Here is a 142,508-nt window from a genome sequence, read left to right on the forward strand (position 1 = left end):
AATGAGCCTTAAATTGATCAGATGATTTATCCTCATTTTACTGTATGCCTCTGGTCATCAAGCTTTTTAGATGGATGCCAAGGCTTTTTAGGTCGGGTAGAATCTGCAATCTCTGACCCAGGCTGAATCCGAAATCTCCCCCTAAACCCACAATCACTATTCCTTACGTTAGTCCACTAATACAGTTGACTTGAAGGAGTGAATGAAAACGAGTGAGCGAATTCTGACAGCCGTTGAGTGTACATCAGTTGTACACAATGTGGGATAGAATGAGTGCACTCGATAGCGTCCACTATGGTTTCAGACACCACTACAAATGGCTGTCCCCTCAAATAGTGCCCTGTTTGAGGGTTTAGGGGGGAGATTCATTCCCTGTTTGTTTGCAGGTTTCCATGGCTGCAATACGCTGTGCTATTGGACAACTGGAAACCCGGGGTGTCGAAATACTATTAGGCAAATTGGCAGGGGCGCAGCATTTTGAGAGCTGCAAGTTCTGAGAGCTGCAAAAGTACCCCAAAAATAGCCCAATGCGATTTTCTCCATCGGACGTCCGAATTGTCCACTGGATTTGTATGTCTAGGAGTGTTGGAGCAGACTTGGCTACACTGGCTGCAAGTGTTCTGAAACGGCAAAGTTGTGATAATCTTTTCTTCCCTATATTGTGACGTATATGGGGGTGAAACGACTTCTCGAACAAGAAAAAATGTAGGGCGGGTCTTGATTTTGTCCATGGGGAATTGATTGGATGGTTGTAGTTTGATTGTGACAGGTTGTCACGGCCATCAGATAAGAGAAGAGATAATAATTTTGATCAAAGATTATGAGGGCACATGAATACAAATAATAATAATAATAATGATGTGCGCCTAGTACTGCAATATTTCATAAAAAAGGGAAAATTGTTTATGATTTCATGGTGATTGACCGTCAACGTTTTTATTGTTTATCAGCTGGAAAAAAATCATTGATTCCAACCATATTATTCCTCTGTGTCGTTCGTTGTTGTTATAGATGTGGATTTCATTATTTCCACAGCATCAAACGATTATTAAAACCATATTGTTAAAGTTATCGTTATTGTTCTTGGTGGGAATGGGCATTTATTCAAATTTGTTGAATTCGGAATGTTATCTAATTTTAAAAATGGCATAGGCCTAATAAGAACATTCCAATATTAATCAAAATATTCTTAAACACAATTAATTATTCAAGAGGAAGATTGTTCATCCTTACCATAGATAAAGTCAGCGTCAGGGTCTACTATAGGCTGGGCTGGGAAACAGGGAAAAACACAGAATTAAATAGAATATAATACAATTCAAATGTGATGTTCTTTGCAATGACGGAAATCAGTGAATATATCCGCCATATCGAAGCTATTTAGCTATACCTTGTCAGACCCAGCTCAGTCTCAATGGCTCTGCAACTTAATAACGTCCGATAAAATCAGATCGCTCAGTCCACATTCAGAGGTGGTCAGAATGTTTCCACATCACTTTGACAGGTTAAATAGTTCGCTTCAGCTAAGTGTTTGCATTACAATCACTGGGTATTCCAGAAAGAAAGGTTATCTTTCCGTCAAACATAAACTGAAACCTTACTTACTACATATGCTCACTCACCCTCAAGTTGTTCCAAGCCTGTATGAATTTCTTTCTTCTGCTGAACACAAAAGAAGATATTTTGAAGAATGTCAGTAACCAAACCAAGCCCCATTGACTTCCATACGGAAAAAGTCAATGGGGCCCATCAACTGTTTCTAAGTATCTTCTTTTGTGTTCAGCAGAAGAAAGAAATTCATATAGGTTTGGAACAACTTTAAAGGGAAGTATTTTCATTCTTGGGTGAACCATACCTTTAGTGAGAAAGCCAAAGGCAACTGTTGCAAGGAAAAAACGATGTTGAGGAGGAATGAGGTGAAGAAGATACTTTGGGAGAAACATAATTTTAATCCAAATGAAAACCACATGAGACAAAACGTCTCCCTTTCAATATGTGGCAGTAATGTATAAATAAAGTTATGTATTTTGATGAGAGGGTGTTTTTTTATGATACATTTTTATTCAAATTATTTTTAGGTCCCTGACTCCCAGAGCAAGGTTACTTTTAAAGGGGTGATGAATTGAGAAATCCACTTTCCTTTGAGCCTTTGGTATATAAAAGTTCATCGTGATATAAGAACATCCTGTAAATTTCAGAGCTGAAAACGTCCTTGTTAGAGAAAAGCTTTTATAGACACCAGGCCCAGAAAACGAGAGCTCTCACAATATGTCGACCATTGACGTCATAGGATGCAGAAGCGCCACCTCAAGCCTGCCCACCGACTCGTGGAGCTAAACGATGCCGGTTCCAGCTCACTTGTGTAAGACATTGCGCGTTTGCTTAATTTTACTGCGGAATCGATTGTAAACAGAGGTCGAGACTGGATTTTTGCAGACATATTGAGATTAAAACACCTAAAACCTTCTATATTGGATTCGACTGGAACGGTGCAACACACTTATGTGAGTAAAACATGTTTTTTTATGCGAGTATTGCATTGTTACAGATCGTTTGATATCTATTGATTACATACCTTAGCACGCAGTCACAGGCTGGAGAAGGTGTTATTGGTTCATTCGTGATCAGACTCGGACTTGTAATGCCAGCTCGCAAAGCTCAAAGTCCCGGGGCTATGTATTTTTTCAGACGGGCTATCACTGGCCTGCCGAAATAACATTCCTTTCTTGTGTGTGTGTACGGTTCACGGTTATATTCACTGATGATCGGGCCGACCAAGCAATACAGAAATAACATTCCAGTCAATCGCGGGTGGATGAGAGATTAACCATTGTGTTTGTTTGATAAAGATATTTTTCGAGCCCTGTGAGCGATTCCCTAAACACTTTCAAAACAATCCCCACATGTACTGAGGGGAGCTGAAGCTCATTAAATATGCAAATCTTATCCAATCCTAGCCATGGGCGTTTACTTCCAAGTGTTCAGTGCGACACGCCCATCAAAACCGAGCGTTTTTCAGAAAGCCTCAAAACCAAGGCAGAACATAACCTATTAGTTATTCATTTTGATGTTTTTGAATGTAAAAACCACACAAACGTCATAAGTTGACCGCAGACAACAGTATAATTATTTTTAAAAAGCCAGTTCATGACACCTTTAAACTGTCATGGAAACTTTTTAGCATGCTTTCATAATTTTTCCAATATCTTTTACGTCTAAGTTATTGTTTATCCTTGTGTCAGACCCAGACTCAAAATCAATCATAAAAACAGATTTATGAATTTTTTTTAATGATGTGTGAGGTGAAAAATAAATTTAAATATCACTTAAAAACAGAATATTTTTATTTTGCACTATTTTTGTAATTTTGTCAAACTCTGCAAAAAGTGTGAAAATATTTAATTGTGTATTTAGCATATATAAAATGATTTTAACCCAAACCCTAATGCTCAAAACAATTAATAGGTTTCAGTAGGGTAAACTTAAAAAAATCAGTTCAATCAAATTAACTTTTATGAGAACTTTCTTTTTATTTTGAGTTCACAAAACACATTTGAAGTAATCTGAATTGTTTCATTGTTTTGAGTTTTACGAACTTGTTTCTTTTATTTTAGACCAACTTAAATTTAACTGAAACTGGGCTGGAATTTCTATTTCTCAGCATGCTTTGCCATGAAACTCAAAAGGGAGAGTAAATGTAAAATGAGTACAAAATAAAAATCTGCCAGTTCTGCTTTCTTCAAATGTGTATTTTAAAATAAAGTGTAACTTTAAAATGTTGATTTTTTTGAGCCTAGCCAAATTATTCGGATTTACAGTGTAGCAAGCTGCCCATTTTATTCCAAAAAATGTTTTAATAATCCATTTATACAACTCATATACATCCTCTGAGATGTGCTTTTTGTCCACAGAGCCAAAAGTGCTAGTTGAAACAGATTTAAGTATTGGTGCAGTACCACACCATAAACCCATAATGCTGTGCTTATTTGAAGGTGTTTGTTCTATATTTATACCACAGCACCTCTAGAGACAATCTCTCAGTGATGTAGGACTTACTTTATTGACAAAATTCTCTCTCTCATTAACACTTCGCAGAATAGCAGAATATATTACAGTAAAAGATGACACTTAAAAAATGAGTCTCACCTGCTCCAGATGACATGGCTGCTCTGTCTGTGGGTCACGGTCCAAAATGACAAAACTGTAAATTATAATGGAGCATTATAATCCAACAGTTCTTATTTAGTGCTTAAAGATTTTCTTTGTGCATCAGAAGCACAAAAGATTCAAATCTTTAAAGAACCCATGAACCAAATACACTGACCCCTCATATCCAAAGAGCCATAAAGCCAAAAAGAAAAGGGTTATTTGCAGACCCTCGGGCATTTCTCTAAATCCAGCTCCTTCGGGCTTTCTTAAAGATAGTGCTCATATTGATTCTCTGTTACTTTCCAATCCATATCTCTGCCTGTAATGATTAACACATGCTGCTTTGAAGAGAAAGTGACTCATAAAGGCACAGTCGGGGCAGTTTGCTTTTCAATTCTCCATGCAGATCTTGTCAGACAAACAAACACTTCGGGTCCATGATGTTAAGTTTTTCTGTAATGCTTTGCTCAGGGGCACACAAGTGCTATAGTTTATAACTCAAACCAGCAACATTTCTTTATCTAAGCTTTAAACGCTGCATCACACCACCCGCAATTAATTATTGACTTGTAACATGTCAAACATTGCAATATGGTTCTGTCGAACAACATGTGCAATATTACTTATTTGTTTATTTTATTACCTTTTATAATGTGTATCTATTGACGGATCATACCAAAAATAATAATTGCAATAAATGCAATACATTTTTAAAGAATAAGATATTGCTAACTCCTATCCATTTGGTTTTGTTTTATATATGTGACCAAAACCAGTCATAAGTCACACAGGTATATTTGTGGTAATAGCCAACAATACATTGTTTGGGTCAAAAATATCGATTTTTCTTTTTAATGCCAACAAATAATTTGGATGTTAAGTAAAGATCATGTTCCATGAAGACATTTTTTAAATGTTCTACCGTAAATATATCAAAAATGTATTATTAGTAGTAATATGCTTTGCTAAGGACTTCATTTGGACAACTTTAAAAAGTGATTTTCTCAATATTTAGGATTTTTTTTTTTGGCTCAATATTTTTTTGTACCCTCAGATTCCAGATATTTAAATAGTTGTATCTCAGCCAAATATTGTCCTAGCAAACCATACATCAATGGAAAGCTAATTTATTCAGCTTTCAAAAAATTGACTGGTTTGGTGGTCCAGGGTCATATATTGTTCAAAACGTTACTCACCAAATTGACCTCAAAATGACTTTAATTCACTTATTATATTACTTTGTTTCCATGGCATCTTTTGCATTGAATGGATTACACTGACCCCAAAATGATATTTTCACAAAATAAGATCATACTAATTTGCACTACTTATCAATTTGGATTTGTTTTTCTGTATTTCTCAAAACATGCTATTTTTGACCCAAAATAGAAATGTGTTATTATAGATTTCAGGCGGCTTGAAAAATAAACAATTAAACATAAAAATATCTTCTGACTGAGTATTGTCTGGTCAGAAAAAAACATTTGAAGAGAATTTGAGAGGAATAGAAGCTCATTTTGAAATTTTAAGGCCCAGCATAGAAGTAATTTCGACAGGACAAGTGCATGAACATGCAACCTAAACATGTCCTCGGTTGTCATGTCATGAACAATAAACCAAATGTGTTTTCATTGTCAAATTCGACCATTTTAGAAATGCTGAAACAACATGTGTAGGAGTCATTGCCATCTCAGCTCACCTGTTCTATGGAAAGCTCCTCTTCCTCCTGAGGTCTTGGCTAATGTGAGCGTGTGTCTTTAGCCCAGGTGTATTTCATTCCTCTACCCCTCCCTGCCTTCCAGAGCCAGCATTCGTAAATCTGGCCGTCGCACCATTCTTTGAAACACATTTATTAGCCCATAAACTCTGGCCTTCAAACTATGATAAAATACCGCTGAGCCCAACCTTTGGAATCATCGCCCAAGGGAAGTCCAATTACACCAGTGTATAAAACGCTGGGAGTGCTCGTGGCCATCTTGACTTTGAAGTATATAAGTGACGGACCTTTATTTTGAGCCGCCGGTAATTGACTTCAAGTCCCCGTTTAGTCGACTACATGGAGCAAGACGCTACAACTGTGCCAAATAGATCATTCTGATGGATAACAGAATCCAAATGGTCTTAAATAAAATTTTACCTGACATATTGATCAGGGCCGCTTTTTCTGGCAGGTGATGGATGACCTTTTTTAAAGGAGCGAGAAGAAAAGGAGAGATTGACTGACGCGTGGCGTCTCTGTTCGGAGATAAAAAACGAATCTACACACCGATGCCTGTGTCAGACAAAGACTTTATTTATCACAGAGCACAAAGAGAGCGGCCATACACAGTAGCTGCACAAATATGAGACGAATATGTATACAATTCCTCTCTAATAGCGAAGCATCTGTAGCGTTAGACTGTATTCTTAGCCTATGTGTGATTAATATTCTGTGAAACGCTTCTTTCTTTTTAGGCCTATACCTACATTTCAACTCGCATAGGTTTACCACAGCAGGTGATGTGTGGGACAACACACACTCACACACGCAGACGCACACAAATGCAAAGGTTGGTCTCTTTAGAGGCCGACATTTTGGTCCCATTGAACAGTTTATGTGAGTGATTTTAAAGAGATAGTTCGCCCATTAATCAATATTCTGTTATTGTTTACTCACTGTCGTGTGATTTGAAAGTCACAAAACGATCACCTTTACATTCATCTTAGCTCTGGAATGCCAGACCAAAAAGTCGTTAGTCCCTGAAAACCTTCCATCCCATTCGTGCTAGCTTATATTAAAATATCTTAAACGCGCACAAGCGCTAAATGGATTTGAGATATAAGCCGCGTTTCCACCGAAATTACCCGGAACAATTTGTACCAGGAACTTTTTTTACAGGAACTTTTCCCCCCCCAGACCTGCTACTGTCTGCGTTTCCACTGCGGTCTAAAGTACCGGGAAGATTAGGCAAATTAGTCCAGTGACGTGGGACTGCGCGCGGCTGCTCCTCCCAGTCAGTGACGGACAGTAATCATTTTTGCGTGACTGTCTGCAACAATAACGAGGAGATGCAAGCAGCGCTGCTTTTGGTAGATATGTATTGGTTTAATAAAGAGGTCATTAACAAAACGGCGGAAAAGAGACGAGCACTGATACTAAAGCGTATTCTGAAAGCTCGTAAAGCTAGATTTAAAATAAGATGGCTGAGACAAACGCGCGCCATCAGACAGAAAGAGCAAGACTGATATTTATTGAACGCAGAACGAACAAACCTCGCAAAAGTTTTATTTTTTATTAACCTTTTAAAAATGCCGGTTGAAATAAAATACTGCGTGAGTTCAACCAATCAGCATGTTCAGCGCCCAAGTCCCACCCCCGAAAGTTCCCGAACTTTGAAAAAGTACTACCCCGGGAGCAGGGCTGTTTGGAGGGGGAAATATTTACCCGGAACTTCATTTAGACCCTGGTTCCTGCGGTCGAAACACACCGAGTACCACCACAAAGTTCCTAGTTCCTGGGGAAAGTTCCTGCGGTGGAAACGCGGCTATAGTTGTGAAGTAATTCATTTAAATGTTATATATATAAGAAAAGCAAAAATTCACTCGTTTGTGTCTAAAATGTCAAAAATCGTTTCTTGTGTAGTCACATTCAGCTATGAACGACATCATCATTTAAATGATAGCATTTTTCGATTAAAAATGGCGAAATTAGCCTACATTAGAGTAATTTGCATCACTGTACATTACTGTGTGTCGTTACACATATCCATCGTAAAACAGTTGTCAAATATTAAATGTTTAGCAACTTGTATCTTATCACGCAAGCACATTTTTTCCCACTGTAAAGACGAAGTGTAGCGTTGGTATTCACATCGCTAGTGAACATTAAGCCCCGCCTTCTTTAATCTGATTGGCCATCATTTTGACATTGTAACTTTTTTAACTTTCTGTCATCCTAACTACAAACAGAGCGCAATGGAGAGCATTATGGGCTCAGTTGTGGGGTCAATTTGGCCATTCCGAATTGTTTGGGGAGAGACTTATCCCCCTCAGTGCCTATGGTGGTTACGGCCCTGGTGCAGACACAAGTATTAAACACTCTAGTGCACATGTATTGACCACCTGATGCCTGTGTTCACACATGATATCAAATGGAGTACACTTTGAAGGGCCATGTGTGCATGCATATGCCAGCGTTTGCGCCTTTCTTTCTTGAATGGAAAAGCGCTGCATGGACATTCTGCAAAAATCTCCTTTTGTGCGCTACATAACAAAGATAATGCTTGTTGAGTTTTAACCGACATGACGGTGAGTAGACAATAGCCAAATATTTACTTTATCTTTGGCTGCACTATCCCTTTACGAAAGAGAATACATAAGCTACAGAAGACGTGTGATGAATTGGTAAACGACACAGGTAATCGGCACTATGGTGAAATGAAATTCTCCTGCGGTCTCGTTCTCAGGCCGCAGACGTTTAGAGTGTGGGTCCGAATGAGGGCGTTGAGCCCGGCAGTGTTGCAGCTGATCAGAGGACAGCGGTACGGCGCCCCTTGTGGTGCAATTTTGTTATTGTGCTTGATCTTGTGTAGAATGATTGAAAGATTGTCGGGAGGAGGTGCCCTGAATGTGGACACGCATTCATACAAGCTCTATCCAAAGGCGCACACACATGCACACAATGTATATTCAAATATATATTCTGCATCACATGTGAATCAATACTTATGTTAAATACTTAAGTGTATTTAAATATGTCTGCATTTGATCTATACAATCTACAAGAGAAAAAAATGAAACAGCAGGTGGGACACAAATGACAATAACAAGTGGTCACACCACCAATAACAGTGAAAGTTATTCACTGTTAGACGTCAAAACTAAATTATTAAAGAGACAGTTCATCCAAAAATTTAAACTATGCTCCCTTTTTACAGTAGATTTAGTCATAATAAGGGCTACATAGAGAATCTTTTTGTTCTTTTGTGTTCAATGTAAAAAAATAACTGCATACAGGTTTGGAACGACATTTTTGGGTGAACTGTTCCTTTAAACCACACGCACAAGTTCAGTTGGGGAGGAGCCATACACGTTAAGAATGATCTGCAGAAAGTGGCTAGTTTTGCTAAAACAACTCACTCAAGACGGACTGTCGCAAAAGGGCACGGACGGAAAGACGGATACAGTTACTGTTCACGTGACAGGACTAGAGGTCTACATACAAGACACTGGCCCATTAAAAATCCGAGTTATAGTCTCCTCCCCCACAAATCTCTGTCTCCTCTCTCTCCTCTCATAGCCATGGCCTGGAATCAGCTTCATCATCATCATCATCATCATCACCATCCTCAGCATCAGAGAAGTCGTTCAGCCACGGCTATGTGTTCAACAAAACTGGGAAGAAATAAAGCAGACGTTACGTATCAAGCTAACCGGGAATGTTCTGAGAACTTTTAGAACAGTTTTTCTCAGTCGCTTTGGTGCATTTTTCAGATAACAGGAATTCTCAAAACTACTTGTTCAACCTCCACATTATCTAGTCACTTGTGCACATCATAAAATCAATTTCTCATTCGTTTGAACAAATTGCAAATGCTTTGGTACATTCATGCAATTGTCTGCCGTTTCTGACATTCCCTGCTGAAAAAAACTGTAATATCCTATTCTAAACCTAAAAAAAAAATCTTGACAAACTATATATAATTTGAAAGCTTACAATCTCTAGTTTTCATATTTGGTTGGTCAAAATATATTACAGAGGTGCAGTAATTTATCAATTTGCAACAATAATATTTTCATACTCATAAGGCATGTCCAGACCTTTATTTTGAAATAGTGATGGACAGAAAAAATCATGAAAGATTGGTAGAGACCTGTCTGTTTTCATGCCAAGAGTTCAGAAGAGAACATCCATTCAATTTTTTGGAGAAAAAACGGTCTGAATTTCTTTTTAATATAAAGAACAAAACAACAGATTCGCCATTTGTGATGTGGCAGCGAGCTATAACGCACATACGTGTTCTTTTTATGTGTTTATTAGAGGTTGAATTCATATCAAACTTCCCATACTACTTCTGAATAGGATGTCTACTTCATAAATTATATGAAAATGATGGAAATGTATGGTTCAGTTCACTCAAACCAAATGGTTAGTAATGGATCTTAAATGTCATCTAGTGAAAAAGGTTGGTACTGCACCCAAACAAAATCTTACTGAAAGCTCATTTTTTGAGGTATCAACCTAAAATTTTGAATGCAACTTTTGCTTTTATTTTCTTGCCGTTTTAGAGTCCAACATGTTTTTTTTAAATATATATTTTATATAAAATATTATATTTTTACATTATACATTTTCATAAACTTAAACTTCTATAACTTTTTTTCTGTTTCACTTACATCATTACAATAATCTAACAAAAGTCTTTTTTAAAACAAGACCAGCCTCATGTCTATATTCCAAAGCATTCTTGAATTACAAATATTTAAGTTTGGATAGTGTATTTTCATGTCTATATGAAAAAAAAAGAGGTTGTGACAGTTAACAGGTTAAACCAACTCAAACCTGCTGCCATGCTTCAAAATACACCTAAACCCCAGCATTTGCTGTTTTTTTCAACAGGGTTATCAAACGCTAATGTCATGCTGATCAAAATATATTATATTGGTTCCCTGTTGAATAGTCTTACCCCTCAAAACATCTTGGTTAGCTCCATGCACAAGTCATTAAATGCAAAATGGCTGAACTAATTGTCATAAACTGTCAAGCATATTTTCTATACATTTCTATTAGACTTGGGGAAGTGTAAAGGCTGAATCAACCAATTCTCTATAATAGCTCAGAGGTGCATCTCATAAAGCTTCATTTGGCAAGCATATATAGACAGAGCACAACACAGTGTTACACATTCTGACAATGGAAGAACAACAAGGAAACAAACAAGGTCACCAGCTGGGAAGAAGAAGAGGAGTAGGGATGCATGATGGAAGGGTACAGAGACAAAACATGGAAGAAGCAGCAGATTGTAGACATGTTTCTGAATCATGACCTTACAACAACAGTGACAGTTATATTGTCTACATGTTGTGTATCTGTTCACTGACATAAATACTTACTTTTGAGAGATGAACTAAGGATTTTGAGCAAGTTACAGACTTACCCAGGTAATCCATTATGTGGTGCTGTTTGTATGAACTGCTTTGAGAAATGCACTTACTGGTTTGCAAATCTTAAGGATGATTCATAAAATGTACCAAAGTGACTGAGAAAAACTGCATCTGGTCTCAAACATGTTATACATCATCGCTGTACCTGGTATGTTTCAGTTCTCTGCTTTAGGGGTCTCCTTGGCTTTACATGGAAGAATAACAGAAGAACAGCAGTCAAAAATATTCAATCAAAAGATGACCAATATATATTACAAAAGATAGTGCTAAAACTTACCTTTGGAGACCAGGATGTTCTCTGCTTGAGCTTCTTCATCTCCTGGAGCCCTGAGAAAGTATAAAGTATAAAGAGAATTATTACTGGTGGTGTTTCTGTTCAAACCAAAACTCATGCAATGCTTAACAGTAGTGTCGTAATACTCAAGACCGGTCTTGTCTCGTTAACACGACCACAACTGCAAAGATATCACTAAATTGCCGGTGCAATGTCTGATTTAACATCATTAATGTGATTTGATGTAAAACGTACTGCTTAAAATGCTATCAATAACTTCTTTGTAATGTGATTTGATTTTGTTACTGTGCCGCCGGGTTCAAAATCAATGCAGCATTGCCTAAAAAATGCCCAAAATTAATATAAATGCCCACAAAATTCTGAATATAATAGAATATAATTAAGCAATATCACAATAGCAAGAGAGCAGTTGTCATGAATATAAGCGTGATTGCAAATTATATTGATTTACACAAACGTTCAATAAACAAGAAGTTAATATTAAATGACAAATTTTAAACTGTGTCTTTGCTAATTCGGCAATGTTTCCTTATTAAATTAATTAGCTGCTTTGAACAAATCGGTTGAATAAATGATTTCGTGACTGATAAATAATGCTAATGTTTTAATGTTAAATTAATCTGAACATTATTTATGCTGGTGTAATTGTACCAATTCAGATGCAACTTCTGTGCCATAAATTTTATTGTCAGTGATTTGATTGGTAACAGCGCTATAGTGTCTTACTATTCTAATTGTATTTATTCATTAAATATAAGATATTTCTCAGACAGTAGATTTGGATCTTTTAGATGGTCTTGTCTTGGTCTCAACCCCACAAAGTCTTGGTCTCGGAAAACGCTGGTCTTGGTCTCGACTTGGTCTCGGTTTAGCTTGACTACAACACTACTTAACAGAATATCAAAGAGGCTGGGTGAGACTAACCTGGGCTTCTGTTTGATACTGCAGCTGCATCTGCGGCCTGCAGGGTGCACACAAGCAGAACGATTTAGAACAAATGGATGAATTTCAAACTTTACAAACAAACTGTCAGGATTTATTTTGTGATAAACGGCTGGGACAATAGAGGATAATAAACCCTTACAAATGTTATCCTTGCGAGTGAGTCTTCATTTATATTTCTGCCACTGAGTGTGACATATACCCATGTGTCTAATTTCATGATAAAACTTCATCTCATGCTCAGTTGAATAAAAGCCCTGCTTTATAATTAATATCCACGAGGCAGCTCAGTTTAGCTATTGAGCTCTGATCTCTTTTGTTTGCAGTACTTTCAGAGCGATTTAGCTTCTGAATGAAGATGGTGAGTTATGACTTAATACAGTTTTTTTGGTACTGTTTTCACAAGTAAGGTGTACATTTTCAAAACTTTTAGTACTAATATCACAACAGATCATCAAAAGTGCACCACTTTTTTCAAACATTTCAGCATATTTTCAATTGTGTTAGTACAATACACAAAACCACAAAGTATCCTTTACACAAAATAACTGTTTCATCTATACATGTTTCATTCACAGTAACCGCCTTTCATAAAGCTCTTACTATCAAACTTTTGATTTGCATCTCTTCTCGTTCATTTAATACATTTGTCTGTTATTTAATCCAACTGATCTTAATGGTATCAATGAATCATATGGTACACCTATAGATTTCTATAGATATTGATTCTACAGACATAGTTTCTATAGAACTTGTTTGTAATATCCAATATGGATTAAATGTAATGAATACTTTTTACATAAGTGATTCATCTTGGATGCTCAAAGTTTGTGGATGAATATGTGTGTGTGTGTGTGTGTGTGTGAGAGAGAGAGAGATAGAGACAGACAGAGAGAGAAATGTGCTATTTGTGACACAGAGCAGGATAAAGTACAAGGGAGAGGAAACAGTCAATGACTGTGTACAGTATCAGGTTTACCAGAGATGTATCAGTATAAGGGAGACAGATGGCATCAAATCCTCATGGCTGTCATACTTCATCACAACTTTTGATAACACACTAGATAAATAACATTATGGAATCAATCACATGAGTTAGGTAATGTAATTGTATTTTCTAATGTGGAAACTGTAGCCTGTATTACTGTATTTATTTCAGCAATGAGGGTGATTTGAAACATGTATATTGCATTGTTTGCTGTTGAATGAACTGATTGTTAAAAGTACTAAAATGAAAGAAGATCATACTGTTGTGTTTCAGTGATTAACCCAAATGTGCTCATTACATATTGCAATAATCTTGTGTTTGAAACAATGATTTTGTGGACTGAAATGAAATGAATGAAAGCATGAGATCAGGTTTTGAAACGATGACTAGCTGTGTAACAATCAGTTTGGAGTTTTGTACTATAGAGTTTTGAAAATGTACACCTTACTTGTGAAAATAGTACTAAAGCGAATTAAAAAAAACTGTAATAATAACAAATAAAAAATAAATTTCTTACTGAGAATAAGGAGCATTCCAAGAGCGAACAGCACCACAGCAAACGCCAAACCGCAGATCCTCAAACTCTCATAGTCTGGTTAAGAAATAAAGGGTTTTCATTTTTTAAGCAATCTTTTGAAGAAAGACTCAAGTTTATGTGAAAACAAGTTATTTGCATGTGACATTCTAAAGTGAAACAGGCTATGCAAGGAGTGTGTGTGTGGGGGGGGGGGGGGGGGGGGGGGGGGCATTGTGTACATTTTTTTTCTTTGGAAAAACATGCACCAATTTGTTTAAAGTTGGGGTTGATTATGATTTCACTTTTTAAACTTTAGTTAGTGTGTAATGTTGCTGTTTTGAGAATAAACAAAATCTGCAAAGTTACGTTGCAAAAAGTTCACAGCAAAGGGAGGTAACAAACAAGCTTCCTCCCGGGTTAGTGACATCACTAACCCTGAAACATCATAGTTTACTAGCCTATTTATATATTATTTTTGCACTTTAAGTACTACTATGTTCCTATTTAGGTATTATTTTTTATCCTTGACATTATATCCTTTAACTGTACTTTTTTTTAAACTAATTTTAAACACATTTTATACCTTCATGTATCCTTTTATATCAACACTTGAATGTGGGTAATTTTCATTCACAAAAGGCAACATTTTCAACAAAAATGTCATTTTTGTCAAAGACTTTGTCCGGATCAGATTCAAAACGATGATCAAAACACAGATGGAGTAGATCGAGTCCATCAACACCTCCAAAGCTAAACAGTTGTTTCCTCTTCATGGGTTCAACATTTCATTCAGTAACATTAGTTTTGATTTACATGCTGTTTAATGTTTGATGATCGCATTGTTTTACATTTGCGTGTAGGGTTGCCACCTTCACAGCACTTTAAAGGGTTAGTTCACCCAAAAATTTAAATTCTGTCATCATTTACTCACCCGCATGATGTTCCAAAACCTGCATGAGTTTCTTTGTTCTGCTGAACACAAAATATTTTTTGAAGAAAGTTTGTAACCAGGCTGCTTTGGGGGCACCATTGACTTCCATAGTAGGAATGTATCTTCCTATGTGTTCAACATAACAAAGAAATGTATACATGTTTGGAACAACTTGAGGGTGAGTAAATGATGACAGAATTTTCATTTTTGGGCGAACTGGACACATTTTTTTAATTCACATTTTTTAAAATTTCATAAACTTTATATGACAGGATTATTTATTATGTATGATTTATATAGCCAAGCTAAATGATAAATTAATAATAACATTAATTAGGCATTAATGATATATTAATGAACCTGTCTAATGTCTAAAAAATATAATAATTATGTCTGCCAAGCTCTGATAATTTACGGAATATTAATATATTATCCATTAAAAAAACAATAGGCCTATACCTTTAGAAGCACGGATGTATCTGTCACCGCATACTTCTTTAAGTCAGACAGTCTGAGCAACTGAAATGCTTCTCTGCAAAGTATGCAGTTCGCCTTCGGTTGATCATGAGTTACTGGACAGACCCATTGATACCTTCTTCTATTCAGTCCTATATCTGGAGATCCTCTTGTGTTCAAACGGTAGACGCGAGCTTGACATGTTTTTAAAAAAACATGCATGTTCTCGAGACTCCGCCGCTATGACAACAAAGACGCTAAAACACAATCACGCGCAAATTAGTTTCTGTATTGTGAAATTGATTTCTTTATATGTGCTATTAGTATTCTCCACACTGCAAAATCCTTATGTGTTTATTGAACTATGTGTGGACCTATGTAAAATATGGAACAAATCGCATCCCGTATTGATTTGATACGGGACGCGCCATTTTGCCTGTAAATACGAGACGATTCAGTATTTCACGGGATGGGTGGCAACCCTATTTGCGCGCACAATCTTCACAATCACTTGTTTCCGCTTCTTCTTCCCCTGTGTTTTAATCCGGAGATTCAGTACCTTTCAAAGGATGCGTAATAGCTCCCCCCCTACCGTATAACAGTGAAAACATATAGCCTGGGAAAATCAGTGAATGGTGGGAAAAGAGTAAAGTAGATTTGAAGTAAATTCCTGTACATAAGTGGACTCATTCATTAATTTCATTCATTGATCCCATATGACCACAAGTGGACTAGCCTACACAAAATTAGGAACAAATCTGTTTTATTTATCAATTAAACAATGTAAGTTTATAAGGCTGTATGTACAACTAAGTGAAAAAAGTATATTTAATAGGCTGCTCGATAGATAGATAGATAGATAGATAGATAGATAGATAGATAGATAGATAGATAGATAGATAGATAGATAGATAGATAGATAGATAGATAGATAGATAGATAGATAGATAGATAGATAGATAGATAGATAGATAGATAGATAGATAGATAGATAGATAGATAGATAGATAGATAGATAGATAGATAGATAGATTTATCAGAAATATTACACAATTTAAACATTACTAAAAAGAGTTACTAAACAATCTTTGTCATAGAGTGTACTTGTTTCCATTTGTTTAATTTCAAGATCTGAGGTGAATTATCCATTGTTGCTTTTAGTACGACTACAATGCTAGGAGCACTAAATTATATGCAAAGTCACATTACATGCTTTTAAGATTAAATAAAGCACATAAACATTATCTGAGATCATCATTGCCATGTTTTGTGTCATTGCGTGTCGCCGTCGCGGCTGGTTAAGACAAAAACTCTAATTAACATGGAAAATACCTTTTATCACGTGTCATGGCGTCGCGTCACATGTAGTTAGGACATAGTGTTAAGCTGAATTTAGTTTGTGTCAAACATAGCACCAGCTTGTAGGCCAAAGAGATAAACTCTTAATATGCTTTCAGATTGCAGGCTTTTGCTTCAAGCTATCTCTTGGCGTGATGTTGTAATTGTGGCCTCGCTCAGATGTGGCTTGCCTCTAGCCAATCTCAAAAAGAGGCCAAACCTGTGAAGTGTTGAAGTGGTTGTTGATGTCTGGGCAGCCGAAGAGGTCTGGAGCTCTGTCAGGGATTCAACTGGCCTCATGGGTTCTTCCCTGACAACTGCCCTTCTTGTCTGGTTGTTCAGCTTTTTTGGACAGTCTGATCTAGTTTCTGCAATTGTAATGGCTTTTTTTTAATAACCTTTCTCTTTCTATTCAAACCATGAGGCCCTGTTTACACTTGTTATTATGATCTTTGCTTTCCCACATAGTTTACTGACAGGTGAGTGGGGTATCCTTTACAGTTTCCCAGGATGAAACAGATTAGTGTTTACACTACAAATGCGATGTGGTCATTTGCTTCATGAAGTTTCAGTGTTTACAAAACATTTTGGAGCCCATTTTGAACTCTTTCTTGATTATACAGTGAAATAATAATCCTTGATGTGAAATGTAAGTATTTATTCTTACCGTATGCAAATGGGTTCAATTCCTTCTTTTTTGCACCTGATGGAAAACAATTAGAAATTAGACAAAAAGTGTATTCATTGGTTTTAACGTATTATAATGTATATATGGTAAAATAGTAATAACTTGCCTTTGACATCAGATTCAGACAAAGCTAAGACAGAAGACCAATGCAGAAGACCATGTGAAAAGAGAAAAACAGAGAGGAATCATTAGTACTATGGATGTTTATGTTCACCAAAACATCCAATAACTGAAGCAAGAGTGTTGCATTATGGTATTTGTTTGTGGAGGGTTTTGTATGTGAGAAAGAGTGCCCAAAGCTAGACGCAATATTGGCAAAAATATGATATCACCTATTAAATGTGCTATCTGATTCAGGCATATATAAAATTCTTAGAAGTCTATTAGACTAAATTGATGCCTGTGAGACATGAGTGGAAACTCATAAAGATGAACATCTTTCTGATTTGCCTTAAAAAAAAAAGAAAAGAAAAAAAGGCTGATGTTGTTACAGTGGAGTTGTTCGTAAACTATCCAGAATCACCATCAAACTGGAATGAGTTTTTAAGGAATGAAGAAAATGGGAAATGGGAATTTAAGGAATGAAAATGTCTTAAATATAAACCTGATAGTTTATTGAATCTAAGTCCATTAAAAAGTCTCCTAATATGACATTCGATAGGTGGCAGTCCGTTTTTCTATTATCTGTCATTTTATCTGGCCAACAACACAAAGCAATAGTTTTTTAAATATGAGTTATCGTAGGTTCACCACACTCTAATATAGTTCAATTATCATGCTTTTTCCACATTGTACTGAGCAAAATCCAACACAGCGGTAAATCTATAATATTAGCCTAATCACACATAAGGCTTATCGCCGTATTAGTTGTAGTGGGTGACTTACAACAAGCTACCAAACAATAATTGGTAAAAATATTTTTTTAATTTTTTTTTGTCATTGCTAATTTATTCAAAACTCAGCATCGTCTTTATTAAAGAGGAAATAATCACTTAATCCTATGTTTAAAGTAAATAAATTAGCCTTAACACTACTACTGAACTTTGCACTAAACTTAAAGCTAATTTTTTGCCCCGTTTGCGTGTTTATTGTTTTACTACTTACGCAATTATTTTAAGTATATATCAATATTATCTGTCCCCTATCTGAGAGGATATTGAGAGGTGGAGGTATTTATAGGATGGATATTAGATGGATATTCGTTATGGAAGTTATTGTTTTCATGATATAGCCTATACAGATGAACATTTACAAAGTCAGGATGCATTGACATAAGAAGCTAACTTAAGCCAATCATAATGTTCTGAAGGAGATGACGCGATTACGCATCCGTTTAATGCCTTTTTAATGCCTGTCACTCAGAAGTCAAGCGGAAATGTTGTCCAAATTGGACAGAATGTGAAACTAAAGCACTTCGCATCAGATGAAGAAAACGGTACAGCATTCAAAGGTCATTTCCACTGATTGAAATCACAGAGTTTTCCGGCATTTTGGTGCTGATGTGTTAATGGTGTCTTAAAGCGGTGGTCATATTATCAAACTTTCGGAGAAGGGAAAGGTCCAATTGTCTATTGTCAATAGTGTGGTGATGTGTAGAGCACAGCTCACACTGAAGTTGCGTTCAAACCAAGCAGCTTTTGTTGGTCACCGCAACGAATCTACACGCTCGGCGTGAACAGAAAGCTGTTGCTTGTTGCTAGTGCCTATATACCTATAATTCATGATTATTAAAATTCACTTTAACTCAAAAATAAAGTTTCATTATTGGCATATATGGTTCCATGAAGAACCTTTAACATCCATGGAATCTCTTCCTAAGGTTCTTTATTATGGAAAAACATGGTTCTTTTAAAAACTGCTCACTGAAAGGTTCTTTGTGGAACCCAAAATGTCATCACTGCAAAACCCCCTTTTGCCTACTTTTTGGCGTATGGTTTATTTAACAGAAAACTAAAATATTTTCAAATGTACCAAGTTTAATGTAAGAAGGCTGCTATTAAAAAAGAGACAGTGAAGGAACGGAATAAGGAATTGAGGAAAGAAGGGAGGGAAAATTAAGAAGAGAAGAAAAAGGAAGAATGAAATGAAAATGGTGGGAAGAAAGAAAGGCAGGAGTGAACCTTGTGGTGTGAGTGTGAAAGATACCAGACGCAAATTCTGACAGTCATCAGTGCACTCAGCAATGGGCGACGGGTTTGTTGACAGAGCTAAAGAATACATTTTTACCAGTTAGAGAGCTGTATGTGTGTGTATGAATCTAGTGCACATGTGCTGGTGGCTTCATGTGGCCTAATTGTGGGTAGGGTGGAGTCTCTCAGAGGTCTGAGATGGATGGGAGTGCATTTAAATGGATGAGTTTGTTTGGCAAAAGCAGAACGACAATTCACAGACACGTAAAAGCACATGTGCAGTATAAACATGGAGCTTTAGATCAGTCTACTAAAGAACTATATAGTGCGTCCCCCCTCACACACACACACACACACACACACACACACACACACACACACACACACACACACACACACACACACACATTAGGAAAGGTCACTGATCAAATTCTAAGTTAAGAACTATTGGATGGCGCTAATGTGTCATCATGTCATGGCTTTTTTCCCCGTCCTCTTCCAGCTTTTTCCGATCCCAGCGGACACAAGGAGACTGGAGTGAGATGGAGGGGGGCACTTACCCGCCACATAGAGGGAAAAAAGGAAGACCAGAACAGTTTCCATGGCAACTGCAATGGGAAGAGAGAAAGAGAGAGAGAGAGAGAGAGAGAGAGAGAGGGAGAAATAGTAAATAGAGTGAGAATCGGTGTTAGTGGGTTACATGTTAACCACGTTCAGAAAGAAAGATCTCGCAAGCTCAGTGCTCAGAATCACGATTACGCCCTGTCCTTGACTGGAATATTGTCATTGTACCTATGCAATATTGAGAGAGCCTGACAGCAGCATCAGGTTGAATTTACACTTTGTTGCCTCATAAATCACAGATACACATCTTGTGGTTTTTGAAATCTGTTCTCAGAGTTCACTGAATAAACACTGTTTTCTCTATCTCTCTCTCAGTGTGTGTGTGTGTGTGTGTGTGTGTGTGTGTCTGCCCATTGTATGTCTGGGCTAAAGTTGTTGCCAGGAGCAGGTGGTATGACCAATACCGTATATATCATTGTGAGTAATTTGGTATCAGGTTGAAAGCATATTAAATATACATATAACAACACACTACCATTCAAAAGTTTGGACTTATTAGTTATTACAATAACAAAAACTGTTGTCTGGTTTAATATATTTTAAAATTTAATTTATTCCTGTGATGGTAAAGCTGAATTTACAGCATCATTGCTCGAGTCTTCAGTGTCACATGATCCTTCAGAAATCATTCTAATATGCTTATTTGGAGCTCAAGAAATATTTATTCTTATTAGTATCAATGTTGAAAACAGTTGTGCTGCTTAATCTATTTGTGGGACTTTTTTCAGGATTCTTTGATGAATATAAATGTCAAAATAACAGAATTTATTTGAAATAAGCTTAAGCCGCGTTTCCACCGAAATTACCCGGAAAAATTTGTACCAGGAACTTTTTTTACAGGAACTTCCCCCCCCCCAGATCTGCTACTGTCTGCGTTTCCACTGCGGTCTAAAGTACCGGGAAGATTAGGCAAATTTTAGTCCAGGGATGTAGGACTGTGCGCGGCTGCTCCTCCCAGTCAGTGACAGACAGTAATAATTTTTGCGCGATTCTGTCTGCAACAATGACAAGGAGGTGCAAGCAGCGCTGCTTTTGGTAGTTATGTATTGGTTTAATAAAGAGGTCATTAACAAAACGGCGGAAAAGTGACGAGCACTGATACTAAAGCGTATTCTGAAAGCTTTTAAAGCTAGACTTAAAATAAGACAACGTATGTTATGATCAGCTATTACGGACATTGACCGTGATGGCTGAGACGAACGCGCGCCATCAGACAGAAAGAGCAAGACTGATGAACGCAGAACGAACGAACCTCGCAAAAGACTTTTAAAAATGCCGGTTGAAATAAAATGCTGCGTGATTTCAAACAATCAACATGTTCAGCGCCCAAGTCCCACCCCCGAAAGTTCCCGAACTTTGAAAAAGTACTACCCCGGGAGCAGGGCCGTTTGGAGGGGGAAATATTTACCCGGAACTTCATTTAGACCCTGGTTCCTGCGGTCGAAACACACCGAGTACCACCCCAAAGTTCCTAGTTCCTGGGGAAAGTTCCTGCGGTGGAAACGCGGCTTAATTTGACTTCATTAGATTATATACTGCAATAACAATAATACTTTTATATATTCACAAACCTTTTTTATGGGTGGCAAGTTCAGTATGAGGACAAAACAAAGTCAGTGACATGACATCATCTTTATCAAATATTATAGGGTCCTGTGCACCTCCCTTAAATTTACACTAGCTGAAAAAAAAAGAAGTAAAATAAAAATATTTTTATTTGGCCATCTTATCTTAGGCCTATAATGCCTACAGATATCATTATCAAATCATAATAAAATTTTCTTTGTTTGTTCATGAGAGTTTTTGCAAGCCTGTATAACTCAGCACTGAATAAAAACTCTTGCGTACAAGAGATCGACAACTATGTCACCGCTGCAGAAACACGTTGCAAATGGATACATTTGACGTTCTACAGACACAAATATGCACTGGAGCATTTGCCAATATATTATAACAGTATCAACTGAGGGTGCTCTTGCTTGCATTTGAGGGTGCTTAGACAATTCAGCAGAACAGTGTCTGCAAATGGCCATTTCTGCGTCTTTCTCTGACACTTTAAAGCCTTCTTTAAGCCTTGTTTATACTCTTTGTGTCCGACATGTGCTGCATTGCTGCATTTAGAAGCGTGCGCACCTCTCTCACGCGCGTTGGTTGCTATTTTTGATCACGTCTTCAAAAACCTAATTGTTTGGTAAAATGTATTCAGTCTTTTCACTTATTCGGTATGCAATTTTTGCTATTTTCGGCCGAATAATTTCGGTTGCCGAACATTCGGTGCATCCCTAGCAAGAACTTATCGCACAATTGTAATAACATACAAATATCAAACTGTCCCATGCTCAAATAATACATATTATATACATATACAGATGGATATACTCATGCGAAGGTCTACAATGCCTTCAAAATGAGCTGTCGCACTGTGTCTATCTGTCTTGCCTTTTATATTTTTCTCAGTGATTTAACTTTCTGTCAGCGAGTGCTGTACTAACATTTGTTATAGGAGGACAAAGTCGTTTGTTCAGTGTCATGGGCATGATATTGCTGGATTCTGCCAGCAGTCCCACAATCCCTAAGACAGCTTTCAGGGACCCGTTCAGAGCAGTGTCATTTACTAGGACATTAAGCATTGGAGAGCCTTCGACAAGCAAATGACACAGGGTAGAGGAGATTAACAGCCCTTGACCACAGGAAGGACATTTATCCTACTGCTGAGCGTTTCAAGAAATGGATTGTGTCACAGGAGCAATATTTTCAGATGGACAATTAATTTGCCAAATCCCAAAGTCATTGAGCTCATCTTTCCAAACTTATGAAAATCTATTCATTTCTCAAGCATGTGACAGTTCTAGTTTTTTAAACAGGCAAGCTACAAAAAACAATCGAAAATATAATTAGAAAAGCAGAAGCGAACCAATGTTCACAGATAAAACAGACTTTGAGACATTGTCAGACAGTAAATAAATGCAAAATATTTGTTCAATCATGTAGCCATGTGGCTTAACAAAAGAAAATATACATGTTTTAATTCTGCAAATACCTAACACCCCTTCTGCTTCTCTACCCTTTAAAGCCAACCCTGCCATCGCTACCCTGGTGTTATGTAGGGCATCATCATCATCAACTCAAAATGGTGTCATGGTCAACCTGTGAATGGGAACCAGGTCATTCTGAGAAAATGCTGTTGCCAGGTCTAAGAACGGATGAAATTAACAAGATACTGAACTAATTCACACTGCACTAACTTAACTCAATTTAGTGTGCAATGTAACGCAATAATGACAACAAACAAGTAAGCAAATATCTAAGGAAAACCCAAGGAACGTCCCAAAGCCTGTTCACAATTACTCTACAGATTCTGAATCTGTCACTAGTTTGCAATTTTCAAAAGATAAACGCAAAACAAAAAGGCATGTTAAAACTGTAAATAGCTTGTGCTGTTTCTGACAAATTACCGGAAAACTAGGAGGCAGTGTGATTGTGTGGTATTACTTTTACATAACAGTTCCATAAATAATACTTTGATATTAAGTAACTTAGAAATTTTACTTTCGATACTTTGCCCCACCAACGGAAATAGTTCCAATCAGAGCTGCATTTCAACATGATTGGTTCCTGAATGATTACATGTTTTTTGTCTGTGTGATTTATTCAATTACTTGTTCGGACTTGAATGAATCTGCGTTTTGGAACAACCGTACTTACTCATAAAGACAATAGTGAAGCTGTGAGTTGAATTAGCCCCTTGTTGTTTTATTTTTAAAATTCATGGGACAGTCAACCGATCGGCAATTCGTACATATTTTACGAGGTGGCTAATTCGTACGAATTTGTATGACCTCACTCGTACGAATTGGTACGATTTTTGCGGAATCGTACGTATTTGGCGAGTTGGTCAATTCGTATAACTTCGTACGGATGACCTAACCTCAAACCACGCCCCTAAATCAAGCCATCACTGCAGTATAGAGAAATCGTATGAATTCATACGAGTGAGGTCGTACAAATTCGCACGAATTAGCCACTTCATACAAATACGTCGGAATTGGTCGTGAGATAGGGTTGGGACAGCAACTAAAAAAAAGCTTGTGTGCTCCTGAATCTTGTTTGTGCAAAATCTCTTAAAATTTCGGCCTCAACAAAAGAAGCTGTTTTTGTGCGAGCACATAAGGGCATGTCTGCTTCATTATTAAGAAAAGTTAAATATTTGGGTAAATGTTGATCCCTCGCCTTGTGCTGTCTTGGAATTCCAATGGGAACCAGATTTAGATTTGTCTGATTTAAAACCACATTTGAAAGTGAATTGTGGGGGGAAAAAATCAGATCTTGTATGGATTTTTTGTGTTAGAAAGAGAAAACGGTAATGCTGTTTGAACATTATTTAAATGTTGTTTAACTTAATTATTTAACTAAACTTTGTCCCCGTTCTGTTCAACTCTGTTATACGGTGACATTTTCTCTTTAAATACATAATTAGCCTAGAAATCTAGACGCACCCTAGCGGCAGCAAATCTAATTTGCCGCGAGTGTAGTCTAGCAACTCTCTGTAGACCTGCTGGAAAGACCAAACTCTGGTCAGGCCAATCACATCGTGTATAGAGTTGGTGGGCGGGCTTACCATAATGACGGCACGTCACGGCAGAGTTGAGGAGGTTCTGCGTGCTACTCTTACACAAAGAAGCTGGCAAACAGCAGCCTTTCGAGACTGGAAGACTTGGAGTCAAGCTTTTCTTTGAGAAAAGAACAAAGAACGGCACTAAGTCATTCTTAAGAAAAGAAGATGTGTTCGGAGTTTTGCCGACTGGATAAGGCGAAAGTTTAATCTATCAACTAACGTGAGCTCCGCTTCACCTTCTTCTTTGCTCTGGTTGGTTGTGGCGCTCATGGCGCTATCCAATTGTGTGCAGAGGGAATTTGAAAGACAACCTTTTATCCCGCCCCTCGGATTGAGCCCTGCTAATGGTGAGTTTCCAGACCCAACATCTTGATGTGGGTCTGGCTTGTCAGGCTAATGTTTAATCTCTCTGACATAGCATTTGAGAAAGTGACATCTGACAACCGCATCTGACATCTGACAACTGCACTAATACTTTCAACTTCAGTGATATTTGCTAGACAAGGCTGTTCACACACCTGAAACATTTTGAATGTAACAGGGCTGGCATTAAGCATGTTTTAAAAGAGAATTGTGTTATTAATAAATAAATAAAAATGCTATCTATTGAAATTATAATCCCAAATTTATGAAGGGGTTGAAATATATAGTGCGTTGGAAGATTGAAAGGCAGAAACCACATATATTTGTTTAAGAATGACCACTGAAATTCTCTGACCACTGAAATACTGTACTAGTAACTAGAGTAAGAGTAACTACAGTCAATATAATTCTGTCTCATAATGTTGTACTCACTAATGTCAACATTTTACCGCTGTTCTACCTCTTGGTTAACAGATGTCCTAACAGAAGAAGGAGCAACTGAGCCAGAACCACAAGGAAATGATGGACATCTGGGAAATCGTCCTGTAGCAGCATCTTGGATAACCTCATGTTGTTTTCCCCCCATCAAGAGACACATGGCTCTAGATACAACTATATGTTTGATAATGTTAACACAGCATAGCTCGGTAAATAGCTCCCTTATCTTGGTCTTTTTCCAGAGCTTCAGTCTTATCAGCATGTCAGCCATTCCAGAGGCACTGCTGCCAGTTAATGGACAATATCAGATTTAATGAATTCACAAGGAGCAGAAGTGATCGGAAAGAGCAGATAAAAACAACATAGTTGAGTTATTCTGTTCAAACTGTTTAATCTCATTGAAACATCACCGATCTATTCAAACTTAAGACAGACTACACCACTACAATATTACTTAAGGGTACTATAAACGTTCTGTTGTGTTATAACAGGTCATTTTGAGGATATTGTAAACAGCAGAAAACACCACAAGAAACCACAAGAAAATGCTTTCTCTACCCCCCCCCCCCAATTCTGCACTATATAATTTGCGAACGCCGCCACCGCGGGCATCATAAAGTGATCGCGCATAGGGCATCAAAACAGCCAGTGGCGGTACTGCTCATGGGCGTGCTGATCTGAAAACGAGGTGTGTTCAGGCGCATTATTGGCGTGTTGCTACTTTGAGGCAACAAAACGACTGCACCGTTGACCAACAATGACTAAAGCCAATAGTATTTTTTTGTGTTATTTAAATGGCGCTTTAGTAGGCCTAATATGCGCCTATAGGCGGGTGCACAACGCACGTACACTCCCTTATTACACACACAGGGAAGCGCAGCAGCACACAAACATTTTTAAATATTAAAAATAAAAGGATTCATCTCTGGAGAAGGAAATCCTGCCATGTAAATAGCGAATCCGCCATTGTGCAAGCACAACTGGCTTTTAAAGGGAACTGTCACCCCCCTTTTTGAGAATACACATGAAAATGCACAATCCAAACTTAAAGGGCTGTAATTCAAGAAGGCTTTGGAATATATACCAAAATTTGGTCTTGTTTTAAAGCAGATACTCGGCAGATTTTACTGAAGTGAAAGCAATTCAAAATATGAAAGTATGAAAAAATTATGGAAGCTTAAACTTACTAAATATTTTTTATTTTATATAAATATATATTTTACAAAAATGTTTTAATCTAAAATTACTATAAAATCAAAGCCATATGTCTAACCAAGTTGTGTTCCAAATTTGAAGTTGATATCACAAAAATTTAAGTTCCCATGAGGTTTTGTTTAGGCGTTATACCAAAAATAGCCACCGGGTGTCATTAAAATTCCATTGATTGTTTTTTGATGCATTTTCCTGTAAATTTCTGTCCAAATGTCACTTCCATCACAAAACGGTCACCAAATATGGAACCTTGAGACTCAGACCTTTCCGATGATGTTTATTTTGTCAAGATTACAAAAGATTTTGATTATAAAGTAGTTGTAATATGAAACATGACACCTCCCACTAGGGGAGGAGCCCGCTAGAAGAATTTAAAGTACCATCTCCATGGTAACGCAACGTCCAAATTCAAAACGGTTTTCACAGGATGAATTTTGAGTTCGAATTGAGTTTCGAGCTTTCGAATGATACCTCATTTATGATAATTACGAAAATATATGATACGAAAAAAAGACAATCAAAAAAAGAGTGCCAGGTGTCCCGCCAGCGGGACGGTGACAGTTAAGCGGTTAAAGGGAATGGGAGATGAGACTCTGATTGGTTTATCGCATGTTACGCCCAAAACACATCCATGACTCATTAAGAGAATAGGGACAACCCTTGGTGCGCACCAGGGTTCGGATGGCAGCGTTCACACTTATTCAAATGAAACAAACTAATAGAGCAATCGCACCAGAGTTTGTTTTATTTGAACCAAACATGCACCCTTAAAAGGAATAGTTTACCCTGAAATTAAAATAAAGCCATCTTTTACTCACCCTGCTGTGTTTCTAATGCCCTGTCTTTCTATCTTTTTCGGACCTCCAAAGGAGACATTTTGAAAAAACGTCCTGCATGCGCTCCATATAATGGCAGTGAATGGCGACCAGGCTAAAACTTTACAAAAAGGATACAAAAGTATCATGCAAAGATACAGTGAGACGTGCGCCATATATGGAAAGTGTTCAGGAGGCATACAATAAGGTTTAGCAAGAAAAAAAAAAACGTATTATTCAGTCAAAATACTGAGCTGCAGTACCGCGTATGCGTGATACTTTTGTATCCTTTTTTTAAAGTTTTAGCCTGGTCGCCATTCTCTGCCATTATATGGAGGAGCATGTGCAGGACGTTTTTCAAAATTTCTCCTTTTGAGGTCTGAAAAAGATAGAAGGACATAGGACATTAGAACATTTTCATTTCAGGGTGAACAGTCCCTTTAAATACTGAGGCAGATTTAAGTTGTAGGCTAAATGAGTGAACTGTTTTCATGACTTCCATGTTATTTGTTCTCTCAAGTAACATTGTTACTAAAAGTCAGGAGAAGAATCAGAATCAGAATGAGTTTTATAGCATAAGAATTGTTCTTGGTAATGAAGCTTTTACTTGATACAAATAAGGCACATAATAATAATAACGTAAAGAATAAAGTCACTTTGTTGACTCATGAATGCCTTGACGAGACCCTGAACACAGCCTCTCCTCAGCAGACAAATGGCAGAGAACTGATGCAGCCAATTCTTTTCGCCTTTCAAGTAATGCCTCCCCAGTCAGTCGCTGACCCATGTAATTTACCCTTAAAGTAAATTGAGACTATGTTGTCGGCTACAGATATTTCCGGTGTCTGGAGGACAAAAGGAAGACAGTCGCTTTATTTGGGTAGATTGCGAACGAGACAAAACATAATTCACTCCCAATGACTATCATATGAATTTGGGATTTCTATTCTGACGAGTAGCAAACTACCTACAAGGCAAGGATGGTTAGAGTCGTCCGATTATGTACATTTCTTATTTATTTACATTTTAGTTTTTTGAGTTGTAGTCTGCTCAGTGTCCCGCTCTTCGAACAGAAGAATTTATCTTAAATGTACGGCGACAGGTTACAAGTGAAGTGCATATGTCGTTGTGCTATTTTTGTTGCACTGATTTCGTCATCAAATACTGCTTCGTCATGTAGCAAAGCATGCAGTAGTAACTAGACCATATGTCGGAAGCTGAGAGGATCTAACCTCAATGATAAGACTTGCTCTATGAACGAGAGCGAATAATATTATCAACTGTGCCTGCCGCCGACTGAGAGATCTCATGACTAGGTGTAAGAGTAGTGCAAGTGTTTACTCGCAGTTATTCTGCCGGAAATGGAGCTGTTTCTCTCCCCATCTAATTATCGCTGCTTTTTATGCACCTTTAGGCCCGCTAAAAACACCACATAGGAGAGAAACTTCTCATAACAATTACCATCAATAGTATATTTTAGGTAGAATGTGGGATATATATATACACATATATATACACATAAATACACACTCTCTCTCTCTCACATACACACGCATGTGTATGTATTTACCTTTCTCCCCTGGCATTATTTGTACTGTATGTAAATTGATGTTATATGTAGTAATATGTGTATATATATATATATATAAATATATATTCTGTCATTCACTTGTCCGAGTAAAAAATGTGCTTGTCTTGAAATTTGTATTTTATTACTTTTGTGTGTGTGTTTGTGTGTGTGTGTAATTTACACTGAAGCAATATTCTCACCAGTGTTCAATCAGCTTTGAAATATTTTAAATCTGCATATTTGTGATATTTTTACCTTTTATAAATTGCATTTTTTCCCCATATTCTTTCCCCATAGGCTTTAGCTTTAATTTTTTATTCTTAAATTTGATCAATAAATTAAACTAGATTAAGACACTATAGGGATGTTACCAATCAAATTAAATAATTTATACTGAAAAATTACAACTGTTTTAAATAATGTTATGAGATTGTTGTAAATATTTGTTTTAAAATACAAATAAGAAAAGATGGAAAGAATGTTTAAAGATGAAACTAAACTGCCAGTAGGTGGCGGCAGGTCTTAATGAGTGAATCATTGAGTCGATTCATTCAAACGGCTGATTCGTTCAGGAATGAGGCAGTCGTTTATATGAACAGGTCATTGATTGGCACTGATTCGTTCAAAACGTTGAATCATTCAGTAACACACTGTTGCTGTGAGATGCGTTATGGTTCTCCTGGGATCTTTGTTTGGAACTATTTTCGCTGCTGAAATCGAACAAAAACAGTCAATATTGCATCTAAAATATAAGTGACTTGATGTAAACTAAAATGACTTGATGTAAATTAATTGTTTATGGAACTGTCATATGAAATCAGTGTCACATTTTCAATCGTGGTGGTATTCAGGAAAACAGTACTCTTGCTCGTGTGGTGTTGCTTAACTGTATCATATGTTATACATATAAAAACTACACATTTTGAATTTTTACCGAAGTATGTTAACTGAGTTTCTTGTTTGAGCGGCGCTGATTTGTTGTGATTTCTCCTCGAGAGGCTGCGCGAGTGTCAACAGCGCTGCCTTGTTACCTTCAGTACATTATACATTATATATTACTATCAACTATCGATCGCCACTTACACTAAATGAATGCAGAATCATTCTTGCATTTTGGTGAATCCCTAGATATATTTTTGTTTTTGACGTTTTAATCAGGATACTTGTCCGGTCGGGCAAGTAAAATTATCTTTCACTTGCCCCTTCAAAAAAATCTATTTGTCCCGTGCAAGTATATATATATTATTTATATATATATATATATATATATATATATATATATATATATATATATATATATATATATATATATATATATATATATATATATATATATATATATATTGTCCATTAATATAATATTATTTTCACAGTCTATGGTAAGGCAATTTATTGGTCATTTGTTCATTATATGCACTTATTTATACATTCTTTTTAATAATTATATTCAACATTGTTTTCCCATTAAAATTATGACATTGCGTTTCATAATTTCATATCCAGCCCGGACTTCAGTATTTGCCCGCTGTGCCTATTTCCCTTTCCTTATCTCCCTCTGTTTTTATGTGCCAAATAATATCTGACTCCGTTGTGATTAACTAAAATGCCTGCGGGGTGTTGATGACAGAAAATGTCAGGCCTATACAAAAGACTACAAAACATGCATTTTCACCTTTTTTTGTAAGCTCATATGATTTTTGATTCATACACCAGCTGTCAAATGCAATTTCACTCGTATTTAGCCGACTTACCATATTTCCCCAGAATACAATTTAGCCTTGTAGATTTATTGTAACAAATCTAGGATTTCAGTCCAATGCATAACATTTTCCTGTGAACAATAGGTCATCATTGACTATTTAAGGTGACACCCTTTAGCCTTTGATCAACCACAACGAGGGTAAATTGTATCCATGACAACAAAGCTTTCATTGGCGCGCTGCCAGACGCGCCTCTACCAGGGTGCAGAAGTATTGCTATGGCAACTGAATCCGTCAGGTGATTACGATTATTAGTACAGAAAGCTGGCTGTAGTTTTGAAAGAGATGATGGTAACCTAGAAACTGAAAATGATGGCTATCATTGTTTGACGGACAGCAGAAAATCTGTGATGTATAAAGTGGTAGCTCCAGGGCAACTCCTCGCCCAAACATTCTGGCAAATCAGACACTATTTAGAAATCAAAACGCAAGTCGGTACATAATGGCACGTCATCGAAATAAATAATAAATGCAGGACACCAGATACAATTGATATAGGACCCAATATAATTAATGCACAGTTAGATAATCATGATTATAAAATAATAACGATTATCTTTTATATCACCATGAAAGGGTTTGTTTTGGGAGTGCACATTATCCCAATTAAATACACAGTTATCAAATAAACAATTGGACATGCAATTTGAATTGAGTAGAAATGTCATAAAGGTCATTATTTAGAAATGTTTAACCGCCGACCAATCATAATCAAGCATTCCAAGCACATTTACTCTACGCCTTCCGATTATAATGCATCGATTATTGCCGAAGATAACGCGCCACCTGTTGTGCGCGCGCGGAGCTCCGTCGTGGTCATCGCCGGACCCCTCCCAACCGGTGGATTTCCTTCAGCATGCATACTAAAAGCTAATTTCCCCACACTTTATCCCACGCTCTTATACATTTCCCTCTCAGTAATTAAACTCGTGCGCCATCACAATTTCCCCTCTCATTTCGGAGGAAGAAGTTGCTCAGGAACACATTCTCACATTTTCCTTATTATTATGCAAATAAATAGCTCAGATAATAATTTGCCGAAACATAACATAAATGATCTATAGAGGTCATGTGAATAGTTATTTAACGCTTTAATGAGGCAACAACGCAATTCGGACACACCCTCGCGAACCAACGGCGCGCTCTACAGCAATTTGTATCCATGCATTAATTTAATATCCGTAAAATAATTAATTTGGAAGTCTGTATTCACTTCTGCTATGTGTAACCTGTATTACACATAAAAAAATAATAATATATGTGCACAGTCCATTTATTAAATGTGTTTACATTACTTAGACTGATGATGTCATTGGAGTTAAAGCCAGCAATTACGCATGCCGTTCCCAAAATACCACATTTATAATGAGAAAACAGCATGCAACAGCACCAAGACTAAACAACAGCACACGCCCTAGTTGGAAAAGTGACTTCATACCCTACCTCGTCTCGTCTCCTTAGGGTACTTGTAAGTGGATGAGCAACAGTGGGGCAAACGCTGCTTCCTATTGACAGACACGATCCGCGCGACTGTCGGGTTCTCTAGCCGTTGTCTGTTAAGTGGATTATTTGGCGTTGTGAAATGTAACGAAAAGTTATGGATGGACCAAAATCCGCTTAAACGAGCGTTTGATGTTGTATGGCTGCCAACAATGTTCACCTCCTGTTTTTCTGATATAAATATACTGACTGTTGGCTTGTCCCTTGTCTCTTCTCTCACGCTCTCTCGGTTCCCGCCCCGCCACGCGCGCAATGATGGACACCGCACGCGTTGGTTGGTTGGATTTTATAAACCATTCAACACAAGCCTTCAGTGTATATCCAAAAGTCTGCATATCCTTTCCTCGTGACTCCCCAATAAGATGTGGAGTATTTTTTTTACGTTCTCACAAATTAAATATATTATCCTTGTTGTTTCTTGTAAACAGTTTAAATGCAACGTAAATCGAGCACTTCTGCTCCTCTTGAGAAAAAGACCCCAGTAATCTCACATTCAGAATATTTCTCAACGTCTGTTGAGAAAAATGTTTAAATTTGGATAGATACCAAAGACAATCAACAGTCATAGATTTCAATACACTCTTAAAAACCAAGGTTGTTTACACCAATGGTTCCATGAACCTTTTATTGAACATTTCCATTGCACAACATGCAAGGTTCTTATTCATTGTTAAAGTGATATTCATAAATGCAAACATTTCTCATTAAATATTCCAAGACCAAATGATCTATCCACATTCATTTTATAGCTGTTTTGGAAGTAACTGTATAGCAACTGTTTTCTCTATCATTATTATTTTTAATAAGGTGTTTTAGGAGAAACATAAGGGAAAAAGTTTTAACATTTTCCACTTGGTGGGATATTCCTCAACATGGATTTATTATTGAAAGTCAGTTTCTGTATGGACACAACTATTGACTTCAGAAAAGGCATTGAAAAATACATCAACTCATAATCTTATACTTTTTTTTGTCTCGTCATTACATGAATCACTTAAATGTTGAATTTTCAATTCAAAATGGCGGAATTGGACAACAAAGGTTCAGTAGTTTGCCCCACTGGATGTTACTCTATAAATCGTTTAACATTTCTATCTTAAAATGGTGGACACATTTTAAATGTATCACACTTTGAAAAATAAAGCTCAAACTGTAAATGCTTTTGGCATGATTTATAAAGAAACAATTTGAATCAGAGAGAAAAGGACGGAACCTTCACACAAGATAAAACAATACAATCACATTTTATCTTAGCTCATAGACACTGATTTTCAAGTAAATGTAACACCCCTTTGGTTAATAAATACATATTTGTAGAACACTCCCGATATTTCTGTAGAATCAGTGCAAGGATAGAGTTAAAAAGGCAACAGAGGCTCAGATTCAGCAGTATAAATGTGAAGAAAAGAACGAGGAAAGCACAGAAGGCGACTGCATGGACTTCAGCGCCTGCAGCTCTGCTTTCCCAGGTTGAGTTGTTTTATTAGTTTCTTGTAAAAGAAAGTGCAATCAATAAAGTGTTTTTCTTTGTCCAATTGTGGCTACATTGCAACATTGTCCCATGTCAAAGTGCATCACTCTCATCTTTTGTCCTGTGTCCATTGTTGTTCTTTAAATTCTCAGGAATGGACACACCATACAGAAGAAAGGCATCAGGGCTTCTCTTGCTAATATTTAAGATGACACAAGATAGAGACAGGTTAAGAGAAAGCACTGAGCATATACCTATAGGCTTTAAAAGGACAATATTATGAACTACTTGGACTCATGTTGTCCAGCTTACCTGCATCGTGCTGTAGATCCAGGGCAGAAGGCTGGTCACTCTGCTATATACTCCTGGTTTTTGTCTTTCTCCACAACCTACTCCCCAACTTGTAATGCCGGCCAGATACCAGCGTTCATTACCTCCCTTGCACACCAGAGGACCTCCACTGTCGCCCTGAGACCAACAACAAGGACGGAGAGAAAGTGAATGGAACTTCAGATCATTGTGAACAAACAACAGTCACATTTAACTTAAAGCCTTTATATATAATGCATTATAAAAGTATTTTAATGCATTAATTATGCCTTGTAATGTGTCCACAGTTATAATACAGATCTATTCACAGAACACACCTTTAGAAAGTATAATTCATAACAAGCAACCAATTTCAGATGTAACAAATAATCTGCAAATATAATGCATTTTAACTTTGGTTGATCATATGAAACGATATAATACATTATGAATACCTTACCAAAATAACATAGTACTTTAAAACATTTAAAAGGAGCACTAACATTTTTTCAGTAAAATATCCAAAAACCACTAGGCCAGTGTTATACATTTTGTTCAGTTGAGTACTTACAATATCCCAAATGTTTCCAACAATTTGTAAATCGTGAGAAATTGCTATTTTAACCAAGGAACCGGGACGTGTGAGGGAGTCGCCTGTCAATGGCGTCATCTGCATTACCCTCGGTTTCCGGTTTTATTTTGCAGAAACACTTTTCTCTGTCACAGCAGCAGAGTAATGTCATAACGGAAAAGCGGAAGTGGCACCGGCGACAGTGGCATAATAAAAGTCCCGCTGCTCGCAAGGCATGTGTTGCCTTCATCTTAATCGCTCCAGCGGCCTTGCTCAGCTCCACAACACTCGCTCCTGCTCAGCTTCATACCACAGTAACGTTAAAGGGGTACTTCACCGTTGGGAAGATGAATGTGTATTTAAATTGGGTCATTTATGTAGTAGAAATGTGAAGTTATTTTTGAATTTGGTGACTTCTAGACTGAGGAAAGACAGAACATTTATTTTTGTCTCATGTGGATGAAAGACAACAACTCCCAGAATGCACTTGCTTCGCTGCCCAACAAGGCCACTCCCAAAGCCACGGCCACTGGTCATCACTTGCCCACCATGACACCGCCCCCGCCGTCGTTTTGATTTTCATAGTAATAAAATAATTTCGTTCAGTGTGAGTGAGCCGAACGAATTCATCTCATTCATCACAAGAGCGAAGAGCTGAGGTAAGCGCGGCAGTCATTGAACGACGTGTGTCCAGTCATGCGCGTTTTCAGATCATAGGACTTGCATAACTTTCATAGGAATTCATTGAAAAGTTGAAACACTCACTTTGCTCTGCACTGCTTTATGAATGCCTGAGCTGAGCATTCTTTGAGTGAGATCCCTCCCCTATGGGCGGGTTGATAACAGGCAGAACTAGCTCCTACTGGCTGTAGTCTCTAGCCTCTTGCCAAAAAATCCTCACATGACGCAAAATGGCGATATTTGCGTCATCGGAGGATTTTTTCCAAAAATAAAATGCATAATTCTCTCGTCTCAGGGGGACATGAGGGGGGAAAGTAAGATAATTTGAATAAACTACCGGGTTTCTACTGATACAAAGCTTAATGCTATCGCTGAAGTAACCCTTTAATAATCGCATCCATGAACATGATTTCGGCCCAAGTCCTATCCCGATTCTTTCCCACCGGCTGTGAGGTGAAGACCACATGTCCCGAGATTCTGCGCTCAAACTTGACGTCAAACTACGCCTTTGTTTTGAACAGGCGGCCTCTAGTGGATGGAAAAGTTACATAGTGCACCTTTAAAACACTTTTTTTTTTTTATATATACACTATATTGCCAAAAAATTTGGGACGCCTGCCTTTACATGCACATGTTTACAGCTTCAACTCCTCTGGGAAGGCTTTCCACAAGGTTTAGGGGTGTGTTTATGGGAATTTTTTACCATTCTTCTAGTAGTGCATTTGTTGGGTCATGGGCACTGATGTTGGACGAGAAGGCCTGGCTCTCAGTCTCCACTCTAATTCATCCCAAAAGTGTTCTATCAGGTTGAGGTCATGACTCTGTGCAGGCCAGTCAAGTTCCTCCACACCAAACTCACTCCACACCAAACTATGTCTTTATGGATCTTGCTTTGTGCACTGGTGCGCAGTCATGTTGTAGCAGGAAGGGGCCATCCCCAAACTGTTCCCACAAAGTCGGGAGCATGAAATTGCCCAAAATGTCTTGGTATGTTGAAGCATTAAAAGGAACTAAGGGGCCAAGCCCCACCCCTGAAAAACAACCCTACACCGTTCTCCTGGCAACCGGCAAACCCAGACTCATCCATTGGATTGCCAGACAGAGAAATGTAATTCTTCACTCCAGAGAACACGTCTCCACTGGCGGTGTGCTTTACACCACTGCCTCCAACGCTTTACATTGCACTTGGTGATGTAAGGCTTGAATGCAGCTACACTGACCCCACTCCCAATTTTACAGGGCCAACCACTTTGTGGCTGAGTTTCCGTTATTCCCAATTGCTTCTACTTTGTTATAATACCACTAACAGTTGACCGTGGAATATTTAGTAGTGAGGAAATTTCATGAATGGACTTATTGCACAAGTGGCAACCTATCACAGTACCACGCTTGAATTCACTGAGCTCCTGAGAGAGTTAGTAGAAGTGTCTACGTGCCTAGGTTCTTGATTTTATACACCTGTGGCCATGGAAGTGATTGAAACACCTGAATTCAATTATTTGGAGGGGCGTCTCAATACTTTTGGCAATATAGTGTACATAGAAACAGCTTCTTCTCTTTATAAAATGTGACCTATTAAAATTTGTATATAAAATAGTTCCTAAAGCAAATCATGTTTGCATAAATGCTTGATTGAATAAAACATATTTGCAGCACTGTGAACAGCAACATACAGCATTTGCCAAAACACGAGAATAAATCAATGTCATGAGACAAAGAAACACTGGGCAAGACTTGGCCAGTGAATAATGTAGTTGCCTGAGGTCACTCGGTGATCTAGTATTATGGACACAATGGTAGATTTACCTGACAGGAGTCCCGGCCCCCATTCATATCGCCGGCGCACATCATATTCTTAGTGATGGCCCCACGGTACACCTGACTGCTGTTACACACACGTGTGTCAATGATATTCACTGCCACATCCATGAGGCTTGTAGAGGCATGCGCTGTGGAATAAAGGAAACACTCACAGTTAAAGGTCCAGGTCGGCTAAAAAGCTTGAAAGAAGACAACACACACACAAAAAGGGTATTATTTAAGCTTATTATTGTTAAATGTATTAATCATATTTTGCATAAAGAACATTTTTGTGACATTTTTATGACTTTAAATATAAATATTTCTTATTTACTGTAATGTCTATAGATGTTTTCTTTTTAATTTATTAGTAATTCTCTTTATTCTCAATGATGATTATAATTTAAATTTATCCTATCTGGACACAAGTTTTATAACTATATAGCAATAGTTATAGTTATATATATACTATTATACATATAAATATTTTATTTATAAATATAACACATTTTCTTAAGTATATTCATTCTTGTGTGTGCATTTATATATACATAATAATTATACCCCAAACACACATACACACAATACATACACACTACTTTTTTGTGTTGATACTAATTTCAGGACAAGTCATATTATATGGGAAAAAAAAATCTTTTTTATGTTTCATTTTCTTAATGCAAAATTGTATTTATTATTTCTCTCTCTCTCTTTTTTTGACCAGATTTGTGATATTCACTCACTAAATGTTGTATGCTCTATAACTTTGTTCTGTTTAGGTAAATTATTAATAATACATGTTGTTACTCTTTGTCCCATTTCTTTCCCTCTACCGTTTTTGTTCATTCTCATTTTTATCTCTCTGTACCTGATTCCTCTTGTGTTGTCCCAAAGCCAGTTGTCTGGCACTCTAATCCATCAGAAAAGGTCTGGTCAAATGTAGGAAGGCAGACTGGCTGTATGGTATCTGTATGTGACAGAGAATTTTTAAATGTTTTTACTGTAGAAAAAAAATAATGCAAACATTAAAATTTTTGTGTGAACTACTCCATTAAGTGAATCCAACTCACTGGAGAAAGCAACAGGACTGGCGAGTTTCAGTAAGGTGATGTCATAATCATTGTTTTTATTGTTGTAATTCTCATTCACTATAATCTTCTTCACAAGGTATGGAATCTGAAGGGCATTCTGGGAAATAGTCCCAACATAAACACGCCAATTTCCATAATTCGCCATTGAGCTGTAATCAAGACAAAAAGAAAATCACATTTTAATATTGTAATGACATAAATTGATTAAAAAAAATGTCTGAACACTCAAAGCAGCTAATAAACATTTGCCAAATAACATGTTAGTTCCTGTAACTTAACTGGTAAACCACTGCATTAGCAACACACATGCGGGTGTCTAGCCTGTTTACAACAAGCATGATAACTAATGAGAAATAAAGCTGCAAGCAGCAATTAAGCAGCAATTAGACAAAATGGCTGAAAGATTATAAATAATCTGACTAGTAATTTGATTTAATGTTTTATTACTTTTGACCAATAGGTGGCACTGAGACCAAATTGATGTGGTGCGGTCAGAAGGTAACAATTATAATATGCCAACACATAGCAGAAAAACAGCCTCAGAGTCATTTTGGCATCATGCCATACATTTTGTTGATGCGGTATATGAGAATGGTTTTGTCTATCAACACAAAATCGATAAACTTCTGTCGGCACAGTCTGAAGATAATCTTTCTCGAATTTGGCTGAAATCGGACTAACGGTCTAGGAGGAGTTTGAAACAATAGGTTTTCAAAGAAAATCAAAATGGCGTACAGGAAGTCAGCTGACTATGGCACAATTCTATGTTCTCGGCATGACCCAAGGAACCTATTAAGACCAGAATAGACTAATTTTATCAAAAGTCATTAGCTTGTTTAAAAAATTTCATTATAACTTTTGATCACAAGGGAAACCTTTTGAGTACATTCAATGAAGGGTGAATGATAAAATTATTCTAAAAATCATTCTAAATTAAAAAGAATAGCGGAATCCAACCACAACAATAACAGCACAGAGAAACTATATCATTGGAATCATTTTCAGAAAAAAAAATTTTTCTGGCTGAATAAGGATAAAAACAATGACTTTGTCAATCCCTGCCTAATAACCAACCTTTGGAAGCAATGGGCAGCTGACACAACAAAGTCTGGAGAGATGAGGGATCCACCACAAACATGGCCTCCATTGTAATGCAGGCTAACCTGCCAAGGCCACTGGCCAACCTTAGAGGCGGTGCCCCCTATGATCTTAGAGGTACTTTTCTGCTTGCCACAATCTGAAAAAAAAATACAAAAGGGTGAGAAGGGTGATCCTTTTACTCATCCAAACAGTCACTTATTAGCAAATGGAGTGAACAATGATTGAAGGCTAACTGTGATGTATCACTCAGTTGTATGTCATAGTAATTTGATGTAAACTGAGATCAAATTTCTACCTGTGCACTCAAGTGAGACGGCTTTCTCGTCCAAACAGCCCGAGCTGAACAAACAAAAATGGTGAGAGAAAGACATTATGTACTATTGAGAGAATTATTAACCTGACAACAAAAAAGATCCTATCCCAGATAACTGAATATTCTCAGAACTCTGGGCAAAATTTTGGAAAGATTCTTTCAAAGTTATCAACAAAAATGTTAATTCATAGTTTTCACACCGTCACACCCTTATAGGAACGCCAACCTGGAGGGTGAAACAAGGCTTTGCTCCATTTTGACCAGATTTGTACTAATGACAGTGATATTAAAAGACCAAATTCAATACCTTATTGATGATGTACTGTATGGTATGTACAGGCAAGCAGATGAACCCAGAATATAAACGTCATAAGAGTTTTACCATAGGAAACCTTTACAAAGAAAACGCTTTAGCGTGTTGCGCATATTCCGGGCTCATCTTTTCGCCTGTATAGTATTCATCATAAATAAGGTGTATACTGAATGTGATCTTTTAACTCTTTCCCTGCCATTGATGGAATTTTTCTGGCTTTCCGTGTTTTCACTGTTATACGGTAGGGTGCACTATTATACATCTTCTGAATGAGTACTGAATCTCCGGATCAAAACACAGAAAAAAAAAGAGCAGAAACAAACGATAAAAGCATTGCATATGCACACTGTGCAATTTTCTCAGTTTTTTGTTGAAAATTTTGCTTTTATTATGAAACTTAGCCACATTCAAGTGTGATAAAAAAAAGAATACGCAAAACTACAATAAAATGTGTGCTTTTGATTAAAACTAAACAAAAAACTGAATATTTTGAGAGCCATTAAATTGTTGTAATAATTATCAAAAAGGCTGGAGGACAAAGAGTTAATATCATTGTTTTAGTATGTTAAAGGGTTAGTTTACCCCGAAATCTTTGGAACACAAATTAAGATATTTTTCATGAAATCCAAGAGCTTTTTGTCCCCGACAGACTGCAACTTAATCATTACTTTCAAGGCCCAGAAAGGAAGTAAAGACATAGTTAAAATAGTCCAAGTGACTACAGTGGTTTAACCTTAATGTTATGAAGTGAAGAGAATACAAAACAAACAAAAAGAATGACTTCATTCAAAAATTTCTTCTCTTCCGTGTCAGTCTCTGATGCTGTTCACGTTGTAAACACAGTGCAGCGCTTCCGGGTTCTACGCCAGATTGACGGCTCTGTATCGGCCAGCTCCGTCAGCATCACACACATGCATCGTGGACCTCACGTGAACAGCGTCGCCCAATACAGACCCGGCATTCTGACGTAGAACCCAGAAGTACTGCACTGTTTATTTATTTATTTTAAAAAAAATTGAGTTTTTAAAAAAAAAGTTGAACCTTAAATCTCATGGACTGTTTTAATGATGTCTTTACTACCTCTCTGGACCTTGAAAGTGGTAATACCTTTGCAGTCTATGGGGGTTCAGAATTTTTGGGTGAACTAACCCTTTAAGGAACTTTAAGTACTTAAATAAATATGTTTTTAGTGACTGAAATAGTGCAGCAGGCACTGTATTTGTATCACAAGTGCCCGGAATAATATAATAACAATATATGACTTTCAAAGTTATTTGGTCTTTAATGATGTTCTCAAAACATTTAGTTATGTTCGACTAACATGTTTAAAATGTTACAACTTTTTTCAGAAACTTTCGAGAACATTAAAAAGTGATGTTCCCATTATGTTTGAAGAATGATACAATAAAATGCTTCCTCGAAATTCCTATAACCAAGAAAAAAGTATTTAAAACATTACAAAAACATTTTGAACATTCAGAAATAACTTTTGCATAACTTAATGGGAACGTTAGCAAAAATATTTTTAGAACATAATTGTGTTATCTGGGACACTAATCTACTAATCTACAATCTTCTCTGATTTGATCAGGTCTTACCTGACATTGACCAGACCCTGTATAAGTTTGGCTGATCTTGGTTTTAATGTAAGGGCTATGGACTTGCTATCCACTGGATTTGATGCAAAAGACCTAAGAGAAAGAAACACAAGACAACAGCTATATTAAAATAGTCCTTGTTGGAACAAGATTCATTTTGGTTATATCTGGCCATTGAGTTCAGATGCATTAATGTACATATGCCCTACAGATTTTACTTGAAGTGAAATGTGTCATCATTTATTCACCTATTATTTTTACAAACCTGTATGACTTTCTTTCTATCATGGTACACAGAATACAATATTTTGATAAATGTACAAGTCATATGGACTACTTTTATGCTGCTTTTGGTGCTCTATGAAGGTTGATGGACCCTATGCTGAACAAGAGGGTTGAAATGTTTTATATTGTGTTCTACTTAAGAAAGTCATACGGGTTTGGACCGACATGTGGCCTAGCAAATGTTGGCAGAATTTTATTCTTGTAAGTGATGGATAAATATGTTTACCTTTCAAAGCCCAGTTGTTCACAGATTTGGTCAGCATAACTCTTATCCATGCCTTGATAACACACTGGAAGGAATCGACCATCCTGAGCACTTCTGACCTGCAACACTCCACCTTCACCGAATCTCACTGAGAATATGGGAAAAGGAATTTTAAACAATGAAATTGCATCTTCATAACTATTTTTTTTTTGTCTTGTCAGTAAACATATCTGTTTACTTTAATATACTTGAGATATTGCAAGATATTAAGACTGGTTTTCAGCAATATATAATAAATCAGTGTTATTTTAGTATAATTTATGTACTATTACAGTATTTAATAATATTTTAAATTGGCTCTTATTTAAATATACATTTACATTTTAGTTTTAGTAATTTTAGTACTTCAATTTTATTTCAGTATTGTTGTTTTTTTACGTTTACGTTTTTCATGTAATATTTATATTTTAGTTTAATTGCTGAAAATAAAAAATAAAAATAGTTTTAGTTTTAGTTAACAATAACACTTAATTAACATTCCAATTAGCTTAATTTTAGATTCCCCACACTAAATTTAACATTAAAAACAATACAAAGAAATTTTTTTTTTTTTTTTTTTTTTAATCAGATGTAACTGTTATGCTTTTTAGATCAAATGTATCAAGTGCTGTTTTAAAGAGGATTAGATATATTTGCTTTTTGCGGAACAACTTGCAGTGTAGTTTTTAACAACCATTTTTCTTTTCATAACACAATAAATAGAGGCTTTACTGTGTCCTGTAATATTTTTTTTTTTTTGCAGACCAATACAGTTTCTGGCTAATCTTCAAATCTAGCTTTCTTATCAAGACATGTCAACCATTATCCAAAACACTCAACCAATAATCTCTTTGTATAATCAGTTCCCTTTCGAAAGGGAACTCTCGCTGCGTCTAGCTGACGCTATGGGGAACGCCCTCGGCGTGACTGGTGTCTGAAGCTACTATCGAATCACGGCAAAGTCTTTGACCGACGTCAGCCCATGACGTCATCAACGTGCGACCCGGAAGTATAAAAGGGCGCCGTGCCAACACATACACATCTTTCTCGTCTTCAGGGACTGTCTGTTTGAACTGCTATACGAGTTAAGGTAAAACAAATTCAATTATTAATACACACGAGTGTGTATTTACTGCCTGGGATCAAGAGCATGCACAGTCAAGTTCATTTGAAGTTGTTTGTGTGTGAGTGTGAGCGGTTTTCAATCTGAGATCGCTCCACTCTAGTCTGGCTTTTTTCCTGAGGGAAGAAAGTTTGGCATCTGGGACTGGATGATGCTGTCCCGCTCAAGCTGAGGCTGAGCGTTGGCATACATCATGGGTTCTCAGATGCAGCTCGCCGATCGTCGCGACGATCTGGCGGTTAACGAGACTAAACAGCAAGTGCTCTTAGGGATGGCTGGTGAGAGTGGTATGAATCCTCTCAGCCACCTTGACCGTGTATGCTGAGCTGATGAATGTTATGGAACGTACTGCAGGCAGGCTGCGGCTGCCATGTTGGCGCGTTAGAGGAGAGATCGCTCGTGGTAGATTGCACAATCGTTTTCTCCTTGGCCATAAACCATCAGCTCAGATGAGCCTTCCATTCCTTCTTGATCTTCTTACAGAGATCGAGAGGGCATGGAAGAATCCATATTCGACCCAATTTTCATCAGCATCAGCGTTTAACTTCGCTGATGTCGAGGGGATAGGGGAATATGGATATGTGTTGAGGCTACCGACTGGCGAGGAAAGTTTGCAGACTTTTCTCGCATTTCGTGGGCATCAACACTGAGAGCTCAAACTGTGCTTTAATGGCAAGGGCATACACGGCAGCGGGTCAGGCTGGTGCTGCTTTTCACACCATGGCGGTGTTTCAGGCGTACCAGGCGGACCTGCTGGAGGATCTCGACCAGGGGGCCGGGCTGTCCCCTGAGGCGGTTGCTGAGCTGCGCCGCACCACAGATCTTGCTCTCCGGGCCACCAAGCAGACTGCTTCTGCCATCGGCCGCTCTATGGCGGCTATGGTGGTCACGGAGAGGCATCTGTGGCTGAGCCTGGCTGATATAGGGGAGAAAGAGAAAGGCTTTCTCCTCGTTTCGCCGACTGAACTTTTCGGCACCTCCGTTGAGGCGGGGGTTGGAAAGTTCAGGGAGGCGAAGGCGCGTTCAGCGGCATTTAAGACATGCATACCGCTGAGATCCGCGCCCCCACCCAGGCAGGCGGGACCTGGTCCTTCACGGTCTGAGGACCGTAGGCAGGACCAGAGAGCTAGCGTCTACTCTCGTGCCCCCCCCTCCGTGGAGGAGCAGGGCACAGAGGAGATGGGATTCCCGGGGGGAAAAAGGATCTGAGGGAGGTGATCCAGGACCAACGCTCTCGGCGTTGGTGATGGATCACTTCCCTTGAGGGCGGTTACATCCTAGCCCTCTCCTTTTTCCTTTTTAATGTCTTTTAATGATTTTTTACCCAGGCACTTCTTACATCAGGCCTGAGGCGGGCCCATGATGAGTAGAACTATGTTCTGACGGCCCGTCCGGACCTGCTCAGTGAGAACGCCCCTTTCAGGCATTCAAGGGCGGTAGAACATGGTGGTGAGAACCGCACAATGAGTCTTCGCTCAGCATGCCGCAGGTGAGAGTGGTCATTTTTGTGTATTACACTAAAAATATGTATTTCTTACAGACCCCAGGTTTCCTGTATAGAGTTGGGTATTCATCAACGACTGAATGCTGAGGCGTCAGTTGGGATGTGGATGAAGGAGGCGCGTTGCTGAGGCACCGCCACCGTTGGTAATATGTACCACTTAGATCGGAGGCTCTAGTAAGGCAGGTGCCAATGCTGAGGCATCAAGGTACTGCTAGCCTAGCTGGCTATCAGGTTAAAGAGGGGCAAAAACGCTCTCCTGAAGGTCGGCTGTCAATTGTAGGCCTCAGTAGGCCTCTTGAACAAGGCGCGTTTTCAGTTGGAAGGCCTCAACCAGGCCTCACTGGAGGTATGTACCGATGTGCGCATCGGGACAGCTAGCCTGGCGGCTATCAGGTTGTAGGCCTCATCAGGCCTCCCTGAAGGCCCGCTGTTAGTTGTAAGGCCTTATTAGGCCTCCCTGAGGGTGAGCTCTCAGGTTGTGATCACTACCAGAGGCAGGTTGTAGGCCTCATCAGGCCTCCCTGAAGGCCTGCTGTTAACTCTAAGACCTTACTAGGCCTTTCTGAGGGTGAGCTCCCAGATTGTGGTCACTCCCAGAGGCAGGTTGTAGGCCTCATCAGGCCTCCCTGAAGACCTGCTGTTAAATTCTAAGGTAGTAGGCCCCATCAGGCCTCCCTAAGGTGTTCCTGGGATCCAGTCATCTAAAACAGTTAAGCACGAATTGCAAACAGGTAGCAGGCCTCTCCAGGCCTCCCTAAAGGCTGATTATCTGGTAGTAGGCCTCAATAGGCCTCCCTTGAGAGCGAGTTCCTTAATCAGGATGCTCGGATAGCCTGCGTAGCTTGACTGTCGACTAGTAGGCCTCAATAGGCCTCCCTGAGGGTGAGCTCCCAGGTTGTGGTCACTCGAACGAGGTAGTAGGCCCCATCAGGCCTCCCTAAGGCGTTCCTGGGATCCAGTCATTTGATACAGTTAGCACGCATTGCAAACAGGTAGCAGGCCTCTCCAGGCCTCCCTGAAGGCTGGTTATCAGGTAGTAGGCCTTAATAGGCCTCCCTTGAGGGCGAGTTCCTTAATCAGGATGCTCGAAAAGCCTGCGTAGCTTGACTGTCGGGTAGTAGGCCTCAATAGGCCTCCCGGAGGGTGAGCTCCCAGATTGTGGTCACTCGAACAAGGTAGTAGGCCCCATCAGGCCTCCCTAATGTGTTCCTGGGACCCAGTCATTTGAAACAGTTAGCACGTATTGCAAACAGGTAGTAGGCCTCTCCAGGCCTCCCTGAAGGCTGCTTATCAGGTAGTAGGCCTTAATAGGCCTCCCTTGAGGGCGAGTTCCTTAATCAGGATGCTCGAAAAGCCTGCGTAGCTTGACTGTCGAGTCCCAGATGGTGGTCACTCGAACGAGGTAGTAGGCCCCATCAGGCCTCCCTGAGGTGTTCCTGGGACCCAGTCATTTAGCACGTATTGCAATCAGGTAGTAGGCCTCTCCAGGCCTCCCTAAAGGCTGGTTATCAGGTAGTAGGCCTTAAATAGGCCTCCCTTGAGGACGGGTTCCTTAAACAGGATGCCCGACTAGCCTGCGTAGCTTGACTGTCAAGTAGTAGGCCTCCATAGGCCTCCTTGAGAAAACAAGGGTAACCTCAGCAGGCGGTATTGCTGTCAGGTAGTAGGCCTCACTAAGGCCTCCCTGAGGACGGAGTCCCGAGCCTGGATGCTTGGGTTTCCAGCATGGCTTGCGGTTAGGTAGTAGGCCTCTATAGGCCTCCCTGGAATACCCGCTATCAAGTAGTAGGCCCACAGGGCCTCCTTGAAGTTGAAGTTCCTGAGCTAGGCACTTTGATTACCAGTTCTCTGTGAGAAATTGTGGTAGTTGGGCTTACAGCTGGAGGTTACTCGCCAGGCAGGCTCAGCTGCTCCCCTCTATGAGGGTCGTCTATGAGTGCTCAGCCGCCTGAGCCTGGTCAGACGGTCGTAGGCCTCTCATGATGCCTCCCTGTTAGATCAGTCATTAAGGCCCTTTCGGCCTCCCTACTGCTTTGAAACACAAGCACCTGGTAGATCCTTGATTTGAGCAGGCAGACTCCCCTCGATAGCAAGGGTTGAAAAGCACTACGCTGAGTGTTGCTCTCTTGGATAACCCGTCTCTGAGTTCCGGGCTAAGTAAGACTGCCTGTGTTTCAGTCCCTTAGCTTGGACGCCCCTTGGGCACCATCCAGAGGCTCTGTTTGAACAGACAGGGTTGGCTAAACCGAAGTGTCCATAACACTTAGGGCACCAGGTCAGGCCTCCCTGGTGGCACTCGGGAGAACATTTCCCGAGTAGTGACTGGCTGGGGTTCCTTCGGGTCCCCTAGCCACATTCCCTTGAAGGGACCCCTTCTTTGGAAGTAGTGGTCCCGGGCCTTCAAGCTGTCTAGATGGAACTCCACGCAGTGCGTTAGGGTTCCGTTTAGTTGTATAGCTTGGGCTATGACCGTAGGGAGTGCTGTCACTGTCAGCCCAGGACCTGAGGGGGAATCGCTCAGGTTTTTCTATGAATTACTTGAGTTGACAGTTGTCACTGCCAATGGGCAGACACTCCCCTCAGCATGGCGGCGTTGGTATATCGTTCCCCATAGCGTCAGCTAGACGCAGCGAGAGTTCCCTTTCGAAAGGGAACGTCTAAGGTTACGTATGTAACCTCTGTTCCCTGAGAACAGGGAACGAGCGCTGCGTCGCGTTGCCATGCTTCAGGGCCTATCTGCCATACAGTCCCTTCAGACGAGAAGATGTGTATGTGTTGGCACGGCGCCCTTTTATACTTCCGGGTCGCACGTTGATGACGTCATGGGCTGACGTCGGTCAAAGACTTTGCCGTGATTCGATAGTAGCTTCAGACACCAGTCACGCCGAGGGCGTTCCCCATAGCGTCAGCTAGACGCAGCGCTCGTTCCCTGTTCTCAGGGAACAGAGGTTACATACGTAACCTTAGACGTTATATCTGATAATCAGCCTCTTTGCTTTAGAGAGTGTGCTCACCGCAGTTTATCTCATCGCTGCTCTGTTTGCAGTCTTTGATGCCGTCACACTGCACGGAGGAGTTGGAGCAGGTGTCAGACCCCTTCTTGTCCTCATGCTCTCCGTGCTCTTGTTCCTTGCAATCTTTTCCCTTGCAATCCTCCTCATAATGGACAGAATTTGACTTGGATCTGAAATGCACTAAGTGAGAGAGCAGTGAAGAGAAAAGTTTAGGTACAAAGTAAGCATTAATGGTGTGTCCTGTCATCACAGATCCCTCCCTTACCTCCAAGCCCGATGGCCAGTCCAATGAGAGCCAGCAGCAACAGCGCACCTACCCATCCACCCCAACACTTGCCACTCCGTCCACAAGACTCCTGCTTTTTTGGAGGAACTGAAGGAACAAGAACAGATCAGCAATCCATCTAAACTAATGTCCCACATTTATGATCAGAAGTATGTAGCACTACAGTATAATTGTTGGCGAGACAAGGACTTTTCATTTATTCAATAATATATTTGAATGCAATTCATAAAGGCAATGACTCGAATATACCTTGTCTATGATGAACATTTTCAATTTCTGAATTAAAGGTCGGGCAAACCTTTGTTTGTTTGTTGTTGGTGGGGTTTAAAGTAAAAAAAAAAATGTTTAGGTGGTATGACTGTCTGGAGAATTTAATGTAGAAACAAATAAAAATAAACATTCCTTGTTATTTTAAAACAATTATTAAAAAACCAACAAGAAATTGCAGTCAGGAATTAGGAATATTGTACCATTACTTAATGATTTTAGTTAAATCGTCTGCATGATTTAACCAAATTAAAATAATAGAACAAATTAGTACAATATGGCCACAATTTAACAAGAACAAGGGTAAGAATTAATAAAACGTCATGTGTGTCATGTGTGGTGACACCAGCATTTCGTCCAGCCCTCTTGTTTTTATGTAACAAGAAACCCAGAAACAGGAAACCTCACAAACAAGACCTTGTATATCCTCATGACTGTGTGTCAAGGTCACTAAGATTTTTTTTTATATAAATATATATTTCAAACAATTAGAGATTTAATGATAATACAAGGTTCCCTTTTGAGGGAACTCAATCCTGTGTCACGGTATAATCACAATATAGTTATTTAGCTTAAAACAAGGTTTTTATGATATCAACATTTTTGATACCATTGAAATTTCATAATTTTTGTCACCAATTTCAGTATCACAAAAACTAACTAGCCTAAGGGAAAAAAAATACTCTCATGCTTGCTGGAGACAAGGAAACTGTGATAAAATAAGAACAAATTAGAAACTAATTACAAGCATATAGGAACACAAACTACAATAGAACGGACACAAATGAAATAGACCTGCCTGAAAGACTTCAAAAAAAGAAATACTACATAAATTGTATAAAGTAATCAAATGTATAAACACTGCATCGTGCACTGACTCACATGCATTTTTCATCTTAACCTTTTACATTCACTTAAGACAAATGACTGTGTTTATGGGGATATTTTCAAAGATGGGCATTTCGACAAAAGTATGTGTTTAACCGTTCAAGCCCAATTAGTCAGCAAAAAGCACTCAGTTCAGTCCTCACACGCTTTATAAGCAGTGTCTCTCAGACAGCGTTTAGAAACCATTTCTCAGACAGCGCGCATTTACTGAAATGAGTCACTTGTTTTTTCTGGTTAAAATCACTTGTTTTTAAATGGCAATGCTTAAAGACATATGCAAATGATAAGCTTTTGTGAGATGAGACCGGTTGACACATTTCTACCAGTTAATCATGTCTACGGGTACATCGCCCACCCCTAGTGTTGATGCTGTCAACTTCATTCCCATAGCGTTAACACAGTGTTGAGTTCCCTTGAAATGGAACGTCCCATATGTTATTGTGAAATTAAATCACTTATATTGTGATATAAGATTTTGGTCATATGGCCCACCCCTAGTCAACGGTATGACGCAGCATCTTGTTCCCTTCTCAGGGTACCGGGATACATACGTAACCCAGAGACATTCCCTTTTGAGGGAACTCAACGCTGTGCCATGGCATTGACGCTATGGGAAGGAAGCTGATAGCGCCAATGCCACAATGCAGTGTCTCATCCCTTTCTCAGAGAACCGGGTTACATACGTAACCCAGAGACGTCAGTTCATGGTGACAAAAGATACCCCTAAGAAAACATCACGATTAAAGGCACAATATGTAATTTTCGCCACAAGAGTCGCGGCCCCACTTTATATTAGGTGGCCTTAAGTACAATGTACTTACTGTGTTCAAATTGTATTGCAAAACACCTTTGCTGATATTGAGGTGGAATACCGGGTAAAGTTATGGACAGGTGTGGTGGTATGGGTATGTTTAAGGGTAGGGTTAGGTGTAAGGAAAGTGTCAACTGTGTAATTACAAATGTAACTACAGAAATTAATTACAGACGTAATTACATGCAGGTATTTTATTTTTTACATAGTAGTTAAGGCCACCTAATATAAAGTGGGTCCTTTTTTTTAATGGGAAACACCAACTGAAGAGATTCAGTACTTACTGACAACTTGCTGTGTGACGATGACAGCTGGAACCTGAACTGGTGCTGGATTCTTCTGAACATAGTATGGCACGGTTTTCTGTATGACACTATATTTGTCCTCAGAAATCACCTCCTCGTAGGTAATAGGAGGGGTCTGTGGGTCCACTGCCACAGAGTAGTATGGTGGAGGAAGGTCCTTCTACAAAAGAGAAAGTTAAAGAAACAACTTTTAGAAATGATAAAGAACTCTTGCCCTTTTTTCATCACCTCCATTATGGTTGGTGTGGTTTGACAAGTTGATGGAAAATCATTTTGACATACAAAAGATGCCGCACAATGCTCTTAGTAAAACTTGTTTGTGTGCCTTGTCCTAAATAATTGAAATGCCTTACTCCCCAACAGGATTCTTTGAGTTCTGCATTCTAGTCAAATGCCATAACAAATATGTCAATATACTTGCATTTCTAGTTGTTGTTGTTTTTTTTACTCTTCTATTTTTAGGAGTTACTGACTCACTTTGGTGCCTGTTTTAAGCAAATTTTGTTTACTAAATTCTTTCATTAAAGAAAAAGAAAAAAAAGTTGGGTGGGACTTGATTTTGTCCGTGAAGAATTGATTGTATCGTGGTTGTTTGCTGCATTTTTTAAGAATTATTTTATGTGGTAAAGCCTGAAACAGAGAGTGTAATGTGATTCTTTGGTCACTAAATTGGGTTCAAACCTGATCACTGAGGATATGTGTTTGCACTGACTGTTTACTACATCAAGATAGCCTTCTATATCGACAATCTGTACAAGTTTGCCATTTGTAATACACCATACTGCTTGAGTTATATGTTAATTTCCTTGTCTTGCTCATTTTCACCCATTTGATTGTATTGCTTCAGACTGCCAGTCCATTATTATGCAACCAGGGTATTCTGTAACGGGCACTGTCTTCTGGGAAAGACTTTGTCTCGAGGAAAGGCAGGCAGATTGTGTCTGACAATGTGTTGATGTCTTCATGCTGATTTTTTAACCTAGACAGTATGGTCACACAAGAATCGAATGGATTGCTTCCTTGTTAGCACAGCAGTGTTGAAAAGAATCTTCTTTTTCTTCTGAATGGATGGATTTCATTACAGGAAGTGTTTATTTTACAGGAATAGTTCAGTAAAGGTAGGCCTATAGGAATAACAAATGAGAAGTTCAAATGATGACTGGTCACTATAACACGCTTCAAATAAAATGCTAATAAAAGTGTCCCAATCTAATCCAAACATTAATAATTGAAAATCTTTCCTCTAATGTTGTGACTAAATCATTTGAGTCAGCGAGCTGCTCTCTAGAACTGGACAGGTTTGCTTTGTGAACAAACTGATTTATTGAAAGAAATTGGACTCAAAAGAATCAAGATTAACAATAGTTTTGATGATTTTCTGTGATCTTGGAGGGTGTGGATTTCAATTTGAGAAAAATAAGTAAGAGTTTTCTTTCAAATAGTTTTTTCTACATTGTTTATGGGGGTAGTTGTGGTATTTCTAGTTAATACTAAAGTTATGTTCATGTGGCTAATTGGAATACTTGATTCTTACTCGTCAGTCGCGGCATAGTCAACCGTCGCTCATGCCGCCCCTACAAAACTTTAAAATTGGCATGAAATGGAAGTTGCAATAGACTTTTCTTGCCAATTTTGATGTATATCCGAGTGAAACAGCTTCTCTAACAAGATAAAAATGTAGACTTGATTTTGTCCATGGGGAATTGATTGGATGGTTGTGGTTTGCTATTGGTCAAAGTCATGTGAGTGAAAGACAAAGTCCTTGAATATTGACACGCAGCGATCGTCACTGATATGAAAGAGCACCAATTAACTGTCAGAGATCGGAAAATCATGACTAAAATCATGGAGTGTCAGGGTGACATTACTAAAATTGCTACTTACCATTTTTACTATTAATAACATTACTAGTTATGACTTAGGTAACGATTGTATAAAAAATTACTTGATAGCTCTTCAGAGGGCCAGTTGCGTATAGCTATTTTAAGATTTTGTCTCTGACCAACTAGTTATGGGTAATCAGTCTTACCTTTCAGATTCTAATGAGATAAATTTTCCTTTTCATGTGACTTTTATGTCATTACCAGTCTTGAAAAAAAATAAATAAAAAATAGATGACTAACTACTACTAGTCTAAAAGCAGTTTATAAAACCGGCCACAGTATTGATAACATCATGGTAGTGTTCATCTAATCCACGTCATAGACCTGATCACCCTGTTGGTGTTTATTTTGTGATAATGAATGGCTTGACTGTACATTACACGCTATGCATGTTTCACACTCTGCCCAGATTTGATATGAAGACTTCAGATGCAAAAGCCTCTAAGTCCGTCTGACGTTTTCTTTAAAATAAGCATTTGTGTCAGGCGCCAATGTTTAGGTTTCTACCAAAGTACCGGTACTTCTGAATGGGCTGAGGCTGGGATTTAGTGGGTTTGAAGTGAAAGTATTTTATGAACTTATACTATATGCGGAGAGCATTCACTCAGTATTGTTATCTCATTTTTGACCGAAGTGGCTTTTAGAGGCTTTTGCATCTGAACTCTTCATATGTGGGCCGAGTTTTCTGGGCTTTAAATGGCTCGGCAGCTACTATGAGACACTTGTTGCACACTGCAGCTAGATCGATATTAAGCATGGTAAAACATGATTCTCTAAATCAAGAAAACCAGATTTAAACAATAAGACTAACTGTGTTGAGCTATATATCAATGATTAGTTTTCTGTCGACGAATGCATCTAAACTGTTGCTCACCTGTCTAATAAAACACATAATATATTAAAGCGTCTTTGGTGTTTCAATGGTTTCTACAAAATAAAACCAGAAATCAAGGGTAATTATGTCATTGATAGGCGACGTATCCTGGTTAAAATAGCTTATTTCGCTGGATTTAAACATTCTTGGAAACATTTGGGATCATGTAAATACACAAGTCAACATATATATATATATATATATATATATATATATATATATATATATATATATATATATATATATATATATATATATATATATATATATATATATATATATATATATATATATATATATTGAGCGTTTTGCACAAACCTTTCAGTAATGTTTATTCGAGTATTCATTAAACCTACTTAACTCTAGTAATATTTAACTCCCCTGGTCTAGAAAGAGTCTTAAATTGACATCCCAGAACAATACTGTCCCCAGTTTCAGTCCAGAATGAAGTTTCTGTCTGACATTCATCCTACATGAGTGTTATTCAACTACCTCAACATACCTTTTTTAATTCTTCTTTAGCATTAAGTTACAACAAGTCCTTTCTCTTCATGTGATACAGACAGCTCAATTGATCAGATTTTGTCAAAACTTCTAAAGGGCCCCAAAAGAGCTCAGACTTCTAGGGCTTAAACGCCTTCAAACAATTAAACATTTGACAAATGAGATGCGTTTTAGGTCTCACTTTTCAGTGTTTGATACAAAAGCTAAAACAGAGAGTGAGATTGTTTTCAGTTCAATGTGATGGAACTGGTTTGTCTCTTACAATTATCCAAAATAGCAAGACCATCAATTATAGATAAAGCAATTATCAGCAAACTAGCTGTTAAAGTAAATAAAATACAATTTTAGCCTTAATGTTTAATGCATTGGACTAAAATAATGGAACTAACTAATGGAATATTATTGTAAGTACATCCAGTGCATTAATATTTCAAATTATTTATTGATTAAGTCATAGCTCAGTAAATAGGGCTTATTTTAGCTAGTGATTCCCAAACATGGAAAATGTGTGGAAAATGCTAATTCCACAACTTTTTGCCTTATGAGTGTCATTTATTGGTAATGCATTAATGCATTTAATCACACTTAATAGTTTGAACCAATTAACAGCTCTATTTTTATTTGTCATTCCTATTTCATTGTTTTAACAAAGCAAAACTAACATTTTCTTCGTACCTAGAACCAGCTTAAGTACCTTAAGTGCTCAACATACAAGCCAGAACCATACAAATGCATTTATATAAAGAGGCCACTGAAATAAACCACACGATATATAACTTTAACATGTCACACACACATTAAAACATAGTTGAGATAAATCCAAACACTCAGCAGCCAAAACTCTGCAATTGTGCCTTACCGTGTCATTGTCTGCCATTAGGCACAGGAGTGAGGACTATGGTTAGATCCAAAAGTGTCTATGTGTTTGGGTGGGCGGGATTTCAACCTGTCTCTACAGTCCCAAAGGAAAAATGAGACCCTCTTTTCTATTCCTGACCTGCTTTGTAAGACATGGCTAGGACTGCCCTCTAATCCTCCCACTTTTAGTCTCAATGTAAGAATGCCATTGTCACATCTACCTGCCCGACCAGTTTCACGACACCAGAGCCCTGCATCTCTTCTCTCACCTCCCCTCTGGCTCACCTGGAAACAATGGGCTGAAAATAGGTTCAAATCAAAACGACTTCCATGCTGGAAAGCTATCAAAAGTGCATCAGTGCTCTGCAATTGGCAGGCTTAATTCATATTGTAAAGTAATGGTGATTTACTACACCACTGTGTACACTTCACCCTCATGTTTACAAGTTAATGCTTTGGGGAAAAAATAGTTCTGTTGGATAAATATATATGACTAAATAGACTAAAAGTTAAACTTCAATCATTCCAACCAATCATTCAGCAATCTTTTCAAGATGAGTTGCACAGGCCAGAAGTTGGGTAATAATTTAAGTATAACTGGTGTTTTTCAGCCAGCTTTGTGTTGTAATAATGTCGGTAGTGTATGTACATGATTTGTGCTTACTCATTCAATGTGTTACCTGGAACCAGAAATTCAAGTTTATTTGTCACAAAAAGTCCACCGTATGACGTGTTTTGCATGTTTCTTATGCATTTTTGTATCTTCACCCATGGACAGTCGGATCGACAGAGGGTTATTAAAGGTGGGGGTCTAATGCTTCATGCATTCTGGTTTATTTACACTGTTAAAGAGTTGGATTCTCATGCTAAACATGGACCAATTTTTTTTAAAAACTAGTTGGATGTATGATGATGATTTCATCATAAAAAACACTCCTTCAGGATTCGAAAAAGTTTCGGAAAGTTTTTTTCCAAGTATGGCCCTGTATGATGCCATAAAGTGCGAAATTCCTTGTATGGTCACTTCTCCCGGATGAGCGCATGTGCACATCAACCAGAGCGTGTGTGTGTGTGCTCATGTCTCTTCGCCCACTGCACAAGCTCAGCTGTTTTCAGAAAAAATTGGTACAGCGTATCTGTCCTTTATAAATATTATAAATCTAAAGACTCTTCGGAGATATGAAGGATGCAGTACAGGTACTCAAGATTAACTGTGTGTGTTATGTACCCTTTAAGGATAACAAAGGGTGAAGGCTTTTGGACTTGCAAAAATGTATGAATGTTATTTTTTGAACATTGGTGAAAAATGGACCCATTTAATATTTTGAATACGATTTAGATCTCTGCGATTTTGTAATCTTTGTTTTTTTCAGGATCACTAAAGCACAACATTTTTCAGCACAGCAGTGGTCAAATGGAAAACATTCTTTTCATCATCATCACATCATCACAGCAGTGCCAGATGAGTCACCACAGCGAACAGGAAATGTTCAAGTGACACTGCACAAAGAGAGAATGACGAGGCAAAAAGACAGCTGTAATTCAACATCTCTCTCTGCCAAAGGTAGCAGTGTTCAGCCATTCGACAACGTCAGTGAGCTTATTTTCAACTCATGAATACACCTCTGGTCAAGGATAGGTTTTGAACTGGCAGGAACTGCTTGGAACAATAACTTTTTAGAATTTCTTTTAACTTCCTTATATTAATATCTTGGTTGTACAGTATGGTTATATGTCGATAAACACTCTTTGTTAACACATCTATTCATGACAAAGGCACAGACATGAAACAACCTTGATTAATTGCTTTTTTTCAAACCAATATAAACCAAACAACGAAGTCTTGAAAAACAAGAGCAAAATATAATGAAGGCAACAGGCAGGTTACATCACTTCATTCGCATTTGTGCTGTAACACAGAACATGAGGCACAGAATGTATTCATGTGCAGAAATTTATTGTATCAACAAAAGAGTAACAAAAGCCACCTTGAAACTACGATCCACATGATTTGACTGAAAACACAACTGTTTATCTGACTATTCCAACACTCAAAACTGTCATTGTATACATATATACACAGCACTTATTCAGTGCCCTCCACTTATATTGGCACCCTTGGTAAATATGAGCAAAGAAGGCTGAAGCAATGACATCTGCATTGTTTATTCTTTTGATCTTTCTTTCAAAAAGTAAAACAATTCAAAAGTGTGGGAAATCTCATTTTGAAATAAATAATAGGTTATGTTGGCACACAATTATTGGCTCTCAATTATTCCAATGTCCTTTTCCCAAGATAACAGCTCCGGGTCTTCTTCTAAAATGCCTGATGTGTTTGGAGAACCCCACTCATTTTCTATAGGATTCAGGTCAGGAGACTGGGACGACCATGGCAGAAGCTTCATTTTGTGCTCAGTGACACATTTGTGTGTTGATTTTGATGTTTGTTTTTGATCATTGTCCTGATGGAAGATCCAACTAAGGCCCATTATAAGATTTCTAGCAGAAGCCATCAGGTTTAGATTTTTTATCTGTTGGTATTTGCTAGAATCCATGATACCATGTATCTGAACAAGATGTTCAGCAAAAAAAAAGACCTCCAGCAAAAAATAAATAAAAAATAGGCCCACAACATTAAAAATCCAACAGTATTTTTAACCAGCAGTATATTTAACACAATGTTAAAGACCCTGCATTCAGTACATATTTAATCAACAAAGATCAATGTACTATGAGTATGACTATGATGCAAAAGGCTCAGGTTAAACATTCAACAACAGGCTAAGGTAAACATAGGGGATATATATTTAGAAACTGATGATGTAATACAGGTGTGGACATACTGTTCATGATCTCAGCTGGTAGAAAGTAAGACAACTCAGTTTATAAAGTATCTACACTGCCTCCCGTTGGCTAAATAAAGAATGGTAGAAACTCTCCTTTTAGTCTATACAAAATGAATCATTTTGTGTGATTAGATAGGCATTGTTACCTATACACATATCTAATTTTCTAACAAAAACTGTCCATATGACTCATTCTCAAGTCTAAGTTGGCAAAAGAACTGAACATTCTATTAAAACAGGAAGAAAATGTTGTCAGTGTAACAGGAAATAGTGTTGATACGTATCGTTTTCAGTCACATGATTGGTGTGGAAAAATGATTTAAAAAGTGTACAAGTCTTTCTTTTCTTTTGAATGTTGTCAAAACATGGATTGAACGATGAAAACGATTAAAATCTCTGTATGTATGCATGCCAGACCAGTAGTTGACGACTCGCTTTCCATCTTTTTTGTGCATTGGAATGTGTGTAAAGGATTGTGGGTGATTTAAAGATGCCCAGGATACACTTGGTTTATCCTTCAAAATGAGATGAATGAAGGACGTGAAACAAAAACTCCCCTTCGTCTCATTCACTCAGTTGTACGTCATTGCTTATGTTGCAAGAGTGCCCACTACTGGTGGAACCCGTGCAACGGGTTTAAATGAAATGCCTTTGATCAATTGGAATCCGTTATGGAGCTGGTTTATTATTTACAGTTTTATGCACCATTCTATAGGCCTGTATGTATGCTTGGGCTGTTGGAGAAAATGTAAAAAATTGTGTGTGAGATGGTTAAAACACTAAACTGATACCCAGAGGGTTGCTGGTTCATTCCCAGCAGTCGACACCACCAGTGTGTCCTTGAGCAACCCAGGGGGATTGTCCCAGTAAATTGCTTTGGATAAAAGCGTCTGCAAAATGCATAAATGTAAATATGTTATAAGCAGAGTGTACGGGCAATGTGTACCCGCCTATACTGCCGTCCAAAGGCAAAGCGCAGTAACTACACATTTGGTCAAAATTGAGTTAAGACTTGAAATGGGCTTTGTGACATCTGTTCTGTCTTGTGACAAAGTTTGCTGGTTCAATTTTGTCCAGTTTTAGAGAAACGAGCGTGTCAAAATTGCAGTAACTACAAAATCCAAGCCAATACCAAGGCAAACCGCAGTAAGTGATGTTACTGCGTTCTAGCTTTGTTTCCCCGTTTTTGACACAGCAGATACTGCGGTTTCTGCCTTGTCACAATGGGGATTGTCACAAAAATGGGGATTTGCCCCGATCGTAACACACAGAAACATCGGCATCGCATTGCGCCGGGTGTTTAATAGTACCTGTTATCATTACTGTTATCTGTCACATGAATACTAGGTATCTGTGTAATTAACTCATGACCAACATGTCAGCAGAAATGAGAAGGATAAGCCAGTGTTTTGATGACGTAAGCAGTTTCCAGCATCCCTCCACGATCCCAACTCCTCACTCGGCTGGTTTCTATCCAAGCCAATGATGTCGGTCTGAGACAAATTTTAAGCTCAAATCTCAAGCCCTTCCCTCGGACAGCACACCAAATATGCAAACTCTTTATCTGATTATTATGCATGTGTGAACTTGTGAAATGACAGCAAGGGACTAAAATGCTAAAATGACCTATATCAGGGGGAAACACATGGGAGAGTGTTAATGTTGTCAAAAGGAAGCCATCTGAGGAAGGACAAAGAGGAAGTTACATTCCTGGAACAGATTGTTCCCTCTCATTTCACCAGACTCATTCAACCATCATCAATGCAGTCCATCCACTCTGGCTCCATCTATATCTGTGCACTTTTTCTGTAGAACACACATTGCTGACCTCTGTGAGCTGACAACATGACTTTGGTACTAAGGCAGGGGTCGGGAACCTGGCGAGCCACATTATTTTTGTCAAAGAGCCAGGTGTGGCACTCGAGCCATAGGTTCCCGACCCCTGTACTAAGGTATTGTGGTGGTTTTACTGGTGATAGAATCTATTTGCGGATAATCTCAGAACCCCACCAAAATATTCAAACAAAACACGTAAATTGTATGGCTTTGGCAGTCATTTATCATGATACTAATGCTTCGTCTGAAAACTGGAAAATGCTGCCTTTGGAGGACACGTTTCAAAGTAGGAAGGCATCAAGGGTAAGGCGCGCATTTCACTCAACTAACATGGGGAGCGTTTCCCGTACAACAATGTAACTCACTGCTTAACTACCATAGTACGATGCACCGTTGAAGAAATCAACTAGCTACTGACGACAATCGCAAATCTGTCATTCAACCATGTTGGATAATGACATCACACAGGTGGTGGAGTATTAACTTGTTTTATTGAAGTAGTTTGAGATCGAATTCATGCTAGATTTTTTGCTATAAATTACAGACATGGCATCTGAAGACTAATTCTCATTTTTCTCAGTTATTTTGCTTTATTTCCAGATTCAATCATAGGCTCGTTCTTACGTACAAGAGCACGTACGCACATGCGCACTATTTAAATCTCTTGATAAACTAAAAGACGTACATGATATTTGTATGTTTTTCGAAATAAAATATATGATCGTACTGAATGTCACCTTGCTTATTTTGCTCAAAATCAGAGTCCACATGTCATGCAAACAAGAAACTATGCTTCTAACCACAGGTCGAGAGCTTATACGATGGTTTGGGGAAACACAGATACGTTGAACTATGTTGATAACGACGGAACCTGCGACCATAGTTGGCTAACGATGCTTTTGGGAAATGCACCCCAGGTGGTTTTAATGAAAGCGGTGATGTACGGAATGTACATCTAATTCATGGAAATACTGAAAAATAACCCCCTTTATTACAATGAGTAATACATTTAAAAATAATAACACTAGCAACAACACTTCACTTGTGGTAATATATATATATATATATATATATATATATATATATATATATATATATATATATATATATATATATATATATATATATATATATATATATAGTCACAATTCACCAGTGTGAGTACCCATGATTACCACCAGAGGGCACTCCACCCAGGACTGTCACTCCATCACAAACTACATTTCCCATTATGCTCTCTGCCTGGACTCATCCTCAAAGTGGGCTTTGAGGAGGTGTCTCTTAGAGACTTTTTTCGAGGAGGAGTGCAACACGTCTCCAGTCAAGATGGCCGCCGTCCAGACCTCAGTGACATTTCCTGTTTCGAGTCCGGTGGTCGCAGTTCCAGTGGTCCCGAGTCCGGTGGTGCCGAGACGGAGGAGGAGAAGAAAGGCTTCCTCTGTGACAGGTCCGGTGGTCCCAGTTCCAGTGGTCCCAAGCCCTGAGATTATCCCGGAGGTTACTGCCGTCCCAGACTCGCCGCCCAGGCGCCTTGCCCTGCCCGAGACGCCCAGGCGCCTTGCTCTGCCCGCGCCGCCCAGGCGCCTTTCTCTGCCTGTATATATATATATATATATATATATATATATATATATATATATATATATATATATATATATATATATATATATATATATATATATATATATATATATATATATATATATATATATATATATATATATATATATATATATATATATATATATATATACATATATATATATACATTATTTCTTCCACTCTAGATTCCAAAAGTGCTGTGTGGCCAGCGACACCAGTTATAAACACTTGATTCTGTTGTGTGGCTTTCACGAGTTCACACTTACAAATAAGTCAGATAGAATAAATGGTAGCCTATGCATATTTGGTGTGCTGTCCGAGGAGAGAGCTCCAAGCTCGGTATTTGGCCCGAACCCAGAGTAGCCTACTCCCCCCGTATTCCTGGCTGTGATAGGAACAAGCCAAGAGTGAGGATCTGTCGAGGAAGGTCGGCGAGTCGACTGTGTATATACATAGGCTTCCTCTCATGCTGATAGGATAGATGTGGTGATGACGAGTTGTTTGGATAGATCATTTGAATGTGCTCCTCCCTAACTTTGTTAATAAAACATCATTTGTGGAGTTTTTGGACAATCAGACTCACTGGATCTGTTATTTCCTGACATAAATCACAAACAAGCAGCCTTTTTAAGAGGGAAATTGCCCTTGTTCTCTCTATATAAAATAAATACGATGTACACTTATTACCATGTGATCACTAGCCTGATGCCGTCATACTCAGTCAGAATATGAGTCTGATACTGCTCCATTGGGCTGTGATTATGAGGCATGTTTCAACCAAACCAGGATAGAAAATGCCTCTGCACTCAATTGGATCATTCAGAGCAATGGAGCGATGCCTAGTTGTCAACAGAACTCAACTACACGCACGCTGGAAGAAGTAGAAGAAAATGAGTGTAAACGATCTTTACCGGTGTTGTAAAAAAGAATTAAGGATACACGGAGTACTTACCAACACGATCATCATTTTTGAGAGAAATAGTGAAGGTGAATGCATATACGAACAAGTTCTCCGTTTAGGATTAGAACAAATTCAACACAAACGCTCTTTGGTGACGTGGATGATTACGTTACTGTGGATCATCTGTCTATCATCGTATAAAGCCCGCCCAGACAATTTGATTGGTCCGAACAGCTCTGGTTCGAGCATAGTTGCTCCACAACAGATCAAGTCCAGACCGAATTTCCCAACCTCAAATGTTGTGGGCGGGGCTAAGTTCGGCTGCCATCCAGGCTATGTGATCACCACCATGTGCTCTCATTTCCACATATTTAGGAAGAAAATAAAAATATAATTCAAAAAAGGTAAAATGATAAAAAAATAATTACACAGGTAAATAAAATAACATTATGAATTGGAGTGAAAATACAGACATAAAAGCAATAATTACAATAAACAATAAATACGATTATCAGGAAGAAACCTACCTCTTGTAAACAATTTTGTGTGAATTCTATTCATATTTAACAGTATTTTTATACCTGTTACATGTATAGTGAATAGTCTGTATCAGGTCAGTAACTAGTTGGCATGTCTGTTCTTCCTATATGGAGTAATGTATCAAATTAACTAAACTATAAATCATTTAGTTTAAAAGTGCTTGTGTGAATAGCCTTTTTATACAGTAGTTCTGTTGTGTTTGTTTTATGTTTGTTCTGAGAATAGACATTACTTTCTTTTCCTCACTGGAATTCCTCCAAAACTTGTAACATTTTAAAACAACATTCGGAAATATACATTAAGGCAATTCTGAGATGGCGTTCTATGCGTGTGTCGTGTATACCTAAAGTCTGTCAATCAACATTAGAGTGCCACCCTCAGCCTGAAAAAAGCAACCGTTTATCATAAACTAGCACCAAGACCCAGAATCTGCCCTACCTAAATTTATGGCCAGGAGCTGCTACTGAACTCACCCCTAAATGACAAGTAAACGAACTGTGATATTGGTTGACATTGTCAGTCATATTGTCACTTCTAACAGAGTCTGTGTTTTTTTGGCCAGAATAAGCACCAATGGACCAGACTTTATGCTGTTGGTTAAAGGTCTGCCTATAAGATGAATGTAAATGAAATAAGCTTGGGTCTGTGGTGTTTGCAATATATATTACCAGAAGAGGGCAACATTTGACCTGTTTTAGGCTGTCTGGGTTTTGAGTGTCATTGTTTGCTTTGAGCAAAGAGCTTCCAAACAATGGTAACTTTGATACTTTCTGGGAAAAAGTGCAGATTTTGTTTCAGGCAGACAGACAGTCAAAATTAGGCAAAATAATAATAATAAATTATTCAGTAGTTTAGTACTAATTAATAAAATGTTGTGTGTTTTTTTTTCACAAGATCAAGACACTTCCCGTTATAGTTTTCCTGTTTTGTGATGCGAAGAGCCACAATTAGTGGCACGTACTTCCACAAACTTATTAACATGGAGGAAGAACAATGTGGATGTACTTTTAAATTGTAACATATTTAGTTCAAGTTTAGCATGTGCAGGTATATGATGCACCAGCCAATGTGTCATAATAGGAAATAAATATAAACATTTGCTCATTTAGTTGTTATAGAACAAATTGTAAAATTCAAAGAGGCCATCTTACCCCTGGATAAGTTTGCCCCCCTACCTGGGGTAAGATATATGATATTAAAGAAAAAATCTATATATTAAAGTGTCATAAATGTACTAAGTCAACTATTTTATCTAAATTTGAATTTAAATAAATAAATAAATAAGCACAATCCTAATAAAAGAGATTAATCTGAAAGGTAAAATTATTCCGTGACATAGGCATATGAATATTTATATATTTAACTGCCCATATTTTAATTGAAGATATGGCATAATTTCAACACTATGAATGCAAAGTGAACGATTTCACTTAACTAACCTGGGGCACGTTTCCCGTACAACGACGTATCTAACTGCTTAATTACCATAGTACGTTGCATCGTTGAAGAAATCAACTAGGGCTCTGTCCCAAATGGCACCCTAAACCTACAAGTCCACACTTTCATGACGTAATGCCGCTTTGACTGTCTGGAAGAAGTCCGCTGCAGAACCATAGACCATAAAAAAATATGAACGACGCAACTTCATTGGCTTTTGCTGAAGTAACTGAAGCCTCCGGAGGTCCGAATATGGCGCTGACATCTTGCGCAGATTTGGGGCCGAGTCAGTTGTGATCTCGGGACCGGAATCTGCGCGGTAGAGAGCAGGAAGTAGAGGTGCAATATCAAAAGCCCTCCCACACTCTCACAGATGCAGAACAATTCATTATGTTGGTGTGAAATAAACAGTTATGGAAATGTAGAAATTAAAGCTAAAGCTCCAATCTCCACCCGAAAATCCCCCCAAAAAGTCCGTAAGTGCCTCAGTGACAACTTCACCCAGAGAATCTGTCAATCACAGCTGTCAATCATGACGTCACACCCCCCCGTTTTTATAGAATCAAATAACTGACTAAAACTAAACTTATTTAAAAAACGAATACTTGAAATGAAATCATCGCGATAAAAACTGCCTACAATGACAGAAACCAACTTTTGGAAACAATTATTTGAAGTGTAATTTGATTGTTTTGTTTGTCTCGCATCCATTAAAAAACTCTGAGGGGCGGGGCTTATGAGCTATACTGGGACCAACCACCTGGGGGCGATCGAGGCACGGAAGCTTCAGTTTCTGAGAGGAGTGCCACAGGCTTGTGCGGAACCCGCTCCAGTGCGGGCTTGGCAGAAGTGCGCATCGAGGGCACATATCGACTGCAATGGGTGCGCTCGCGAACACCCTTCTGATACCTAAAAGGATAAATGGGACACCCTGCGGTCTCGTGAACTTAATGGACACGTGCACGCGGCAGCCATTGCAAGTCCACAAGACCGAAAGTGCATATGAACTGTGCCATTAGGGACTAACTAGTCACAATTGTTTCCCGAAACCGTGTTCGTCAACCGTTCAACCACGTTGGTTAATGTCACGCAGGTGGTGGAGTAATAACTGCTTTTAATTAATTATTTGGAGATCAAATTTATGCTAGTTTTTTTGCTATAAATTATGGACATGGCACCTGAGGACTATATTCTTATTTTTCTCAATTATTTTGCTTTATTTCCAGATTCATATAGGCTCGTTCTTATGAAGCCTACTAGACCACGTCCGCACATGCACACTCTTCAAAAAATGTGCTTTAAATCTCTTGACAAACTAAAACACATAAAATACATTTGTATGTATTTGAAATAAAATATATAGAATATAGATATTGTACTGAATGTTAGCTTGCTTATTTTGCTCAAGATAAGGATTTATTAAGTCCACATGCAAACAAGAAACTATGCTTCTAACCACAGGTCAAGAGCTGTCGTTGCAACCACACAATTTTGCGATGCTGTTCGCGAATGTTCGTTCGAACGATGGTTTCGGGAAACACCGACTGGTTGAACTATGTTGATAATGACGGAACTAGTTGGCTAAAGATGCTTTTGTGAAACACACCCCTGGTGGTTTTAATGAAAGCGGCGATTTATGAAATGTACTTCTAATTCATGGAAATACTGAAACATAACCCCATTAATTAACAACATGTTTGAACAAAAATAAAAAAAACATCAATATATTAATAAATAAACACACCTTTTTATTCATCATAATACATACAGTATGTCATAGATCACTATTTTCCATCTGGGCATCTTACCCCGACTTACCCTTACCCTACCTGCATGACCGAAAAAGCGGAAAAGATCTGAAGTCAGAAGACAGAAAGACTGACAAAGACTAAATAAATTAGTGTAAACATTGGTACAGAACACAAGGTGGAAAGATTTAATGACCAATGAACAAGTTGCTACTTTTTTTTGGACATCAGTGTTATTTACATAAATACACTGTAGTAAACGTTGTTTGTACGGGAAGAAGGAGGCGGGAACCGGCGGACATTCAAAATAACTTTTAATTAAACAAACACAAACTAAAATGGCGGCGACAGCCCCTCGCGGACGACTTTCGCCTACATACAAATAAACACAAAATGAAAATAATAAGCTGCAGCCCCTCACGGTCGACTGCAGCAACACATAACAAAACATAAATAAAATACAACATAAAATCCAGGCCTGGTCCTCTCTCGTCCCTCACTGTCGTCGCTCCTCCTTTATAGTCCCTCACTCCTCCGCGAGGGCCGAGATCGCTGCGGCGCGCAGCTGGCGCTCATCCTCCCTGATGAGCGCCGCCTCGTCCCGCCCTTACGGTCCCTCGGCCTCGCTGTTCGCCACATACACAAAGAACAACTTGCGCTAGCAAACAACTACCAAATGCACGTTTAAAATAATGCAAGCATATCCAATAGGCCTATATTATTTTGTGTAATAAAAAAACAGAAAAACATTGCTATTATTGAGCTACTGCAAATTATCATAAAAGTTGTACTATATATAGATAAAGCAGCAAATAGCAATATGATTCAAATAATTGTCCATTTTGAGTTTTTTCCCTGCCCCCTATTTTATAGAAAAGGAGTAGTGAAACAAAGGAAACACCATGAAACTAGTCGGAAAACACCAGTACATTTTACAAATCTAAAAATGAAACCTTGTGATGAGCAAAATTCAATCACACTTCCTTGTGTATAGCCAAATTTTGGCATAAACAAATGTTTTTTAGAATGTATTTGATTAGTTTGATATAGAGAACACGTAGGGAAACCTTGTCACCGTGTATTTCTTTCCGCGGTTTTTCACACTTGGTTATTTTTGAGTGCCAGGGTTCAGAGACCTCCATTTGGCAACATCTTCAAATCTTGTCTATGCAAAGTATTTTAATCTGGGTCAATCAGTGTTCTAGTAACAGAGTTAAACTTCAACTTTATTCTGTGAACCTTCTCAGAGAAGCCATGTGATGTAGTTGTATTTCTCAGTTGTTACTTCATGACATCAGACAACTAGCCCAGTTTTCTTTCTCTCTGTGCGCATTGCTCATTTCACATGTTTGTGTACATATTTGTATTCAAGAGAGATCTAATATAGCATGCACATGCATTTGAGTCTAAATATAGATACATGCCCTAGATATTTATGATGTGAATCCTGAGTCTGTGATTCATTCTGAGTCTGACCTATTTACATTCTCAGGACGTAACATCAATTTAAACCCATACTACAAAACCAGACACACTTTAATTTTATTTAAATAAAAAATATATACATATTTACTTTATTTTATAATGGTGACTAAGCATGCAAGATCTGACTATTGCTGTTTATGGTTTTGCTTAGTGAGTTGATTCTGTTTAATAAGATGTACAATGTAATAGTGCGAGATGGTGGTCCAGTGGGTTAAACCATGGAACTGATATGCAGAAGGTTGCTGGTTCGATCCCAGCGGTCACCACCAGTGTGTCCTTGAGCAAGGCACTTTACTCCATGTTGCTACAGGGGGATTGTCCCTGTAATAAGGGCACTGTAAGTCGCTTTGGATAAAAGCGTCTGCCAAATGCGTAAATGTAAATGTAAATAAATGTAATAAGGGCTGACAAATTTCCCCACAGCTGACTTGTTGAGTGAGTTTTGTGTCATGTTTCATGTGATTTAGCCTCAGATCAGGTGTGTGAAAATCCTTCTGTGAGAACACTGATTTAGGTCCAGCCTTTGCTTTTCAAATAGTGAAGCGTATAACTTCAAATGGAACTGATTCTAGATGATAACTGAAATATTCAGGCCTGGTTAAAGGGTGGGAACTGGAAGGATCTTTCAGTTCTTTAACGAATGGGAAAGTGAAACATGTAGTCTGAGCAAATCAAATGTCAGCCACTTTTCGGTTTTCTTATGCAAAAGGCCCTTATTTGCTTAAAACAATGATTTTGACACAAAGTTGATGCAACAGCATGTTTTGTTTAGTTTGTGTTGTACTCACATAGTACTTTTGATTTGAAAGCATATATAAAAGCATGAATTAATGGAATATCAGCAATATTTTTTATATACTCTAAATCAGTGTTGTCAAAAGTACCGACTTTGGTACCAAGTCAGTAATGAAATTTAAAAAAATATGACAATAGCAGCATTTCCCTCTAGCCTTTTGAGCGCTGTTGAACGGATTCTTAAACACCTCTGATTGGCTATTGTGTTCATGCGCTCAACACATATGTCTGTGATTGGCTACAATGATCAACGCTTCAAAAACATGTTGTAAATAGACGTCTTTGATGCTCTTCACTGAGCACTTACACAGATACACATGGGAGTAAAACCTCTGATTGGCCATTGTGTTCACACGCTCAACGGATCCAAGAGCGCCTGAAAGCAGGCGTCTATAAATTAGGGATCCGCTGATAGACGCCTGCTTTCAAACGATCTTGGATCCTTTGAGCGCGTGAACACAATGGCCAATTAGAGGTTTTTAAGAATCTGCTCAACAGCGCTCAAAATGCTATAGGGAAATGCTGGTATCGATTTTGGTTTTATTTAATACAAATGTAATAAATAAGCATGTCATTCTCGATGATAATTCCAGTTAATTAGAAGATTAAAGTCAAGTCCCCTTTATTTATATAGCGCTTTTTACAATGCCAATTGTTTCAAAGTAACTTCACAGTGTTAAACAGGAAAATAATGCAACAGAATTTGATTCAGCTGTACAGCCTCTAAAGGAATACCCCACTTTTTTGGAAAATAGGCTCATTTTCCAACTCCCAGAGTTAAACAGTCGAGTTTTACCATTTTCGAATCCATTCAGCCAATCTCCGGGTCTGGCGGTAGCACTTTTAGCATAGCTTAGCATAGATCATTGAATGTGATTAGACCGTTAGCATCTTGCAAAAAAACAACCAAAGAGTTTCGAAAATTTTCCAATTTAAAACTTGACTCTTCTGTAGTTACATTGTGTACTAAGTGCAGCAGGCGCAATGATATTACGCATTACCCATGTGTACGCAAAGTATAGCTGGTTGTCACGTTGGTAATGTTGACGGAAGTTAGCCTATTTTTAGGTGCTGCATAACTTTTCATTTTCCGTTGGTCTTAGTACACAATGTAACTACAGAAGAGTCAAGTTTAAATAGGAAAAATATCGAAAGTCTCTGGTCATGTTTTTGAGCGAGATGCTAACGGTCTAATCAGATTCAATGATCTATGCTAAGCTATGCTAAAAGTGCTACCGCCAGACCCAGAGATCGACTGAATGGATTCGAAAACACAACTGTTTGACTCTAGGGGAGTTGGAAAGTGAGCCTATTTTCAAAAAAAGTGGCGTGTTCCTTTAACATGCACATCAAAACAGCAGAACAAATCGTCATATAAGAAATATAAGAGCTCAGTGAGTCGCCTTCTCAGAACTTGGTTAAAAATTCCAACCACACCAGCCAAATTTGTAAGTAAGTAATCTGCAAACAAGATGTGCGGAAGATAGTCTGTCAAAAATGTATAAAAATAATAGGTAACACTTTATTTTGATGGTCCTCTTTGAACATTCTGTTGACTATAAGTAACGTTGCACTAGTATCAACTAACTCTCGTTAGAGTATTAGACTGTCTGCTTGATATCTGCTAACTCTTTATTGTGATGGTCCTCTAACAGACACACTGACAACAAGTAACTTTGCAAGTACATATCAACTTGTTCTAACCCTAACCCTGCCAGTCTATTAATACTCTACTAACACTCTAATGAGAGATAGTAGACAAGTAGGTGCAACGTTACTTATCAAAAAGTAACCATCAAAAGAAAGTTCAACCAAATAATGTGCATTTGCTTTGCATGTATTACCACTAACCAGATATGCATACGCACCACACGTGCATGTAGTCACATGTTGATATGCAAACATACTTGTATCTTAGCATTGAGAAGCAACAGTTCTTGTAGTTTAGTAAAAGTGTATTGTGAAAAAGTGTAGTTCTCAAACAGTAATAACTTAAACAGTAATGAGCTATTACTAACAAAAATTTCTTTGTAAATACCAAGAAAAACAAATGATAACTCTGGTACTCTCCCTACTTAATGTGTGCACTGGTATTTCCCACTACATTTGGAAGAATTAACATGTACTTATAGATTCACACATTTACATTGTAGAATTTTTATGTTCTGTGTTTACACATGCTCATGTACACGGCTACAGTTTGCACACTTGATGCTACGGTTATAACCACAAGAGAGAGAGCGAGAGAAAGAAAAAAAACATGTTGCTATCTTAGGGTGGGGGAAATATCTGCCATCACGGAAGACTAACTGAAGCAAAACAGAGAGAGGGGAAGTTCACAGTATAAATACATAGAGTCAGTCAACCACTCAACCTCACACTCACATGAGCGAGAGAGCGAAAGAGAGAGAGAGAGACGTGTGGACGGAACTGAAGAGTAACTGAACATTGAGCTGGCTCTGTTAGAACGGTTGGGTTATTAGAAACAGTGTATGTGTTCGCATAGAACTGGACTGGAATTTATTGTTGGATATGATTCTCAGCTGACATCAACATGATTTGGACCCCATGGATTTATTTTCTGGTCACATTGATGTACATCCCGGTTTACATAGAAGGTAAGGATTTGAATGATTTGATTGATTAGGAATTTTTGGGGCTCACTCTTCATTTTGCTAGTTGACAAAAATACTGTAAAATATTAGAAAATATTTGTATTAAATTTGTTATATACAATAATTTCAAATGAAATATTCATAAAAGATCATGTCCACAATACTGAAATAAAAAGTACAAGTGGGCGCTTGACTTGAGCCCCAGTTTCTGTCACAGCGATGACGTGAGTGATGCAAATTCCTCGCCAAATTCGGGCATCCCCCTGTGACCTCTGCATTGACAGCTCTCAAATGAATATATAGCAGCAACAATGTGTTTTTATTTATTGTATGTTATTTTTGACTCGATATTCAACATTTTTCACAGGTAGGTGTTTTTTTTTTATTTTTATATAGAAAATACAAGAAAACATATAAAGAATACATATAGAGAAAACACAAATTTGTGTAATTGGATTTTTTTTTGTCAACACCCAACCAAATATTGCTATTACATTCTATTGTATAGCATGGTCTAAGTTATTTTTGAAACATTTTGAGGTTGCCTGATGAAATAGCAAAATGACCTAATAATAAAAAAAACCACCATGCAACCTACATCTGGAAAGTACAGCTGATGGTGATTAATGGACAATAAATACAGCACCTCAAGTATGAGAATGCTGCTGTGACTGGAACAAGAGCAAATAAACCACTTCTCTATTGGGAAGAGAAGATTCTGGGAAAGTCTGAAGATAATTCTGATAATATTTCTTTTTTGTTCACAGGCAATGAGGTGGAATTTGACATATGGGAGGGAAATGTAACTGTGCTCTGGGATCCCCCTAAAGGAGCCCCCGTACATGCGCTTTATCAAGTAAAGCAATCACTGTAAGCAGACTTAATATACAATGTCACAGTTTACTAAACATATTATTTTGGTTTTCCTTTAGCCCTCCTTTGCTTGAAGGAACTTTACAATACTCCAAAGCTAATGTCTTTTCTTTCTTAGGTATTATAATCAGGAGTGGCACATTGTGCCAGAGTGCAACATGACTACAGAAACTAGATGTGAACTTGGGAACTTTTTATTCAAACCGGCAATGAAAATAAAGATTGAATTGCAAGGAGATGGCAACTTTTCCTGGTCAGCAGTAAGAAGAATTCGTTTATTTGAGAGTAAGTATCCCCACAACAACACATAAGAAGATATTTTAAAGAATGTCGGTACCCAGACAGCAACATATTGTCAGCCCGGATCCGGGTCTCATCTGGTGCATGTGGTTCAACACGCACACAGATGTGGGCTGGATCTGGGGCCAACATTATGTTGCTGTCTGGGTAACCAGACAGTTGACGGTAGCAATACTATGGAAGTCAATGGGTACCGTCAACTGTTTCATTACCAACATTCTTTAAAATAACTTCTATTGTGTTCAGCAGAAGAAAGATGTTTGGAACAACTTGAGGGTGAATAAATGATGGCATATTTTTCATTTCTTTGTGGAACCCAAAATGGTTCTTCTATGGCATCGTTGTTTTGGAACCTTTACTTTTAAGAGTATACAAGCTGTACCATTGTTAATGGTAATCTTCTTTCCATGTTTTAGGCAAACTATTGGCTCCAGAGTTTGACCTGTCTTCCACCGCTAATATGGTGAAGGTTAAGATTCACATAAAGCCATTTCTCAAAGAGCTTTTTGATTATGGACCAAGTTACTCGGCCATTCTGTATCCGAAAGGACAGGAGAGTCAGGTTGGTTTTTTTTAACGGACTAACCCCTAAAAAGTGTCTTTGCTTAAATGAACTTGCTTGTTATATTGCATGTCATTGGAATTGCTAAACCTGTATTTTCTTGGATGTAGGCAATACCGGTAAGCGATGATGATGATGATGAAGATGGTGAGGTGGAGTTCACTTCATTATCATTGTGGCAGGAGTATTGTGTCCGTGTGAAAGTGACGATTCCATCTAATGATGTGAGCAACACCTCATTACCACGCTGCATATATACATCAGCAGGTACTACCGATTACATAGACAGAATTTGAACAAAACGTTTATTTTTACACTGATTTCTTTGGTTTTTACATAATGGGCCCTATCATAGACCCGGCGAAATGCGACACCAGGCGCGACACAATCGTTTTTTGCTAGTTACAGTCCGTCGCAGTTATCATTTTTACGTCCAGCGCCACGTTGTTTAAATAACATATGCACTCGCACCCATTTGTGCGCCCATGGGCGTGCGTGTGTGCAGGCACATTGTTGGCGTGTTGCTATTTTGAGGGAACTGGCTTTTAAAGGGAATGGGAGAAGAGACTTTGATTGATTTATTGCACGTTGTGCCCAAAACACACCCATGGCTCATTAAGAGAATAGGGACAACACTTTTAGACCATGTGCCTGGCGCGACGACCCTCGTTAAACCAGCAAAAGTGGATTTGGACACGTCCTAAATTTAGACCATGCACTTAGATCGTTAAAATAGGGCCTATTGACTACTAAACTGTATATTTGACTGTTGTATTGATTTATGTAATAAGTATGTTACACAAAATAAACCCCTTCAGGGTGATACTGATACAAGACTCAAAAATCTTTGCGTTTGGGTTTATTATGCAGTTGTTATGAATTCTTTGTGAAATTTGAACCACTGAGGCTTAATGTGTATTCCTCTTGTTTGTCAGATATGTCTCTGGTGATCTCCATGGCAGTTATTGGTGTAGTTGGAGTTGTGACCTTCTTCCTGTTTGCAGTCTGTTTCTTCTTGAGGCGCCCTGGTAAAATGCCTGCTGCTCTGGTGAGTCAGCTTGGTGATTTTGGAAAAAATAAATGCAGTTTCATTGAAATCAAAAGTGTTAGAGCAAGCCAGTTTCAGGGTCTGAAAAACGGGAATAGACAATAAGTCGAAAGAAGAGAGGCTCAGTACTGACCCCTGATAAAAGGGTCAGTTCTCCTTTCGAGGAAAAGTAGCAGAAATGGAAATTCTGGGGATTTTTCATGTCTTACGTATACATGATCTCAGTGATGTTAATGATAACAATACCATTCAGAATGAAACTATTCTGACTATTTCTGATTGTCATATCAACTCAACATTATACACATATGCATGTTTTGCACTGATGTACAAAAGTTTAGGGTTGGTAAGATTTTGTAATGTTTTTTAAAGAAGTCTCATGTGTTCACCAAGTTTGAATTTATTTTATACTGTTTTTACACAACTGCTTTATATTTTAATATATTTTATATTATTTTATTCCTGTGATGCAAAGCTGAATATTCAGCAGCCATTTCTCCAGTCTTCACTGTCACAGTTTCCTTCAGAAATCATTCCAATATGCTGATAGAAAGTTCACCTTTGAATTGCCTGTGTCACTGCTGAATACTAAAATATTTCCCCAATTACTTTTTGTTGTTTTGTGACATTTAGTATTAAGTGTTAACCATTATATTATCATATATTATTGTCCTTCAGAAATCCGCCGTGAATGGATGGCACCCTATGAATGTAGGATTGATCCAAGTGGAAACCGTCACTGACAAGGGATGGCTACTGACTAGCAACAAAATGGCAGGAAAGAGTAATGCATTTGATGAGGACAAGAACCTTTCTAAGGAGGACATAGAGAGACGTGAGAGTACAGACAGCGGCATGAGTGTGGGCCAGCAGCACTCGCTTAAGAACAGAGGCACAGGCGGAGGAGAGGAGGACAGTGGCTGTGGCAGTCTGACAGGAACCGAGGACAGTCTCAGCGGTGGAAGAAGAAGCCTGGAAGAGCTCCCTTTCCTGGACGGAGGAGTAAATAGCAGCAACGGTGAAAGAAAAGATGACAGTGGCTTGGGAATGGGAAGCCAGGATGAATCTGAGATAGTTGTTTTGGGGGATGGATATCGTAGTCAGAGCCCTTCTGCTGAAGCTGAAAGTGAGGTGACCATCCCATGTAATGTAGACACTAAAATGGCCAGCCCTAGCTGTGGCTATCGGTCTGGTCATGTGACGTGCTTGTGTTCTGACTTTGAGACTTGCATTTGGTGCAAAACCAGGAAGCACCTACCAGACAGCGGTTCAGTGTCTCATGAGAAACCCAGTACTTTCACATCTGACAATGAAAATGACAGACCAAGCTATTTGAAAAAATCTCCTTTACAGACAGTGAATGTGCTAGGACTGGGAGATTTGTCCTCCCGGTCAGATGAGAACTGCAGTGAATCGTCACTTTTCATTACCTGTCCACTACTTCTACAAGAGCCCTGCCAACTGGACACTTTGCCTCTTACATTAGGAGATGTAAAACTGACACTCACGTGAGACATAAGACGTTTTCATGAATGTATAAGCAAACATGGGTCAGACAGATGTAACGGACGGTAAGAGCTGTGCGTGTAAACCTCACTAATGGCTGTGGTCTTTAGCCTCCTTGTTAGCACACCCGTCTCCCACGCCAGAGACCCCGGGTCAAATCCCGTTCGGAGCGGGTCGGACCAGTTACACAAAGCATATTTGCTTCTCCTCCTGCCGTTTGCTCCATTTTTTGTTTAGAGCAACAGCAGAGAGATGCTAGATATGCCTTTGTCACTAGTACTAGGCCCTCAGAATAAGGGCTGGATGTCATTTTGCCTAAATGTTGACCGGAGAGGAGACAAATTGAGGGATCAAGAGTAAAATACTATCAGAATATGATGTCAATGAGCCATTACCAGTTCTTGACGTCTAATGTCATACATCACCACCACTGATGTAGATTCTTTATTATGTTACATACTTGTGTTCATCTATTGCAATTTTGCACATGAATTGTACGTTATATACATTTGATGTATCTACTGACATTTGGATTGTCCCAGCCAACATGTTATATTGGGTCCAATGTAAGCATATGATGTGGGATTGAGGAATGGAACCTACATGGGTTTGTTATTTGGGGTCCATGTCGGCCCTACTTGAATTAGCCCCAGAATGGGCCCTAAACGGGTTTGTCCATGGGTTCCATGTCGCCAATTAGCCCATATTAGTCGCACCATGTAATGGTGGCTGGGGTGTTGAATGTGATGGAATGATGTAAAGGTGATGATAATAGAAATTATAATAATAATGCAATTCTAGATTTTTTAATTTTTTATGGAAATGTGGTGCTTTCCTATTCACAATTGTCCTATCCGCACCCTCCTTTCATTGATGTGTGGTTGCTTTGTGGTTTGCCCAAGTCTTGGCAAACACCAGTTGTTTTTACTTAAAAAAAATATGCACACTTTCCTTTATGTTCACTTTAGTGTCGTTTCAGTCAATCAAACAAGATACAAACAATTAAAAATATAAATAAAATGCTGTTTTCCAAAAGATCCAAATGTGAAACCTGTGAATCTGCATTTCACCAACAAGAACATATGCAAATGATGAGGCAAGAATATATTTTGTGAAATTCCAATTTAATGAGATATACACAAATACAAATGAGACAGGAAAACCCAGCACTTCCTCTAGAGGAAACCCACGAAAACCAGCGAATGTTTGCATATTAAAATGGCAAGATATAGCCTACTTGTGATTTCCTCGAACAGCACATCAGCATATCACAGCTAATGAAATCCACAGTCACTTCTTTGAAACAAATTTGATAAAGAATTACGAATAAAGATAAGCTAACTCTTACCCTTACTTTGGTAAAGTCCTGCATAGCACATCTTCCAAAACAAAAACTCACTGATCTTGTGCAAACCCATTGCTCAGTATTTCCATAGAGTCACTGCGCTGTGACGAAACATACAGAAACTGAATGAGAGAGCGAAGCAAAGCCGCAATCGATGACCTCCATCTTCAGATAGGGAAGGAAACAAAAGCTACTTTACCCACATTAACATCTCAGTCTCAGATTCATCATGCTGTCACCCCAAAGCTTACAAGGCTCTATTCATAAAGTGTTGATTTGGAGACAAACAAATTATGAAAAAAAATATATATATATTTGAAAACTTTTTGGAGAAGTGTATCTTTAGAAATAGTCCCTGTCACTGTGATAATTATCCGATTATTTTTCAAGGAAAGCCCTAAAACAGATATGGACTAAATTACAACATGAAGATTGATTTGAATATTTTCTTTCTCTGAAAGGTCTTCTGTTATCAGTCATTTGAAGAACAGTCATTTGCTCATCCCAATAGCAAATCGGTTGCTCAAAGAAACCACATAACTTCATCTGATACAGAACACAACCACAACAACATTTATACCCTCCTAACGCGCCATCATTAAATCTCACACATGCTCAATTCTGAAAGTGTCAGGCTGATGCATAATGAAAATGGTTCTCTTTCTGTTTTATAGACTAGTGCAATGCAATCAGTAAATGGGTAGTACATAGCATTTCAGTTTGAATGGAAACGTCTAAAATAGGCACACCTGGACAAATCTATATTTTTAGCATTTCCTGGTCATCTAAATGTAACCAGGTGTTTTCAAACATTTTATAGCAAACAACCCCTAAATATGATGATTCCTTTTTCTAAAAAGGCAGCATGCATGCACTATTAGATGCATAATCCTAAGGCATTTTCAATTCAGTTTAAATTTATTTGTATAGAGCTTTTCGGTAACACTTTACAATAAGGTTGTATTAGTTAACATTAGTTAATGCATTAGTTAACATGAACTAACCATGAACAACACCTCTGTTCAGCATTAGTTAATTAGTTAATAAAAATACAGCTGTTCATGGTTTGTTAATGTTAGTTCACAGTGCATTAACTAATGTTAACAAGATTTTAATAATGCATTAAATGTTGAAATTAACATTAAAAAAGATAAATAAATGCTTTATAAGTGCAGTTCATTATTAGTTCATTTTAACTAATGTTCTTAACTAATGTTAGCTAATGAATGGACCTTATTGTAAAGTGTCACCAGCTTTTCATTATAAATATTGCTCCAAAGCAGTTTTAGAGAGAATTCTAAAAACAAGGGCTGTCAGAGTAATTATGGACTTGCTTCTGCCATTAGATACACAGTCATGCAGCTGTGAGCATGTAAGATACGCTGCTAAATAGACATACAGGTCATCCGGAAAGTATTCACAGCTCTTCACTTTCTTTCCACATTTTGTTGTTACAAACTTATTCCAAAAAATGTATTCATATTTTTTTTTCCCTCAATTCTACAAACAATACCCCATAATGACAATGTGACAGAAGTTTGTTTGAAATATTTGCAAATGTATTTAAAAATAAAAAACGGAAGAAAAAAAAAAGAAAAAAAATCACATGTACATAAGTATTCACAGCCTTTGCTTGTTACTTTGCTGAAGCACCTTCACTGTAAAAAATTGTATAATCCTCCCAACTCAAAATGTTCTAATGACTGGTCACATCTAAAATTTTCCATTTGCCAAATTGAATTTCTGTGAATTGAATTTTATCCATTGTGGCAACAGTCTGTTAACATGGGCTCAATTAGAAATAATATGTTGAGCCTGTCACGGATTCTACTGACGAGGCAAGTTGTTGGACCCAAGTGCAGTTTAATCAAAAACATCAAAACAAAAAACAAAAACTTGGCAATACTCAAAACAAAGACTTGCCATGGCTAACCATAAACCTCACCTCTACAGCAGGTAACAACATCAATAACAGACGAAGACACATGGCAAACATGAGGGCTAAATACACACAGACTAATGACAAGACAAGTGACACCTGTGAACAGTGATTAAACAATGAACCAATGACATAACACATGAGGGCATGGGAATCACATGACAAAACCAGGAAGTGAAAGAACAGGACAAACTTAGAAACATGACACTCAAACATAACTTGAACATAATCAACTTAAAACATGAACAAGGAACAATGAACATGAACCAACACCAAAACACCCTGTGACAGAGCCAATGGAAAAATGTAATTTATCAACACTGTAAAAAATGTCAGGCCTCTCCAATTTAAAATTTCCTAGTGACCGATCACATCTAAATTTTTCAATTTGGCCAACTAAAACATTTAGATGTGATCAGTCACTAGAAAATTTTGAATTGGAGAAATATTTTACAGTGAAACTGTGTGGTTGGTCCAATTAAATATTTTAAATTGTAGTAACAATTGTTTATTTCTCACTGTCCCAAAAGACAAAAATGACTAAAAACATAAATATATTAAGCAAAATACAGAAACAGACAACAGGGTTGACATTTTATCACATTACTTTATTAACAAGTAAATTCCAACACAGGATATTTGGGTGAAAATACCTAATTTTCAATAAGGAAAAACTCTGAATACATTCAAGAAGTCTTCTGCATAACAGGATGTCTTAATGTGGTGAAGAAAACACGGCACTGCATGCTAAAAACCTGCAAATAAAAATAAAAACTAACATTAATGACAAAGCTCCCCTACATCACATCTGGCAAGAGACAGAACAGAAGTTTCTTCATTATATAATGAGGATGAGACGAATGAATGGACATATAAAAATCACGAGCTTGACGTGTTTGATATTAAAAGGCAATAACTTAAGCCCTGAAAGAGGCCGACGCCAAACGCACCGTGTTCAATAGTCGCATGCCGCACATATCACACAAATTACTTAATTTCCTTATTACCTATTGTTTTAGACATATAAGACATGAGGAAAATAAAACTATTGGCTACAGGCTACCATTAGATAATTATGTGGTAAACGAGAACACACGCATGAAACCAATGAATGCATGAACTCGTGATTCTACAAAATGTCTTTTAAACTTCATACCCGGTCATAAAGCAAAACTCTGGAGATTAATTTCAGTGCTAAATACTCACCAAAGTCTTTGTGAGATGAATATCTCTCTATTCTCTTGGGAATGTCTGTGTCGGTCTTCAGCACCTGCTGGTTCGGCTCCACTCGCGCTGCCGCACCCGCGCTCCGCATTTGAAATCTCCACACAAACGGGTTTCTTCAAGTGCATTTTGCGCATGCGTATAACGTTTTTCGGACGTAGGACTTGTTCAGCCAACATGGATTTTTCACTTCGACTTCATAGATTGACTGAGCACAATTAAATATGTTCGGTGAATATACAATTTTAATTTTGAGTGAAGACCTTAAGCTGTGATTAGTACAATGTATCTTTTTGCATGACTATAATTATTTGGAAGTCATTTATTGGGCCAATATGTAATGATCAATTTGCACAATTTTTCCCCCCATTTTTTTTTTACAGTGTTTGACACCAATTTCAGCCTTAAGTCTTTTTGAGTATGATGCTACAAGCTTGGGTCACCTATTTTTGGGCAGTTTCTCCCATTTTTCTTTTTGAAGGACCGATCAAGCTCCATCAGGTTGGTGCACAGCCATTTTCAGATCTCTCCAGAGATGTTCAATCGGTGGCTGGGCCACACAAGGACATTCACAGAGTTGTCCCATACCACTCCTTTGTTATCTTGGCTGTGTGCTTAGGGTCATTGTCCTGTTGGAAGAGGAACCTTCGCCACAGTCTGAGGTACAAAAGTGCTACCGCCAAACCCGGATGTCGGCTGAATGGATTCGAAAACGGTAAAACTCAACTGTATAACTCTAGGGGAGTTGGACAATGAGCCTATTTTCAAAAAAAGTGTAGTGCTCCTTTAATTTTTTTACATAAATAGCTATTAATTCAACAAATTGGTTTAGGCTATTGAGAATTTGGTTCAGAGAATGGGGTTTTAGCTCTGGCTATCACCAGACCAAGCTCAATTTAAGATTGGACATTGGTCTGGGGAGTCTGCTATGTATTTTCTACTGCACAAGAGGCGTGATCAACTAGCATAAATGAAAAGACTCTGTACGCAATTGGATAGTCCTTCAACCAATCAGACCACAGGAGGCGTGATCAACGGGAATCGATCCATCCCTTCTCTAGCCGTCATTGTGTTGAACCCGCCAATAGCATGCCAGGTGGATAAGCCAGTCTGTGATTGGTTCCCACAAAAGTGTAACAGAAGCAGTAGAAATGAATGTACAGGTTTCCAGACTGAGTTGCAGGGCGAAATCAAATCGCCGGCAGATCAGGCTGAGTGTACCCAGTCAAGGTTTTAGCAATACAGAAAAAATGGAAGCTTCAGCTTAAGTTCTGCCAGGAAGACTTAATCACTTCGTCACTTATTAACTTCATCTCTATCCAATCACGTCTTCATATTTTCTGTATAAAGGTCGTACTTACACATGTTTGAGTTCGCAGATGCCGATGCGACAACCTCCACCCTCCCCACCACCACCAGGATGGTTCCGTCCATACCTCAAAAGGGGGGTCGGCTACGCCCCTGCCTTCATCTTCAGGCAGGAATATGCTGATCTGCTACCCTCGGATTATAAACTATGGACGGGGCCTATGCCAAAACTTTATTATGCTTGCTGGGCTGTCAATAAATGTATGCTTCATTCATCATTCTATCTCCCGAGTCTTTCTGGTAGAACTGTAATAGCAAGAACTGAACCCTGAAATGAAGTGTTACCAAACTTTGATAGTGCGCTGCAGGACTAGCCAACAACGAATACTGAACCAGACTATTTAATGTTAGGCAAGCAATTTCATTGGCTGCAGAATCAGCAGAGGCCAATCAGCTTGTATCATGAAGTGAAGAAGTGATTGCATGCATATGGCATGTAAAGGAGTTTCAAGACAGAACTAGGTTTCAAAAACATTCATTCAAAATGGAAAAAATACAATAAAACAATGAGGGGAAAAAATGCAAGCATATATAACGATATCATTTGAATAAGTAGAAGTTTTACAAGTTCCCAATTGTTTAAAAAGCATGACATGTACTTCCTGTCTTCTGTCTTTGTTTTCAGATCTCTTCCATCAGCCAAACATTTTTACAGTTCACAGTTATGCAGTTCACAGCCGTTACTTGACATGTCACGTCAACTACTCAAATGGGAAAATAACAGAAAATAAAACATGGGGGGGGGGGGGGTAACTAGATCTCAAAACCCACTCACTGGAAATTCTACAAGAGAATAAATCCTAATCTTCTCATCTAGTGAACTCCACGACATTGCCTTTGTTTATCTGTGTCACGCTTTAAAGGAAGGATACCTACAGGTTAGAAGAAAATGGGAGAATCGTGGAGTTTTTGTGGCTTGAGCTGACATCTCACTCACTCCTCCAGTGTGTGAATAACTGCTATCAGCTTAGTCATGACTGCGGTTTCCCAGCGTTCTCGCCTCCCTCGCAGATAGTATGCCACACATGACCGATGATGAACGGAGAGATCTTGAGCATAAAAAAAATTGCTCAGGGTTTGCCCAATCCAAATATGTAGATACGTAAATAAAATATAGGGGTTAGGGTCCTACATTTCCATGCTGTTATCAACTTTTGCTGAGTCAACACAGTAACTAACCATGAAATAACATGATCAACTTCAACTTTACTGTGCAAGATTAAAATAGATTAAAATAGTCAAAATGTTCTGACATGCATGGCCTGATGCACAGCTTGTGCTGAGTACCAGAGAGGAAGTGAGTAGGAAGAGCTCATGAGGAATGTGGTTTTCATTAGCTGTAGTTTCTCAGTAGCGCTAAAGATCTCAGACTGCTCACAAAAAGGTTAAATTGAACGTTGGTTTGTGCACTCATAACACAACTGCCCATGTAAGAATGGTAGCAGTACACAAAGCAGTCTCGCATTTCACTGGAACATTTACCCCTGGTTTCACAGACAAGGCTTAAGCCTAGTCCCAGGCTAAAATGCATGTTTTTTAACCAAAAGCAACTTCCACTGACATATCTTAACATATTGTTGTTTCAAGATGCACCAGTAGTGTACGTTTATAAAAACTACTTAAATGGCCTAATTGAACTAAGGCTTAATTCTAAGCCCTGTCTGCGAAACCAATTCCAAACACAGGTAATTTCAAGCCTTCTTAGAAGACAGCATGCCAAGTTTGTTTACCATTAATTATTAAGACTGGATGGGCAGACAAACTTGTGAATTAGGCCATGCACAAGTAAAATAAATCCCTATGCTTTTTGTCAGGGGCGTCTACAAGGCTTTCATTACACTCGCTCTTCTAAACCTCTCTTCTAAATCCGGGTCACGGCACCAATGGAATCCCTCTGGTTCTACTCACACCGCTCCCAACAGGATTCAAACCAGTGCTTCTTGCAAGGGAGGCGGGCACTAACAAGGACAACCAGTTGCTAGTGCGCCTCTTGAGGCCAGGGGAGTGAGGTTTATTCGCACATCTTATACTAGCTGGCCTTCTGTAAATCCTTAAAATCCATAAAGTTGCTTGGTTTAAAAGTGACATACATGTTACTTTACTAGTTACTTGACAAAAGTAACTTTATGCATTACAAGTAAATTGAGTTGCGTTACTAGTTACTTTTTTCAAGTAACTAGTAAAGTAACACATTACTTTTAAATTTGCAACAAAATATCTGAATAAGTAACGCAAGTTACTTTGTTTACATGATGGATGTTGTAGATCTAGACTAATGTGAACTTGCATTTACTCATGTCAAGTCAAGTCAACTTTATTTATATAGCGCTTTTAACAATGTAGATTGTTTCAAAGCAGCTTTACAGTGTTAAACAGGAAAATAATGCAGCATAATTTTATTCAGCTGTATAGCCATTCTGGAAAAATTTCAAGTATCATACAGTGACAGTGTGGGCTTTAGATCAATAATTTGATCAGTAATTTAGTTTAAATTGTTAATTTAGTTTATTATTTAGATGTATTTCGATGTTTAGTTGAAAAATGTAGTGTCCCCAACTGAGCACGCCAAGCCAGAGGCAACAGTGGCAAGGAAACCAAAACCCCATTAGGTGACCTAATGGAGAAAAATAAACCTTGGGAGAAACCAGGCTCAGTCGGGGTGTCAGTTCTCCTCTGGCCAATTAACAAACAGCGTATTATTATTATTATTCTGGCAGTTTTACAGCTCGGAGGTCATAATAGATCAGAATATTCGAGGGACCGGGGGCAACATGCTGGAGACGGGTTTATTGAGGATGATGTTGATTAAATAATTATTAAAGTGCAATATTCGAATGATCGGAGGCAACACGCTGGAGACGGGTTTATTGAGATGCCGTGTCGATGAGGCAGTTTCAGGGGGAGTCTAATCACGGTCTCCCAGACACTTCGGGGTCCTGTGTTGGTCTTCTCTGGGCGCAGGTCCACCATCTGATCTGGATACGGCCCGGATCCAGCTGACTGCAGTAAACCTCGGGATAAAACAGAGAGACTAACATTAGCGTAGATGCCATTCTTCTGATGATGTAACGAGTACATCAGGTGTTATGGGAAGTGTTCCCGGTTCCGGCTGACCTAGTTAATGCAGCCTAACAATCATTTAATTGAAAAAGTGAAACAATTTTGAGACCGCAGTAGACGTGATGGAGTATAATATGTTAAGAGCTCGCTCAAGTATTGGGGAGCTAAACCATTTAGTGCTTTGTAAGTAATAAGTAAGATTTTAAAATGTATGCGATGTTTAATAGGCAGCCAGTGCAGTGTTGACAGAACTGGGCTAATATGGTCATACTTCCTGGTTCTAGTAAGAACTCGAGCTGCTGCGTTTTGGACCAGCTGGAGTTTATTTATTAAGCGAGCAGGGCAACCACCCAGTAGAGCATTACAATAATCTAACCTTGAGGTCATGAACGCATGAACTAACTGTTCAGAATTTTGCATTGAGAGCATGTGCCGTAATTTAGATATATTTTTAAGATGGTAGAAAGCAGTTTTACAGATGCTAGAAACGTGGCTTTCAAACAAAAGATTGGTATCAAAGAGCACACCCAGGTTCCTCACTGACGACGAGGACTTGACAGAACAGCCATCAAGTGTTAGACAGTATTCTAGGTTACTACTTGTGGAGCTTTTTTGTCCAATAATTAAAAATTCAGTTTTTTCTGAATTGAGTTGCAGGAAATTACCAGTCATCCAATGTTTTATATCAGCTATGCATTCCGTTAATCTTGTGAATTGGTAAGTTTCTTTAGGGCGTGGAGAAATATAGAGCTGAGTATCGTCAGCATAACAATGAAAACTAACGCCATGCTTCCTAATGATATCTCCCAGTGGTAGCATGTACAGGGTGAAGAGTAGCGGTCCTAGCACTGAGCCTTGTGGTACTCCATACTGAACTTGCGATCGGTGTGACATATCTTCATTTACTACTACAAACTGATAACGGTCGCATAGGTATGATTTAAACCATGATAATGCAATTCCACTAATACCTACATAATTTTCGAGTCTATTCAAAAGAATGTTGTGGTCGATAGTATCAAATGCAGCGCTAAGATCGAGTAACACTAATAGAGAGATACAGCCACTATCGGATGATAAGAGCAAATCATTTGTAACTCTGACGAGAGCAGTCTCAGTGCTATGATACGGTCTAAATCCTGACTGGAAATCCTCACAGATACCATTTCTTTCTAAAAAGGAACATAATTGTGAAGACACTGCCTTTTCAAGTATTTTTGACAGAAAGGGTAGATTTGACATTGGTCTATATTTGACTAAATCTGTAGGATCAAGTTGCGGTTTTTTAAGAAGTGGTTTAATAATAGCCAACTTAAAAGTTTTCGGTACATATCCTAATGACAAAGATGAATTAATGATATTAAGAAGAGGATCTATGACCTCTGGTAGCATCTCTTTTAATAGCCTAGTTGGTATAGGGTCGAGCATACATGTTGTCGATTTTGATGATTTAACGAGTTTAGCCAATTCTTCTTCTCCTATAGCAGTGAATGAGTGTAATTTTTCCTCAGTGACACTACAATGCTCTGTCTGATGTGATGCTATATTAGACGGCTGCATGGTTAAAAAATTTTTCCTAATATTATCAATCTTACATGTGAAGAAGTTCATAAAGTCATTACTGCTGTGCTGTTTACAATCATCAGAAGTTGAAGCTTTATTTTTGGTTAATTTAGCCACTGTATCGAATAAATACCTTGGGTTGTGTTTGTTTTCTTCCAAGAGAGTTGATAAATAAGCAGATCTAGCAGTTTTTACAGCCTTTCTGTATGTGATCATGTGCTCTTTCCACGAATTACGAAATACCTCTAATTTTGTTTTCTTAGTAACCCGGATCTACTCATCCCACTTGCACAAAACAATTCAGTATTCCTCAAAATGAATAAAATCTGTGAAATGCAAAATCAGAATACTACGCAAACCTCCAATATTTAAATGTTAAATAAAATATTTTATTTCACTTTATTGACCAATTTAGTTGCTGCTGACCTTCAATGATTCAGTTAAACCATATGCAAAAATGACTTTAGATTTGTTTTTATTTTTATTGGTGAAGTAAATGTTAAACTCTCTCCAGAGTGGCAGCAAAGCTGAAATGTTTGTTTGAGCTGCACCCTCTACAGGACACGTGTGAATTATTATTTCAATTAGGGCTTTAACCCTTAAATGCATGACTCTTTCGCCAAACATTCTTATATATTCGGGTCTTTAGTGACCCGGATCTATATCTAACATGGATAGATCTATACCTGTCGCAATAATATATAAAACTCCTGATATTAGTGCAACAATACAGAAGAATAAAATAAAACATATTTCGTTACCTTTTGGAGCTTGGAAGGGTTCAGTTTGAGCAGATGTTTTATTCCATCACCACTGTCCTTGTCAGAGCTCATTTCCCAGTACATTCTGCATCTGGATCATATACGCGATCTCACGCATATTCTCAAAACTCATTTTCAACGTCTTGAAAATCAATATTTTGATCACTGACAGCTTCTTCACCAGATCCATCATCAAGTGACAGTGACACTGATATTTGATTGTGTTCAGTACTTGCTCTGCAGTAAATCACTGAGCCATTTCAAGTTTTGCAGATTATCATTATTATTGTTTCGTTTTTCAGTCTGCAGTAAGTCTGAGTGAAACCTCACTTCATCATTGTGTTTCAGACATTGCCACCTTGTGGAAAAAAGGTGAATTGCATTTATTTTGTCATTATAGATTCATTTATTATTTATTTGACAAAAAACTAGTGGAAAAACAGGCATTCAATTATATATATATATATATATATATATATATATATATATATATATATATATATATATATATATATATATATATATATATATATATATATATATATATATATATATATATAATTGTTTATTGTTATATTGTGTACAATGGATTGATTGAGGAATACTAAGAAGGTTGATGTCTAACTTTAAAAACTGAATGAGGAGGAGGGTAGTGAATGGCGTCCCGGGTCGCTAAAGACCCGAGGTATGCATTTAAGGGCTAAAGAGCCTTTACATTTGGCCAAAATATAACTTTTAAGTAACACAATATTGTAATGTATTACTTTTCAAAGTAACTTTCCCCAACACTGGTTTTTGACAACAGACAATTAACTAATTTCACTAATGTCACCACAGCTTAACGGTGCGCCATGAACAAGTGTGACATCATCTCAAACAAAATCAGGCAAAATTAAGTTCGTTTGGAGTTTGAAAAAGGCTATCAAAGTGAACTTTCCGGAAAACACTGACATTGTGTGTTCATGTTTAATAGGCTACGGTAAAGCTCACGAATTTCCCCACTTCTTTTCAGGTTACCTCTAAGCGAAGAACGAAAAAGACCTTCGCCATGAGTATATCGGGCCTTTACGCTAGAAACGCAAGAGGCATTGCAACGGTACAAAAACAGCATTTTGTTTCGATATCCAATTCATCAAGTGCCAAGTATCCTGCGCGTCCGAATACAGTTTTTCTGACTGAGAAGCTCAAAATCCTAAATCAAACTCAATTATGCGATTCAGACCATTTTGCAAGCCCATTTGGCCAAGTATCAATTAAAAATAATGATTAATTCACGCAAATGATTCATTTGAATTGCTATTCTTGATTTTATAAATCCGACAGAAATACTGGACAGTTAATTGCCATATGCTGTAATTTTGCCAATATTTGTTTCAATGAAAGAAACCACATTGGAATAAAACACACATAAATAACCATGGAAATAACAAATCCACCTTTGCATGTCATGATGACATACATGATTACTTAAAGGAATAGTCATGCTCATGTCAATCCAAACCCATGCTGTTATCTTTTCCACAATTGCATGGAAAGCTATTGCATAATTACATACAACACATGTTAATTGGGAGATATGAAGTCACAATTACAAGAAATTGCCTTTTTTTTTACTCTATACCTATAATTAGTGAATATGAATATGCTGATGTTTTTTTTTTGTGTTGTTGTTGCCATTCTAGTCCCCATGAACTATCACTGTATGGAAAACATCTAAGATTCTAAAAGGGGTGATGAACTGAGAAATCAACTAGCAACTAGAACAGTCAAGGGCAACAGTATGCAAGTGCTGTAACAAGTCTCAGTTAATCTAGCACAGAACAGTTTTTTGTATTTTTATTTTTTATTTTTTTATAAATAAATTAGACAGACAGAAAAAGCTTTTGATATATAAGAGGTCATGGTAATATAAATATATCCTGTAAGTTTCAGAGCTGAAAACTTCCTTGTTAGTCAAATTAAAGCTTTTATTGACACCAGGCCCAGAAAACGAGAGCTCTCAGAATATGCGGATCTCTTACGTAACAGGACCTGAGTGAGTGAGTGAGTGTGTGTCCGTGCGAATGTGTGTGTGTGTGTGTGTGTGTGTGTCCGCGCGAGTGAGTGAGTGAGTGAGTGTGTCTCCGTGTAAGTGAGTAAGTGAGTGTGTGTGTGTGTGTGTGTGTGTGTGTGTCCTCGCGAGTGTGTGTGTGTGTGTGTGTGTGTGTGTGTGTGTGTGTGTGTGTGTGTGTGTGTGTGTGTCCGTGCGTGTGAGTGAGTGAGTGAGTGAGTGTGTGTCCACGGGAGTGTGTGTGTGTGTGATTTAATCATTGTGTTTGTATGATATGAGTCCTCTGAGCATTTCTCCAGACGATTCCCATATGGACTGACGGTAGCTGAAGCTCATTAAATATGCAAATCTTATCCAATCCTAGCTGTGGGCGTTTACTTCCAAGTGTTCAGTGCGGCACACCCATCAAATCTGAGTGTTTTTCAGAGAGCCTCAAAACCAAGGCAGAAAATAGCCTATTACTGATTCATTATGATGTTTTTGAATGTAAAAACCACACAAACGTCATAAGTTGACCTCAGACAACAGTATAAAAAAAATTAAAAAGCCAGTTCATGACACCTTTAAAAAATGTCTTCTGTTGTGTTCCAGTGAAAAATAACAACATTTGGTTTTTGAACGTCATTATGAATAAATGAAGACACCATTTTTATTTTTAGATGTACAATTCCAAAAGTAATCAAGTCCTCATGGTATGCCAGTGTCTGAAGTTTTAAGAAAGAGTTTTCATAATGCTGTGGGGGTGAAAGTTGCACTGCAGCAGATGTTTTAAACAAACCTGGTCTCACAAAGGTTACAGACGGCTGAACCTCAGATGTTAACTACTGTTTCACACTTCCTACAGACCACCGCAATGCACTTTACTTGCTGCATGCCAACTCAGGAAACAACTAGCCCCTGTTTGCATGAACTGCGTCAGTTGAACAGCTAATGAAGCTCCGGCTGGCTTGCGGTTTAGTGGGCTGCAGTGAAATACTGTCATGAACTGAATCAAATGAAAAACATAATGATGATCACCAGAAATCAACCACATCAGAGATGTTTATTGGGGTCCAAAAGTCAAAAAACAGTATTTTCTACAGTATTTTGCTTTATGCTAATTTAATATAAATATATATATATATATATATATATATATATATATACATACAGTATAAGCTTTTTTCTATATTAGTTAGCAGTAGTAGCTGAAGTGTTAATGTAGTACTACTCTTTAGTCCTGCATTACTTCCTGCATAGTTACCTATTAATGACGGACCAATATACTAAAGTGTTACCGTTTTTTTTCACTATTATTTACAACAAGATCTGTATTTTTATGGGTTTAAAATAAAATATTTTTGTTTTAAGAAACAATAAAAACAACTACGCATCAAAACCACTCCATTCTGGTTTTAAAAACAACAACTTTATTTTAAAAAGTCAACACATTTGTGACAGCTGAATGTAACATTTTTGATAACGCCAAACATGTCAGTCTTTCTTCTCGTAAAATAAATATAATAAACTATGCAAAAAGCGTTTTGAACGTCTCCAGCTCATTTTATACCCAAAAATCAAACCCCTTTACCCCTTGCGCACGTATCACGTCCGTCAAAAAATTAGGCTGGCTGTCGGTTGGAATATTAAAAGTAAAAACATCGCTATAACACACTCATGGCCATCAGTCCCTTCACTGAATACTTGCCGGCTAAGAAATAAATCATTATTATCTTACGATCCATCTGTTTTCAAATCCACATTATTTGAATATCACGGCATCAATGTCTGTCAAAAAATAACGTGCACAATACACTGTAGAATTTACGAGAACCCACATTACTGGATGTTTCGACTACGTCAACATTTTTTCGAGAGGAGGGAGAAAAAGGCGGCCTGAGCGCTTTCTCCCATGCTGTCTGTCGGAGATAATAACGTGCATAATACATAATGCACATGAGTATAAATTTGTTCGGTAACACTTTAGAATACAGTTCCGTTATTATTGAATAACTACACAGGAACACATAAGTAATGCAGTATTAACACTCTAGTAACTATTATTAACTAACAATAAACTCTGATTAATGAATTAGTAAGGAATGGCGCTCAGTCGAATGAGGTAGTTCACTATTAGCTAAACAATAACTAAAATTGTTTCATACTTAACAGAGGACTACTAAGAACTACTATACAGGTTCATAATTCATGCAAATTATTCATAATGTATAATTAATTCGGTAACACTTCACAATAAGGTTTCATTAGTTAACATTAACTACTTTAGTGACGTGAACTAATAATGAACAGCACTTCTACCGAATTTATTAATCTTTGTTAATATTAATTTCAACATTTACTAATGCATTATTACATTTTTTGTTAACATTAGTTAATGCACTGTGAACTAACATGAACAAATAATGATTTTTTTTATTAACTAACGTTAACAAAGATTAGCAAATACCGTAACACATAGTTATCATGGTTAGTTAATACATTAACTAATGAAACCATATTGTAAAGTGTTACCATTCATTCTAAAGTGACGATTATGGTAACCCACTAGTAAGTACTCAAGTGTTACTAAATCCTTCAGAAGTAAAGTTATTTGGATCAGTATTCTAAAGTGAAAAGCATGATAACTCTAGTAATGACTGAAGTGATTGTGAACTTTTGATGTTATTGTAAGGTTTTGGATAGTAATGAATCAAATGTTACTGCATAGTTCTATCGGAATAACTACTTATTTGGATCAGTATTCTAAAGTGAAGATCATGGTAACCCACTAGTAATTACTTAAGCGTTACTATTCAAAACCTTACAAAAACGTCAAAAGCTTACAATGATTTCAGTAATTACTACAGAGTTATGTTTTTCACTTTAGAATACTGATCCAAATCATTAGTAATTCCTTTAGAAGAATGTAATAACACAGTCATTACTAGTGGGCTAACAGTACCTCCACTTATAGTTATGCATTATTCATGTTAATTATGAACCTGTTCGGTAACACTTTACAATAAGGTTTCATTAGTTACATAAACTAATAATGAACTGCCCTTATAAAGCATTTATTCATCTTAGTTAATGTCAATCATTTCAACATTATTAAAATAAAATGTTGTATTTGTTAACATTAGTTAATGACCTAACATGAACTGTACAGTAACAAATGTACCTCTCATGGTTAGTTCATGTTAGTTAATACACTAATGTTAACAAATGAGACCTTATTGTAAAGTGTTACCGGTAGTTCTTACTAGTCATGGGAGTTATGAAAAAAAATTATATTTATTGATTAGTCAATAGTGAATTACCACATTCAACTGAGCATCATTACTTACTAATTCGTTAATCAGAGTTTCTTGTTAGTTAATAGCAGTTATGTTAATATTGCATTACTCATTTGAATGGGAACAGTATTCTAAAGTGTTACCATTTCACTCACTGATATTGAATAGAAATTATCAGGGAACTGAGTGAAATATGTCACACTGCATGCTAAAGAGAACCCGATAGAAAAACTTTGGGTTTGTGAACATTGTTCAACGAGTTGGTTTTGACAGACATTTTTTTAATGCACAAACTGATTCTGACATTTAACATTTTCAATACTTTTCTATTCTTGACTAATCTTTTCTTAATATTGGCAATCGATGAACTGTTAAATGAGTGACCTTGAGATGAGTCCCAGTAGGCATTAAATTTGACCAATTTGATTTTTATAAAATGTACTTTTGAATATTCTCAGTTGTTTAAAAGAATAAGGCAATTATCAAAGTGTAATAAAGTGTTTAATTTTCCAAAAAAGATGATACATTTAATTACCCCTTAGCAGATTTTCACACACACGCACGCACACATTATATATATATATATATATACACACACACACACACACGCGCGCACACACACACATACTGTATATTACCACATTTCCTTTACACCAGATTTGATGATATACAAATACACCTCCAAATTACATCACACACATATTGCTTAACAGGAAATATATAACCTGAGAGGACTTCATTACAAATCACAATGATATTTCACCAGTGAACACGGTGACCTTTGAAGTAATTTTTATGTGGAAATGGTTCGGCTTGAGAAGAAAGCTTCGCTATATGCTTTTGTGGTGAGATTGAAAAGCAAGATATGGAGACAAAATTTGAGTCAGAAAATTAGAAAAACAAGAGAAGCGATCTCAATGAAAACAAAGGTGTGGTGCTTTTCCCAAGCTGTAGGAAAGTGATCATAACCAGTTATGAATCATCAACATCCCCATCGCCGACACCTTCACTTCAGAAGCATGATTCACAATTTTCACAGAAATAATAAATACATTGACAGATGCTTTCACATCATAACATGATAATAATTACAGTTACAAGTGTTGTAAATAAAGAAAACATGGACTAAATTAGATTCTTTCAGGACGCAAGTACACTTTTTACAGGCATTGAGAAAATGATATGAGCAGTGATGGCTGTTATTTCTTGTCAACGATTCTGCTGATTGAAAACAGATGCAAATTCTTTATCCTGTAGAGATACACACAATTTAAAGTAAAAAATAACCAACCATAAAATTATTCCACATTTATTCTGCTAAACAGAATACCATTCACACACACACACACACACACACACACACACACACACACACACACACACACACACACACACACACACACACACACACACACACACACACACACACACACACACACACACACGTAGTGTTTTCATCTTTTATGGGGACTTTCCATAGGCGTAATGGTTTTTATACCGTACATACCGTATATTCTATCCCCCTACACTGCCCCTGCCCCTAAACCTAACCCTCACAGGAGACATTCTGCAATTTTACATTTTCAAAAAACATCACTTAGTCTGATTTATAAGATGTTTTCCTCATGGGGACCTAAAAATGTCCCCACAAGGATGAGGATTTCGGATATTGCTATCTTTGTGGGGACATTTTGTCCCCATAACGTGATGATTACCAGTCCACACATACACACACACACACACACACACACACACAAACACACACACACACACACACGTTGGGTTTCCATGTTGTATTAGGACTTTATAGGCATAATGATTTTTATACTATACAAACTGTATATTCTACCCCCTAAACTTACAGAAAACTTGCATTTTTACATTTTCAAAAAACATATAATATGATTTATAAACTGTTTTCCCCAGGGATGAAAATATGTCCCAACAAGGTCAAAGATTGTTGGTATTGCCATCCTAACATAGGGTTTACCTGAACCACACACACACACACACACACACACACAAATATTAGTCAGTTTACTTACTTTAAAATTTTGTCTTTCACTGAAGGCTCTGTTAAGGAAAAGATGGAAGCAAAAATCATTTTTACAAAATTATTTCTTCACTGTTTGACCAAGGGCATTGATTAATGTTGTTTTGTTAGACAATGAGGATGTTGCTTACTTTTGCGCTTGCAGCATTTGATTTTCTTACAGCAGATCTGCATCAAACATATCAGCAGGAACAATCCCAAGATCCCAAACGCCACGGCTATCCCAATCGTTGTGGAGCTATCTGGAAGATCCCATCACATAACTCAAAAAACCAACAGTATAAAAACTACAGTACACAATTACTTAACAAACCACTATTATGGCCACAGACTACATTGCACTCAGTGATATAAACATATAGGGCCCTATTTTACAGATCGAAGTGCATGGTCTGAACAAGCGCATGGTGCAGGTGCACTTAGGGCGTGTCCGAATCCACTTTTGCTAGTTTAACGACGGAAAAATGGTCGGCGGCCCGGCGCATTGTCCAAAAGGGTTCTCTCTCATTAAAAGCCAGTTACACGTGCACCATGGCGGATTCACTATTTTCATGGCGGAATATAGATACCCTCAACCTGATGAGTCAGTTTAAATACTTGGAAAAAAAATGTATTGCCACAATTGGTTTAAAAAGTTGCCAATTTCATTCGTCATTACTGAAAATAGGTAATTCTGATACATGCAATGATTATCCATTATGACATGTCGGCATTTTTATCTTTAAGTACACAATAATAATCTTTTACATTGTAATCCTTTTATTTTTAATATTTAAAAAATGTTTGTGTGCTGCTGCTCATCCCTGTGTGTGTAATAAGCAGAGTGTACGTGCGTTGTGCACCCGCCAATAGACGCATATTACTAACACACCCGTTAAATATCACAAAAAATACTGCGTATTTTTAGATTTTTGTTGGTCAATGGCGCAGTCGTATTCAGTTGCCTCAAAATAGCAACAGCCTGGACACACCTCATTTTCAGACCAGCACGCCCATGGGCGCACAAATGGGCGCAAATGCATTTGCTATTTAAATAACGTGGCGCAGGACGTGAAAATGATAACTGTGTCAGGATGAAACTAGCAAAAACCAATTGCGGCGCATTGCTCCGGGTGTATGTGTCACAGGGTGTTTTGGTGTTGGTTCATGTTTCATGTTTTTAGTTTAAGGTTATGTTTCTGAGTGTCATGTTCACTGTCTTGTTTCCTGGTTTTGTCATGTGATTCCCATGCCCTCATGTGATCTTGTCATTGGGGGGTTGGTGATTGGCACAAATATCGATTTCGATCTTGATTCAGTATCAATTAATATGTATATAGCCTACTGTACATATAAGGAAAAATAAGTTTGCCTTTTTAGCACTAATTTTAAACTTTTTGGGTTAAATTATATTTGCTTGCATTCATTCATATTCACTTGTGTGTGCTTATATAAGTATCATTGTGGCGAGCAGCGAGGCTGAGGGACCGTGAGAGCGGGACGAGGCCGCGGTCATTAGTATTATGATGAGCGCCAGCTGCGTGTCGCATTGGCCTCGTCTCTCGCGGAGGAGTGACGGGAGTATAAAGGAGGAGCGACGACAGTGAAGGACGAGAGAGGACCAGGCCTGGATTTTAATTTGTATTTTTATTTATGGTTTTGTTTATGTATGTGTGTGGCAGTCGTCCGTGAGGGGCTGCCGCTTTTACTTTCACGTTGTTTGTTTGTTTGTTTGTTTGATTAAAGTTTATTGTTTATTGTTCGCCGGTTCCCGCCTCCTTCTTCCCACACGAACAAACATCGTTACAATCATTAAAAATATTAGGATGTAAGTTAACGTTTTAAAATTTCACATTTAAAAAAAATCTAGTGTTTGTAGTGTCTAAATATGTATTCAAATGCAAAACCTTAAAATAAGTAAGCAGTTATGATCTGCAATACTTTTTTGAGCAACTAGACTAGATACATGTGAATTTACGGGTATGTCCCTCTCAGTGTTGGGCACGTTACTTTAAAAAAGTAATTAGTTATAGTTACTAGTTACTTCTTACAAATAGTAACTGAGTTAGTAACTGAGTTACATCATTATAAAAGTAACTAATTACCAGGGAAAGTAACTAATGTGTTACTTTTTTTTTCTTCAAATGTTCAAATATGTAAAATAACTTGGATGCCCCCAATATTAAATATGTTAAATGAATGAATTGGACACTAAATAGAATAAATTATTATTATAAAACATTGCACATTAATGTACACTATTGTAATGTTGCTGTGGGACAATGTGAGAGACACCAATCAAATTCAATATATTATTGTAAATATTATCAGTAGACCTACTATAGTGTAAATATAGTGTAAATAGTATCAGTACTTCTTTACTACTCCTCTGGTAGTGGAGCTCAAGTTATCACCTGGGTTTTTAGCCACTAATGTTGTGGCTGTGATGACGTGAGGCTTCATTAGATTAGAAATAGAATTACTTGCCACCGACGTGGAGAGACTCTTTCTTCCTGGGCATAAGCTGCACGTTACATAAACATATCTTACCTTTCACCTCAACGAGGGAAAAGTAGCGTTTATACTTTCAGTTTGCGAAAGCTACCTTTTTTGAAGTCGTTGGACTGTGCATATGCGTGTGCGTCATAGGTGTGTGTGTGTGAACTCATCCTATCAACCTCAACCTTGTCTCCCACCCACCAATCATCATCAGTTATGTGTACCACCCAACCCAACCCCCAACACGCATGGCTGGCGCGCGCACACACACACACACACACTCGTTGCAGGTCCGACTGACAGAGAGCCTGTTCGGATGAAACCGCTTCAGTGAGCTCAATTATAGTAACGCCGCATTTTTTTCCTCAGTAACGCTAACGGCGTTGTAACGGAAGAAACAGTAATTCGTTTGATTACTCGTTACTGAAAAAAGTAATTCCGTTAGTAACGGCGCTGGTCCCTCTTTGGCTACTGTACTTTCAAGATGGAGGGGCAACATGGCGACCCGCATTCGAACCCCTTACCCGTATGTATTTTCAATGGCATATTATAAACTTACGAGAATACATTATTACTTGAAAGAAGTAAATATACATTAATGAGCACATCGTCGCTGTCCGATGAAAACCATGTATGTCCATTTTGCCGATTTTGAGATTTTTCGATGGATTGAATGTCCAGGTTAATTTCCATATACAGTATGCTTCACATATCTAAATGGCCAATGAAAAGTTGTGAAATCATGTCATCTGATTTTCACGTATATCCATTTGGTGTCAAAGCTGTCAATCACGCCGCGTATCTCCCGCCCTGTGGAAGCGGCTCGCCGGTCTCGTGAAGTTTCAACGAAGCTCAGCACTGGATAGCCGAAAGTACGACATTGAAGCTCTCCAGAGTTTAGTTCTAATCTAGTTCTTCACAGATTAGTTTGCTTGCTAGTATGTAAATAAACTCGGTCTCATTGATAAGATTCAAACTTTTTTTTTCTTAGTCAAACTGATCAAATTATAGCCTGTAATGCTACTGTCATGATTGTCACTAGAACATGCCTCACTCATACTCCTATCACCGCTTGCCAGAGGCTGAGAATGTCCAGCACGTATTCCTCTGTCAATATGAAACGCGACTTGGCCATTCTAATTAATGATCTGAAGAACACGTATCGACCACCGTTACTGTAAAATATGCACTTATGTCCATTTAAACTCAATTTTGGTCAAATGTGGATTATATCATTACACTGGCAAGAATATGGTTACATGTAAGGATGCCGTACCAAGTATGACAACACTACATTCAACTGCTTTTGAAATACGGTGTTTTTTTCACTTCCTGAAAAGTAACCGTTTTGGACATACGTGAGTTTCATCGGGCAGCGATGTTATATTTTTGAAAGAACTAAGTGTTTTTAGCTAAGAATAAACTAAAAAAGTTACACAGTGTAGCTTTAATGGACCATTATTTTTACACAAGTAGGGCTATTTAGTACCAAAATATCTCCTCAAAATATTCAATAAATATTATTGAACTAAAATATAGAACATTTATTGAATTATAAAATATAGTTAAGGTGTATGGTCACATTTGACCACCAATGAGTATGAGTGTGACCAATTAGTAAGGAATAAATACAACAAAAACATGTTAACGATGTTGCATCTCCATCACTCTCCATAATAAAATGATGCTGTAAGGTTGACGTAATAATAATCAATGCACACTATGCTGTACTGTTTAACAAAAATTGCTGCAAATACGTGTATAGTAAAGCTGTCATCTTTCCATCAAATGTATTGACAGCGCTGGTTTGTTTGGAACTATTGAGAGCTCTGTGAACCACGTGACCGCGCGCACCACCGGGAGATGAGAACATGTTGCAACTCTGTTTTTCAACGGCTCTGGCTTTAACTGCTATGCCACATTAGCGCCAAAACGCTATTTATTGTTTGAATTTCGTATTAAAACTTTACAAATTTTAATTGCTTCGACTTTGTTTCATATCAAATGCAGGTTTGGCTATTTGAAAGCGAGAGATGCGCATGAGTGACAGGAAGACGGAGGGAGAGCAGGGAAAGGAAATGCAGCTGAACGAATACGCTGCGTGTTTTAAACAAGCGGCAACCTCCCGCAGTATCTCTTGAAGCTAATACGGAAGTGACTGAAACTGCAATTCATCGACTGGCCACTAGGGACAGGCTCCAGAAGGGAGCAGAATCTCATTGAGCCCCATGTTAAATAGCATTAAAAAAAAAGAATAACGACACGCAATACGTGGCGGCTGGTGTTGATTCTGTGGCGCACCGCCACGAATTAGTCTATGTGTGGGAAACACTGTCATATACTTCTGCATCGTTGTTCGCATCAACGTGCAATTACACATGCAGACCGCTAGTAGGCAATGTCCACGGGCATGTTGAGGGTGTAACCCACCATATATCAAGGCAAAGAAGAAGCAGCTTGTTGTGGCGGCAAATAGACGGCGACTTTTGTTGAGTTGTTATATATCGAAGAATAGATCATTTATAATATGCAAGCAGAAATGCGTATGAGGAAATGCGCCGCCATCGCATATTTATTTGACCTGAGGGAGGGGTTCTAGCAGACCAATCACAGCGCTTGGGGTCCGCCAATAACTGACGAGGTTACATTTTTGGAGTGCTACACACAGCCTATGACGTAGCTACGTATGTTGAAACGAGTATCCCAAAATGTACCTGCATAGTCTACTATTTTTCCAGCAGAATTTTGTGACATCACAACAGTATGTGATTTCATTAAATTCTGAGTTTCCCAACTTGTGACTAAAAGTTTGACAAAAACACAAACATAGTTGCAATACACTATTAATCACAACTATTGCTAGTTCTGAATGCTAAGTGCTAATTGCTAATAGCATTTTAGCTTAGCTTAACGTGTGATGTGCTATTTTAAAAGTCGAACGAATGCACAATATGTATTGACACACCACTAAGTGTCCTTGACCAATGTAAACTTATTAATTGTGAAAATGTGTTGACAACAAAAACACATTATACATTCATTCAGCAGATGCTTTTATCCAAAGCAATTTCACAAGAAATCTGTCATGAGACACATAGCGCTTTAAACCTAAGAAATATATATCTGCAGGCTAGAAGATGTTTTTTTATGAACGGCAGTAGCCTATTGAGTGTCTTACCCATGATGCCTTTTACAGCTGTCCTTTTGTTATGATTTGCTCAGAAGAAGAGTTGCAATATAGTTCCCTTTTTCTCAGATAAAAAAAATAAAATCTTTTTCTGATTCAGTGCTAACTTGCTATGTCACCAACTGGCTTTGTGTGCGTCAGTAGACTAGGAAAAGCTGATGTTTTCTAAACTGGTCTGTCTTCATTCTCTTTTATGACATTGTCTGGCCCACCCTTTAACATTTTCACCTTACTACTTGTTCTGATTGTTTTTTTTTTTTTTTTTTTTTTTTTTTAGCTGATTAGCTACATAGTTTAGTGTATCACTGACGACATCTCTTTCAGTCACACCAAGATTGAGGCTATGTTTCCATTTTCATTTGGAAACGAAGGTGATTTGTGAAGGACAAATGCGACATGCTAGAATGTTTTTAGTTGAAATAAACTTTCTGTTCTGGTAAATGTGTAGTAGGCCATGTCACAGAATGTCTTCACCCCATCTTCTTACATACACCTACGTTTGTCACCTAGTTTAATGTCACCTGTCTAGTTATGAATCAGATGGAATGACGTTCAGCTTTCTCATGCATGCACGCTTTGCGGGGGTGGATCGGTTTAGGCAAACGTGCATGTGGTACGTACTGCCCTCTGCTGTTCACTAAATCAAATGCAGCAGGCTGGTGGGAAACTTGACATTGACCACAGGTGCTTTTCTATTTCAATGGAGAGTGAAAAAAAGACTCCCTTCATGGCCTTCCTCTCTCAGAATGCAATAAAATAGCCTTTAATTCAAACAGAGCTTAGACAGAACAGGAAACATGAGGAACGAAATACAAAACCACAAAGATAAAGTTCAGCTTTGTGAATGAGAAAGAGTTAACCACTCTGTAAACAGTCAAGCACTTATCAGTTTTTCCCACCATGATCAGCAAGGCTTTAGATGGTAGTATTATTTACATTATTTGTAAAGTGCATCCAGTCAGATCTTCTCAAGGGTAATTTATTGTTGTCCCTGTAGAGGGATTTATCTTTAGTGTCTTGATGCTTTAGGTCATACTATTTATTTATTTATTATTACTATTTATTTATTTATTTATTTATTTATTTATTTATTTATTTATTTATTTATTTATTTATTTATTTATTTATTTATTTATTTATTTATTTATTTATTTATTATAGAACCATTAAACAACAATACAAAAACAGGCACCAAATACAAACATTCCAAAGATAAAGGAAAAAAAAAAAAAAAAAAAAAATAATAATAACAAAGACATTCACAAGACGCCAAATACAGATTCAAAGTATGTGACAATAGCAGTACCTTTTACATTTTTCACGACTTTAAGAGACTTCATTAACAGAATAAGTTCGTTATAGAAAACCTTGCATAAAGGGTAAGATTTAGATAATCTACATTTATGAATAAAGAATTTGCCGTTTAGGATAATGAAATTGACAAAATTGTCAATATTTTTATCTTTGTGTTCATAATAACAAATAATATCTTTCACATTCAATGTTATTATTACCCCAGTTTTGGTAGAAAAAATGTAAAAACAGTCTTTCCAAAATTTCTGTACATTTTGACACTCAAAAAACATATGGCTTAAAGATTCTTCAAAACTATTACAAAAAGAGCATTCTTTCCCCATATCCATAAACTTAGATAGTAAAATATTAGTTGGATATATTTTATGTAAGATCTTTAAGTGAATTTCTCTTACTTTATTTGGAATACAAAATTTATATGGTAACAGCCATGTCTTTTTCCAATTAACTTCCTTTAGAACAGAATTCTAATAAATTTTCCCTCTTGGAATAACTTTCCTTTTTTCATAAAAAACTTGTCTAATATCCTTGTTAGTGCATTTTTTATCCAATATATTTTTTCCCTTTATAAGGAAATCACAGTCTTTATTATCAACTTTATAATAGGACAGATGGCTGCTCATCAAATTAATAAGTCCAGAAGGGATAGCTTTAATTACTGTAATAAAATCTTTGTATTTTACAGGAAATTTAAACTTAATCAAGAAAGAATCATAAGAATAGATTTTGTGAGTTCAATCAAACATATCACTTAGGTAATTTACTCCATAATCCAACCATTTCTCCATAAAAATACTCTTGCCTCTAATTGTAATCAATTCGTTATTCCAAATTTTCATTCTATGGGGAGAAAAATTATGTACAAAGCAAAGTTTCCAAGCCAAGAGAGCTTGCCCATGAAATTTAGACAATTTTAAGGGTAATTTAGTAGGTGAAAAATTGCAGGTTGAAAGAAAATCAAGACCACCCACTTTCTTAAAGACATTATGGGGAATAAAAAACCAAATTGAGTCAGGATCACCAATACACTTTTTGATCCAATTAATCTTGAAGGTATTATTTATATCTACATAATCCAATATTTCAAATCCTCCTTCAGATTTCTTCCCAGCTAATACAGATTTTCTAAGATGGTGGTGTTTATTTTTGTTTGTTGCTCATTTCTTTGAGCAACAAACGTTTATGATACTTACAATTTTTTTACATCAAGATCATTTTCACAGATTAACACAACTTTTATGAATTTTGAAGCTTAAATGCAGTCGACTTTAATGTCAACATCACTATTTTCCCTGTAAGTTTGAGTTAGAATAGTTTATGAGTGCGATAATAAGCATCATGTTTCATGTAACAACTTTAAAAAAGTGGGGTAATGATGTATTTTATGTCGTTGAATAAAACGTGAATGTATCTTGGGCTTGTGTTAACAGACTTTATTTATGTAATTTAACCAAAATCCCATTCAAAAAACCAATTGACTCTGGGACGGTGGAACCAAAAGTGCTAAAATGCTAACTCACTTCTGTTTTTTTTTACTTACAAAATGCATCACACCTGCACCACTCTATGAACGTTGACAATATCCGTCAACTAAATATGTGCTATCTCTTCTGATATGTACCAAAAAATGTGGAACATTATTGTCAGATTTGTTCTGTTTTGACCATGTTTCATTGTGTTTTGGTTCTGCATTCCTTATCTGCCAGTTTGACCCAGTTTCTCAGCTTGTTTGATAATTATACTGTTCACTTGTCTCATTAATTATCTCATTAGTTCCTTTGTATTCTGACTCCCTATTGTGTTCAGTTCTTTGTCCTGTCTGTGTTTAATGTTGAGGTGTGTTAATCTGTTTTCCTGAGTTTGTTCTGCCTGTTCCGTGAGTTTTGGATTAACAACCATTTGTATTATATTCTCCTGCGTCGTGCACTTAATTCTGAGCAACCACCCATGACACTTATATTTAGTTACAAATAGCTATATTTCTAGAAATAATACTACATGTTCCAGATTGTGCACCTCAAAAGATAATTCTGTCGTAATTTACTCACTTTCATGTTTCAAACCGGTATGGCTTTTTTTCTTTTCTCGGATTTTCTATTTAGAGACCAAGTGCAAATAGCTCGCCATGTTGGCAGAGGCTATTTATACTAACTCCACCCAGTACTGTCTGATTGAGCCAGACAAAATGACAAAAGAAACCCATCTTATAACAGAAGCATTGGCATGGAGAGTAAAGCCCTGGATACACTGCACAATTTTAGCAATCAAATAAGACCTACACTCAAAAAAACAAAAAGGTCTATATGGCACCAAAAATGGTTCTTGGCTCGTAATCATAGGGGAACCTTTTTTAGTGCTATACAGCACCAATTTTGGTGCTTCACTGAAGCAGTTCTTCAGAGGTTCTTCATCGGTTCTTTGACTATATAGCACCTCTGAAGAACCGCTGAAGAACCACTGAAACACCAAAATTGGTGCTATATAGCACTAAAAAAGTTTCCCCTATGATTACGAGCCAAGAACCATTTTTGGTGCCATATAGAATAAATCATCATGCTTGTTTCACGATGGCAATCTTTCGTCTGGGACAGCCAGAAATCGTACATATCGATTTTCGGCTGTCCATTCGATTATCCTGGATTACCTATCCTGGTGGGTGGCGTTAGCCAACCTGCTTTCAAATCTGCCTTTTACCAAACTCATTCTTCTCCCTTTTCCCATTGCATATCACCTCGGGAGGCGTTTATTTTAAATACAAAAATTATGCAAAAAAAAACAAAACAAAAAACGTGGAAATAAATTGCCTAATGGGTAACAGTGGGAATAAAGTATTTAATCGATAGGGTTAAAGTAGAGGAGTGCTTTAGGTAATACCCCAATTAAGTGGCATAAATGTATGATTTTTGTAAATAAAATCATAAACAATGACTATGTAGTTATTATTGCATGCTGTTTTATAATGTACTTCAATTGTCACAGGTGTGTGCAGGAAGACGAATACAGATTAATCAAGTTCCAAACGTAGTTTAATTACAAAATAAACCCAAGGCAGGCAGGCACACAGGCAACAGCACAACACAATTTAATATAACGGTGACCAGACAAACACTGAAGGAACAGGAGGAACTTAAATACTGAACACAATGACGATAAATGACACACAGCTGACACAGATGAACAATAATAACAATGGTAAGCGGAGAGACAGACGAGTGGTGGGAAACAGAACAAAGGAACATGTGAAAGATACAGAAAGTCCAACAATGACAACAATACAGTATCTGTCACTTTTCACTATCTAACTATTTGCACTTCCTGTACACTTCCTCAAAGCTTTTATCTGTCAGCTATTGCACATGCTGACGCGGTCTCATTAAAATTCAAAACCACACTTCCTTTTACCCTCAGCATAACAAGTGAGAATATCTTAACCACATAAACAGTATGAGTGAGGGACCTGTGGAAAATGTTTTATTATCCAGATATGTTTTTATTGTATGTCTGTAACAGAGATTAGTAGGTCAGCTGTAATAGGATCAAGTTCTAATTTTCAATTTAAGAGGAAAAGGATGTGCCATTGAGGGGCTTTCCCCTTTTGCGCCTCTTTATCTTTAATTCAAAACTGAGAAACAGGTGCAGACCTCAGAAGAACGGCAGAAAGGCAGATGGATGCAGCGCTCACTGCAGAGTTCTCAGAATGTTTTGAATAATGAGATCAAGTCAAATACCACAACCTGTCACGTGCAGCTCGCAAGGCTGCAATATACAATAATAACACAAAGTTACATTAGTGGTTCTATCTTAAAATGAGGGCTTTCAAAAATGTTAGGAGGCATGCAGTAAAGACATTTGTAAAAAAAAAAAAAAAAAACTATTGTACTAAAAGTGCATAAGCTAAATATTATAATAATAAATTTATATCTGAAATATCCACACAAATATAATATGAAGATGTAAACATATGATTTTTTTTTCATTTATTGTGTATTTGTATTATATTTTGAATAATATAAAATTTTAAAAAATTGATATTAAATAATTATTGGTAACCCTTTACAATAAGGTTGTATAAGTTAACATTAGCTAATGCATTAGTTAACATGAACTAACCAGGAACAACACAGCATTAGTTAATCTCTGTTAATAAAAATACAGCTGTTCATGGTTTGTTCATGTTAGTTCACAGTGCATTAACTAATGTTAACAAGATTTTAATAACGCATTAGTAAATGTTGAAATTATGAACAAAGATAAATAATTGCTTTATAAGTGCAGTTCATTATTAGTTCATGTTAACTAATGTAGTTAACTAATGTTAGCTAATGAACCTTATTGTAAAGTGTTACCTAATTAATGTTTAGCAGATTACCAGTGACAATGTACGCCTTATTTGATTGAAACATTTATTCCAACATTTTACTTTGGATTTACTGTAATGATGCAACACATCTAGATATTTTTCCCTTCCACACTGACAATGCATACTTTTCTAGTAATTAAGTAATCGGAGCACATTTTCCTGTATATCAGATATCAGGATGAGTTGAGATAACATCACATAGAGAAAATGACCACGAGCACTTCCTTATATCTCATTCTACAGAAAAAGATGACAAGAATATATGGACAAAGAAGTTAGGGGGGAAAGGGAAAGTGAGGCAATGAGGGTTGGTTATAAAGCAGCTAGATTCTACAATATGTGTTTGTTCTGAAACTCGTTCTGCCTCGTGAAGACTCATTTCCATGAACACAGAGGACGCAAGAGAAAGAGCAGAAAGTAGGATCTAATACATCGTTCCAGTCTTCATCAATATCAGATCCTTTTGGAATACAGAAACAGTAAGGTCTGCTTATTTTTTCTGTTAGTGTTAATTTATATTCAATGTTATTTTTTATAAGAGTGCTTGATATTTCAAACATCTGATACCTCTAAAGTTGTGAGATCTTTAAGGGAATTGGACTTTTTTTTGGATTGTTTTATGGGTTGTAATTAATTGAATTAATCAGACTTCCTTTAGTACTTCCTTTATTTGCTTTAGGCAGGATGTGTGTAATGTTCCGCTTTGCTGGTGCTTAACAGAACAGCAAGTATAAAAATAGAATTTTGCAGTATCAAAAAAAAAAAAAAAAAAAGATTACCCAGACTCCCAGGGGGGGGCATTTAAGGATGGATATATATATATATATATATATATATATATATATATATATATATATATATATATATATATATATATATATATATATATATATATATATATATATATATATATATATATAAATCAAAAATATATACCTGTGACTTCATCGAACTAGCGTGCCTAACTCAATACCCGGAGCGTCTTCTTGAACACATTCCAGTGGACTTTCCAAAGGAGGATTTCGCCACTTTCATGAAGTGGGTGCTGGTGAACAAAAATTTGGCGTTCACCATCGGCCTGGCTGAGGACCACACCAGCCCCACTCCAGACCCAGAGTTTAGCCAGCACATCCACGCAAGCTGCAAGAGCCCACTGCAGATACCATTGTCCTGACATCTCAACTGGACTCCCTTGTCGTCCTGCCTGCACCTTCGGCTCCATCTGGCTCCACATTTTCCCCTGGCTCCTCCTTTGTCCTCAGTCCCCAGCTTCGCCTCAGTCCTCAGGGTCCATGATTCTACCTCGAACGCTCGTCGATGTGGCTCCACCTCGGTTTCCACCATTTATGTAGATTGGGCTCTTCAGCTCCAGGGTCTCCACCTCCAGCGGCTCCATCTCCATCAGTCATCCCCAGGTTGTCATCAGCCAAGTCAACACCATGGCTCCTCTCTTGACTCCACCCCGGCGCTTCATCCTGGCTCCTCCCTCCCTCCACTCCCCCATGGACTGTTTGGTTTGCCCCAAACTTTTTTCGCTCCCTCCTGTTTCACGTCCACATCCAGAGCCCCCGCCCTCCCTTAGTTCCTCTGAGCTGTAAAGCTGCCAGAATAATAATAATAATACGCTGTTTGTTAATTGGCCAGAGGAGAACTGGCACCCCGACTGAGCCTGGTTTCTCCCAAGGTTTATTTTTCTCCATTAGGTCACCTAATGGGGTTTTGGTTTCCTTGCCACTGTTGCCTCTGGCTTGGCTTGCTCAGTTGGGGACACTACATTTTTCAACTAAACATCGAAATAAATCTAATTAATAAACTAAATTAACCATTTAAACTAAATTACTGATCGAATTATTGATCTAAAGCCCACACTGTCACTGTATGATAATTGAAATGAACTGATGACATCAGCGTTTTTTCCAGAATGGCTATACAGCTGAATAAAATTATGCTGCATTATTTTCCTGTTTAACACTGTAAAGCTGCTTTGAAACAATCTACATTGTTAAAAGCGCTATATAAATAAAGTTGACTTGACTTGACTTAGTTCGAATTTATACAGCATGAGAATGTGCCTTTCCGTGAGGGGGCGTAATGTAACATGTGTGTTCTGTTTTTATTCAGCTTTTGTGTTTCAAGATGACAACATTGTCATAACAATCTTTAACAATCTTTAACTTTTTTGTGTTAACTTTGATAACAATCAAAGTTCACACAAATTTGCGAAAATGTCTAAAAAGGCTGTATTATGCATGCCTGGCCATGTTGGAGATGCTTTGTCAAGAAACACCCCGCTAGCATGCATGAACATGTAATACGCGTACACATGATGTTCACATGGAGACGGTATCGTTTTTCAAAAACGTTGCACTTTGAAACCCATTTTCAAAATGCTGTTGTCATGTCAAAACGTTTTCCGTTTTTAGTTGAAAACTGTGTTGTGTAAACATACCCTCAGTTTTTCAGTTAATTTGTCTCCATATAATCATTGATTAAGTTAAGCAGGTGGCTTGTGTTAACCTGATCAAGAAAATAACATTTGGCTGGCCATACAAGGCCTCCCATTGAAATTATGTGGCAAAATGGTGAAATTGTCGATTATACTACCTGTCAACTATGCTACTTGTGTCAACTATGTTGCTTGTCAACTATGTTTTGACTTATTCACCAGCCACTGTGATTTTCCAAAGTTACTAGCCATTCAGCATTTTCACTGGCCACAATTTTGACATTGATACTGTAAGATTACAAATGTATACATTGTTATATCTAGGTTCCAATGTAATAGAATATAACTGAAAACAGTATCTATATTTGTGTTTTACATTTTGAAGTAAACTTGAGGAAATTCTAAGGAGATTACGACAGGCCGTGTAAGTGTTTGAGACATTAAGTCTTTTGTCTTTATGCACTTCCTGACTATTTACCATGACAAGTTTAGAGCAATACTGCCTGAGTGATTGGATTAGCATCTATGCATTTGAATGACACTGTTATGCTGATTGAATTAGGACAGGTCACACTGTTATGTCTAAGGTGTGTCCTTTACCTACACAACATATGCATTCCTTTGTTTGAATGTCTCCTCCCCTGCTGTATAATCCCTCCCCCTGAAATGTAGATAAATTGCATTATTTTGTACTGTTAAATTAGACTGTTTTCGGATGACCTGCAACACAGAGAGTTCTCATTAAAAGAATAACTTCTGTTTGATCCCGACGTCTCCTGGTCTACACTTCTGAGTTTCCTAAACTTTAGAAGATAAAAGTTCACAACAATACCATGTGGAAAAAAAACTGCCTTATAGATATTTTTAATATTGTCTCTTACTTTGGCAGCAGGCTGCGACTTTTACACAAATATCTGAAAGAAAAAAAAATCTTAAAAAGTGTTTTAAAATAATCATTGTACAAATGGCAAAATAGAACAAATATTTCATAAATATACACATACTGTATATGTGTGTGTATTCAAATATACATTTATTATGTAAACACGCGATTGCAAAAATTATGTAATCACGATTAATCGTTTGACAGCCCTAATATATATATATATATATATATATATATATATATATATATATATATATATATATATATATATATATATATATATATATATATATATATATATATATATATATATATATATATATATATATATATTAGGGTTTTCAAGCGAAAATCATATTATATTAAAATATGATATATCATTATTTTATTTGTTTTTGTTTTTTTGTGGCAGATTATCAGTGACAATCGATGATTGCCTTATAATCTGTCCAGTATTTGATTGAAACATATTACCCAACACTCAGATGTGTCCTTTTTATGATTATTTATGTCAGAATAAGTAGAGATTCACATCCAACCTATTTTAATTAGTTTTTTACTAATGATGCAACACATCTAATCACTTCCTTCCACGCTGACATTGTACAATTTTCCAGTCATGTTAAGTAATATGAGCACATTTCCCTGTATCAGATATCAGGATATGAACTGAGAGCTCTAAATTAAATTCCAACCTGATCTGGTCAGAGGATCTATTTTCAATCCAATATACAGTAAAAAGTATGTTTACATGGTTTTAACCTTGGGCCAACACTGCTCTTTGGTTTCAGCTTTAAAAACAGAGCTTCGTTTTAATTCAAGCATTTGAGCAACATTATTATTCATGTTCTCGCTGACTTTGTTTTTCACATTCTTGCTCAAAATCAAAGAATCATTTCAAATACAAAAACAGATTGAGTCATTGAGTCACATGGTAGCTACTTTAGTATCACTACATCACAAGTGGCAGAGCAGCTTGCTTTGTAATGATGACAGTGTCAACATGTTGATCAGGTAAACATCTCTGATCACGGCTCTGTGGAGAGTCAGCAGGCCTATGTGTTGAACAAAGGCTTTGTCAATGGAATTCTTTACTAACTGTTTTCTAATACTGAGACTGAGATGAACTAGTATCATGGGGTCATACTAATTAAGGAGAGGTCACACTGACCTGACCCTTAATAGAAACATGATCACTTTCCCACTAAGACCTTTCACAGAGAACCTTTTCTCTACATGCCACTCAATGTTCAGAGTCCTCTCTCTCTTTAAAGAAAGAAATACATGTGATAACTGAGCACCAGGGTCAAATGAACATTGTTCTGGTTCACTTATATAATGGTTTGTTTGTTTACCTTTGAACTATAGCTAAGTTTACTGATTTGACCACTGAGTTTAGAAAATGAGGTGAGAGATGTTTTTCTATTTAGAAAAAACACTGTAAAAGAGAAAGTTAAATACATGATGTGAGTTTATGGCATAGTAAAATATGAATATAACGTGAATTTATTGGCTAGCCTTATTAAGTAATGGAAATAAGACTCAAAGGTAGTTTACCAGCCATAAACGAATTACATTATCTCCATCTGTTGTCAGCAATGATAAAAGGCAAGCAACAGCATATGCTGGTTAGGTATTATTATGTTAACCAGCTGGCATGCTTCAAAACATACCTAACTAGCATATGCTGGGTTTTTTTTCAACAGTGAAGTAAAACTGGTTTCAGTCATAAACTTTACTCTGTCATGTATCATTTTAGTGAAGTTAAATGAATCAAATCTAATCAAAACAAAGCAAATTCAAATTTAACTGAATCGAATCGAATGTGAATATGGTTAAACACTTGAATCTGCTAGACAGGCAATCACTTTTAGACAGGTAGTGGGTTTTTTTTTCACTTCAGGAAACCGGCCGGAACCAAAACAAATCGAAGTCAAATTGAACCAGATTGATTAAAATTAAATTAATTTAAATGTGAAAATGGTTTCATAGTCACAGTTCTGACCGGTAGCATTTTTATAAGTGATGTGAAATTAAATTAGTGACTTGAAGTGAATTAAAGTAGCTAGTGGAATGAGTGAAGTGAGGTAGGCTAATAGCCACTATCGCAGAGCTGCCAACTCTCACGCATTGGCCGTGAGACACACGCATTTGAATGGTTTCACACGCTCACACCCCACACCCCTGATTTCTCACGCTGAAGTGTCAACCTGGTCGGTCAAATGCCTCAAAGATGAGTTTATAGATCTACCAGTTACCAGCTACTCGTTATCGACTATGGTAGTTATGCTTTCAGTTTGGGGGTTCAAGATAAATGTGCAAATAAATAGGCTACGGCGGCGTAGTGCGCCCAAAAGCTACATTCCGGAAGCGGTGCGGTGTGACGCTCAGCTCAAATCTCACGGCTCAAGCGAATGCTCCACTCATGAACTCCACTCATGAGCGTGCTCACCAGTAAAACAACGTCCGCTCAAATCCAGTTCTGACATGAAATTTGCCTGTATTTGTTGTAGCTATTAAATGTAGCTATTTTGTTTAATATTTATGTTTAAATATTAGCCAGTGCTATTTTAAATTTCATCTAGGCTATTATGAAAAGTGCATAGACAAAGTCAAAGACATAGGGTCAGAAATGATTTTTAATTTATGTAAAGTTAATTTCGTTTTGTATAAATTGTAGCCTATCTTAATTTTAATCAGTGTTCACTTTGCAGATGAACTGGAGCGCGTCTCAAATAAACCCAAACTCAGCAGCTAGCCTACTTGCCTCACAGACATGAGAAGTAGGCCTATAGAAAGCTTGAAATGTTACAATTCGTCCTAAACATGACACATGTTTTATATTGAGGGCTTCAAAATAACTGGTAAGATATTTCACATGTAAAGTTTAAAGCAGCTTGCCCTTTCAGATGCTCTGAGAGATAGGCTGACAGATATCTTTACAAATAGCCTACTTGCGGTGTTTGTGGTGAGATGTGGTGCTTTCCTCAGTGCATAACTTACATTTCACATTATATTCTCCATCTGTAAATGTTAGAAAGTCGTGCAAATATGTCCATTTTGCTGTCTGGAGAGGACGAGCTTCTGCAAGTGAATCTCAAGATTCCGTGATCGAGCGCTGCCACCTGCAAATAGCTCAATAATTCTGACTAAAATATACACATTTCTAAAATATTTGTTGTTGGACAGTAAATGTGCCATATGTGGAATTTGAAACCCATAAGTAAATATATTTTTATTAAAGTGACCATTATGGGGTAATCAAGTAGGCTATTCTAATGCTTTTTCAAAATTATTAATTTTGTTTTTGGCCACCGTATAAACCCCCTTTTTGCACAATGTATTGCATAGCCTACATTACATTCACTGTATTTCAATAGCAACATTGCTTTTAGGACATCAGTGGGCAGGATGTGAAATAAAATTATTAAAATAAGTACACATTTATTTTTTCCAAATAGAAAAACTTTGCCATTGAAATGACTGGGAAAAAAGTGTCCCAATAGGGCTCGGGCGCTGCGTTGCATTCTGGGACGTGGCGGCCATGTTGATGGCCTCGCGAATGTAAACATACAGCAAATCGAACGAGGAGAAGCAGAGTTGGGAGAAAGAAAAACTATGTTAAAATCCCGAAAAGGATGTGGAATTTACCGGGATACGTTAAATAGGGAAGCCAGGGACCGGTATATGGACAAAATTGGAACTATTAACGGTTTGGATTCATATGAAATTTGCAGTTCACAAATGGATGGGTTCAGGAGCTGCAGACCATGAAGCCTATGTAACGTTAACCTTTTACCTTGAAGCATTCTGCACCGTTCTGTGTTCTCGGGTTGCACTACTTGCAAATAAACACTGAAAAATATCTGATTGTGTGACACTTCTTGCTTTTGCACATTATACGGTTATTGCGATTGTGTGACACTTCTTGCTTTTGCACATTATATTGATTTAAGTATATTTATTTTGAAGATTGTGGGTATGGATGCAACAGACACTTATGGCTGTATTTAATGCACATTTATTTTATTTCAACGCTAGGGCTCATGTTTGTCAGAGCACAACATACATACACAATCTTATAGAAGAATGTCATGTCTTCGTCCTTGCTTGGCAACACCATGTGAATCGGTACTTTATCTGACAAAATAGTGTACTTGTTGCGGACGGTTACAATCACCCTTTCCACGTGAATTCGGAGGTGGGCATTTTTTCTTGTGCTCCCCACATCTCTTGCATCAGCTGACAGCGTTCTTTTGTGAAAGCAGGGATCTTTACCTCGGCACACATAAGTCCCACACTGTCCTTTATGTCAAAGCCGCGATCAGCCAACACCATATCCCCAGGTAACAGTTTGTCTTACAAGCGCGATCCAAGCGAGCCGACGACTCAGTTAATCCATTTTCGAACTTTTTCCCATGGCGATTATGTGATCTAGTGTTACACCCCACAATGCAGCAACGGTTTACCATGGTTTCCAATAATAACGCCAAATTAAGACACACGACTGAGAGGGAGCACGTCTATAAACAGTGCGCAGTAGTCCGAGTAGCAGCAAATGAGGCCATCAACATGGCCGCCACGCAAAGTAATGACGTCATACGCCCGAGCCCTATAACCCTGAAAAAAAAAATTTGCTTTGTACGGCGACAAAATTTTGGTTGGCCCCACCAAATCTCACTCCAAGATTTTTCGAAAAGTTGGCAGCTCTGCTATCGTATCAAATCAAACGTGAAAGCAGTTTCAGTCATAAACTCCACTCTGTCAGGTAGTGTTTTCATAAGCTTAACATTGTCATGAACTAAAATGAATTCTGAATGCAAAAAAGAAAACGTTGTATAGAAGAGAATAGAAAGAAGAGACAGCAGTCGAATTGCGTAGGCCTATGCTCACACCACACGAGCAATCATGATACAGCAGCAACATGAATGATTCAGTCAATTTCAGTGACAACCGGTATATTCCTGATTTACATTAATACCTGATTTTATGAACTGTCCTCATTAAAAGACTTAAAATACAGCATAATTATGGTGATGAACTAATAGTCATAGTCGCCAAAACCTGTAACCAAAAAATCCAGGAAATTGAGAGCCACTTCCTGATAAACCGTGCAAACAGCATCCTTGAAATCAGATAATTATCAACCACGGACAGGATTTAGGCTCGTCCCAATGAGGAAGTAAATGCAGCGAGGAGGAGCAACATGTCTAGGTGAGATTGGGCGGAGGACGTGTTATGTTACATAGGTGAGGGTTTTGGTCGGGGGCAGGGAAACTCCAATTCCAAACAAATCTGCACAGGAGGACAGAGGCAAAAGATTTGCAGCACAGCGAGTTAGAAACAGCATTTGGCCAGATCAGGTAGCAGTAATTGTTGAGTGAAAGACAAGACGAGGAAGAATTTGCAGAAAAAGAGAAGCATAGTGCGCTAACACAAGGAGGAAAGGTGTTGGTATAGAGGTGGCCTCCGCGGTTTCCACTGCCCCGTCTGCTGTGGTCTGTACTGACGGCAGATTGCAGGAACGCGTCGACACAATTGACAGAACCATGAGGGTGAGTGTGAACTGATTCACTGTGTTTCACTGTGCATTTGATAGCATACGCAAGGGCTTATTACTTCCTAATTAGACACTTAAAATGACGCGTATGGCTGCAAACTAATGTAGTAGGTTGGTTCAGTTAAAAAAAATCATAGGCACTAAATGAAGCTCATTTTATGTTACGTGACAAAACATTTTTTTTTATTATGTGCTCAGAACAGATCAACAGGACATTTACTGTGCTGTAGATCGTACGATTGAAATATAGGCTACAGGTAGCACAAGTAGATCTCGGAGACGTCTTATTTGATATCATCTGCAAGATGTAATTGTTTAGAGTAGGGTGACCATATTTTGAATGATAGCCTACTCGAAGTTTACTAAAAGATTCCTTATTAATTTCAATACATTTAAAGTATGCCCCCTCTGTATGCATAGAAAATTGTTATATTAGGGCCAGGACAGGACTTGAAAACAGGACATGTGAAAACAGGACGTTTGGTCACCCTAGTTTAGAGTGTTTACTCATCTGCAATACTTCTCTGGGTTAGAATGTATGTAACATTGCTTCTTCTAAATTGATCAGATGTTTTTACACAACAAATGCTTTCAAGATTAACAGATCTTGTTTCCAGATTAACATATAGGCTACCTGTGCTATCATGATGTGAGACTTTAAAAAGATAATTCATTTTGGTTGTCATGGATGTGTTGAGAATCATACGCCCTCAGATTTGCGAGTCAAATGGATTTTGAAAGCAACATCCAAAAACAAAAAAAAAACAAACACTTATTGTAGGTAGAAGTTTTTGTTACATCAACCCGTCTTCATGTCATGCTAAATTAAATTGAACAGGAGATTTATTATCATTTGGACAGCAGATTGATTATTCAAACGAGTTCTCAAAATATCAATGGTTCATTAAAATAAAGCATACAACAGTTAGTTGTGTTTCTTGGATTTGTTAGGGTACAAAGAGTGCTGATAAAAGTCCCAACAGAAAAAGTCCTGGACTTTTCCCTGTTTGTGAAAAGTCGGCCCTGTCCGGAATCACATTCTGTCTGTCTGAGCCAGCCGTATAAAGCCATAATTCAAGTCCTGCGAGTGTGAATATTGCTTTAATGTTGTAAAAACGTGATTCTTGTGTGCTTTAAAATCCTACTTTGCATTTTAGTCATTTGGAAAGGTCTTGCAGATAAAAGCAGTATGCCTTAGTGCTGGGCGGTATACCGGTTCATACCGAATACCGGTATTTATTTTTTTTATGATATGAATTTTGATGATACCGCAATACCGGTATATGTTGCTTAAACAAAGTTCGGAACGCGGCGCAGCGCGTCATTGTTTGAGAGGGGACCCATTTCATTGATGCACTGTAGTAAGAGCAGTCAGAGCACAGTTGAGATCGCATTACAGCACAGCCTATGGCTGTATCCTATACTCTCATTCACTATTCCCTGCGTTATCACTTTATTTGAAGGAGTGAATGAAAACGTGCGTGAGGTCGGACAACCGTTGTGTGTACATCGGCTGTACACTCGTTATTGCGGTGCAATGGGATAGAATGAGTGCACTCAATAACGTCCACTAGGGTTTCAGACACCACTAAAAAGCGCTGTGCCCTCCAAATAAAGCTATATTTGAGGTTATGGGAGCGATGTCAGATTCAGCCCTTGATTATTGTTGAGAATTCAAACTACACGCGGCGCGCGAGAGAGAGCGGTTTCTGCACGGAGCGCTGCGATGAGTTTAACAACGCTCACCACATGGGTCATATAGCACTGATATAGACCGGGGCGAGCGCGTTTAAATTTTTTATGGACATATTTCATAAACTCTAGTGCTCTAGACATGAACTAGAAGCGTGTATGCGCGCATATTTCATCACGTCTTATTAAAATGAAATGTATGCACTGATTACACTGATAACCTATGTCTGATCACGAACGCGCTGACACGATGGATTATTCTGCTACACAAAAGACAATGATGTAAGTTAATAAATAAACTGACAATTCAAAGAAGAATGGGCCAAAAAGTAACTGCTTTATTCTTTCTGTGTTAAACTGATGTGTCATTCGTTCCGAGAGTCCTGTTAAATGTATTGCTAATATCCTCATTTCTCCTCGTTTTGGCAGTTTGTTGTTATAGAGGATTAGATTTTTAAATGCTTAAGGTGCCCTCAACTCAACTTTTAATATTCAGGTGTCTGTAAGTATGATTCTGAGCGTGTTGCATGTCTGTGTTTTATTGGTTGTTGTCTCTCCACAGCATCATTTTGTAAACCTGTAGACCTATTAATTCTAGTGTGGAATTTTTCTACAATATTCATTCGTCATGACAGTAAAATAGGGTATTCTAGTCAATCTCCTGCAGTATTTCCTCTCTCAATCAGTAGAAAATGTGATTAACACCCTGTCATGCATAGGGGAAAAAATACCGTCATATACCGTGAAACCGATATAATTTAGAAAAATACCGTGATATACATTTTTGGTCATACCGCCCAGCACTAGTATGCCTAAAGGTTTGCTTCAGGCATTCTGCCTGAGTAGGTACTTCTTTTGAAGTAGTAATTATTGCACAGCCTTTAAAAATTATGTTCCATATATGTATGTCCAGATTACATTCCATTTATCATGTTGTCATTGTCAGCGTCAGTTGTGTCGTTTCACTGTCATTCCCAAATCCTCTCCTGTGGCCTCATGGTATATTAAAGTGTTATAGGGTATCTAAATTCAGACAGGCTAGCAATAGCAAGCTAGCTCTGAAACCATTAGATCCCACCCTCCCTTCAGAGCGCCTCCAAAGTCACGGGTTGCCATCTCGTAAATATGGGTACAACATGGCGTAAACGTAGGATAAGCTTGTTATTTTGGTTCAGGAGGATCTGTAAAAGGCGGCTGCTGTTTCTTTGTTGTGCTCGGTCACTGTGTAAAACATAGTCTTACGGAACACACTGTGCGATGTCTGCGCGAGCAGGGTGCGTGGAGGTATGGAAATACAGGTAGGAAAGACATCATTGAATGCAATGATTGGATGAACATTTTTTTGGTCCTGAGACTTCCACAGACGATATATGTACATGTTGACATATTTAGACTACTTCTATTATCGATAGGTATCAGGATGTGAAGAGAGTTTCAACCAGAAGAACAAAAAGTGTTTATAAAACAAATTGCCTACCGTACATTTAGTGGATGCACACTTCATTAGTTGTGAGTATTTTATTTTTTAGCAACTCATGGTTACAGGTTATTATTAGGCCAGTAAATGTTGGCAAGTGACTGTCTTAATTAGTCATTCAATCTATTCGTTGAACAACACAGATTCATTAAGGAATGAAACACGTGAATGTCTTTACACGTGAGTCATTGAATAATTAATTCAAATGATTCATTCAAAAATGAATGAATTCTTTTTGAACAAAAACAAGTGACTATAATTAGTCATTGAATAATTGACTCAGACAGTATATTCAAGAACAGAATCATTCAAAAACAGAATCATTCAGCTACGAAACACCACTACAGTGTGTTGGTATTCTGCTTTGGCTTTGTTTGGAACTATTTTCACTGGGAGATGAAAAGGAGACCAAGTAACGGTTTTGTCTAAAATGTAAGTTATTCAATATTAACTTTTGTTTATTCAACTGTTATATATGGACGTAATATCACACAATCATGCTGTGTACTATGTTACTCCTAATAACTTCTTAGAAACGCCATTGGTTCTTATTCTAACATGGATGTATTTGCATTAGTAATGAAGGCTATCAATGATAGATTCTAAATCCATGGCACAGAAAACCGCAATAATCGTAACCGTATACAGCCATAACTCAAGTCTTGCGAGTGTGATAGACCATTGGTAAAAAACAAAAAAGTGATTCTTGTGTGCTTTTTTCAAATCCTACTTTGCATTTTAGTCATTTGAATAGGTCATGTTCCTTATAAAAGGTGCATGTGATTGTGGGATCAGTATGCCTGAAGGTTTAAATGCTACAACTGAGACATTATAACAAATAATTGGTGCAGTTTGAAAGGAGCTGTTGGGTTGGCATGATGTGTAACTAATCCACTTGGCCAGGAGAACTTTGATACTTCTCACCTGAGAAATCTCTTGAAATTTGGGCCTGTCAGATTTAGTCTTCTAGTCCTTAAGGGGCCTGAAAGCTAATTATTTTTACCTGAATATACATCAACAACTCTTGGAATGGTGTGGAGTTAATAATGTTTGAGTTACACTGATGTATCGCTAGATCTTTTTCACAAAGCAACCAGACCAAACGTTTTTTTTTGTATATCTAGACATACTGGATAGGGCAGGACAAAAACATTTATGCTATCCATCATAATAATCTTACCTGACATTGTGCTTTGTTTCATATAATTTCATAGTTTCAAGTCAACTGCCATTTTTACTGTTGTGCAAGCTTTGTTTTTTATCCTCATCATTTGCATGCTGGTTTCTGTCTGTCCAGATCCTTATGTGATAATGACCCATTTAGATGAAGTTCCACTTTCAGTCTCTGGCTCTCAAAGAACTTTCTGTGGTTTCAGTATTTGTTGAAAGGGGGATTCAAGCTCCAATATGAACCTTTCAATTTGAACTTTATTTGCACCGTAACATGTCACCAATATTTTACACAATTTAACAGTAGTTGTTTACAATGCAAAGATGTATTCTGTTTCTGAATTTTACTGGGAAACACATGCAGACTAGTTTTACATAATTTGTTATTACTAACACAGTAATATTATATCAGTATGTACAGTAGGTCTTAATATAGTCTGTTTCATTCATGTTAATCAAACAACTGTGGTCAAATTATGGAAAAAAGTTGAATATATATATATATAATAATATAATATAATATAATATAATATAATATAATATAATATATATATATATATATATATATATATATATATATATATATATATATATATATATATATATATATATATATATATATATATATATATATATATATATATATATATATATATATATATATATATATATATATATATATATATATATATATATATATATATATATAATATTCCCTATAGATATGTGGTGGTGACTGCCAGATTTGGTGTTATTACCAGGGTTTTTAAGGTATGGTTGCTAGTGATTTTATTTTGGAACCATCAGAATTTAAACTCGATTTTTCTTAATTAATTTTTTGGGCACGTTGTGTCCGAGTTAACTGTAATTATGAGCCTGAGCCTGATTTAAAGCTGACCATTTTTAATACGTGGGCCATTATAACTGACGTTCTCTCAACTAAAAATGTTTGTAAAGAGTTGTTTGAACTACAGAAATCTGTTTAGAATTATCTAAATGAATAATGCAACAAGGATGAAGCATGTAAACAGCGTTTTGTTCATTCAGAATGGAATGGATCGCAAATGGATCCGAATTTTGTAACTTTGTAGCCTAACTTGTGCAACTTTGTACACATTTGTTACTTAGGCCTACTTTGGTAACAATATATATAATATTTCTAATTATGGCATAGCTTTTTACCAACCCAATTAAGGCAAAAAAGTAATGATTAAAAAACACAAATTCTTGATAGAGGGCCCGGTCCGGCCTGAGGATAGTGGGGGAAAATATCGTCCCGACCCGGCCCGGGGCTCGGGCTCGGACAGAGAATCAAAACTCTATTTTGAAGGTGTTTTTTTTTTAACAGAGACTGATGTTTGCTCATTGTGATTAATTTTGCCAGCACAGGTCACATTATCAAATGTATCAACTCGACATACAAAACCTTACAACTTATATGTTCATGCCACAGTGCATTACGGGGAATGAAAGCACAATGCTGATCATACTGCAGTTACACCATGTGCTAAGAGATTATGCAGAAACAATTATTCTGATACTTCACAAGTACAGTTTAGGTGTAATACATTTGATTTGTACTGTAATTATAATGTAGTTCTAGTGTAAAAATGTCTTTGAAAATGAAGGCAACCAACAGCCAGGAATATATTGTAGAGTAAAATGAATGTTTACAGTATATACATGCACAGTTTAATTCAAAGTTTTGCTTACAAAACTTTATTAGAAATACTGATGCACTGTTCCATGTTTGCCTTTCTTATTTGGTTGTGGTTTAATGACATTTTTTACTGAGGATATTGTTTAAAATGCTTTGTGGAAAAAGCCATTGTCAAATCTCTTGATTTTAAAAAGACAAATGTATGTTTGTCTCATAAAGGTGTGTTATCTCATTGTGGCTTCTACAATAAGAACACACCCAAGTCTTTATCGAAATGCTGGGGATGTTGATTTGCTTGTCAGTACAACTCCATCAATCATACAGCTGCATCTTAATGTAGACACGCACAGATCGGACCACAAGATGAACACGAATTCCGAACCTGCCACACCACATTCTTGACCTCAGTTCATAGTGGTAGTTAGATTTATTACTAGTGAAACTGACCTGGGGCTAATCAGTTTGTGTCTCGATTAGAGGCTAATTAGAGAGGCATGAGTGCCATAAAAATATAAGATAAATTGGAATCTTTCAGTTTCTATCAAATTGTTCTATTATTTCTCTCACTACATAAAATGTAACAAATAATAACACATTTTATTTGGAATTCTGTTGTTGCCAAAACTGTGTAAAGTCTGTGCGATTTTATAATAGTCCTTCGCGATTGTTCCTGGTCAGACTACGAACATGATCCCCGCTGTAAGCCTTGTCCCACTGTAAGATCTAAGTGGTCATTAATGTCAGACTGTACCATAGTCAAGGCGCGCGCACTCAAGAAAACTCACCCAGAGTTTTATATCATCAATCAATGAAGCGTTTGGTGACAGTGAGTGAACTGCATTACATATGGGACTGAAATGGTGGCTACAAACTCAAAGAAATCTCAAGCACTCATTTTGGTCGTAGTTTGTCTTGAAAAATGAAGATAATTTGACGGCAGTCGTAGGAAGTCACACTGCAGGATTGTGCGCCTCGTTGGTCTGAGGTAAAATTTGATCGGAGTGGTCATTCATCGACTGCCGGTGAACATGTCAAACTAACGATCAAAGACTTCAGATTTTAGCCTACGATCAGAGGAATCTTTTAGGATTTGCAAAATTTGTCTCAGATGGCCAAATCGTGGCCAAAATCACACAGTGTGCACCCGGCTTAAGACAGCGTTTGTTGCCCCAACTTAAGATTTGACATGTCTATACATATCTATCCTGTCAACTCCTTGGTTTCTAAGAAAGTGAGTCATTATCTTTTTTACTGTAATGTTGTTCACAAATTCTGGGTTCAACTTGCAAAATAATTATTTTATGAAAATACATGTAACATCTTGTTAACTTGAATTTGGGAATGTTTTTTTTTATTTTGTTAGACATCTTTTATATTCACTAGTAAACATTTGCAGACTTATCCACATTTTTAATAAAAGTGTCTTAAATATTAAATAGCGTTTCTGCTATTCTAAAATGTTCTCAAAAAAGCTTTTAGTCTTGATACATATAGTGAAATCTAATCAGTAATATGCTAAATCTTTTTTTTTTTTTTTTTCAATAACAACATAAGCAAACAATTCAATAATACAAGAAGTCATTGGGAATAAACAGCACATGAGCATTGTGTATTTAGACAAATACATATTTATTGTATTTATATGACTGGATAGATCTTCTCCCACAGTAATAAAATAGGTGTTAAAGGGATAGTTCACCCAAAAAATTAAAAATTCGGTCTTCATTTACTCCCCCTCATGATTTTCCAATTATGTATTATCTTTTTTGTGTTCTGCACAAGGAATAAATATTGAAGAATGTTGGTAACAGTTGACTTCCGTAGTCAATAGTCAGTTTTTTCCCCCTCCATACTATGGAAGTCAATGGGGACCAGTAACTGCCTGGTTACCAACATTGTTGAAATTTCTTCTTTTGTGTTAATGCAGGTTTAGAACAACTTGAGGGTAAATCATGACAATTTTCCTTTTTGGGTAAACTATCTCTTTAATTTGTAAACAACAGGAGACAAGACAAATCTGTAGAGAGTGTGTTTTTTGTGTTTTTTTTGTTCAGTAACCGAGTGAATCATTCATCACACTGATGCTAAGTGTTCGTCACTGTTTTGACTAGCAGGCTAGGGTTGGGCGATGTCCCCTAAATTGGCAGTTGACGATGTTTATAGTAAAACATTGTGATGGTCGATGATATGGGTGGGGGAGGGGGGGGGGTAGATAGGTAGATAATATACCTCTTTACATATAATTTCGTTATTTTTACTAACCCAAATAATGACTCGTACCCTAGTTTGCACGTGAGGGGGGGAAAAATAGGTTCCTTCCACTTAAGAGTTGAGCTCTTTTTATTTTAATATATCTCTTTACAAAAATACTATTTTCTACTTTAAAAAAATGATTTAGTTATTTTACTAACCCAGTGTTTTGTATGTGAATGCTGTTTCACGTGAATATTACCACAGGAGTGAAGCACAAAGCTTTGTTTAGCCTAGAAAGGAAATAATGGTCAGATAGCACTTTTTTGTTTTGCAATCTGGATCTGGTCACTCGATTTTCCGTGAAATTTTAACAATAGGCCCAGTCCATTTTATCCCAATGGACATCATGGACATCTCGTTTCCTTTACCAAATCTTCACTCACGTCGCCATTTTCGCAGGGGATTATAAACATTTCTTCCTTTCATTTGCTTATAATTAAGTCTATTATAACTATTCACATCCTTTACTGTGGTAAAGTATAAAAAACACTGTGGGACGAATACCTTTTTACTTTAAACTTTATTTTACACAGTTTGTTCTTGTTATTAAACTTGGTAAGGCGTGTCAAGTTTGGTTTATTTGAATAGCGCATTTCACACACACGCCGGTGATTTTAGTTTCGTTTTCTCTGGCTGTGAATAATCAAACATTGCCTAAATGTCTTGACCTTGTGGAAGATAAAATCCGCTCTTCAGACCTTTTACAACAAGTGTTGCCTTGCAACATCAGGAGAAAACACGAAGATATATTTGAAAGGTGTCTATCCAGCTTGTGTCCCATTCCTCTCAAAGCGCAGAGCGGTATATGACACATCTTTGCGGGGAAATAGTATGAATCAAACTAATTTTTAATTTTCTTATATTCTTTAGGTAAGCATTATTTACTGAAAATCGTTTAAATGTTTTATAGGCTGTGTTGTTTCACTGATGGAAGTGCTAAAATAAACACGCATGCTTATGGATGTTTCAGCCTCAAATGATTTCAAAATGTAGGCTATACCTGGCATAGACTACAGTATTTAAAATAGCATATATGCATTAGTTACATTCTCAAATTAATTTACAGAGCAATCCCTGCTAAGTTTTTAGTTTAAATATAACTATAGAAGAGGATTAGTGTGCGTAGCACTCATAACAGACTCGCAACAGGGGCGTGACATCACGATGGTGGCGCTCCATCGTGATGTCGGGGTCAGCCATCACGATGGACGATGATACATTCTCAGATTTGACAACTCTGGTGTTTTTTACTTTGATCAAATATTCATAAAAAGAGGAAAAGCTATTTAAGGAGACAGAAAAGTTTAAAGCTACAATCAAAATTCAATTTGCATCTGAACACAAGGAATATGTTCCTGCTTTGCTATGAGAGTATTGTACATAAGCATAACACTGTCATTTCTTTCCATATCAGTGACTGAAATAACCATCCAAGATCAACAGGTGTAAAACTGAATATAAGATGTGAAGATTTTATTATATAACCAATAACCTTAAGTTCAGGTTTCAATGAAAAATTTTCAATCTACCTCACTTTCAATCGTGCGGTTTCAAAGCGTATAAATGCAGCTACTGTTTGTTACTTGCTGCTGATAGATTGCGGCCTACGTGTTCAAGCTGAGTAGGATGGTTTACAAGGAAGTATTTGAGATTTCAAGAAAGACTGAAAAAATCCCTTGTGACACATTGAAAGCGATATCGAAAACTACAACTGAGTCATAAAGCTTTAGGGGTGCATGTGTTAAGAAATAACAAAATGACCTCTAACTTTCTCTTCTCTCTTCCTCATTCTCAGACTCAAGCTCAGGTTCCTGAAGAGAATACTAGACCCTTAAACCCACCTCAACCAGGTACAGTAATGTATTGCCTGATTCATCGGATCTATCAGTACCCTCCATTGTAATATTCACAATTTAAGTAGGTGTCTTACGAGAAAGAAACCACATTGCATTGATTTTCAACACTTTCATATTCTCTTCTAGCGGCTCAGCCCGGAAAACACAGAAAAGTCATGAAGACTCCAAAAGCTCAGGGGAAGAAAAGGCCAAACATGAAAAAGATCATCATTTCAGTCTTAATGGTGGTGGTTATACTGGCCATTCTGGCAGTGGCTGCTTACTTCAGTAAGTTCTCGGCCATTTTAACCCCATCTCTAAGCTTATGTGATTATGATACAGGGAAGGCCCGGGCCTAGTTGTCATGCTTTCACTCCAGTGAATATGTCTGAAAGTCGTACTCTAAAGTCTTGGCTACTTTAAAGTTATTGGAAATTTCCACTGTTACTGAAAGATATTAAACAAGCAAGTAGAGTTGTTACACCCACTGGGGTAAGTTGGACACACTGGAGCCTATTAAATGGCCTATTACAATTGATCAAAATTTAAACGATTAGTAAACGTATAAACAATTTCTTTAACAGCAAAAGTATGAAAGCTAACTTGCATAAATAATGAACAGTATAAATACAATAAATTGTAAAAAAAAAATCATATTTCAAATGTGAACGTTTCAGCTAATATGCTGTATAAATGTAATTATATTTAAAGTCTGAAAACAATAATACACAGCATACATTTATAACATTCAAAATGTGAAAATTGCAGTGAATACATTGAATAAATTGTATAGATTTATAACAATTAAACATGGTTTAACTGAAATGAATACATTGCATACATTTTATAAAATGTAATGCATACATTTAAACATTCAAAACATTACATTTGTAATAAATACATCATATAAATTGTATACAGCTATGACATTTAAAACATGTGCCATTATCTATAACATTTGAAGTGACAACTTGCCCGAAATACCCTTATCCTGAGAACACAGATCAACCGAAATAAAGCCGTGTGACAACTACCCCCGGTCTCCCCTACTGACCTACCTTTTCTGGTCATAACCTTTCACACATTCACTTTTAACGATAACAATGAGTCAAAATATTTTTTCTCATCAATGACATTTAGTCACTCCTTAGTCACTACACAAAAAACAAACACGCTGCCTGATTGAACATCTTTATTGACAATTGTTTATTCCTCTTCCTCATGACACAGTCAAGCAGTTGATCGACAGCAAGTATTATTTTTGCTCAAAGTCGGTGAAGTTCATTCCGTTGGAGAAGGCCTGTGACGGCAAGGAGGACTGCAGTGGAGCCGAGGATGAGTCAGCCTGTGTAATGAAGTTTGGAGCCAACACCACCTTCCCATGTAAGTCACCTGCCTTCACACACACATACACACACACCAACGCCCACATACCTGCTCACACATGCGTGCACTCAGCACAGATATAACCTGTGTGTCCTGTTTTAGGACAAACAATAAAAATCCCCCAACCTCACCCTCTTTTCTGTCTGATATTTTCTAGACACCAATGTCAATATTCTTTATTAAACATGCGTGCAGTTTTGTCATGCTACTGAATATGGCAATGTTAATATATTTGGTCTTGAAGGATGGATGGATTTGGTCATGCAAGATATTCTGCTGCTGCATGAATAGACATGGATAAATCCCATAGCAGATCAAGGCAGGTGGTGCTGGGGGAGGTGGAGGGTTTCAGAGTAAATCTGGTCTAGCCTACAGTGAAGACTGAACCAAACTATTTGAATGTTGAGCAAGCAATCTCATTGGCTACAGATTCAGCAGAGGCCAATCAGCTTGCGTCATGTGGTAATGGTGTGATGGCATGTAAAGGACTTATCAGTCTGCACCATCTAGAGTTTCATGACTGAACTAGATTCATATTTCAAATATATCCACCATAATGTATTTGTATATATTTTTAAAAATCTAAATTTTAAAAACTTTTTTTTTCCTTCTGCACAGTACGGCTGATCTCAACCCGTAATGTACTTCAGGTATTCAGCTCCACTGAGAATAAATGGAAAAGTGTATGTGGAGAAAGCTTCACCCAACAACATGCAGAGACTGCGTGCCAACGGCTGGGGTACTCAGTGTGAGTATTGGCCCAAAGATCATGGTGACATTACACACAACGGCCTACTTCACCCCAAAAATGAGAGACTAATTGTCATTGATTACTCACCCTCATGTCGTTCCAAATCTGTAAGACTTTCGTTCATCTTCGGAACACAAATAAAGGTATTTTAAATGAAGTATGAGAGATTTCTGTCCCTCCATTGACAGCCTACGCAACTACCACTGTAAAGAGATTGTAAAACTATACGCTTTATATGATGAAAAGGTTTCATTTAGGCTTTTATTCACATATAAACAACTCTCACACATCAGCTGTGGTAAATGGAAGCTCAAGCATGTTCGCTTGACGTGCGAGAGCCAGTGAGGTTAATTCACGTGTTATGAAGCCCCTTTGAGCTTCCGCAAGAACCAATGAGGTTTGTTCTCACATGTCAAACAAGAACGGTTTAGCTTCTGTTTATGTTCGCTGATCAGTGGTTATATGTTTATAAAAGCCTAAATTCAATCTGTTCATCATATAAAGCAATCAAGTCTCTTCAGAAATTTTGGACTGAACCACTCAATTCATTTGGATTAGTTTTACAATCTCTTTATGAACTTTTGAAGGTAGTTGGACGTGGACTGCCAATGGAGGGACAGAAATCTCTCAGATTTCATGTATAATATCTTTATTTGTGTTTCAAAGGAACTACATGTGGATGAGCAATTAACGACAATTGTTTAAAGTTTCGAGTGAACTAACTAACTGTTTCAACAGGAAATGCATCAATTTGCAAAACTAAGATTATTTTCAGAATAACAAATCTCAGATTAATGACTTCTGTAAACGGTGCTAAATAAATGTATTAAACAATATGGCTCATCAATTAATTTGCTTTGTTTTGTATTTTGTGTTCTCAGGAATCCGTCTTTCAGCACAGTTCAAGTGGGTCTTTTGTCCTCTGATCTGAAGATGTCTTTCGGTGTGGTGGGTTCATCTAAACCCCTGACTTTCCAGTCCACCATAACAGATCGGTTAGTATATATACTCATACACACAGTGGCCTTAAAAAGGAATTCTTCATGAGTCATTGGGTTAGATAATGAAATATCAAACCAAGTGTCGCCTATTTGAAAGAAATGTGCTTTTTTAGCGACGCATTTCAGAAAGAAATAGTATAAAATATATATAATAGAGTAATCAGGTGATTATTTTGATGATTAATAGAGTAATCATTTTTTTTTTTTTTGTGGTAATAAAAATAGACCGAAGCAAACAATACCCTTTAAAATGTCTTGAAATACATAGGCTATAATAACAATGATGCAATTATTTTTGGTTCAAATAAAGTATCAAAAGCAAGTAAAATACAGTGTTAAAATACATAATATAATATACATAATACAAATATAACTTATGTGTGTTATAACAAATGCCTGCAGAGGGTGTCAACGGGCTGGTGTTACAGTTTACATCAGATCAAATCCTTGTTTATTAATAATGGCCAAATTTAATTAAAATCTTCACGTAATCTTTAATATTTAGCAACTTCATTATGATAGAAATGCTACAGCCACTGTAATTTCTTGAACAAGAATATGTGTGGACATCAAAACATCCAAACTCAGAGCGAGGGTTTAAACTTTTATTTTGAAATCGCGATGAACAGATGTTGACATTGGTTTATAAATAATTTACCTTACAAATCGAATGAAATGGCGCAAGTTGCGTATATTTATTTAATTGAATCGCAGCCTTTGTGAATTTATAATAGCATTAAGCTATAGTAAGGTTTTCAAATTATTTTAATGTATTGTGCAGCCTAAGAAAACGGTCTAATAATGCGGTTCATGTATTCTTGTGTGTGGAATGCGCCACTTCCGACACGGGCAAATTGCGAGTATTTGGACTTTTGCTGGTTGTCAAATGTTGAATATAAATTAATTTTTTGAGGTTGCTGTAAACATTATTATTATTATTATTATTATTATTATTATTATTGGTAGTAAACATTCTCACTCTCTCATGTTTTCTCCCTCTTTCTCAGGAAGATATGCAATTCAGGACAAGTCGTCACATTAACATGCTCAGGTAACTATGAACAACCAATTAGGACATTAGTCAATGACCAAACATACTGTTAATTTATAGGTAGCTACACCATGTAACTTTGTTTTATTCAAAATGTACAACATTTAAATGAGTTTATCATGAATCCATCTTCCGAATCATGTTTTTGCGGGACATCAACCGTTGTGGAGTAGCCCCGTACCTGTCACGAGCAGTGGCTGTAGTAATCGCACAACGCAGGAGAATCCAAACAAAACACTACTTTGTGAATCCACAAAGGAACATACAGGAGATCGCAGGAGCAAACTAACACACAACCACATAAATACCAGACAATGGAAACTGAAGGCTTAAATACACAGGGGAGTAATCAAGGTAAAACAGAACAGGTGAAGGAACTAATTAACTATCAGGGAAACTAAGGCCATGTCCACACAAATAATTTTCGTTTGAAAGCGCATCTTCATTTTGCCCTTCCGTACACACTGAGACGGTGTTTTTAAGTCAACGAAAACGTATACATTTGAAAACACTGTCTTCGCTACGTAGTGTGGACTGTCAAGACGGAGGTATTTGAAACCGATAACGCAGGTTTAGTCATTTGACGCATATTGTACGAATAGATATGTATGTTTATACCGCTATTGTGCCAGTTATGTGCTATTCACTTTCACACAGTTGCTAAAGTATGTTACTTCATATCACAGTCAAGCAAGGATGACAGGAAATTTACTCGCATTTGCTGTCCTGTGGCAAAACAAGTGGAGTTGTGTTTTAGACCAAACATAATAATGGTTGACTGAGTGCGACCAGGACGCATTAGTGAATGGTGAGATATTTTGCTAAATAAAATGATCCTGCCAGAAGAATTGTGTGAGAGCTTAGTCTGTATCATCTCAGTGAGCTTTTATGAGGTTTTACGCATACGCAGTAAGTTAAATTTGGCGTTTACTGATGTTTCAGTGTGGATGAGAAACTTTTGGAAAACGCAAGTGTGGACGGAGAGCGTTTGAAACGAAAACTCAGTTTTCAAATCTATCCGGATTAAGGTAGACGTAGCCTAATAATGATCAGGAACCGGGATAACAGAACTAAAATGCAATGAAACTAAACAGACCTGTTATAGTACCTGTGTGACACGTCATACTTAAACAGAGAGCAGTAACTCTGGCTACAGTGTTCTTCCACAAGTTTTGCCGTTTTGTTTAACTGCTAGAATGGCAAAAGTCACATTGTGTACCCTTTTAGAACAGCACTGACAATACAACATCAAATAACTCGAGGCGTGTTCACTGACAGAGTCAGTCATCTGGACTGGGCAATTCAACATGCCAAAACCTGTTTTAAAGAAAAAAAACAGGAAGAGACCTGCAGACATGCAACTTCGTGTTTCATTGAACTATCCCTTCAATGTGTGAACTGTCGACAGAAAACATTTATATTAATACAGAACATAAAACATACTTGCATAATACATATTTTTATGATGAGAAACACATTTTGTCTTTTTATTTGGATTTAATGTTTTGAATTCTCATTGGCTGTTTTATTTTGTAGCAGACTGTGGTTTGTCCAGAAGTCAGGACCGGATTGTAGGTGGACAGGACGCTATCATTGAGAACTGGCCCTGGCAAGTCAGCTTGCAGAACAGCGGCCAGCACACCTGTGGAGGGTCACTGGTGTCTCCAAACTGGGTGGTCACTGCGGCCCACTGCTTCAACGGGTGGGTGTATAAAACACGTAGACAAAGCAAATGCACATTTATACTGACATTACATTTTGTTTTATGTTGTTGAAAGAAGTTTCTTATGCTCACCAAGGCACTCAGGATTGATTTAATCAACAATACAGTAAAATGGTAATATTGTGAAATATCACAATAAAAAAACAAATTATACAATTATTTAAAAATGTATTTCTGTGACGTCAAAGCTCATTACTGGTGTCTTCAGTGTCACATGCTTCTTTAGAAATCATTCAAATATGCTGATTTGCTGAAAACCTTTTTGTGGAAACAGTGGTACTGTAAAGGGTGAATGGCTGCAATGAAGCTCACAACAATATAATCTAACTAGAACAACCTTTTAATTACAAATATACAGAATACACAGGAAACGCAACCTTAAACAAATGTAAACGAGACTGAACAAAGATCTGAATGAACTGGAGGCTTAAATGCACAGACTGAGCAATCAACGGAAAACAGAACAGGCGTGTAAATTAGGAACTATGGAAATGAATTGTAATGTGTATGCTCTCTTTTGGTATCGTTTCATTGGGCCTCATTTATAAAACGTTGAGTAGAAACCACCCTACGTACATTTGTCACACATGTGTGTGATTCAGAGAACGAAAATACATGCGTAATCACCTCTCATCCAGAAGTGAAATTGTGCGCTGCTGAACAGTTTCAGATCTCTAGCATGTAAACACTGCCAAATTAATATCATTAACTTATAAAAGATCACCAGTTAACGTCCACATCTTTTACTTGGCAAGAATTGCTTAGATTTCCAAATACCTGCAGTACACTGACTCTCTGCCGCAAGGAAAAGTGCGTATGTCTGCTTGGACCCTGATGTGGCACTAAACACTTTCCCATGCCAAAGACCATTTTAATAAATATGAATGTTGGCGTGGGTTTTAGTGTACGCACACTCAAAGTTCCAATCTGTGCATACTCATGATGAGGCACATTGAGTTTTGGTTCTGTTTTCCCTGTTCCTGTTTGCCTGTCGCCCGGTCATTGTAAGTTGACCTAGGGTGCGTCTCAATCAGCTCCTTAGTTCAGTAGTCAGGGCACTGATGAGGGAATCAGTCAATGGGCTGACTCCCTGATCAGTGCCCTGACTACTGAACTAGGGAGCTAATTGAGACGCACCCCTAGTTTCCGAGTGCGTGCCAGTTTGTTCCCTTAGTTACTAATTTCATTCACCTGTCGGTCATAGGTTCGATTTAAACCCTTAGTTTCCTTTGTTCATTGTTCTCTATCATCAGTATTATACGTAGTTGTGTTTGTTATTTTCCTGAGTTCTCCTGTGATTTCTAAAGAGTGTTATTAAAACTGTCATTATATTATCTCTTTCGTTGTGCGCATTATTAATGCAGCCATTCATGACACTAATAAGCACAGGGAACTCGGGCAAACCAGAACCAAAACACAATGAAACAAAATTTACATAGAAATCCACGCTACAGATGCCATTAAAACCTTTGAGGTAAGATTTTTTTTTTTTTTTAAAGCGAGGGAGAGAGAGAAATTAATACTTTTATTCATCGGGGATGCATCAAAAGTGACAGTGAAGACATTCATAATATTACAAAAGATTTGTGTTTAATACATTCTTTATAAAAGTAGATTAATTTAGTACAGGCAAATAACTCTTCATCAAACTTTCTATTCAAAGAATCCTAAAAAATATCACCATTTCTACAAAAATATTAAGTAGCACAGCCGTTTTCAACATAATTATTGTTTTTTTTGTGCAGCAAATCGGCATATTAATTGATTTCTCATGTGACACTGAAGACTGGAGTAATGATGGTGAAAATTCAGCTTTGCATCACATACAAACGATTCTTTTAATTTGTAATAATAGTTCTAATTGAAGTATCGCTTGAGATATAAATTATAATAGTACATTTTATGACTTTTGCATTTAAGATCAATGTAAAAGTGCTTTATTTTGATTCCTTTTTAAATTTATTTTTCATCCGTTTCAAGCCACAAATATTTAGATCTCTCAAAAGAAGAAAAATTAAAATTAGAGAACAAAATTAAAAATTGGCACCTGTGATCCATATACAGCACCTGCTGCATACGCACCTCTAATGTACATTTAAGAAATGTGTGCCTTGATGTGCTAAAAACATGAAACGTATACACTTTATTGATGCATACTTTATACATAATACATGATATACAGAATACAGAATACCCTAGAGGGGTGTGATGTCATGTGAAAATTATGAATAGGTTGTATATATTGAAACAAACTGTGCTGTACGTCATTCTACATTCAACATGCAAAAAAAGAAAAAGAAAAACGCACAACCGTTAATTTTTCACATCTTACCCGACGCATAAATTGAAGCTTTGTAAATATAACTAATACAGGGTGTACACTAAAAGGATAATGCTTTTAAGAAGGTCACATTGCTCCTCTGTTCTTCAGGGAGGGGATATATAAATATAATTCTTAGGCACAATGGTAACACATTATAATAAGTTTAATGAAGTATTTGCAAACTGTAGTTAATCCATAGTTTATATGCTGTAGTCTCCACATTAAATAACAAGGCTGTCATTGTCAGTACTGTATGTTTGCGTATCTATGCCAATGTAATGTAAATGTATGTTTGTAGACAAAAATACATGCAAATACTCACGTTTGTGAGATCACGTTTGTAAAATACAGATACAAAGCATAAAAAAAAAAAAACTCTTCACATATGAGCTGATTAAACAATAAATGAGTGCATTGGGTTACACTTTATTTTAAGGTGATGTAGTTGCATTGTGCTTACTCAAATAAGTACCTGACGTTTGGGGTGTGATGAGTAATATTAATTAACTACATGTACTTACAATAGTTACAGTTTAGGGTTAGTTACTTGTACTTACTATAGTAATTATGCATAATTACTATAATTACTATAGTAATTATGCATAATTACTAAAGTAAGTACATGTTGTAACATGTAACTGTCACCTTAAAATCAGTGTTACCGTGCATGGCATCATTTTGATTCATTTAAATGTTATTACATAGTAAAGACCCTTAAAGTATAACGTGGTACCAAACAAACACAGATGTGCTCTTTTTCAGCTTGCAACTAGTTACGTCTGTCTGTTACATGGGGAAAATATGAGTCATGGAAGTAAACATATTTTTAATCACTTACTTCAAAGATTTGTTCATAAATGCTATTCATTTCTGAAAATCATTCACAGCCCTATAGCAAGTTCATCTGGTTTAGAAACTGTGCCGTACGTCATTCTTCATTCAACATGTAAAAAAAGGAACGCACAACTGTGAATTGTTCGCATCTTACCTGACACATAAGTTGAAGCTTTGTAAATATAACTAATGCAGGGTGTACGCTAAAAGGAAGGTCACATTGCTCTTCTGTTCTTCAGGGAGGGTAAGAAGACACTGAGCAGATGGAATGTAATCACTGGAAACACATATCTGGGCTCTTCTGGATCTTCTTCTGTGGACAAGATCATCGTCAACCTAAATTACAGCGCGGGACGGAACGACTATGACATTGCCATGATAAAACTCCAGTCTCCCATCACTGTGGGAGGTAAATCAGACAAGCACATGCACACATACCACTCACCCAAAAAATATTCAGGATGCCTAAAAATATGAAGAGTTAAAACCTGGAGAGTTTTAGTTAAAACTCTTTTAAAGCTCTTTCTTTTGCACTTGACACAGTAGGATTCCATTTAATTACGGCCATATAAATGCATTCCCATCAGCCAAATAGAAATTCAATCTGTTTTTCCTGCATTATACCAAAGATGTAGGACTAAATAAAATATGTGTGAAACAATATTTTGTATTAATTAATTACAGGTTTATTTAATATTTCTTATAATTAAACTGTGCAACTAATTTAATTACGGTCTAAACTATATATTTTATATATATATATATATATATATATATATATATATATATATATATATATATATATATATATATATATATATATATATATATATATATATATATATATATATATATATATATATATATATATATATATATAATTTTAATTTATAATACTGATAATACTACTAATAATAATATAAGTGTAATCATATTTAAATACAAAATAATTAAATGATTTAAATAAATATTAAATTAAATAAATATTTATGAGTTAAGCACAATTAAAAATATTTTTTAAAGTGCTGAAATTTGAATTTACAATATGCATGTATGCTGCTTCATTTTCTGTTAAAATGCATTTAGTTCCTTAAGATTTAGTTATAATAAATTTAACCCTTTGGTGCTCTTTTACGTTTTGTTTTTAGAATTTTTAACTTCATCAGAATGGTACAAAACTTGGTAAAGGTTTTTGCACTTGTTGTGTGAAGAAAAAAAAAATCATGGCCATGATTCGAGGTTAAATGTTCAAAAAATTTTTTTTTTTTTTATGACCGCATTGGAAATGAATGTAAAACAAATTTCATATAGTGGAAACGTTTGATACTACACCCAAACAAAATCTTACTGAAAGCTTATTTCAGATATCGACCTCAAATTTGGATTACAACTTGTTTAGATTTATGATTTTGTTCGATTTTTTTTCTCGCAGTTTTGGAGTAAAAATGTTTTGGAAAATATACATTTCATATCAATTTTAAATTGTGCATTTTTCATAACAAGCGTATACTTCTATAACTTTTAAGTTAATCAAATAATCTGCCAAGTGTATTCTTTAAATGGAGACCAAACCTAAGTATGTGTCCCAAAGCATTCAATATTTATGACAGTTTACGTTTATGACTGGTCTATGCTCAAAAAGTGAATAAATGGATTATAACTACTGCATCAATATCATTAAGTACAAAAATACAAAATATTTAATAAAAAAACACAATTGAACTGGAATATAGTACTTTTTTTTTTTTAAATGAACATTTCAGTTTCAATTCGTACTTGTTAAACTGTATGTTATGTTTTATTCCGATAAAATATATATTTTATCTAAACTAAATTATTCTATTTTTTTATAATCAGCTTATCAGCATTGCCCATAATTGTAATATCAGTGCATCCCTTCCCCACCATGTTCTGTCAGTCCTTAAAGGTCAGTGTTTTGTGTTATCTCCATGCGAAATGGTACTAATATAATTGTTTTCATCCCATTCAGAAACCCGTAGGCCGGTGTGTCTGCCACCTCAAGATCTTGGCCTCAAAGAAGGAGACACCTTTGTTGTGACCGGCTGGGGCCATACGTTGGAAAAAGGTTCCTGGCTTTTTTTATTTTTTATCTTCCTTTTTTCCATCAAAGGCCTCACTCAGTATTTAACATTATCTGGCTGTTTTTCCTGCAGGGAACTTGTCTCCAAAGTTACAAAAGGCACAGATCCCTCTGATAGACAGAGCCAAGTGCACAAGTCCCGCAGTGTACGGCTCTTCTGTCACTCCCAGGATGATCTGTGCAGGTTTTCTGGAGGGAAAAGTAGATGCGTGCCAGGTACGTTTTCTGGCTGTGTACTATTCGTTCATACAAGTGCGATAATGTTATTAGAATAACCATTTGTATTTTTTCTCTCTCTAAGGGTGATAGTGGCGGTCCTTTGGTGTATACATCTGACCGCTGGATGTTGGTGGGTGTGGTGAGCTGGGGTGTGGGTTGTGCCAGACAAGGTCGTCCTGGTGTCTACACAAATATGGACCAGATGCTTGACTGGGTCCATTCAGTTATGCAGGTATGAACATATTGTTCAGGAAAAAAACTGTGTTTGTGTACACCTAAGAATGGAAAACTCATGGTTTCTTGTCGTCTTCAGGAGTTTCCATGATGGAGAACACACCAGCAAACCCATAGTACGAATTCACCAAGTCCTCAATGCACAAAAAGACGACACTGTACTGAAGATGTATTGATGTGTGGAGGATTCGCTGTGGGAGTTTTTGGTTTACATACTCAGGGTCTTAAAGGTGCCACAAGAAATATTTTGCACATTGAAATGTATATTCTATGTATATAATGAGAAGACAAGTGAATGTCACCTTTTGTGGAACTACTTTTTTTGTTTTTTTTTTGGGACGCAGCAATTCAATCTTAAAGGAGCAGTTCAGTCATCAATTACTCACCCTCATGTTGTTCCAGACCTGTAGTACTTTCTGTGGAGCGCAAAAGGAGACGCTTTGAAGAATGTTCACGCTTCTCTCCTTCATACAATGCACAAACTTAGAAATGTAGGTTACAAAAGGGGGTTTTCACAGCAATGCTTTTCCACTCTAAAGAACTAGTGCAAATGGAAAGTTTCTATGGATGTTAAAGGTTCTTAACTATTCAAAATAGACAAAAATGTATCTGAGTCCCCACTACAATTAAAACTCTTATCGTTCACTTTCACTGTATGGAGAAGAGCAGCTTGGACATTCTGCTACATTTTTTTCCCTTTGCGTTCTGCTGAAGAAGGAACATCATAAAGTCATGAGCAAGTACCAAATGAGGTCCAGCTCCACCTCGCTGGATGTCATGAGTGGAGCTTGACCTTTGTGGATCTACCAGAGAGGGATATGGTGAAGGTTAGGGTGTGGTTGGACCTTCTAGCTCCACCCATTGGCTCTGCAGTGAACGGGTCATGAGGGTGATTTTTTTTTTTTTTTTTTTTGATGAGCTGTCCCTTTAATTCAAAGTGACATCAAATGCACTGAGACAGCAGCCACAAGAGGGTGCTGTTTTTTTCTTTTAATCTTTTACTGTTGTAAGGTCGGAGGTCTTTTATACCGGGTGCCATGTTATAATCAGTGCTCATTTACTCTTCTAAAATACTGTGGGCGCCTTTTAAAATGTTTAACAAATCTTAATGGAGATGTAATATTAGAAATGGGACGACAAGTTATGGCATCCGGCATTATAGAGGCCAACTCTTTTTGGTCAGATCAGGGTTAAGTGCTCAAAAGAAGAGTGAGTGACACCTATATTTAACTTCCATATTTCCCTTTGTGGGTTAGTATTCAATTCTTATTGAGTTGTAAGACTTATGGATGTTGTTTTCTATTTTATTTAGGGTGGATTCATGTAGTTAGGACTTTGTTGAGTCATCTCAGTGTCAAAAATGTAGCTTGTTCTACCTGAATTCACTCTACTTGTGAAAGTAAAGGATATTTCTTTGTAAATATTGTACAGTTTTGTGTTTTTAATGTCAGATTTAGTACAATAAAGTGAAGCGTGGTCAACAGCTTTGAAGAATTTGATGTGTCCTTGTTCAAAGAGATGGGAGTTGTACTTGCATGACTGCAATATTTGCCTGAGAGGTGTTTCAAAGATGGCCGCCGAGTGACTTTGGTGTTGTCAATGACTCAACAAAACAAATGTGATCATCCAAGCAAGCAAACAAACACAACAAGTAATATTTTTTTTGCAAACCTTTATTTCGCATAGTGATATATTTATTAGTTTATTCTTTACAATCCAGAGAAATCTACTGAGGTGCATAGTTATGATAAGGGAATATGACATGTTTGTACAAAGGGAAATTTAGAGACAAAAGCTGTACATACATATATTTCTTTAAAATGTTCTCTTTTTTTTCTGAGTACATGAAGTGTGTCTAAGCGTTTAAAGTGCTCAGTCAGAGCCGGTGTTCACGAAACTATTATTCAAATTCTATTCATTCGGACCTTTTTACCTTTTGTTTAGCCAGTTCCTTTATAAACATACAGAAGAGAGAGTTCAAATGAAAGGAACGTTCTCCTGGGTGTGCTGATGATGGTACAGCAGGGCTTGTGTTTTAGTAGCTTTGAAAGTTGTATCCTTTAGGCTGTTGTCTTGGTTTACGTATAGGAATAACATCTCTAAAATTTGTCTAGTCTATTTAGTGCACAAAGAATACTTGTGCGCACGTCCGTAAAATATAAACGTTAAAACTCTATATATGTCCTTATAGAATGGCTAGGTTTGGATTAGCATGCTAGCCTACTAGTACTATTTTTCACAGTATGCAATATGCGGTTTTCAAAATGCATGTAATTCCTACCATACTTGTTTATGTGTTCAGTATGCATGGGTTATTGTTAAAACTATTAAAAATAGTTTTCGGTAGTTGAATTAAAACTGAAATCAAATATAAGCATTATATGAAAAACTAAAGCTTAAAACCAATAATGTTGACTTGAAATGAATTTACAGTTAAAGTTTAAGTACAAAAGATAATGCAAAATGCATTTTTTGAAAATATACAAATAAAATGTAATATATTTTTTTAAATAAATGTAATCATAGTATAAATAATACTAAAATTGCTATCCCGCAATGCACCCAACATGACTTTCCACTTCCAGTGGGATTGATTTTAACATCTTTTTCTGGATTTGTTTCTATTCATTTACACAAAATTTGATTTAAACATTTATATATATATATATAGTTTTATTTCCAAGATGTTAACTGGAGACCGTTTAATGAATTAAATGTATGACTTAAGTCATGTGATGACAGTGAAGCATAATGCATACTGTTTTGCATACTATTTTTTAAAAAGCGTACAGTATTCAATGTATACTGTGCAGTATGCAGTAAGCAGTAAACTTATTTGCAGTGTTGGGGAAAGGTACTTTTAAAGTGTAGCGCATTACAACTTCCTAAAAATGTAACTAGGCCTACTTGTATTGCTTAGTTACTTTTTATGGTAATGTTACGTTACGTTACTTTTGCGGTATGTTTTCTCACCTGGGCCGGGCTTGCTTGTTTTGTTTTTTTAATAGCAATAACAAAAAAGTTCTATTTTTTTGCAAATGTAAAGGCCCTGTCACACCAAAAGTGAAATTAATTTAAGCCTCAGGCTGAAGGAAATGCAAATTCACGCCTGTTTAGTAGAGGGTACAACTCAAACAAACCTTTCAGCTGTGCTGCCATTCTGGATCGCAGGATCGCAAATTTCAGCAGCAAATACATTGGTTAATAAACTGAGATTAAAAACTAAGTATATGTGTGTTATTTAACACATTTAATAATTATAAAAGTAACGATTTACTCTACTAGTTACTTGATAAAGTAATCCGATTACATGTCTAGTGTTACTTGTAATGCGTTACTACCCCCAACACTGCTTATTTGCCATTCCAAACATAGCCAGTGTGACTGGAATAGTTGAATCATTTAAAAATGTTGGAAGTCTTTAAATCCACTAGAGGGAGACAGAGTGTCTTGGAATGTGTTGGAGCACATAAGCAGTCCTCACACTCTTTTGGCTTGGCAGTGAGAGCGAGTCACCCAGGCAGTGAAATCCAGTTTTTTTTTTTTGTTTTTTTGGAAATCCATACTTTACAAAATGAAAATCTGTTTCCGAATAGGATCAGATCATCAGATCGAAGAGAGGCAAACCCTCAAATGAATATAAGTACAAGAATTTTAAAAGAGTGCACGTGGTTTTGGACATCCCACAAATGTAGAACAAATTCTCACTGCAAAATACAGAGAAAAACATTGTGCATTTGAAGCACATTTTATATTCCAAATCCCGTATTTTCTTTCAACCAAGATCGAGCAGCCTGCCTGAAAATGCAGCTCTAGATATTTACCTTAAATGATTAGCTGCAAGTGTGACATGCATTGTAGTAAGTCAATGTATACAGTTTTTCAGAGTAAAGAACTTGATAGCACATTATTTTTTAGCCTGTTTGGATGAGTATGCTCTTTTTATGATATGAATCAGACATCCCTTCTGTTTTCCTGCTATAGCCCTTCAGATCCAGAGAGAAACGCAGCTTGAATGACGTGTGCAGATTCATGGCTCAGTGCTGCACTGCAACACACTGCAGCTATGCAGTCTGCTCAGACATTACTAACCGAACCCAGATTTGGCTGAGCTGAGCCAACCATTTCAGCAGACATAAGCAACCAGACCAAGAGACAAATCTATACAGCTACGCACTATACCAGTGGTTCTCAACTGTCTGCCAACCAAATCAAATGGAGCCAAATGGATCACAGGTCCAGTTTTACAGCCGGAAAATATACTACTAAATGCATTAAACACAAAATGGCTACAAAATAGCCAAATAATCAGGTTAGGATAAAGTTAGGAAGAAAAGAAAAAATAATTCTGTGGTATTTTGACACATTTTTATCTGCCACTTGGTAGAAGTTAGTCCAGATTTCAACACAGACAGGTTACATGACCTCCAAAACCATGGACATAACTTGGATCTTTGCAGTTCATGGAAATATTAACAACTTTCAGTATTTGATTCTGAAGACACACTTCTGCGCAATAAGCATTATTTCTTACACTGCCTGATGTACAATGAATAGCAAAACCAGTTGAGAACCACCTATACCAAACAACAAATATCTGATTTAAAGAAATGCTAAATAGTTTTGAAAAAATATACATATACAAAGTCACAAAAACTGAGCAGAACATGAATTGGGTTAGCATAATAGCTTAAAATAGCTAAAAAAAAAAAAAAAAAAACAAGCTCTGCTAAAAAAAAAATCAAGTTGCTCATTTGCATACAACAGTCCATTCTTGGGAGCCTAGTGATGTTTTCTTGTTTTTTTTTTGTTTTTTTTTAACTTTCTTTTTTTACAGTATTGCTGATCTACGTAATCTCCTTGTGTATGTGATCGTTTAATCCATAAATACACTGGCTGAAAATGACAAAAGGCAACAAGCTGTAAGAAGCATAACATGTTCAAAATTCAGCCATAAATGAATCAAAGAAGCCATGTGAAAGCTCAACAACAATTAGGACCCTCAACTCTAATCACATGACTGTACAGTGCATCTGACAGACAGAGCGGCACCAAACCCTTTCTCCAAATCATGGCTGATTATGACACACATTTAAAGGGATTAAATGAAAATGGTCAATAAATACTTGGATTTCATACCGCTCTGTCAAAAGCATCCCAAACAGTTGAGATTGCTGAAGCCCCCTGATTTCTAAAAGAGAGTCAAGTGATTTGGAAGACTGCTAATATGTGCACATATAAGAGATATAGCCATTCAAAGAGACACATTATTCCTGTTCCGCTATTCTTAATATCACCACTGCAGCTATTCCTACATATTCAAATATCCTGCGATAAATTTGACGTCGCTCTTCGCTCTACATATACAATGCTCATTCAAAACGCATATATCTTTATGAATAAAGTGCCCAGAAACAACCCCTCTGAACTTTGCCATAACTACAACCCCTGCGTACATTCATCTTTGGGTTATGGCGGAAGACTAGTGAGGGTTTCATTGCATTTTTGCGGGGTAATCGCAAAGTGACATTCATCTCATGTTATGAATTCGTCAAAACATTTATACATAGACCAGATATAGATATGAGCGAGAATTGTGCATTTATGGGGTTTCCGATACAAAAGGAAAGAGGAAGACAAACAAAACAGGATGGAAGCAACACTAATCCTCCACCGTTTCCAGAGCTGCCAACTTTTCGAAAAATCTTGGAGTGAGATTTGGTGGGGCCAACCAAAATTTTGTCGCCGTACAAAGCAAATTTTTTTTTTCAGGGTTATTGGGACACTTTTTTCCCAATCATTTCAATGGCAAAGTTTTTCTATTTGGAAAAAATAAATGTGTACTTATTTTAATAATTTTATTTCACATCCTGCCCACTGATGTCCTAAAAGCAATGTTGCTATTGAAATACAGTGAATGTAATGTAGGCTATGCAATACATTGTGCAAAAAGGGGGTTTATACGGTGGCCAAAAACAAAATTAATAATTTTGAAAAAGCATTAGAATAGCCTACTTGATTACCCCATAATGGTCACTTTAATAAAAATATATTTACTTATGGGTTTCAAATTCCACATATGGCACATTTACTGTCCAACAACAAATATTTTAGAAATGTGTATATTTTAGTCAGAATTATTGAGCTATTTGCAGGTGGCGGCGCTCGATCACGGAATCTTGAGATTCACTTGCAGAAGCTCGTCCTCTCCAGACAGCAAAATGGACATATTTGCACGACTTTCTAACATTTACAGATGGAGAATATAATGTGAAATGTAAGTTATGCACTGAGGAAAGCACCACATCTCACCACAAACACCGCAAGTAGGCTATTTGTAAAGATATCTGTCAGCCTATCTCTCAGAGCATCTGAAAGGGCAAGCTGCTTTAAACTTTACATGTGAAATATCTTACCAGTTATTTTGAAGCCCTCAATATAAAACATGTGTCATGTTTAGGACGAATTGTAACATTTCAAGCTTTCTATAGGCCTATTTCTCATGTCTGTGAGGCAAGTAGGCTAGCTGCTGAGTTTGGGTTTATTTGAGACGCGCTCCAGTTCATCTGCAAAGTGAACACTGATTAAAATTAAGATAGGCTACAATTTATACAAAACTAAATTAACTTTACATAAATTAAAAATCATTTCTGACCCTATGTCTTTGACTTTGTCTATGCACTTTTCATAATAGCCTAGATGAAATTTAAAATAGCACTGGCTAATATTTAAACATAAATATTAAACAAAATAGCTACATTTAATAGCTACAACAAATACAGGCAAATTTCATGTCAGAACTGGATTTGAGCGAACGTTGTTTTACTGGTGAGCACGCTCATGAGTGGAGTTCATGAGTGGAGCATTCGCTTGAGCCGTGAGATTTGAGCTGAGCGTCACACCGCACCGCTTCCGGAATGTAGCTTTTGGGCGCACTACGCCGCCGTAGCCTATTTATTTGCACATTTATCTTGAACCCCCAAACTGAACGCATAACTACCATAGTCGATAACGAGTAGCTGGTAACTGGTAGATCTATAAACTCATCTTTGAGGCATTTGACCGACCAGGTTGACACTTCAGCGTGAGAAATCAGGGGTGTGGGGTGTGAGCGTGTGAAACCATTCAAATGCGTGTGTCTCACGGCCAATGCGTGAGAGTTGGCAGCTCTGCGTTTCACTAGCAGTTCTGTTTTGGCACTTGAATCTTAAATAACTCCTGAAACATTTGGAAAGTTGGCTTGTTTTGATAAACATAATTAGCTTTAA

The 142,508-nt window shown here is 37.3% G+C and overlaps 4 protein-coding genes across 4 annotated transcripts; 2 read left to right on the forward strand and 2 right to left on the reverse strand.

Moving 5' to 3' along the window:
* Window positions 1-6,420: 6,420 nt before the first annotated feature.
* fxyd6 (FXYD domain containing ion transport regulator 6) lies at window positions 6,421-32,693 on the reverse strand. Its single transcript, XM_079823743.1, has 9 exons — window positions 32,417-32,693; window positions 20,137-20,184; window positions 17,554-17,577; window positions 17,427-17,462; window positions 14,035-14,109; window positions 12,512-12,548; window positions 11,570-11,619; window positions 11,438-11,476; window positions 6,421-9,522 (listed from the first exon to the last, which is right to left on the reverse strand). The coding sequence occupies exons 2-8, from the start codon at window positions 20,177-20,179 to the stop codon at window positions 11,448-11,450; spliced, it is 294 nt and encodes a 97-aa protein (XP_079679869.1). The 5' UTR covers window positions 20,180-20,184; window positions 32,417-32,693; the 3' UTR covers window positions 6,421-9,522; window positions 11,438-11,447.
* tmprss13a (transmembrane serine protease 13a) lies at window positions 32,682-54,934 on the reverse strand. Its single transcript, XM_079823741.1, has 13 exons — window positions 54,569-54,934; window positions 50,428-50,608; window positions 48,157-48,264; window positions 47,892-48,071; window positions 42,233-42,359; window positions 41,722-41,814; window positions 39,793-39,836; window positions 39,471-39,633; window positions 38,376-38,545; window positions 38,174-38,272; window positions 37,312-37,454; window positions 34,257-34,412; window positions 32,682-34,140 (listed from the first exon to the last, which is right to left on the reverse strand). Exons 1-13 carry the CDS (start codon window positions 54,584-54,586, stop codon window positions 34,126-34,128), a joined length of 1,497 nt encoding a protein of 498 aa, XP_079679867.1. The 5' UTR covers window positions 54,587-54,934; the 3' UTR covers window positions 32,682-34,125.
* Window positions 54,935-70,100: 15,166 nt separating this feature from the next.
* On the forward strand, window positions 70,101-75,695 carry il10ra (interleukin 10 receptor, alpha). The gene is made up of 7 exons (XM_079824219.1): window positions 70,101-70,375; window positions 71,140-71,242; window positions 71,364-71,530; window positions 71,962-72,107; window positions 72,218-72,374; window positions 73,043-73,155; window positions 73,834-75,695. Exons 1-7 carry the CDS (start codon window positions 70,312-70,314, stop codon window positions 74,665-74,667), a joined length of 1,584 nt encoding a protein of 527 aa, XP_079680345.1. The 5' UTR covers window positions 70,101-70,311; the 3' UTR covers window positions 74,668-75,695.
* Window positions 75,696-113,208: 37,513 nt separating this feature from the next.
* On the forward strand, window positions 113,209-136,729 carry tmprss4a (transmembrane serine protease 4a). The gene is made up of 13 exons (XM_079823585.1): window positions 113,209-113,525; window positions 123,578-123,632; window positions 123,765-123,905; window positions 124,848-125,000; window positions 125,622-125,751; window positions 126,636-126,749; window positions 127,763-127,806; window positions 129,343-129,508; window positions 132,926-133,095; window positions 134,677-134,772; window positions 134,861-135,003; window positions 135,089-135,238; window positions 135,320-136,729. Exons 1-13 carry the CDS (start codon window positions 113,520-113,522, stop codon window positions 135,329-135,331), a joined length of 1,380 nt encoding a protein of 459 aa, XP_079679711.1. The 5' UTR covers window positions 113,209-113,519; the 3' UTR covers window positions 135,332-136,729.
* The last annotated feature ends 5,779 nt before the right edge of the window (window positions 136,730-142,508 follow it).

Source organism: Gobio gobio (assembly GCF_949357685.1).
Source record: "Gobio gobio genome assembly, chromosome: 8".
In the NCBI taxonomy this organism is placed as follows: domain Eukaryota; kingdom Metazoa; phylum Chordata; class Actinopteri; order Cypriniformes; family Gobionidae; genus Gobio; species Gobio gobio.

What these genes read in the sequence shown, in the direction of transcription:
- fxyd6 (XM_079823743.1), bottom strand. Translation starts at nt 20,179, where the DNA reads ATGGAAACTGTTCTGGTCTTCCTTTTTTCCCTCTATGTGGCGG. An exon ending in GTCTGAATCTGATGTCAAAG is followed by an intron (nt 17,463 to 17,553) that starts GCAAGTTATTAC and finishes GTTTTCCATCAG; the next exon opens with GTGCAAAAAAGAAGGAATTG. An exon ending in ATTGAACCCATTTGCATACG is followed by an intron (nt 14,110 to 17,426) that starts GTAAGAATAAAT and finishes TTTCTTAACCAG; the next exon opens with ACTATGAGAGTTTGAGGATC.
- tmprss13a (XM_079823741.1), bottom strand. An exon ending in CAGCGATGAGATAAACTGCG is followed by an intron (nt 42,360 to 47,891) that starts GTGAGCACACTC and finishes CCATATTCTCAG; the next exon opens with TGAGATTCGGTGAAGGTGGA. An exon ending in GGGGCCGGGACTCCTGTCAG is followed by an intron (nt 34,413 to 37,311) that starts GTAAATCTACCA and finishes TGTTGGTCTCAG; the next exon opens with GGCGACAGTGGAGGTCCTCT.
- il10ra (XM_079824219.1), top strand. Translation starts at nt 70,312, where the DNA reads ATGATTTGGACCCCATGGATTTATTTTCTGGTCACATTGATGTACATC. An exon ending in TATCAAGTAAAGCAATCACT is followed by an intron (nt 71,243 to 71,363) that starts GTAAGCAGACTT and finishes TTTCTTTCTTAG; the next exon opens with GTATTATAATCAGGAGTGGC. An exon ending in CTGCATATATACATCAGCAG is followed by an intron (nt 72,375 to 73,042) that starts GTACTACCGATT and finishes CTTGTTTGTCAG; the next exon opens with ATATGTCTCTGGTGATCTCC.
- tmprss4a (XM_079823585.1), top strand. An exon ending in CTTAAACCCACCTCAACCAG is followed by an intron (nt 123,633 to 123,764) that starts GTACAGTAATGT and finishes ATTCTCTTCTAG; the next exon opens with CGGCTCAGCCCGGAAAACAC. An exon ending in GAAAAGTAGATGCGTGCCAG is followed by an intron (nt 135,004 to 135,088) that starts GTACGTTTTCTG and finishes TCTCTCTCTAAG; the next exon opens with GGTGATAGTGGCGGTCCTTT.